Source organism: Sinohyriopsis cumingii, chromosome 8 (genome assembly GCF_028554795.1).
Source record: "Sinohyriopsis cumingii isolate HCF-2022 chromosome 8, ASM2855479v2, whole genome shotgun sequence".
In the NCBI taxonomy this organism is placed as follows: domain Eukaryota; kingdom Metazoa; phylum Mollusca; class Bivalvia; order Unionida; family Unionidae; genus Sinohyriopsis; species Sinohyriopsis cumingii.
The window spans coordinates 68,231,927-68,346,525 of NC_142968.1; the positions used below are offsets into that span (position 1 = coordinate 68,231,927).

General features: G+C 34.6%; 1 protein-coding gene across 2 annotated transcripts; it reads left to right on the plus strand.

Moving 5' to 3' along the window:
• Nucleotides 1–23,870: 23,870 nt before the first annotated feature.
• On the plus strand, nucleotides 23,871–106,791 carry LOC149793756 (dynein axonemal assembly factor 8-like). 2 transcript variants are annotated; one of them, XM_089967740.1, is made up of 27 exons: nucleotides 23,871–23,995; nucleotides 33,493–33,695; nucleotides 36,301–37,069; nucleotides 37,940–38,083; nucleotides 39,657–39,797; nucleotides 43,412–43,564; nucleotides 44,347–44,470; nucleotides 47,351–47,479; nucleotides 48,271–48,456; nucleotides 50,065–50,200; nucleotides 52,554–52,695; nucleotides 53,750–53,991; nucleotides 58,010–59,096; nucleotides 68,388–68,621; nucleotides 71,913–72,019; nucleotides 73,110–73,242; nucleotides 76,058–76,237; nucleotides 77,089–77,338; nucleotides 79,880–80,126; nucleotides 81,871–82,066; nucleotides 83,883–83,977; nucleotides 86,015–86,117; nucleotides 87,023–87,140; nucleotides 87,692–87,782; nucleotides 88,960–89,045; nucleotides 93,865–93,934; nucleotides 100,524–106,791. In XM_089967740.1, exons 1-27 carry the CDS (start codon nucleotides 23,980–23,982, stop codon nucleotides 100,611–100,613), a joined length of 5,472 nt encoding a protein of 1,823 aa, XP_089823866.1. In that variant the 5' UTR covers nucleotides 23,871–23,979; the 3' UTR covers nucleotides 100,614–106,791. The 2 variants fall into 2 exon arrangements, with proteins under 2 accessions (XP_089823866.1, XP_089823867.1); XM_089967741.1 differs by lacking the exon at nucleotides 23,871–23,995 and adding an exon at nucleotides 24,135–24,272.
• Nucleotides 106,792–114,599: the final 7,808 nt, after the last annotated feature.

Genomic DNA, 114,599 nt, shown 5'->3' on the forward strand with positions numbered 1-114,599 from the left:
CCTAACTACGACTGTTCCAAATGTGGGCTTTAATTATACGTGTTTCTTCGTCTTAATTTAAACTGAGAGCTTACTATTTTTTGTATATCTTATTTGTTTATTAAGAAGTAAGTTCGTGAACAACGAGTTTATAAAGATTCAGAAAAATAGCAACTACTATCCACCAAACTGGCATAGAATAGTGCACTAAGAACTAGAATTGTGTTGTAGGGTTTAACGCCATTTTCAGCACAAGATAGGCTATACATGGCGGCCAGTATAATTGGTGGAGGAAGAACCCTGGAAAACCCAGGGAAGAACCACCGACCCACGAGAAGCTACTGGCAGGCTTTCTCACGTACCAACGTTAGCCGAGGCTGGACTCGAACTCACGCAGACAGAGGTGAGATGGCAGTGATCCGTAACGGCGAGCGCTTTAGACCACTCGGCCACTCGGGGCCCCAACTAGAATTGTAAATATAAGAAAATAGCTTAAGCTCCTTTGACTCTCACAGTCTTTGTCCAAGACAAAATTACAAAACCGACACAAACAATAAACAAAACAACAAAAAGTTTAATTTATAAAACGCTGTATGGTTATGGATGTAACTAAAATATTATTTTTAATTTGTATATATCGCGTCTTGTTTTTTAACTTCCAGAAGAAAAGAACGAAAATGAAGATACCGTTGGACAACAATGGAATACAAGCAGAGATCGATAGGAGTCACGATAATGGAGTATAACAGTAAAGACATATAGAAGACTAACTACATTGGAGTACAACAGTAAAGACATACAGAAGAGTAACGACATTGGAGTATAACAATAAAGACTTACAGAAGAGTAACGACACTGGAGTATAACAGTAAAGACATACGGAAGAGTAACGACGTTGGAGTATAACAGTAAAGACAAACAGAAGAGTAACACAATGGAGTATAACAGTAAAGACATACAGAAGAGTAACACCACTGGAGTATAACAGTAAAGACCTACAGAAGAGTAACGACATTGGAATATAACAGTAAAGACATGCAGAAGAGTAACGACACTGGATTATAACAGTAAAGACATACAGAAGAGTAACGACAGTGGAGTATAACAGTAAAGACATACGGAAGAGTAACGACATTGGAGTATAACAGTAAAGACAAACAGAAGAGTAACACAATGGAGTATAACAGTAAAGACATACAGAAGAGTAACACCACTGGAGTATAACAGTAAAGACATACAGAAGAGTAACGACATTGGAGTATAACAGTAAAGACATACAAAAGAGTAACGACAATGGGGTATAAAAGTAAAGACAAACAGAAGAGTAACGACGTTGGAGTACAACAGTAAAGACAAACAGAAGAGTAACGACACTGGATTATAAAAGTAAAGACATACAAAAGAGTAACGACAATGGGGTATAAAAGTAAAGACAAATAGAAGAGTAACGACGTTGGAGTACAACAGTAAAGACAAACAGAAGAGTAACGACATTGGATTATAACAGTAAGGACCTACAGAAGAGTAACAACATTGGCATTAAGAACAATGTTATACACCAGTAGAGATCGATACAAGATTAATTGCAATGGCTTACAACAGTAGAGACCAACAGATCAACAACAATGGCACACAGCAGTAGTGATCAATATATGTTTAAAAAATAATAGCACAAAACAGAAGAGATCGATAGAAAATTAACGGCAATTGCATACCAGTATAGTAGATACCGGCAGTAGATCGTCGTCCCAAGACAAATCCAATTTTCCCGAGTAGGGCGTGGAGCTAGAGGTATGTTGTGGCGCCACGTTCACGCAAGCATGTAGTCTGAGATTAGTTTCATGAATTTTTCCTGACCAGGCCGCTCTACGGCTATGCACGATCACCAAGGCCGGATAGGGTCAAGTGTTTGATGGAAGTGGTTTTCCCAAATTTGAAAAGGACCCCCACTTTCATTGAAGTCTATGTGTCTATTTACTCAGAGTGTGCATAATACCTAATAAACTTGCGCATGAATAAAACGATTGTCAAATTTCATGTGACAAATGACTGAACATCTCTCTGTGAGTAAGTTTCTTTTAGAGAGGGGGATCCCGACACTCTGGACCCCACATCCGAGCCGGCCAGGAACATTTGCTCAATTTGCTCAAAGTTTATGGTATGGTAAGAGTTCTAAAAAGATCGTCATTGAGCGCTCGTATATAACATCGATTGAAAGTGTTCTGTCGAAGATGTTGCTGTCAAGCAAGTTGCGCATCACAAACAGTATATGAAAGTCATCATGTTTTACTTTTTCATAGAATATCTTAATTTTTGTCATGTACAAGATTGATACCCATAAGGTGTAAAATTTCCTTCTGTTTAGTAGCTGATAGTAGTTATATGTAGCCGATAGTAGTTATATGTAGCTGATAGTAGTTATATGTAGCTGATAGTAGTTATATGTAGCTGATAGTAGTTATATGTAGCTGATAGTAGTTATATGTAGCTGATAGTAGTTATATGTAGCCGATAGTAGTTATATGTAGCTGATAGTAGTTATATGTAGCTGATAGTAGTTATATGTAGCTGATAGTAGTTATATGTAGCGATAGTAGTTATATGTAGCGATATGGAGACACCATGTACATGAGTTCTCGCAGTTGTAAAAGGTAAACTACGATTCCTCCCTCTAGCGTATCTAACAATGAAACTATCATATCGAATAACGGAACTATCTATCCAAAAATGACATAATCATATGAACACCTGGCGTGTCCTAAGGAATTCAAGATAATTCTAAATGTCAATAGTGCAACCTACAAAGAAATGATTGAAGGAATGGGAAGATAAAATTAAATACAAAATAAACGAGACGCAAAGACTGTGTATACGAGACTATTAAAATGGTACATATTACTGTTGTATTACATCTGTGAGTGTGAAAGAACAGTAAATATGACATTTGAATGAGAAAAGCCAATTCCAAATTCAAAGTATAGATGAATATTGTTCAACACGCTATTTCTTTTGTTAGCAAGCTCCAGGTGTAATTTTAGTAAACTGAGTCCAGACTGAAAAAGTTAACAAGTACAGCGCCTTACCCGTGCCATGCTGTTCAATTTAATGGATGAAACTCACCTTAACAAAGTCAACATATCAATCTTTTCTCTATAGAAACTCAGTTTGTATCATCTTAACTATTAAACATTGTTTTGATAATTACATTTTAATCGTTGACAGCGATGGCTGTTTGAAAAGTACAGTGATCCACCACACTTTGGAAGACTGAAATAAACGGGTCTTATGTCACGTGTTTAGGCTCGAATAAACAGTAACACAAGAAAGAGTGAAAACAACAAGCTTTAAAAAAATGCAATTATTTATTTCCCTAGAAAAATTCTGTAAAAATGAACAAATATGAACTTACAATTTTCCTGAATTAAATCCAAAAATAATTCAAGAATTATCCACGAACAAAATTTTTGTAGTCCTAATAACAAAATGTTCTACAGATTTCACGTTCGATTCCCGACGAAGAATCCAAGATGGAAGACGATGACGTATGCTGTAATCTGTAGTGTTGAAATCTACAGTTCCTTATAGAAACAAGAATTATTACTCCCGTTTCTGATAGTTGAATACATTTTTATATATAAAAAAATGTCCTTGTTGAACCATTTTACATGAGCATACGTATTTTCCAGAAAAATAACAGAATTAATCCTTTTGAATCCAAGTAATTTGAAATAACTCCAAACAGCACAACATACAACTACCAATTTAATAGCACAGCTTCTACTGCGTCTAATTCTCCAAGACAGAGGTTATATGGTCTTGTAAAACGTAAACAGAGGGTCACGTGATCATCTTATGGAAGTTTATAGAAGCTAAATACTTGTTAAGGATCATGTATACCCAGTGTGACCCTGACGAAAACCAATCATTGTACTTTAAGAAATAAAACAATTAACAAAAATTGTTTACATCTTAAAGACGAAGTCCCATCATGACCTTGACAACAACCAATCATTTTAAAATAAAATATAACTTATTTACGACGGTTGCTACAAATTTTGAAACAAGGTCAGGATTTAGATTAAGACCTGGTGTTTATAAACTAACAGTCATGGTCAAACTATTTTCTGAAAAAGTATCATCTTTAGTGAATGAATTTACATTACAATGGCATGTAATAAGAAAGTTAAACAAATTTAAAACTGACAAACAATTAAATTGAAATAAATATATACTAAATCAGATACAAGTAAATCAAATATACAGAACGCTCCCCCCCCCCATAAAGAAAAAGTAAGCTTTATACATAAAGCTTTCTTTTTACCACAGCCTAATTATACATGAGAGTTAAAATAACTCATGTAAATTACACAGTGTACATGAAATAATACATTGTTATACACGGGAAAGTGCGTTTGCTGTTAAATTGTCGTTTCCCTTGATGTGCCTGATGTCAAGATTATATTCCTGTAATAACAAACTCAACTTTAATAGTCTTTGATTTTTATTTTTCATCTTGCCAATGAAAGTAAGGTGGTTGTGGTCACTAAATACAATAATCGAAGAAGGAGCTGACCTTAGGTAAACTTCAAAATGTTGTAATGCCACTATCAAAGCCAAATATTCCTTCTAGATTGTTGAATAATTTCTTTGGTGTTTATTTCATTTCATAGAAAAATAGCACACTGGATGGTCAATACCATTTTCATCTTGTTCAATCTATTTTTTATTCCTCATTCTTTTCTATTTTGTAGATTACTACACTCGTGGACATGTATTATTTCTTCCACTATTTCAGGTTCGTTTTCCATTGTTTGTAAAATTGTCTTCAATTCCATTTTCACTTCTTGCAATGGTTGTAAGTTAGCTTCTTTTTGAGTAGTGACACACTATGTCTTTGGCACAGTTAGCCCATTATGTATCCAAACCTCGAAGTCAAGACTTTTCCAGTCATGTACATCTTTCCAGTCGTAAATTCGTTGTCGTAACCAAGCACTTTACCCATTACTCGGTAGGTATGAAGCCTGGATAAAGTTTGACAAATGTCTTGTTCACAAAGAGGTACACATCTTGTTTTTATCACAACACTTTTAACACAATTTATCTTTTTTTTTGCACGGATACAGTTTGGGTACTCACGTAATTGCCGGCAATAGTCCACAAAGAATTTGACGGTAAACTAAATCGGAGAAAAGTAGTCGCTAACACACACACCATAAGTCGTTCAAACCCCAAAAATAATCGTACGTGGAAACAGTTCCTGTAAAACTATTTGGCAATCCTCTAAATCCTGAACACATTCATTGACTTCCTTCCATGGAGTTTGTTGCAACATTGCAGACAAAGGGCATGGCATGGTAAGTTTTATATTCGGGTAGCGTTCTGTGTCTGTAATAGCAATTCCTAATAATCATTCTTAATATACTGTTGAAATAGTTTTAAAGTCAAGATAATTTTCAGTTTGCGTTTCATTGTATCTCGTAAATGCGTTCTCACAGATCCAAAGGCAAATTGTTGTTGTTGTTGTTGTTGTTGTTGTGTTTAATGCCATTTTTCAGCACAAGATAGGTTATGCAGTATGAGTGATGGAGGAAGAACCCGATAAAACCCCGAAAAGAACCATCTACCCACGACAAGCTATTGGTAAGCTTTCTAACCCCAGCCCCCACATTTAGACCACTAGGACTCTGGGGAGGGGGGCCTAAAGGCAAATTCTGAATATGCTATTCTAAACTAGTCATTTATGGGAATGTTACTGTCTTTTGAGGAAATGACCATGCTTTATACACAAAATATCTTCTGGTTCAGATATGTAGACCATTATTTGAGCGACATGAGTCGACTTTAAACAACACAATAGCAATGCAAAGCCACGGGAAATGTGTATTCCTTTTTGATTGGTGTATCTCGGTGTGCTAGTAGTGGTATCAAAAGTGGTTTGCGAGTACATAGTTGAGATCCATAGGTAAATACTAACACAGCATCACGTTTAGCAGTAATGTGATGTGATGTGATTCGAATTTTTAACGTAGCTTCAGCAATTTTTCAGTCATATCGCTACGACGTCTGCAATGTGGCAGTTTATAGTGATGTCTAGCACTGGGGCATTATGCCACAGACATATAGCATGATGTCCCACCCAGTCACATTATCCTGACACCATGCCGAACAGTCCTAACACTAACCTCTTAATGCTGAACGCCAAGCGAGGCAGCTGTTAGTGCCATTTTTGTAAGTCTTTGGTATGACTCGGCAGAGGATCGAACCCGTGACCTCCCGCATCCGAGGCGGTCGGTCTAACCGTCTAGATACTAGGATGTAAATTAAAATTAATGAAATCATACACATATTATTACACACACATCATCATCATCATCATCATCTAGAGTAATGGTATATTTGTTTGTTTGTAAGTACACAACTCGATGGCTAATCGATGTGAGGATGTCGGACAGTAGATAACTGGATGGATGGATGCTCTAAAAGAGTACTGAACAGTAGTTGTGGGATATCTGTTACTCCAGCAGCAATTCTCGTCACATAGTGCAAGTGTTTGCTTGTAGTTAACTAGTCATTGGATGGTAAAGAACTAGGTGTTAGTCAAAGGGATTTTGGATGGTATATAACTGAACGTTGGTCACTAGGAACGGCATATTGGTTAGTAAGTGTAGTTTTAGTATACATTTTCAACTTGAGGGCATAGAGACCCATAACGTAATTCAAATGGATATGTTTAACATTAGAGGTTAGAGGTCATGAATGACCCAAACCCCAAATGAAAGCCTCAATGACAAATTCTCGTCATTTAAATTAACTAGTAGTCACAATTGTAATAAATTACATTCTTACTGGTATTAGGACTATCGCAAATTAATTCATGTTGACTAGATTTTTCGCACGTCAATTTGTAATAAAAGAACAAATTCTTTCGACATAAGATTTTGTCACTAGCAGTATTGCTAATATAATCCAGTCTATAGTTTAGAATCTACAGATTTTGTTTTACCGGTAATACATATTTGATTACAAGTGAGACACATAATGTTTATTTTCATAACTTTCTTTTATTAGTAAAAGTACTGTTTGACAGTTGGATATACCTACACTCGAACTTGTGAATAACACGTTCGTGCCAATACCCCCCCCCCCCGCCAAAGTTTCAAGTTTGTGATGTTTACTGTTTACAAAAAGAACAAACGCATCCCGTACCACAAAGTTGTTTTAAACATTCGTATCTGAAAGCTATAATGAAATGCTGATTACTTTTTGAAAATGTTCAATGGTTGGAAGACTTTCCTGTAAATGGACAGTTTAGAGGGGCACGCTCAGTTTCTATCAAATTAGCTTCGATAACACTACTTTCTACAGATTCAAGTGAAATGCGAAGAACAATCTGGATACGAAACGGCATAGAGTTTTGAATCATTGATATCCGAATGTTGAAAGAAGACTGATTACTTTAGAAATGTTCAAATGGTCAGACACTGATTACCTGTTAAGACATTATGCGACTTGAATTGCTACGGCTTTTGCTCTCTTCCATGGAAGAAAACCAATGACACTGTTCAAGACTTGGTACATGTTCAAGTACTGTTAAAAGAACTGATTCAACAAGAAGAGAAGATTCTTGTGAATTATGGACACCACGTCGCGTGTGTCTTTCTGTTAGCGTTCGTTTACCAACAGATTCTTTGTGGTAACTTTAGGAAGAGTACGTACAAAGACTTACGAGAAAGGTGAACTTGTCCACTGTTACGATGGTTTGGCCATTTACTGTGATGGTAAGGTCTACGTAAGGCTTACCTGATGCAGCTTGGTATATCATCTCTGTCTTCTTGATATCGATTGCTCAAGCGAAATTGTTTCAAGCTGAAGTGAAATATCCCATACTGTGTTGCATGTCAGACTCAGATTTGGCATTCAGGGAACAGTCATCAGCATATAGAAGATCACTAACATTCGCTTTTCCTGTAACTTTCTCTCCGCCTGAAGTCGCTGCAAACTGCAGAGTTTTGCCTTCAGTTCGGTATCTAATATCGATATCGGCATCATGGTCACGGAAGGCATCATTAAGCATGGCAAAGAACATCATACTAAAGAGGGTTGGGGCCAACACATAGCCTTGCTTGATACCATTGGTCACTGGGAATGGTTACAATCACTCAATGTTGTCCACAACACGAGCGAGCACGCCATCACAGAACTGTCGAATAATCACTGAAAATTTCTCTGAGAAACCAAATTTTGTCATGATCGTCTAAGGGCCTCCACGGTTGACTGTGTCAAAGACATTTGCCATGTCGATGATTGTCTGTACGGGTTGGAGTTCTGTTCCCGGCATTTGTTTTGGAGTTGACGAGCTGCAAAGACCATGTCAGCAGCAGGGAAGTCGTACAGACCAGGTGGCTCAGATAATTTTAACCCTCCCACCAAACATTTCTCCGTAGAAGCCTCAGAAAGCAAAAATAAACCTTCCTGCGCAAATTAATCCGCAAAATTTCAACCCAAAGTGCATTTTCAGACATAAAAAAAACCAGCAATTTTTTGGGGGGGTATTGTAAAATTTGTTTGTGCCATAATGAATTATGGTGGGCTGCAATTTTATGAGTAAATCTGATCAAGACCGATTCGATATCTACTACGAGGATCATGAAGATTAATCGTGACAAAACCGTGTGGTGTTGCCTGAGCGTGACTAAAGAAATTTTTAAACTTATTTATATCCATGTCGCCATTACACCAAGTTTGATGGATATTCCTCAGCGTGTGAGTATCAACGCCATTGAATACCGATAAAATATTACAATTATCTCTAATCACCTTCGGAATTTGCGTATATCGCTGCGTCACGTAAATCACATCGGTGTTCTTGTGTCGGCCACGCGAGAATATCCTAGCTGGGTTAGTTTGCTTATCCAGCATCACATCATCGAAAACAACAAGATTATTAGTATCACCGTCTAAATTTTCCACTGATGGAGTTTCATTGATATCCGTTATAAATTCTATTGTGCCATCCTCAGTTTTATCGCTAAATTCCTTTAGTACTTTATAACATCGCTGATCATCAACAGATGGTGCAATCAAATACAATTTATCCCATTTTAGCCATCGCATTATCAAATTTAGTAATAGTTGTGTTTTTCCAGATCCCGACGGGCCAATGATTATCATTCTTATCGAATTTGGTAATGCCTCGGTGTGCTTTACTTGCTCGCGTTTCTTTGTGGCTGAAAAATCAATTACATTCATGTTATTAGAATATTATGGATTCATATTGTGTTAAGTGTCGCACTCGAACTGCTACGATAAATCCAATCGAAGTCGTTACACGCAACAACAGAAATGCAATCAAGGGAGAATGTGAAGTTTGCAAGACAATTAAGTTTAGATTTGTAAAAAAAAAAGTAGAACCGGAGGAGACATCGCAACCTCCTTAACAAATCTGCCTGGAACTCCCTGGGCGAAATATCCCGGAGAGAAACATTTACCAGGATATAATTACTGCGGACCTGGTACAAGGCTAGATATAAGACTTAACGATAATAATCAACCAAATCCTGGCGAGGATCCAGTAAACGCCATCGATAACGCATGCTACTATCACGATCTTGCATATCGCAGCGGAGATTTACAACAAAGACATCTCGCTGATATTAAATTAATTCACGCAATAGATGCTATTCCTGATAAAAATTTCAAAGAGAAATTGGCAACTTGGTTAATAAAAGGAGCAATGAAAGGTAAATTAGTACTAGGTGCTGGTAATTTATAATGGAGCAAATATATTATTCTCCGCGAGGATTTTGGCGAGGAAAATCAGCAATAGACAAACTTGCTAAGGCAGCAAAAGTAAAGCAATCTGTCGCTGAATCGTGGTTATCGAGGCAAGCAGTCTGGCAAATTTATCTTCCTCCGCCTAAGAAAATATCATATGCGAGTTTCTCTGTCAGTGTCCCTAATGAAGTCCATCAGGCTGATCTTATGTTTCTTCCTTACGATACCGTTGACGGAGTTACATACAAATATGTTCTGACGGTTGTTGATATTGCAAGTAGGTACAAGGAAGCGGAACCGTTATCGAATAAAACAGCAACAGATATTGCTAAGGCGTTTAGCGAAATTTATTCACGATCTCCATTAACATGGCCGAAGCTTCTCCAGGTTGATCCAGGTCGAGAATTTCTTGGCGCGGTTACTTCACTGATGAAAAAGAATAATGTTAAAATCCGTCGCGGTATTGTAGGTGTTCATCACAATCAAGCTATCGTTGAGAGATTCAATAAAACTCTTGCAGAACGATTATTCGGATATCAGTACGCGAGAGAATTTATCCAAGATAAACGATCTCACGATTGGGTAACAAGATTACCTCACGTGATTAACGCACTAAATAATGAGGTAACACGAACAATATCAATGAAGCCCGCAACTGCAATTACAAAACCAAATATACCACTAAAGCGAAGTTCCACAATTCCACCTGTGCTAGGTAGCGTTATTGTAAGGTATTTATACAAGGAAGGAGAATCCGAGGGTGGCAGAAAAAGAGCAACTGATCCAAACTGGAGTGTTACGACACATAAAATATCAGCTGTAACAAGATCATCAGGAAGGCCAGCGATTTATTTTCTAGATTCACTAGCACCGCAACGAGGATTTACCAAAGAAGAACTACAAGTAATTCCAAGAGATACTCAATTACCGCCGTCGTCGTTAATGTGAAATTTAATCCTACCCAACTGAGATAATTTTCTTACTCGAGAAACTGCCAGATAAACTAAATTTGACCAGGAAATTCTATCATCGACAATCCAAACTTGGCTATCTACTGTTAATCCTTGTGACGAGTGAATCGTTGTTGCGTATCCAAGTTTCCATGGCGATCTTTCTGCGTTTATCGCATCATTGACAAGATTAATATCGACGAAAATAATATCGTTTAAAACTAATATTTTTTCTTCTCCACATGGCAAAATAACATTGATATTTTGTTTCCTAGTATCAGTTGGCCTATAACACAACGGCACCTGCAACGTTGGAAATTTCTCACAGTGAAGCTTAAATAGTATTTCTTGAATATTATCACGAATAATTTTTCTGCTAGCAACGATCAAATGATCAGGACGCCACAAAGTTAGAAAATTATCCATCGAAGTTTCGTCAATTATTTTTCTCATCACATCACATTGAAATTTATTAGGTTGCAATCGAATCATTTTTTTAAACTCGGTCAGTAAAATATCATTAGATCTATAATCAGCGTCAATTTCTTCATAATAATCTACAAAATTTCTAAGCCATCTGTGAGGAGATTCACCATCAATAGGATCAGGTTGTCCATGATCGCCGCACATTATTACTGCAGTATTTTTTTCTTCTAGCCAACTCAGGAATAATTTTAGTATAACTAAATTTACCGTGCAAATTTCATCAAATATTATAATCTTGTTGATATATTTGTTTCCCATTCGAGCTGAATCCCACAATCCACCGCTGTACTTGAAATAACTATGATACGTACAAGAATTAACGCCACGTTGTTTTATTTCTCGCGCTAATCTGTGAGTTGGAGTTAACACGATCATATCAGAGTTTGAAAATAAGTTTATTGCTCGTGTTGTTTTACCACTACCACCAGGACCATTTAGGTAAACGAATTTGTTTCGTGAAATTGGATCAAACACTGATACTGCTGTTGATACTTCATCACATTGGTCTTTATGAAACTTATCGCAATCTTCTACATCCGCGTCCTCACAATAATCTAGAATATCCTCGTTTTTTATTCTCCAAGTTCCCCAAGATCCATCAGTGATTAAATTTTCCAACCTACACTGATATTTCTTATCGATATAAAATGAATCCGTTGCAACTCTTACCGCGATATCAGAAAATTTATTTATCATCGACAGCAAATTAATACTCACATAAGCGAGCATTGATGATCTTAAATGAGTATACTGTGCTGATTCTCCATCGAGATAAGTGATCACTGTACCTAACTTCGTTCCATCAATAATAATATTTTCTCTGTTGCAAAATATTCCACGCGATACTGTATCGGCAATAATAAAATCCATCTCAGCATCATTGATAAATAACCTAGCGTGGCGATGTTTATGATCAACTGATCCTCCTTGAGTAAATTTACCAATTATTTTTCTTCCAATATCTTTCGCGTTCTCACAATCCGTGGGTAACCACACCTCGGTCTGCTTTCTATACGATATAATTGCTTCACTTACCGTCAATGATATTAACATCGACGAATCCAACATATATCTCAACAATACCGTAGGGACCCATCTTCGCTGAGATAAATGCCGACCAAACCAAATATAACAAATTTTATGCAAATTTTCAGCAAGTTCGAATGAAGTAACATGAGCGAATCCGGTCATGACAAAATCGGGTAACGGTCCGTTAATTGCAACTCTAGTCATCTCGTTGGTGGGATGACCGAATTTAGCAAAGTAATCTGCACAATCGCCATACCCAAGGAAACTTCCAGGATAGCATGCGCTCATATCAACGGAAATCATATCCTCGAAATAATATTTGGTATTCCATAATCCTCCATGGCCGTATTCGATACAACTAAGTTGAATATCATTGAGAAATTCATTTCTTGTAGGTTTCCACGAATTTCTTTCTCTAGCAGCGTGAGCAGCAACAGACGGAACAGTAAAGCAATTTGTCAGTAATCGATCTGGATTTGATGAATACTTCGCCGCGATATTTCTCATTGATTCATGTAATATTTCATCTCGGTAAATATCTCCTCGTGGCAGGATAAATTGATCGTATCTTTCTTCGCTAGAAAATAACCAGACCGATATTGGATCGGACTTGGCTAATAGTTTGATATATCTAAACATTGCATCGGAACTATCTTTCCCAGATTCCACGGGATAAAACTTAACAACACGATCTCGCGGGAATATCATTACCGACTGACTCCACGCATGTGAATTATGATCAACAATTTCGATTGGTGTTCCTCGAGAATTATACGGCGATGAATATAATATTTCTCCCGATAGTGTTTTAACCGTAATAGGAAATTTAAGTTTCTTACTTAACGCAGCAACATCATCGATTGATGCGCCATCAGCAACTGTCTTTGCCCATGAATTAATTTTATTCAATCTCAATTGAGTTAGACCAGATCCGCGACGAGCATTTTTCATATGTTCGATAACTCGCTCAGCCACGCAGTTTATTATCGGAGATTCCCTCATCGCAGGTAGATTTTTCACATCAGGATTATTATTCAGCCGATAAATTCCATAAACAACAGCACTAGAAGGATACGCCCTAGCATAATAAGGACCATCAATCCCTAATAACAATCCCGGTTTCGAATTTTTATCAAGAACAACATTTTTCTTACCGCCGCGTACCGGATCTCGTTTATCACGAATAATCCAAATGTCATCGGGCATTTGTGCAATAAATTTTATTCCGAAAATAAATCTCTCTTTTTTGTGTGAGTTTTTTATATGTTCGATTATCTTTTTCGCTCGCTCCAAATTCATCGTAGCATCAACAAAGTTAGTTTTCCATGTCGACCAAACATGAATCGCTCCATCATCAAAAAATTCCTTCTTCGCACTATCAACTTCAGGAATGATATATTCTGCCTCATCGAGATCAAATAAATCCATTATTATATTTTAGACAAATATCTAAATTATAATATGCAATGCAAATGGATAACAGTTGGATCAACAAAATCATGTAACAAATCCTGCAGAGGTGAATATTGTGGCGCTCATATATACGAAATTCGACGAGGTAACAAAGGACCACAGCGATGTTTAGTTTGCCAAGTTGGTATTCGAGGAAAGACAAGATTATGTTTCTCCTGTGGAGGGAAAAAATATCGTGAGTTACGGAGATATTATGAAAAAAGATCCTCGTCAGTGATATCTTGTGAAGAAGATTATATTAATCGTTTCAAAGCAAATTTCGATTTAAACAAAGAGAATATCATATATGGAAATGAAATCAGCGATTCCCACAATGAAAATCACATGCGAGTATAAATCGCATCCCATCATCGAAGGTTACGAAGCATCTGAGGATGGTAATGTCAGAAACATCAAAACAAAGAAACGTGTTGGTAGTATTTGTAATTCGGGATATCTCAAATTTACAGTCCATAAAAGAAATGAAAGAACAGAATGTTATTCGAATCATAGATTTATATTCGAATGCTACAAAGGACCAATAGAGATCGGACTTGTTATCGACCACATTGACGGTAATAAACTTAACAATAAACTTTCCAATCTGCGCGCGGTAACCCAGAGTGAAAATTCAAGATTTGGTAATAACCGTGGATTTCCTAATTATTCGAAGACTGTTAAATCAGTGAATCAAGCAACAGGTGAGGAAATCGCGTTTACATCGATGTCCGCAGCAGCAAAACATTTCTTTATTGAACCACGATCAGTACAATTTGTGGCAGAGGGAAAATATAACGCAACATTTTCTTATGATGCTGATTCGTGGATCAAATTCTCCTATGTACCAATAATATTTGATTCGGAGAGTGACGAAGAATAATTGAATATCTCCGCAAAACAAAAAAAAAGATTAATTTTGAAAATTTCCCTGGATTTTATTTATTTTTTTCGCCCATTTTTCCCACGGAGACAGATTTGGAAAATCTCACTTGCGATTTAAAAATCAAGAATCAGAGATTCTCACGATTTCACCAAAAGATTGATACTTACAGTTTCTCCTCGTATATCAAGTAAATTTCCTTTCTGATCCGTTAGTTTGAAATTTATTCTTGTCAATAATCGATTATGACATCGCAGGTAAAACGGATTCATTGGCTCCTTGATTATCAAATAACCGGGAGATGCGCTAGGTGAAAATGAATACAATATAAAACCCTGATGGGCTTGATTTGACTCTGACGCATCAACATTATAACTACCCTCGACAACGTCCGCGTGAAGATAAATCGCGATAACTTCCGTTATATTAACGATACCCGGCGATATATGTCGTCCACCTTTGTCAGGATCGTTATTGTGTTTAAGAATCAATTCTGAATGTATTTTTTTGGTCCATGAGGCATGTAATTTCGGAAATAAATCATCGATGATATCAGTGACGGATTTTCTCATCGCATCAAAATCAGAATTGGGAAATTTGAAATTTGGCAGTGTTTCCTCGGTTAATTCAAATACTCTCATGAATTTTTGTTTCTCACCCGAGTTCTTGATCAACTCGAATTTGCTGATAGGAAGAACATACTCGGCAATTGATATATCGTCGACTATCGCCTGAATAAACATATCATGATAATATTCAATATCATTTGCAAGTTGATTTAAAATTTTCACGTGTTTTATAATTTCGCTACATGAACTAGATTTATTTAGGATGCATTCATGAAATGATCCGCGCAATAAATTTAATTGTAATTCGTGTTCTTGAATAAACTCGTCTAGTGTTCTTCTTACCAAGATACCGTCTATGGGGGCTATTATCCTGTTAATGTGGGTAACGTCGAAGATTTTCACATCTGGGGGGATTTTAGGAAGAGGCAGCCATGAGAGAATTCTTTCGTTAATAAAAGTGAAAGCGAACATTACTAGGTTAAATTTGTGGTTATTCATGAGATTGATGGCGCTGTGGATCAGAGGCTTGTGTTTGATATCTCCATACCATCCTTCGTCGGTTGTAAAATCTTCCTTTTTTGGTTCCGGTAGTTCTGGAAGGGTTTCATCATACCAACCTGGAATAATAACATCCGATTTCTTTGGTTTTATCAGAGGTGCGACCTCGGGCCAACCTAATATATTCCTGATCGATGATTGGTAAATATCTACCACGTACGGTGATTTCACTTCTATCATTGACGATAGTGTTGGATCATGTGCAGATATTTTTATTCCCGGAGTAGCATCGCCGGTTAAATTTGATATTCTAGTGGTAAACTCATTATTCAGTTGATCAATTTCATAACTGCCCGTTGGTATACCAACAACGATCCAATCGGGTGTTCCATCGGGTTTATTTTTATTTGCAAAAACAAGTGAATTATTTGGCATCAAATTACCGAATGATTTCGATCTAACATTAGGCCAGCTGTTGTAGACGCGCAATTGTGTTAATGCAATTTCGTTAACGCTAATTGGTGTTGAGAAATTAATACTAAACTCGGGTTTCGTTGAACTTAGCGATATTAACGTTGTTGTCGGCGGTGTCGTGTTTGTCACGATCTGGGCTAACTCGGACATTATTAATATTCATTTGTTCAATCTCCGAGTAAATACTAATCATTGAAGAAAATTCTAGATCGGATATAATACCGTCGTTGAGACTTTCAGAAAGTAACAATGATAACTTCGAGTACGCGTCACTAACTTTAGTTAGTTTATTTTTATATGATGATAATTTCTCACTTGTGCACGAGGATATCTTTTTCGCGATGATATTAAGAACACCCGCGATTGCTGTTGTTGACGAGATTATTATTGTTGCAACGATTGGCGCTATCATTGTTACCGCGGATAGAATTATTCCTGCACCAGCGACCACGGCCGATACCGCGTACACTGCAACATCAATGATAACTAATTTGCGCTGGTATTTATTTATTTTTGTTTGATAATCGTCAAGTTGTTTTCGCAACGAATCCTGCCATGATCTCGCCTGATTGTAACGGTAATCCGATGCGGTCATTATTAGTTATTTATTATTCCAAATCAAATGGGAAATATTAAATCTTCAAATTTCGGGGGTAGTTCGCATAAATATTCTAAAATTGCAAAAAAATGAATTGGTTTTGTTATAGTTCTATTTGGTGGTTCTAGATTGATTAAAATCGATTCATAATTTGTTAAGTATACAATAGTAAAACCAGGATAATATTCATCGTAAAATTTAGTATGTATTTTTATACTAAATCTCATCCTGGAGATAATATATATTCGATATATACCCATAATTGGCGCATGAAGTAAAAACGGATCAACCCCAGGTGTCCATATACCTTTATGTGTATTTACCACAAACGGTACTCTACAGATAACATTATTTGTTACCGCCAAATCCGGTATAGAAATTCGCGATAATCTTCCAAGGTTCATTGACGATATTTTTGTGTTGATATCGTCAATTTCTTTACCTAATTGCTTTACGTCAGTGGCGTGACCAGTTTTATCGGCGGATTGATCAATTTTTGTTGTTGCAGCAAGAAGTTTCGTGTTTAAATCTTGAATTTTTTCATCGTACGTTGATGTATCGACTTTTTGACGCGCTAATTCACGTACCACGTTAATTTCATCGTTGATGGATTTTATTTGTCCTTGCATCAAGTTAATCCCCTTGGTAAATTCAGGAACAACAACATTGCCGAGTTTAATAATTTCCTCGTTGATTTTTTTGTTGAGATCGTCGATGGATGATTTCTGACCCATCGAGATATTTACTTCGTTAATTTTGGCAAGAATATTAGTAATTTCCTCGTTGATTTTTTTTATTTTTTTGTTGAGATCGTCGATTGATGTTTTATCGATTTTCTGACTCATCGAGATATTTACTTCGTTAATTTCGGCAAGAATATTAGTAATTTCCTCGTTGATTTTTTTTATTTTCTCGCTAAGATCGTCATCGGCTTTATTATTTGCTAGTTCGTTTGCGGCGGAGGAAGTATCACTGGATGTTTTTATATTCTCGTCAAATTTTTTGCTAAATTTAGCTAAAATATCGTCAAGTTTTTTAAGATCGTTATTTAGTTTGTTAAGTCTTTTTGTCATTCTATCTTGAAGTTCGTCGTGTAATGTTTTATCAGCCTTCAGGGGTAACTTTGCTATAATATCGGCGATATCAACAACAGATTTTAATACCATCTCCGATTGGCGAGTAAATTGACTAATGTGATCGCGGTATTCGTCTCGCTTGATTATGTCAGTTATTTTAACGTTACTAGTTTGTAATCGCCCTTCTGTATTTTGAAATACAGCAACTTCACCAGGATCAACTTCTGACAGCGATAAAAGATTATTAATATCACTCTTGGTTGCAAACTTTGATGTATCGATGTCGACTGCATCTTTTTTTTCTTTTCTGAAGAGAGATCTACCGTAAATGTCAACCATGATATTTATCTACGGTATATTCAAATAAAATTTTGCGATAAGGATTGGATGATTTTGAAATTGCATCAAGGACGTTAATTGATTCTAAACCGCATATTGGTGGATCTGCTAATGTTTGTGTTGGAAGCGTTGAATACCAAACTGGAAGTTTTAGTTTTGACACGTATTTGATAAATTCATTTGGCGGTGCTAATCCATATGAGTCGAAGTAAATGATTTCGCGAGGATTAATCGCGTAGGCAACCCAGTGAGTTCCAGGGCCGGAATTTTTATCAAGATTTATTATTCCTGTCTCGGTGAGATTTGGTTTATCTGGTAGTTGATCTCGCATAAATACGCCTCTGAAAAATTTTATTTTCTTTTTTTTTGCTTCACTGATTAAATCTAAATTTGAGGTTGGTAGGCTCGACTTAGACCGGATCCGTACGGGGGTCGTCTTAGGTAAAGGCCGGATCCTTGTTGCGGCAGTAATAATTTTGTGAGAAGGGGAAGAAGCGGAAATATCCCTCCCTTTTTTTTGCGATATCTTCCTCCGACGATCTTTTTTCCTAATACGGTACCCATCCCACTAAGTGCACCTAATCCTATTGTTTTTGCAATCATGGGGGCCGCTGCAGCTATTAATCCTGGAATAGCGGCGAATAAAGGAAAAATACCACCTACTTTGATCATATCTCTGATTGCGCCTATCGAGAGATTCAGGCGAATACCAGTATTTGCTGATCTGGCTCTGGTGAAATGTCCGTGTTGATTTTTAGTTAACGATAGTTTGTTAGGTCCACCGTGAAGTTGATTACTTTTTAAGGTTAAACTTAAACCTCGTCGCGCTGTTGTTGCTGCATGAAGTTTTTTTATTTGACCTGGGGTCAGAGTTACGCTGACGTGATCGTATGGCATATTAATAATCACTTAATCTAAATTTAGAATTTTGTTACATGTTCTCTACGGGTGCATCGATGACTCTCATTCTTCCACTAATACCTTCTAGGATCATTGTTCTATCGCTGAGAATAACCGCGATTGCTCTTGCCGGTCCTCCTGTGTTAATTCTGGCTTTGAAATGAATATCGACAACCGACTGCTTTACCAAATCGAGATGTTCCAGGGAAAAGTAATAGATGGGATAGAGAGTATTAAAATCTAACTGTGATATTTGCAATCCGGTATCAATATTTTGATCACGACCCATAAAACTTAGCAAGCGATGATACGCGCGCGCCGTGGAATAATTTTCAAAATCGATGGCTATTTCCTCAGATGGCTCCTGTTGGCCATTTATTCTCAACGATACGTTTGTTGCCTCTAATCTATCGAATATCATGTTACTATGTAATTGATCGTCTCTAATCATGCTTTGCAGGGCAACAAAGATATGTCTAGGTGCGGAAGAGCCCTGCTGTGACGCAATTCGCCAAGTAAATATTCCGTCCAAATTAACATTTTCGTTGGAGTCAGTCATTGTTGTCAACCAAGACATGATGGATTTTCCTCCTTGATTCATAAACGACAGTAATTTTTCTTCTATGATCATTGATGGAACTATTGCTGGCATCCACAAGGTAATTTTTTCAAGGACAACTTTACCAGGATCACCAGGATCTCTCCAAATGGCTCTGTCATCATTGGCATCTCGAACGAAAGATATCGTATGCTTCGCTCCGTAAATAACTTTTCTGAAATGTCTGCAAAATCCAAAAATATGAGATAATGGAATTGCACAGGAGAATTTTCGTTCAGCTCCCTTCAACATATTTTTTCTTATGGCAAATCCAAGATTGTAATTGCCATTGGGGGCAATCACCACTGAACGAACAGCAGCGGGAGCGCCATTGGGGTCTACCGGTCTACCGATATCAAATGGTAAATGTTCAGGGTAGTTGGAATTATCCTTGGCAAACATCATACTAGGACCGGCTGATCTGGTAAAATCATCCGAGTATCTCGCTAGACCTATGATAGTCGTTGCTATATCAACGTTGTTCGTAATTGATTCAATCTCTCTTCCATCAATCATGTAAGTGGCATTCTTGAATAATGCCATGATACCATTATTGACAAAACCAACACCAAAATCCGCATCGTAGTTGGTACCATCAGCTGCCTTTACAATTTTACCAACAAATTCGATATACGCCTCAGATGGAAGAAAATATCTTGTTGTATCGTGGACTTGAATTTCCTTCCGATTTCTTGAATCTGGCTCAACTACATCGTACGAGAAATACTGAAAATCTCGCACTGATGTGTCCCTACCTACTGGCTCGTCCATATCAAATACTTCATTTGACACTTGTGCAAACATTTATTATTAATAATATCGTCTAAAACGAAGACCACTACCTGAAACAAAACTTGTATTTGCTAAATTTGTATTAGCAACATTCTGTGCTGGATTTATATTAGCAACTTCCTGCACTAGATTTGTTATAGCAGCTTCCTGTGCTAGATCATTTATTTTTTTATTTGCCGCATCATTTATGACCTTACTAACTTCGGGTGGCATTTCTCTGGTGCTAGGTAATTTAACAGGTTGCTTTTTACGTACTAAACTTAATATTTTATTTTTGATAGCGTTGAAGCCTTTACTGGCCAAATTACCGATACCAGAAATGGCAGTCTCGCCGATCTTTCCTATCGCTTTCAACCCAAATTGCTTAATCACGGGTCCAATTTTAGGTATTACTCGCGTGACAAGACTTCCAACGATATCGCCGAATCCATTACCGTGAATATATTTGTATACTGGCAATCGAGAGTTTACTATGCGGACCTGATTAGGTCTGCGTTGATGTTTGTGAATAATCATATTATTTCAATTGTATTGATTTAATCGATGAGTTCATCGACAAACTCTTTATAAATGTGAGAATCGATGATACCACCACGGAATAATCGCTGACAAATATCTGATGCTTCGTTGACTATCTCACGGGAGTTATTTCCGGCTCGCTTTCCTCCGATTAATACTTCGAGGCGAGATACATCATTGACAACACTGTCGGGACAAACTGAATATCCACTTCCTGTTTTTTTTGTTTCTGGAGATTCCAATGGCGTTACGTAAAATAAATCGTCTGACGGTGTTGAAGATTTCTTCTCCTCTGATGGTGATCCCGGCGATGTCCCTGACGACGTCCGTGGTGAATATATTTCTGGTGGAGATGGGGGAGTCCCAGCCGGGTGTCTTTCTAGTTTTTTACCCTCAGGATCGTATAATAAATATTTCTCAGTGGGACCCCTGTAGTTTGAAGCTGTTGGTTCCGGAGGTGGGTCCATATACCAGGGGCGTTCTACGTGAGGATAAAACTTTTCACGTATTTCAGGAAGTTCAATGGAGTGGCGAATATCAAAGGAGGATGAATCAGAACTTTCATCTTTAGGTGACGAACTTTTACTTTTAGGTGACGAACTTTTACTTTTGGGTGGCGAATCCTCAAATTTGGGTAGTGAACCCTTAAATTTGGGTGTTGAAATTTTTACATCTTTCCTTACTTGATAATTAACAATATCCGACAAAAATTTTGAAAAATCATCATCTTTAAAATTTACTGGTTTTCCTAAACTACCAAAATAAACTATCGCATACCAAACAAGATCGTTGATTTTATCAACATTAATATCTTTTTTCAAATAAATTTTTTTAGTTTTCAAATCAGCTTTTGAAGCAATTACAACTCTCGCAACATCATCTTCACGAATTGCATGTATGTTATCTTCATCCAAATAATTATCAGCAGGTAAACTAGGATCAGGAATAAACCAACCAGATTCATCGTATATGTATTTAGGTACAATTATCGGTTCATCACTCTGATCTTTTTTCTTTTTCGATTTTCTCTCTTTTTTCTGTGGTAGAGTTCTCTCTTTTGGTCTAGCTCCTAATTCCTCTGGTTGAAATATTGGCTCCTGTGGTTGAATATCTTCCTGTGGTGCTGCTTTTCTTCCTCGTTTTTTAGGTGTTGGTCTAACTTCTAATTCCTCTGGTTGAAATATTGACTCCTGTGGTTGAATATCTTCCTGTAGTGTTTCTTTTCTCCCTCGTTTTTTAGTTTTTTCCTTCTTCTCCTGTTGTTTTCTTTCTTTCTCCTCTTGTTTTCTTTCGTCCGCTACTTGCTTATTAAATCTTTGTGTATCTCTTGCCGCTTCTAAAAATCTTCTGTAACGCGGATCCGTTACTACACTCACATGTGTTTTTCCCGTATAAACTTTATATACCATGCTGTACCAATTATCACGAGTTCCATATCTTTTTTTTCCTATTGGAGTCAAATATTCATTTCGATCGCTAAAATAATTTTCCGCAAAATCACCAATTTGTTCTATAGTATACAATGCCGAGAGAGGTCGCGATATCATATCCCATCCCTCCTCGGTAAAATTTTCTCTTAAATTCTCAATATTAAACTTTCCTTTTATCATTAAAGGTTTTCCTCCAGGTTTTTTTCCTCCAGGTTGTCCTCCATCATCAATTGCAAGTTGTTGCGCCGCTGCTGCTATTGCTAATCGCTCGGGTAATGTTCGTGATTGATCCTCAATACCTTTCAACATAGGAAATATTCCACGTTTTCTGGCATCTGGATCTTTTTCGTCGCCATATACAACCTGCTCAATTGTTCCGGTCACTGGCTTCAACCATTTTGCCGAAGTTTCTGAAATTCCATGCTGCATATCTTCGTAACCACGAACATTTCTCTTAAATAATTGTTTTGTCGGAATGAACTTCTTTAATGCCGCTAATTGCTCTCGCGCTAATCTGGCAGAATGAGGTTCTCCAACTGTGCTAACTTTTCGACTCATCTTATTTTCAACTATATTGTTTTATTGTGAAATAAAATTAGCATCCGCAGTCGGAATTTGCACCATAATTCATTATGGCACAAACAAATTTTACAATACCCCCCCAAAAAATTGCTGGTTTTTTTTATGTCTGAAAATGCACTTTGGGTTGAAATTTTGCGGATTAATTTGCGCAGGAAGGTTTATTTTTGCTTTCTGAGGCTTCTACGGAGAAATGTTTGGTGGGAGGGTTAAAATTATCTGAGCCACCTGGTCTGTACGACTTCCCTGCTGCTCCATGTCTATGGTCCCTCGTCCTCTCCTGAAGCCACGATGACTCTGTGGCATAATCCTTTGATCCATGTGATGGACACGACGAACCAGCAGCATTCTGGCAAGCAGCTTGCTTGCTGTTGACAGCAAGCAGATACCCCCATAGTTGTCGCAGTATTGTGTGTTGTCTTTCCGCTTGTACAAGTTGACCATAGGTGTATCCTTGTACTCTTGTTGTATAGTTCATTGAGTCTACATTGACTGGGAGAGTTCAGTAACTTTATTTGCCATGTGCGTGCCTCCAGCTTTGTAAAATTTTGCTGGCATAGCATCTGCTGCAGTTGAATCGGGAAATTTTTCTACCGGCTAGAGTTGTTTTCTCTCTAGTCTATTTTTTTTTTGTGACTCTATGGTCTTAAACTAAGTAACACAAAGAAGCGGAATCAACATGATTACTAAAATCAATAAATTAACTCAGTATATGTGAAACCAATATATTTATTTTGCTGCATACATCTGCTAATTATAATTTTCGTGTATAAAATAATCACTTTCAGGATCTAGCATAATGCATACCATCGTGACAGATCTGCTCCAAGGAAAATGTATGCCTAAAGTAAAAAATAATTTTTCTCTGGCTATGAAAGTTATAGGTTCGGCTCCGACTTGGTTCGATTCGGGTATTAGTCAAACCCACACGAGACTTGGACGTAACATCCGAGAGTGTATACATATTTGTTTTGTTTACACCGGTAGTGTCAAAACAACATTAAAATCAGAATCCATATTAAAATATGCAAGTTAGAGATTATCATTCGACTAAAGTATGGCCAAAATAAAAGGTAGGTCACATGTTTTCTCTTTGTATTGATTTAATTTAAATTAACTTATAACCAGCGTCTGCTCAAGTCTCGACAAGTTGAAGCAATTGACCGGAAGTTGAGATCGTGTACATAATTACTATGGAAGCCGATGGAACTTTGCAGTTTTAAAACCAGCATTGTTTTCTTTCCTGAAATTTTACTACAGTCTATGTGTAAATTATATTTGTAATGAGTCGTTAAAAAAATTATTCAGACTGGCTTGAGCTTGGATATGTTAAAAATTTACGGTTTTAAGGTAGGCTGTCACCTAATTTCAGTGGTGACATACTTCATTTGTATTTTCATATTGTCATGCCACGCTAATTGTCATTATAAATATACTGCTTATCAAGTTATTACAACTGTGCAACAAACCGTAAAAGTGAACTGGATTCTGGACCACAACCACAACATAAAACAGCCGCGGTGGGTTCAGAACTATCTTACATATTATCAGTACCTATATAAATAAAAATACATTAGGGTGAACGCTCCCCACCCCCTTCACGTACCTATTTGGAATTGACCCTCATAACCCAGACCAAACTTTTCATAGCATAACAATATTTTGCACCAATAATTAGACAAATATTCAGCTTTTCATGCCTTCACAAAAGTTTAGAATCTTTCTCACCTTTAAGGAATGTTAGCATGGTTTCCTATATTGCCTGTTAATGTTGCCTTGATAAAGACTCCTTTAAATGATGGTTCAACTCATTTAATTTTCATTTGATGAATAAAATTGCAGTATTCCATTCAGCATACTGCACCATCTTATCAAACAGGTGTAATCATAACTGATGGGTTAATGAAGGAAAACTAGCTAAACATTTCTTAGTGATATACCGCCTTGTCTGCCTATTCTGCGCGTCAGGTAATTCTGCGCAACTATACATCATTTCTGTAAACATTTGATCACATGCTATTTTGGGTCAAAAATCCATTTTGTTTCCAGAAAGAAGAATCATACATTAATTAAGAAAAGTGATATTCATGAAGTGTACAAAAATATCCCCCAGTTAGACTTGAAATGCACATAAAAATGTGATTTCTAAATAGCAATGTGAAGACCCACTCCATGACCTTCTTTTAGAATCATACAAATAAACACATTATATTAAAGATACAAATGTGTACCTTAAATTGAAACTGTATTTTAATCCAAGTTTCCAGTTTTGCAAGAAGTTGTCCCATGTACAAATTCATCTGCTACCCAACGTGTCTACTTGCTGCTTGAACATAAATTCTCAACAAATTCCCCAGCATATAGTCTGTTTCTAAATTCTGTAGTAATTTTTCCCCATCAACAAGACATTGAAAACACATTGCATCATATTCATTGTTGTTTCTCTTCCACGTAATAGCTTAGTTTTCATAAAATGTTGAACTTTACTAACTTTTTTACAAAATCAATTTAGTTTGCTTAATATCTCTTTCCATTTATTCACATTTTTGTGTTGAATTTTGTAAAACTAGCTATAAACCTGACCTAATTACTCAACTGAACTGCTGAAAGAAACAGTCCAAAGTAATGTATTTCATTTCTATAGCAAGATGGATAAACATTACATCTTTTCAAAGCTTTGCGCAGAATAGGCTGGCATATCGCGAGTCAGGAAAATGGGGGTGGGTATCCCCTGTGTCCAAAATTAATATTATTTTGAAAAGAATATTCTAATGACAATTGCATCTTTTCAAATGGTAAGCATTGCTGTATGTTATTTTTGTCAATCGCTTGAATTCGGTATGTGTTTTGCTTCAATATTGGAAATGAAAACCTTAAGTACACAGAAATGCCAGACAGCAGTGTAATAGTAATTTGAATTTGCAATATACATTTGCAATATAAATATCTGCACATTGCCTCAATGACACTGTTTTTGGCTAAGGTTTGTGTACTTTAATATATCATTACTGATTTTAAAAATTGTTTGGGGTAGTGCTTTTTATTATTAGGTTTAGAACTTTTTAAAGTTCATGACTGCCTCAGGCCAGATATAGCATTAAAAATGTGTCTGGTTGTCCAGTAAGTTTGGTTTCTCTTCCTCTCCCAAGATTGCCTCAAGCAAAATTATCCAACAATTTATGTGTATGTATGTATATGTATATATATATATATATAGATCATTAATATATAGATCATTAAGTTCATGCGTTAAGACACAGCTCTATGAGAATACATTTTTTTAATTATTTTTAAATGGAAAAAGCAATAGTATGTTAAGTTCTTGTATTTATGTTGTGTCAGGTTTAAGAAAGTCCAATAGCCCAATGCTCAGGACCCCACAAAATTAAGCCCTTCTTGTTCATTTAGTCACCAATTGGATCTGCAGCAGCCAAAAAAAAAACCAATGTGTTTTCAAATTTGCAGAAAAGAAGCATTTAGCCTACAATGAAAAGCATCTTTTATTTTGAAATTTTGAAGTTTTTGAAAGATACCTAAAAAAATTGTACTCTGTTCTCTTCTGGGTTCCATATGTAGTTCCTTCCATATTTTGAAGACTGGCTGCTTATTTGTATGAAAAGTTGTGCACAAACTTTTGTACAATGCAAAACATGTGACCTATGAAAGAGGAAAGGCACTGTTCCTGTTTTCTGTATTTCACTGGTTACCTATACTTAGCACTTATTTGTACAGCACGAATAACAGTAAGTTGTCCCTTGTTCACTCTGACTTAATTGGCAATGCATTACTGGTCAAATATATCAAGCAGGACCTATTAGGGGTGAAACAATACACCAGTATGCCATTTATCAATACAATTCATGATGAACTGCATACAGTAAAAAAACATATCAATGTACCTATCAACCTAATGGTATTCTCATCTTTTGAAAGTCTATGAGTGGTGGGTTATGGTTCCATTTTATGTGCTGATGTCATGGTTATATTTCCAGTATGCAGATTACAGACAGGCTGAGGCTTATCATCTGTTCATATGCCAGTCTCATCCATAACAAGATAAGAATAAATACTTATAAATAGATTACTTCTTAGTTGTAAGTGATTTTAATTCAACCTTTTAAGCTATTACAGGCTACTCCATTTGATCAGATGTAAGAGTCCTCATGGTCACTTAAAGTTTGAAGGCAAGATTGTGTTATCTTGAAAACAAACAAAAAATATAGTTTAGTTTCTTTGTGCAAGGAAAATCTAGAACAAATCTTAGTGTGGGAGCTGAGATGACCAAAAACCAGAACCAACACATTGTACTTCAGGTAGCTGCAAAATAACTATTGCAGCCACCGACACTCATTTTTGTCAGTATAAAAGGAAATTATTGACAAAACAACTCCTTTTCTACAAGTTAACAAGATGGCAATAACTCGTTTGGTTAGGAATCTGGCCCCTCACCAATAATCAGCAAATAATCAGCACATGTCAGTTGCTAATTACATATATGAACGTAAAAGAAGGCATTCCAGACTTGTTTTGACATAATTACATCATATATCATTTAATAGCCACTTTTGCATCAAGCTTATTTGTTACTTTGTGTCTCTTTTTATTGGGTTTTAATGCAATGCTTCTGTTGTGTCACAATGTGAATGAGCTTCACTCTGTGACACACCAGAAGTGTAGTCTACAAATTCAGTTAGGCAATATACAAGCAACATTAAACTTTCACATAAAATTGATTATTAAATGATAAGTAAAGTGTGATGAAGAACAAGTCTAGATTTTTTCCTTGACCTAGATATATTATCAGTGGTTGAACATGGTGACAGGATAAAATAATTAGCATGGAGTTGGTGGTGGTGGGGGAGACTGATTTTAGAACACATAATTTAGTTACTTTGTGTGATTTTGTAGAAGGCAAGTAGTTGCTGTCATTGTTATTTTTTAATCTGACAGAAATGAGTGCATGTGCCTGCAACATCTGTCTCAGATGAATTTTCAGTTTAAGGAACAAAAAGGCAAAAAACTAATAATTATTTATAACTTCTGAAATTTAATGTAACTTTTATTGTGTAAGTATTGTTTTGTTTTGATTCTTCACTTCTTGTATTGATATAATTATGGAAAAAGTATCTATATACTGCCTATACTCGCTTATGAGATGAGACCAACTGCTGACTGCACAGACCCCTACCTGCAGTTGCATAACACATGGGCAGATCAGGGTCTGTTTAGTTTGTTAGGAGTAATCAGTACAACAAACAAAATAGACCCTGATCTGCAAAGGCATTATGCTACAGCAGATCTGGATCTTTGTTGCTTGCAATTTAAATCAACTTAAAATTGAGTATATCTTGTTTACTTTATTTAATTTGCAATGTTTGTTAGTTATTTTTATTTTTTATTTTTTATTTTTTATATGCTATTGTAATGTAACATTATATTTTGGACTGAACCTTGTCCAGAATTAAGTTAATTTGCTACTTGACCTGAATTATTGCTTTTTTATGTAAACAACTAAGACATAGCTAAAATATTTTCAGTGTATATTGGGTTTAATATTAGGATCATTATTAATAGAAGTAAACATTTTTATATGGGTCTGTGTCATGCTTATACCCTGGCATACCTGACATACTGAAGGTTCTGTATTATAACCTTAGTAACAGACCTTTTAATTATAACTAGGATTGTATTATGTACACATTTAGAACCTTCCAGATTTAAATTTTCCGTTAAGTAATATTTTTATTAGATAAAGCTAATTGTGAACCAAGGTCAAGCATAGTACTTTATAATCTTGTAACTGGAAAAACTTTCATTTGTAATTCATATGGGCTGGAATTTATTTCTTCAAATTATTTAAATCAGGTGATTTTTCTCTGGAAATAGAGAGTGATCATGTAAAATCAGATTCTTGGACTGAGACATTCACTGGAATTTATAGTGAATTCAACCTGGAATTATATTACTGTGTTTCAACAAAAGACTGTTGGTACAACATCATGCTATAGGCCACTACAGACACATCAACACTTTCAGTATTGGATTTAATTTGGATTTCCACTAAACTGTATTCAGAACTTTATATGTAGGACTTGTGTTTTGGAGTTTTAACATAGCTTTAATAATTTGTTTGGTCATATTGCTATGATGTCTGCGTGTGACAGTTTATAGTGATGTCTAGCACTGGGGCATCATGCTGCAGGCATGTAGCATAATGTCCCACCCAGTCACATTATCCTGACACCAGACCGACCAGTCCAAGTACTAACCTCTTAATGCTGAGTGCCAAGCGAGGCAGGTGCAAGTGGTGTTTTTTGTAAGTCTTTGGTATGATTTGGCCAGGGTTCGAACTTGTGACCTCCTCATCTGAAGGACTTATGTTTGTAGATTTTCAATCTTTTCTATTACTTATTTGAAGAACATAGGACTCGACAAAAATTGTATTAATTAATCATTTCATCCCTGTACCTGTTAGATTGTTTGACAATTAAGCTTAGCTAAGGAATTAGCAGCTTATTAAAAGACCTCAGAACAATGGGATTTTTTCCTCCCTAAGGAACTGGGATCATTATATTATATGTAAATCCATTTAATTCAGAGTTGGTAGCCACAGATTATTTTGGTACTGATTGAATTTTTTCTTTACTATTGACACATTCACAGTACTATCACATGAATTAATTATGAAAAGTGAAGTTACTGTTTTTACTAATTGATATTAAAATAGGCAAATGCCTCTCAGATTTCAGCTTTGATAGATAAACATGGAGAGTTTTGCATTGTTCAGAGAACAAAGTTACTCAAAGGTCCATGAATACTTATCAGTCCCTAAATACAGATTATACACTGATTGAAAGGCATACAGTCAGAAATTGCAAGAACTGAGGTGTGTACCATAACTATTTATAATTTACCACCTGAGCATGCAGAAACTGTGAATTGTTGGAAACCTTACTGGTTGAGGGATCATCTTCAGTGGAATGTCAAAAAGGAACAGTGACTAGTATCACTAGGATTAAACATGTACACTAATATTTCTGGATGTGGTTGGTATGTCAAGACAATGGTAATAATTAGGGCCCTCTCAGGCAAGTGGATTTTAAACCAGGACAAGTGTTGTTTTAAAAAGATATTTGCTCAGGGTCTGTGTCAAAATTATGTTCAAGCACAATGGTGCAGTTGGACATTGGTTAGTATCATGACCTGGAGGAAAACTTTGTTTTACATGATATATTTGAGAAGTAAATAAACAGATGAGTTTAACTTCTTTCGAATTTTGCTCATTTCATTTCATATTTAAAATACAGCAATTTAAATGATGTGTAAAAACAATAGTAAAAGTATGATCTTTTCTGGCACAAAGAATTGTTATCTGAGCTAGTGGAATCTGAGTCAGGGCTTGTGATATTTTAAAGTGACACAGTCTTATTGTTGTTTTCATCTCTTAATTTGGTTTGGTTTATTTATTTATTTACATTTTTATTTACTGGAATTACACAGTGCTCAGTACTATTTTTTGCACTAAAACATTACTTCGGAATTATAGTGAATTCAGACAAGGACATTTTGTGTTATATTATTGTGATATATCCAAAGACTGTTAACACATCACCACATGGCAGGCCATTGACACCTTAGCATGTTCATGGCACATCAACACATTCTGTATTGGAATTTATTTGAAATACCACTGGAATTCAATTGGAACTTAATGCATTAGGACTTGTGATAGACCATTTAGGACTGTTTTAGACTTAATTCACAATACTGTAATTTCTTTCTAAATTTTCACTTTTTAATATAGAAAAAAATTATTTAGTTGAATTTTACAAAATTAGTTGGGGCCCCGAGTGGCCAAGTGGTCTAAAGCGCTCTCCGTTACGGATCACTGCCATCTCACCTTTGTCTGCATGGGTTCGAGTCTCAGATTCTGCCAATGTGAGAAAGCTTGCCAGTAGCTTCTCATGGGTTGGTGGTTCTTTCTGGGGTTTTCCTGGGTTCTTTCTCCACCATTAATACTGGCCGCCATGTATAGCCTATTGTGTGCTGAAAATCGGCATTAAACCCCACAACAACAACAACAACAAAATTAGTTGGTTTTTACTCTTTTCTGTTACTTAGCTCAAGACTTTAGAGTCATAACAAACTCAACATTTGAACTGCAAATGAAAATTGTCAATCAAGTCTACACATTTTTTTTATCTTGAGATCAGCAGATAAAAAGATAATTTAGACATTTTCTTTTCCTGACACTGTTTTCTGATATTTTGTATACCCTTGAACATTAACTTGTCCATGTTTTGTGTTTGCACATTTTGGTTCACTTTATCTTTAATCCAGTATTATTAATCCAGTGTCAAACCCTCATGTAACTGTAACCTTTTGACATGGGATTTTTACTGATATAGAAGTAGCCATTACCCAACAAGTTGGTATAGTATATTGTATTCCTGATGACCAACTTAATGATCAAATGTTGACCATTAATGAAATAATAATGTTCATTATAAGTTTTGACGTTATAATTTTACATTATAATTAGACTGCCATACCAGGCTTTCACATTGTGAAAAATGGTTGCCTGACATTAATTTTTGTTTGTCCTGAGGGTCTTGGTAGTGGATTTTTCTACACACAGTTTCTGTAATTAGAATATGTTTATACAATATTTGTTGTTGCTGCATTATGATTCTGAATGTCACCAAAATGTAAACAATGGACAAGTTTCAGTGACCAATTATGGATTTGTAGTTGCACTGATGTGACCTTTTTAGTTAACGCAAAGTCCTAACATGTCTCATAAATGCTTCAGAACAGAAACTATTGAGAGTTTATCAATAATAGAGAGGATAATTGTCTCTTAAAGGCAAATTTGTACTGTCCCATTGCCAATGTTTAAACAGATGGAGTTTGATGTCAAATAAATTTTAATACAGTTGCCAGGATTGGAATATCAATATTTTTTGCTAGTACATTGTATTGCCACCTCCACCCCCACATCAAGATATTTACAATATAACAAGAAATGGAAGGTACAAGGTTGTAGAGTTGTTGACATTAACAAGCACAGAAAGTTAATGGTTTTGTAGGCTTATGTAATATTTTCATATTACTGAATATTAATTTTTTTAATAAAGTTTCTCATATTATGGCCTGTTAAGCTCATCAGTTCTCATGTATAAATAATTACAAGGTATGTACAGTATCATGTTATACATCATGTATCTTGTTCTGTTTATTGTGAATGATATTCTTCATTATGGTACATGTATATCATTGTATCATTGTGAATGATACATGTACTGTACTGCATTTGTATTACATTGTATAATATTGTGAATAATAATGAACATTACAGTACATGTGTAACATATTGTCCCATATTGAAATATCAGAGGTAATTTATTTATAAAAAATACTTTAAATACCAGATGATTTTTTAAAAGTTACTTTTAATTAACATAATAAATATTTGTTCATGAAGAAATATCAGAGTCATTACCCTAGTTGTCCTAGAAAAGAATCTACAAGGCTTATCTTTTGGCTAATAGATTTGCATTGGGTATGGATATTGAATTAATGCCTAGGCTCATTGCCAGTATTTTCATTGAGACAAAGCTGTGTTGGCTGAGGTAAAATGACCTTAAATAAGTTTGCTGTAGTCTTTATAGTTATACAAAGATGAAGTGCTTATTGGGGTTTTATTTTCATTCCATTTTTATTCCAGTGTGAAGGCAGAAGGGGCCACATTGTTTTGCTGCTGTCTGTGTGTAAGTCCATACAGACTGTCCTGAATTCATATTAGCATGAAAGCACAATAAGTATTAGACCTAGAGGCATGAAATTGTATGCATGTAACCACTTTATACATAGATGACCTGTTTTGATTTTTAGGCCATTACAGCTATAACTTTACAAAAAATTACACATTTTTGAACTTTTTGGACTTGGGCTTTTTTGACAAAAATCTTTTTAGAACAATTAAGCAAAGAAACCACTTGAGTTAACAAATGAAATTTGGTTGGCATATTTGTATTAATATTTAGATGACCTGATTAGATTTTCAGATCATGAAAGCAATTTTTGTTTTCTACTCATTTTTCATATTTTTTATAACCTTTTTAAAAAAAATGAAAACATCATTAGCACAATTTAAAAAAAACGCTTGAGGTAGACAGATCATTTATGCATGTTTCTATGCAGGGTATTCTTCCTGAAGATTAATGTGGAGGCCACATATTTATAAAACTGAATATACATTCAAAGGAGATATAAAAAGGTGTGAAAAAATAGAAAACGTTCATATACCTAATTATTAAATTAACCAAAACATGTATTGTTTTCAGTTTCAGATTTGGTCCTGCTTGCAGGACAAGAAAACGTAAGTCTAAATATACATTGGAGGAATGATCAGACAAAATTATCTTTCGTGTAAAAATGTTCATCTTACTTTATGTTGTTTGGTAAGTGTCACAATTCATATGTATATTTTGTGTACAACACATGTATTTGTGTTGTTGAGGAAATGAATCACTGTTGTGCAGTCTTCATGTTTTGTTTTGCATTGCAGGTCAGCAAATGGACTCCTCAGCAGACAGTCAGAATATTGACACATATTTACAAGAGTCTGACCTCCAGGAGTCAGAGGTCACAGAGGGCATGGCAGTCAGCATGAATCAGATCCCTGGTATATCTAGCCTGAAACCAAAGATGGATTCCATCTTTTCTGAAGTAGTGAAAAATCTGCCAGAAATAGATTTTGATCTGTCAGATGTAAGTATCCAACACTGTTATGGTTATAACTCAGATTTGTTTAAAAGTTAGTTAATATATAAATAAGACTTGGTGACACATTTTTATTTTGAATGGAAAACTGACAATATTTATGATTAAGTTTAAAAAGCAAAGCTCATATTGTGTTTAAATTTATATTATATTTAAACTATAAGAAAGCTATTACTGGTTACTGAAAAAGATACAAATATTTCCATTATTATTCATTTATTTAGTTCAAGGGTTTGTTATGTGGATATTTCTGAATTGTTCTCAAAATCCTGGAGCTAAGGCCTCAAAATCTTTCTATTCCATCTTTACAATATCAATGAATGTGCAAGTTATGTTTTAGGCAGTACCCTTGTGCCCATGACCTTTCCTTAATCATCTTTGACACAAGAAAGTTATCTCTATGGCACTCACATTTTTTTTGCATAAAAAACATCCAAGAAAATATAGGATATTGCAAGTAATACTTGTTTGGCTGAACCAAATGTATCCCAGGAATGCTGAGTAGCATGCATTGATTGCCAGAGCAGCATAAGATCATCAATTTCATTTACTGACAGAAATGTCTTCCTGATTTTGATTAGTTTGGGCACCAATTGATAGAAATGTAAAGAAGGGAAGATGAAAAGTTAAGTGAAAATTCTGCTGCAGTTGTTTCTAAAGTTGCACACAGGGAGGAACTAATGTAGGCACAAATATCCCAAATAAATTCAATCAAGGAATCAGTCAGGCATGGAAATTCAAATCCCAGTATGTAGTGTTTCTGATGTGGGAGGCAAAAAATGATCACAGGCACTCGTAGGGCATTCCATTAGATTTAAGGTTATAAGGATAAGTTGCCAAAGTAGGCAGAAGTTTGGGGGACTTACACCAGCAGGGATACAATTTTTAAAAAGATTAGATGTAAAGTTAAAGCAGCCAGGTAAATCACCTGGCTCCTTGCTGATAAGGAAAGCTCTGACTCAGCTGGTGCATTTATTTATTTTTGCAATAAATACTCAATCTTCCCACATTGTGTGTGATGAGTCAGTCTTTTTAAGTCAGACAGTAGCAGTTATAAAATCTCCATCTCTATCATGTCCTGAAAAGTGGACACAGTTTAGTGGACAAGGAAATTGTAGGAACTGTGCTGTAGCCTGAAATTACGATGACAGATTCAAAACATATAATGCTGGAAAAGTGAATATTTATTGTAGAAATTAATATATCCTGTGATAATTTTATGTGTTTCAATTAATTTCTTCAATAAACAAGAAACAGGCAAATGATTAAAAGTTTTGATCAAGTGGGGGCCATTGGGCCCCATTTTTTTCCATATCTGGAATGAACCCTGAATGTGTGTTGCATAGTCCATACATTTGTTGCCGTATTAAGGCTGTAACAGTTACAAACAGTTGCAAATGTTTACATGCCTTGTAAAAATCTAAAGAATCAATATACATGTGCTCTTAAATTATTGTTGTGGATTATGATAACAAGATAGTCGGGAAGATAATAGATGTAAGTCTTTTTATCATTGATGTTTGTTAATAATTGTATCTGTTGTTTAAGTACAAGTCAAGTGTCCTGTTGAAAAAAGTTTGTAAGTTTGTTAAATACTACTTGCAGAGTAAGTTTGACAGACACTGGATCATCATCTCAATGACTTTAGTTAAATATACATTACTGTACTATTTTTCACTTGTTACCTCGGTAACTGCTAAATTAGCAGCTTATCAATGCAAATATTTTGGTAACAAAACTAAATTTATCTTTTATCTAGATTTAAAATTTACTAGTCCATAATAGTTCAATCTCTCTGTTGGCATGTGTCCGTGTGTTTGTGTGAGATTTGGATTTTTAATGTAGCTTTTAAAAAAATTAAGTCATATTGCTTTGATGTCTGCAGTGTGGCAGTTTATAGTGATGTCTAGCACTGGGGCATCATGCCACAGACATGTAGCATGATGTTCCACCCAGTCACATTATCCTGACACCAGGCCGACCATTCCTAATACTAACCTCTTAATGCTGAGCACCAAGCGAGGTAGCCGTTAGTACCATTTTTATAAGTCTTTGGTATGACTTGGCTGGAGATCGAACCCACAACCTCCTGCATCTGAGGTGGATGCTCTAACCACTAGCCACCAGAGCAGTTTCTCTGTTGGCATGTTTATACATATACCACATGGCACAAGTACACAATATGTCTATCTGGGTTAAACTAAGAACAGCAGCAACAATGTAACATCAGGCAGTCATTGAGTATCAGCAACCAGTTCAAGGGATGATTTCAAAACTTTTTCATATCATAGGTCACATGTTGTATTCATTTAAATGGAATATTGACTTTATACATGTTTAAAGATGTTGTATACATACGGTAGTTGTTAGTTATCTAGATGTGACTACAACTGAAAAACTGTTCCATGTGTATGATTAAAAAATATGCGGAAACTCCTTGAACCAAAGAAGCATGATAGCAAAACAGAATAATAGTTATTGGCAATTACATATTAAATTTACACTAGATTCATTTTAAACCAAGATATTAACCAAAAATAGTCAGGTCTTAAAAACTGTTACAACTAACATCATTATCTTCTTATTTAAACAGATAGAGTCTGATGAAGAACCTGTGATCTTCCACCAGCACTTGAAATCTTCCCTTATTGATGTTGAGAAAGACCAGGATGCCAGTGAGAGTAGTGAATCTAGTCCCAGTGACACACCAATTTCACAGCTACAAGACAGTGGTCCTGTTGATACCAGCAGCATAGTTTTCAGCAACTATATGATGGAAACTTATGACAATGATTTGGCATATATGCTTCAGAAGGAGGGACATTCAGGAAAATCTAGCTGGACAGAGATGTTCAGCAAGAAAGAGGATACAGATGAAAGTAGGGATGACACTGAAGAGGATAATGTTATAAATGACATTGAAATAAAAAGTGACAGTGGCTATGAAAATTCAGACCTAAAACTGCAGAGCTGGATGGAAATGGAAATACATGCTGAGGATTTGGATAAGGATATAGACACTGCAGAGGAGGATATGGACCAGAATAATATAAACAAGAAGGAGGAGAGAGGGGATGGTGATTTTGAAGTTGAGGATGCTTTAATCAATACTGCAGAGAGAAAGAGAGCAATGGAGGAGAACATTACCAGTAGAAATACCATAAGAGAGGAAAATTTCACAGAAGAAAATTGGAGGGAGGACTGGTATCACACCCTTTCTGAGACAGATAAGGAAGATAAGAAGATGAAGAGACAGTTTGAAAAGGAGAAACAAAGGATGAAAGATATGCTGATAGCAACAAGTTATGTGTCTGCAAATGCCCCAGTACTTTCCACAAAAGCACTTAATAATATTGATTTAGGTATGTAGTGAAGAGTGAACCAGTTTTAAAGATGTTTAATTGTTTGCCCCGGCCATATTCTGTGGAGAGAGAATATATAATGTTACCCATGTCTGAGCATCCATTGCAAATAAGATTTGATGGATTATATGGAATTGTACCTGTTGAATAGGTCTGATATCAAGAAGTTAGATTTTCACATTTGTTTTTAAAATCAAAAGTTTACTGTGCAGGCAGGGCTGAAGTTCTTTGAAATTCAAACACTTGTCATGAGCAAGTGGTTTCAGAAAATTCACTTGTCCCACCTATATTTTCACTTGGCTCAAGCATTCATTATGCCCAGAGAGCATGGATGGCCAGATAAAGTGTGAAAAAAGGCACTGTCCCAGACTAATACTTTTAATTAGAACATTTTAATTATCTGACTTAAAATATGAATAGTCTGGGACATTAGGCTATGGGATTTGGTTAATTCTGCTTGCAGGAAACCATTTACCTTAAATAGTCAGCAAAATTCCCTTCCAGAAGCAGGGATATAACTTGTGATGGCAAAAGTGAAAGTATTACTGCTGAATATCATATTATTATCTATGAAACTGTGATGGTCCTGGTTTTGATAATAGCATACAATCTGATATGTGCTTAATTATCTGTTTGTTGGAATTTATTTTTCTTGCTTCTCTTTATTGTGTTACTATTTGTGATTAAAAATTTTATCATGTCCAAATGCAGTTAATGCAGAATACTTTATGCAGAGGGACATTGACCAAAGTGTATACTAAATTGGTATTGCTCATATAAATTGCTTGGGTTCTTGGTTTTAAGGATTTTGAGGAGTAATGATGAACTTTTTAAAAATTAACCAGATTAAATAAGATTTCTGTTCTGTAGATTCCTTACTCCAGAGTCTTCAGGAGGATAACCGATACGGACTACCACGTCCACTCACAGCTTTGGAGTCAGAGAGGCGAAACAATGAAGCCAATAAAGCTCTCCATGAGGCAGAGGAGGGATCTCCAGAAAGTTTTGGACAAAGTAAAATATGATCAGTCATAAAAAATTTGTGTCATTAAAATCCTTTGAATTTAGCATATTTACAACTCAGACATGTAGACAGTTGGATGGGAGAAAGTGATAGCTATACCCCACCCCCATATTATATACTTGAGGGAGAAAATATACAAAATTAGGAATGTGAATAACTTTTGTTATAAATGTCTGGAGTGAAATACTAGGTCAAACATTTCTCTAACAAGGAAGACCAGTGATAGCTCCCCAAAATTTTGACCATGAAGTAAGAAAATCACATCCTTTTTGACCTAATTTTGAATAATTTCTGTTCTGTGAAATAATTTTAAAACAAATAGATGGATATAAAGACAAGTGACTGGAAAGACATAGGACTTTAGAAGGTTATATGAAAAAATTAATTTTGTTAGCTGTTCTCATCATAGACAAAAAATACATTATCATATGGCCTGTTGTCTGACATCTGTTGATCAATTACTATTTGTCTGCCCATTAGAATAAGTTTCTTATCACTGCTTCTCCTAAATTACTTTGAAGATTGCCATGAAACTTGATACATACATTCATTCCAGGGTTTTGTTGGTCCTAAATTAAAAAGGCATCACTTATAATCGAAAATTTTGTTATCACTACTTAACCACAGTGGATGATCATGTCAGTTTGGCAGCCATATTGAAAGTCTTGTTATCATTAGTCTTCCTGAACAGTAAGTCATATCAACACGGAAAGACTTCTTATGGTATCTAGTTAGTCCTAAATTAAAATTTTGCCAATCTGACCTCCAGTATAGTTACCATGCTGGCTAGTTTGAACATCTTGTTATCATTACTCCTTTTGGATGAATGATCATATCAACATGGGGTTTTCACCAAAATACTTGTGGACCTCTCCGATGGCCTAAGTGGTTAGAGTGTCTGTCTTGGATGTGGGAGGTTGTGGGTTAGAGCCCTGGCTGAGTCATACCAAAGACTTATAAAAATGGTACTAGCAGCTGTCTTACTTAGCATCCATCATTAACAGGTTAGTGTTAGGACTGGTCGGGTTGCTATCAGGATAATGTGACTGTGGCATGATGCCCCAGTGGTAGACATCACTATAAACTGCCACACTGCAGACATCATAGCAAATGACTAAAATTGCTAAATCTGCATTAACAGTCCAGAAATGCACACACACCAAAATACTTGTGTGTCAAGTTGGCCCTTAATGAAAATGGTGCAGTTCTGACATCTATAATGGCCTCCATGGTGGTGATCTTTAAAGTCTATTATTTCTACTACTTCTGAATGGATGGTCATATCTACATGGAAGTTTTGCCAAAAGACTTAATATGATAAATAGTTGGTCCTAAATAAAAATGGTGCTGTCCATGAAACACCAGACTATTATAAACTGCAGATACAGGCACAAAGATGCTTCAATTTTTAGATAAATAATAAAAATGGAAAATGTGTGCATGGATTGCTTTTTAGACAGTTCTTGCAAAAGAACAGAATCAGATTAGAAACAATATTAAGTTATTGCAAGTTATTGCTATGTTTCAAAGGTAGTATTTTTCACAATTTGTTTTGCTTTCCAGAAAGCTCTGGTTCTTTGACATTGATTCAGCGGTTAGCTCAGATTGCAATGGAGGAGAGTGGTGTTGATATTAGTAACATTGACCCCTCCACTGGAGCCATCAGGAGCAATGCTGAGGAAAAGAAGGATACCCAGGAATCAGGTCTGATAAACTTAGATTTATAGCATTCTTGAAAACATGGGAGGTGGGTGGTGGTGTTTGGGGTGTATATTTAGAAAAACCATGACCTTGGAATAGAGTGTGAAAGATAACAGTACATTGATATTGATCCTCTCCTCTAGGACTTTAGCGAGATATGCAATGGACAACAGGGATGTCGAGTAATCAGGTCAGCTACACTCCATGTCTATGTTTAATCTGTGCTTCCATGCAAAGGAGTGGATAGATTGATTTTTCAGTTGTTTAGTGGGAAGAATTGTGAGTGTACTAAGAATGTTGACATTTACACTGAGAGAATCTATGTACACCTGTGAACAACAGGAGATTTAGGAAGCACATTCCAGTTCTAAATATTTTGTAAAACTATCCTCAAATTTAGATTGTGCATTTTCTTGCACAAGATTTGTGACAATACCAGAATTTTTGTGGCTGGTATACAAAGGATAAAAAATAACTCGGTAGTAGAAATATTCTACACCAGGGAGGCCTTTTTTCCCTGAAAAAAAAATAGCTGAAAAATTCATCAAATTTGAGGAAATCCTCAAATTATTCTGAGAAACAAAACCAGACTAATTCCTGGATTAATGGAGGATATTATTAGTGGATTTGAATCCTTAGTACCTACTTAATCTTTAGTGAAAACTTGTATGGAAGGAAGAAATTTTACCATTTGTGCATTTTGTCATTTAATTTCATATCCCCAATACACCTATTGAAATCAGATGCAGTATGGATACATATTGTGATATTTGTTGCCTAGATTGGATTAATATGACCTATTTTCTTGGTTTACCATGATTAACCTAAATATCAAGACCCCCAAAATAATTGCTTTTCTATTAGTCCCAGTAATTATGTACTAATAAAAGTTAAAGTATCAATTTTCTAGGATATTTGTCTGGAAAATTAAATATCTTTATTGTCATGATTATGTACCATTGTTCCCAACAAGTTCTTTTCTGGTTGGAAATAGTCAAGGGGGGTAAACTAGGTTGCAATTTATACTTGCTTGCTGATAGAGAACACTTAATGATTAATGTTTCAGTGTTTTCTTTTATAAATGCAGATTCTGGTTGCATTTCTGATGTTTGCTTTTCATTCTTTTTACTATAAAGATATGACAGTCTGTTTATCGAGAAACAGGTCTACAAGCATCATCCAGTTCTAATATCAAGATTATTTTTGACAACAGGATATGTCAATGAAGTGATATACATGTATTCTTATTATCTTACCTCTATTTTCCTTCAAAATATTTTGAAACATTCTCAATACTACCACTCTAGAAATGGCTAACCAAATCACTTAGACTGGTTCATCAATATAATTGTAGATTTCTATTTGTACTACTATTATGGGTATGAAGATTAAATCAGCTACTGGTATGTCCAAAATGAGGTTATCAAGGGGAAAGAATCCATTAAATAAAAATATGATCTCAAGAACTTAATAACTCACAAGCTAGATTTGTTGACAGCTTTGTCACAAATGAATGTAAACACAGTTTTAATTTTACTGGAAATGGGAAAACAAAGATAATAAACTGCATAAAATATTGATACCTTTTATCACACAAGTTACTCTGCTTGCAGTGAAAATATGAATTGGTGTGCATGACTTCTTTGTCTCTCTTAATGCACTCTTCAGCAGTAAAAATAAGAGAAGCCAGAAATCAAATGCTGGCTTGATGTAACATTGATGACAATTGATTTAACAGTTATCAAAGTGATTCATTAAGTAATTGCACCGAATGTCTTAAGAATCGAAAGGTTGTTTTTCCTCTACCATTACCTTTAGCAAGTTTGCAACTCTGTATGTTTAGGAAACTGTTTCATTTTGAGTTGTGCAGCATTTCATCTTTTTATTGCTGCCTATTGAATACTCCTTCGTTGATCCATGGGATAATTAGGGTAATCAAAACAATTTTATGGTTGAAAGATTGACTATTCAGTCATCATTTTTTGAGGAGGTAAAGCATTACTTAGTTTGCATTTCAACTTTAAAGAAGCTTGTTTTGTGTCTGAAATTTTTTGTACTATTTAAAATTATTACAACTTTAGAAAATATGATGTCTGGGAGATTGGAAGGACCAATTATTTAGCATCATTATGATAGTTCAGTATTACTATGAAATCTAGTCTACAGTCTATTTCTGATATCTAACTTTCACCATTTTGACACATTGTATTGCAGTTGAAGCAGATCTCAGTATTTTTCTGCTCCTACTCTGCAGTAACAACTCTATTTTGTTGCAGCTTAATTTTTATATGAATTAAAGCTCTTGTTTAAACTCCACACTCGCCATGGCTCCATTATATCTCTGATCAACTGACCCTTGCATCTGTATGTGAGACCTTTTAGATTTATGGAAAATGAAATGACTGCATTGGCATGAAATACAAAGGTTGAAAGTGGATATTTAATTTCATTTTATGGGTTTTCAGGCCTCATTTTTACAAATTATCTCAATATTGCTTCTTGAAATTGAGAGTTTTGAATATCTTTTTGTTTGGTTGGTAAAAATTATTCTTGCACAGAACATTCATTAGGAACAATGGACTTAAAGACAGCCATAAAATCTTGAATATTTCCTTAAAGGAGTCTTGCTTTAGCTCTGAAGAGAGAATTCAGAGGATTTCCTCAGCTTTTATTTTCAACAATAAAAAGGTTTCCTTGTTTTATTTTAAAAGGAACGTTATTTCATAATCTTTCCACTCTCTCTACCTTGCACTAAGGCTGCAACATTTATTGAAAATTCTAAATTTGTACCCATTATACAATAGCCAAAATACCATTGTTTAATCAGACTGATTAAACTTATCCCATTCTGCACATTAGACTTAAGCTGATACATATTCAGTCTGTACATCACTAAGCTTGTGATTGGAACATTACTGTATGTCTTTTGTTTCTTATTATAAGATGATTTGGTTTGTAAGACATATTTTTGTTGAATATATCTATTTATTTAGAAAAAAAATATTTAGGATCATGCTGATATTGTTTTGCACCACAATATATATGTATTTGATTAAAAATAGCAATAATACAACTCTATGTACTACCTTAGGTCATGCTTATCGACTCCAGATGTACCATATGCAAGTTCATTTTCACAGCATGTTTTTTAAGTATTTACAGAGCAGTAAGCTAAGCTTAGTTGTTTACATGTACAAGTATTGGAGCATTACCTCAGACAAAAAATATTGGTATAGTTTGAAGTATCATAAGCATGGTAATGTAAAATCTCAACTTGTGGTGTAATTTGCAAAATGTTTAGTAAAACTAGGATTCAGTAATTACTTAGTATCTGTGATGTAAGTGTATGTAACAACAGATTTAATTATTTGCTTGAGTATATAAAACACAAACCTATTTTGAACAGAATGAACACGTGTGATCTATGCCAAACAAGGGTCTGGTAAAGTAAAGAGTTATCTATATAATGCCAGAACATGTTATTCCCAAAATGCAGAAAAGTGATTTGATTGAAGGTTATCCATAGTTACAAAGAACTATTCTCACACATGCTTTTCTATTTTAAGTTTTACTGTCTTGACATTGAAAGTGTAAAAATTATTGATTTATTATTGCAGCTAAGGAACATAAGAAGACAGTATCGAAAGATAAGACAGTAGTGTTTGAGCAGAAAGATGAGGAAACACCCATAGAAAAGAAAACAGCCTCATGTGGGACCAATACTAATGACTTTGTACCAAGAATATTAACACCCAGAGTACTAAAACTAGGTGAGGTTTTAGACATATTCCATTGTTGTTTCTAGGTAAAATAAAATTTATATTTTTTCTTCTTAAACTTGCTACTCGAGCTGAATTTGTTTTTAGTTATACCTGTCTGTGAATGAATTTGAATGGCCAACAATTGTTTCTTTTTGGACAGATGTCCTTTATATCAAAGTTGCATGTGAAAGTTAGATGGTTTGTATTTGTTGATTTATGAGCAGATGTCCTCGATTTTACAGGCATTCTGTATGAATGCTTTCACCATATATTGACCAAATTCATTCAGAGTAACATGGTAACAAAATGTTATTTTTACCTTGTTTTCCAATTATTATTGAGCGGCTTGTCTATTAGTGAGATCCACAACAGCAAAGATGGGGAAATTTGAAATATGCAGCCCTGCATTTTACTAGATTTGATGGTCTAGGTAGATTCAAGAATATTAGTGCAAACTATCTTATATTTGTATTACTGGGGGATGTTAAATAGCAATTGCAGAAAGCATTACAGACCTAATCTCCATCCAGACATTTTTTGTATCATCAGGCATTTAAGTTTTTATGGTATTTTGTTGGTTCATTCATTGCGAAAGAAAAGTTACTGAACACTAGAATAAGGCAAAATTTATGTAAACTTATCGAGAGCTTCTCAGACCTATTTTTCAGAGAAGCTGCTCAAGAATGACAAACATGTTACCTGCCTTTTCTGGGAAACATAAGAACATTCATAAATGGAGTCATTTCTTTTTTTCTTCTTCAAGTTTACTTACTGTCATAATTCTGTTCCAGAAAATAAGAGAGAAGAAAGAGGAGCCACAGTTTTTCTGGATTTGAGGAATTTTGAGCAACAGAAACAGGAACAGAAGCAGAGTATAGGGCGGGTGCAACAGATTCTTGGTATTGATCCTAGCAGGTAGGTTTGTGACAGGAATGTTTTTGGTCTTTGTTTTGTTTATACTGGTCTTCTGTATACATTGGGAAAGGTACATTTTCATTGTAGGTGATACAACTCTTTCATGTTGCTCATGACACCTTTCTTGAATATTTTTTAAAGCCAGATGTATGTGTGACAGTGCCACGATTTTGAAAGAGTCACAGAGGTTTGATAATAGTCTTCAGTGAATAACACTTAAAGTCATATTCCCAACTGGTTACATTTTTTTCCCATTCTTTGTCCCCAATCACTCTTGAAAATTTCCTGCAGTTGTCTACTTTCTTTTCATGGATGAATTATTGTCCCCATACTTATTTTAAAAAGCATCAGGCATGTTGTGGTACTGCTGACCTGTACATTACCCATTTTCCTCATACACCAGTGGGTGGAATTTAACCCTCTCCCAGTTTGCCTCCTACACAAGTAGCTGGAACTTAACCATCACCCAAGTCTCTCCCACTTCATTTGATGGAATTTAACATTAATTGCAACTTCTATACTAGTGGTTGGAGTTTAACCATCACCCCAAAACTCCTACACCAGTGGATGGAATTTAACTTAGTTCTCATACACCAGTGGTGAAATCTAACCATCATCTAAGCTCCTCCTATACAAGTGGATGGAATTTAACCATCACCTGAAAACACCTCCTATACCATTGGATGGAATTTAACCATCACCTGAAAACACCTCCTATACCATTGGATGGAATTTAACCATCACCTAAAAATTCTTTATACACAAGTGGATGGAATTTAACTCTTACCCATAATCTCCTCCTACACCAGTAGATGGAATATAACTATCGCCCCAAAATTCTTCCTACACCAGTGGTTGTAATTTAATGATAACCCATAAAGTCCTTCTACACTAGTGGATGGAATTTAACCATCACCAAAAATCTCCTCCTACACTAGTGGATGGAGTTTATTACCCAGTCTCCAAAACCAGTGTATGGGATTTTACTTGTTCATTAGGGAATCCTGTCCATGAGTATTATTTTTGACTTTTGTGATCCTATCCTGGAATCCCTGGAAGGGGTCAAAAGATGAAATGTAAAAAGAAAATCCATTATAGTGACTGTTCCCCTACCAATAATTTTTTTGTTTTGATGAAACATCATATACACTGTCATAGCAAGAAGACATATTATATGTGACAGATTTGAGGTTTCCATCTCATGCGGGGGCCCTGAGTGGCTGAGTGGTCTAAAGTGCTCTCCGTTACGGATCACTGCCGTCTCACCTCTGTCTGTGCCGGTTTGAGTCTCGGATTCAGCCAATGTGGGTGTGTTAGAAAGCTTGCCAGTAGCTTCTCGTGGGTCGGTAGTTCTTTCCATGGTTTTCCCAGGTTCTTCCTCCACCATTATTACTGGCCACCATGTATAGCCTATCTTGTGCTGAAAAATAGCATTAAACCCCACAAACAACAACAATATCTAATGAGATAACAGTGTGACATGATTATGTGTCTCTTCTAATGAATAGTAATGAAAAATATTTATGAGAAATTTACCCCAGAAAGCTGAGAAAGAAATGGGGATATGGGATGGGAAGGGACATCTTTACTAGTCAATGGTTCAGTGGAAGCCTTGGCATACAAAGAAATTTTTTTTGCGCAGAAGTGATATTGTAGCTACATTATTATCACAACCTGCATAAGCATGATGAGATATAGTAGTCACTTTTCCATAATTGTTGTCATTGTTATCAACAATGTTATAGTTATTCTTAAAATGTTTGGAAAATCAGAAACTGGTTATACTGATATGCATGTGAATGCAGGTCAGATACTGGGTACTGGGTTCTGCTGAACTTGTTTATGATAGAAGTGTATTAGTTGTTGCCAGTAAACTCGACTGATTAATATAGCTTTCAAAGTACATGTACATTTATAAGTTGCCAGTAATTTTGGTAGTTAGCCATATTATGTTATTTCAAACAGCCATGGCAAAAACAGCCAAAGCGTTCTAACTGGGGATAAGAAATATTTGATTGATCAAAGTACATCACTTCAACTGACTTGACAATATGCATATGTAGATGTTAAACTATAGAAGGGGGCCCCGAGTGGCCGAGTGGTCTAAAGCGCTCTCCATTACCGATCACTGCCGTCTCACCTCTGTCTGCGTGGGTTCGAGTCTAGGATTCGGCCAATGTGGGTTTGTGAGAAAGCTTTCCAGTAGCTTCTCGTGGGTTGGTGGTTCTTCCTGGGGTTTTCCTGGGTTCTTCCTCCACCATTAGTACTGGGCACCATGCATAGCCTATTGTGTGCTGAAAAATGGCATTAAACCCCACAACAACAACAACAATAAACTATAGAAACCCTGGCTTGTAAAGATGCGGTCTTCATAGTTGAGAGGACGAGAAAACAAGTAAATGAGCTGGCATGATCGCCAGTGCATTATTTTGTCATGCATATGTAAATAACTGGTGAAAAACTCAGTGTGGCACAGGAAAATGTACACAGCCCACCCATAATTAATTCTAGGGTTGGCAATAGCAACTTTGGAGCTAGTGCTTTCAGGGTCCCAGTTTCAATTCCTGATGATTTTTTAATGCATAAAACCTGTTTTACCTCAAAACATGTATTAGACCCATTCATAAATCAAAACAATCATTTGCATAAATTGCAAATTTCCAAACTCTGGAAAGAGAGACATATTTTCAAAAAACTGAAGACACTGAGTTTAATCAATTCTTTTTTCAGTCTGCAACACCAAGATTTCTCTAAAACTAAATAAGGTGGATATATTTATTGTTTTACAGCATTTTGAACCACAAGGAACATACTTGTGTTAGCTTTAAAAATATTTTGGTTGGTTTTTGAGCAGATTTAACAGTTACCTTATTCTTACAGTAGGCAGTCTGATTCCAGTGACTCGGAGGATGACGTTAGTTGGCAAGAGCAGAGGAAGAAACTAAAACAGAACCTGTCAGCAAAAGGGGTGGCTGCAACAGCTCTTTCCAATAAACCTCAGCCTGCAAGGTGGGGAAATATAGCTCCAATAGTATTAAATCTTTGACTTACTAGGTTGAATGAGAAATGAGAATACATGCTGGTATATTAGAATTGAGAAAATTGTTGTTTTGATAAATTGATATTTCATTGGTTTATTTGTATTCAGTCACTACCAAAATAGACTCATTTATTGGCTAGCTGTAAAATCTAGGGTCTTGATTCCCTAAAAGTATTAAAAGTTTACTTGCTATGGTTTATTTTACAAATTATATATGACAAAGCATGAGATTGATAAAAGAAAGCTGGCCAGTTTAGTGTTTCAAGATCATTATGCAGTGACCTGTCATGCCATGAATTTATGTACAACTGGACCACACACCCTTGTATAAGTGTGCCATAACTTGGTAGCAAGAAGTAGCAAATTTTTCATCCAGATTGTCATTTTGCTACCAGTACTAATAGCTAGTTTGTGATCAACATTTTTACCAGATATTTGTAGAGTTGGATCCAGAACCATTTTATGATGGATGTTGCTTAATATGAGAGATAGTGAACAGGGTGAGTTCTTTTCCTTATGGATTGAAAAAAGTTGCTTTATCAACATATTGACATATGGAAGGGTTCAGTGCTTGCAAACTTTTTAAAATTTTTTGTTAGTTATCTACTGTATTAGTAATTTTTACTGCTACTTTTACCCCAAGTAGCAAATAATTGCTGCACACAAAACAAAAGAGTTTGTAACCCTGACAATATTTGGACCCTACAAGCCCCAGTTATGTGGCCTTTTTTTCATTTAACATTGAACATAATTTTTTCAGGCCAGTACCATCATACAAGCTTCCACCAAGAGTGATAGATATGAGCAAACGACTACCATCAAAGAGAGTTGCAAATGAATCAGTTTCAGAACCAGAGGTGACAACATTGTCAGGGGAGGCCAAGGCCAGAAGAGAGGCTGAGTTGGCAGCAGAGAGAGAGAAGGAGCAACGACTTGAAGTGGCCAAGTAAGTTATATGCATCTTAGTTTAAAATACTTTTTTGTTATTGAATGCATTATGACATTGGAGATGATGAACAAAAATAATAAAGTTTAAATTTTTTCAAATCTTGACTGGTCTTAGACCAGAACAGGTTAAGCAACAACCTGTCATCCATTGTCCATTGCCTTTCCAGTGATTGGACATCCATTAGTACAATTTTGTTATCACTGCTTATCCAAAACTACTAGGAAGAAAGTTATAAAGCTTGCTATACAGTCTCATCCTGAAGTCTTGTTGGTCTTGACAGAAATGGTGTTCCATGTACATCTATTATAGCTGCCATAATGAAGGTCTTGAAAATCTTGTTACCACTACTCCTTCTATATTGATGGTGAGATTTTCAAATTTTTTTAAAGACTTTTTATGATCATGTCCACAAGTGAACTTGAAAATCTTGTTATTGCTACTTCTTAATGGACATTGTATCAACATGAGGTTTTCTTATGACAGATATATATTTTGATATGAAACTGGTACTGATCTGACCGCTAACAAATACACATATCAACCTTGGTGGTCAGTCAGAAACTCTTGGTAATGCTATTTCAGAACAGATGGTTATATCACAAATTTCGTATGTTGGAGTTTCTTAGTAATTACTTTGGTGGTTTCACTATTCAGCATTTTAAAAATAATAAAAGGGTGGAAGAAACAGACTTCTTCTGAAATCCTGTAAATTTTGTGTATAGAGCGTCAGTACTGTCAAAGGACTCTTCTTTTTTTAAGCCTCTGAATCATTGTAAATTCTATCACTTTTACTTTGTTATTCCTCCAGTACATATTGTTGAGTGGTGGCGTATAACAGCTGCTGTGTATGTATGCCTGTCCATAATCAATCTGTCTGTATATAAACATTTTCTTTGCAGAGCATAACCCTGAAATTATTTAAGGTATTTCAAGCAACCTTAATAAAACTGTCAAGCAGGTTTTATAATGGCACCTTTTGATGCTTAGAATTCTTTGCATTTTATATTTTTTTTCTGGAAACTAGCATGAATTGTATAAAACTGTGGAATCCGATGCTTGGCCATAAGTATTATATACATTGACCATAAAGTTAAAAGTGATGTGGGCCCATATCTTTTGGTTCGAGTGTTAAGTTGTCTCCAGTTCTTAAGGCCACAGGCAAAATAAGCTTTCTTGCAGGAAAGAGTAATGCATTTGAATGGTGCTGAGTATTAGAGTAATTGATATTTCAAATATCAAGGATTTACTATATATCCATGATTTGTTCCATGTAAATTTAACATTTACAGTGTGTCCTGGAATGTTATTAATCATTCCAGATTAATAATTGGCTTCAGGTTTAGTTGGGATGAAATGATACTCTTGATGTTTTCAGGATAATTTCTGCAGTCTACTGTTGTAAGAAATTTGTTTAAATACTGCATGCTACAGTGACCACTTTTCCATAAGACCAGAGATTAGAAGGTGGAAAACCAAAACCAAAATTCTTCTAGATAAATCTGGCATCAGAATGGCACAAATGAAATTTAGATGTATTCTCTGTTTCTTCTTGTTTAGGTATGAATTTACTTAGAAAAAAATAATAAAAAGTGTTTTGTATTGTAGAAAACTGAGGGAAGAGAGAGACCAAGAGAGACAAAACAGAATTCGTCTTGGCAAACGGCTGGACGCAATGCGACCATCTGCATCAGTTTCAGGACATCAGAATTGTGCAGAAGCAACACCTGTTATCTTTGATATTGTATGTTACAAATATTAATTGTTTAGAATTCTAAGAATGTATATGTTTTGAACAAGTAATGACATGATGATATGTTTTCTGCCTTTATACATTGAGACCACCCTTCAACTTTACCACTCCCCAGTTTAATCATTTTCAATATCAAAGGAGCAAAGTTATCTTGCAAAATCAGACCACTTTCAAATTAAAACCTTTCTGTCCTGCCCAGTTGATAATCTTAGTTTAGAGATTTTACCATATGCTGTATCAGCTGTTCAACTTTGTATGAATAGATGTTAATATATATATGCATGTATTAGGGTTTAATGGTATGTCAACACAGATCTGGCTATATGGTCCTGCACTGATTTTGTTGTAAAGTTGTTGTACATACAGTGTAACCTATCAACTAAGGAATCTACTAACTGTGCATGAGAGGGGTATCTTTTTACAAAAGTTTAATATGTAGATCAGATGAAAGAAGAAAAATTCAGTCACCATCTGGAAAAGAGAGGCTGTTGTCTTAGGATGATGATCGTTTTGGGAGGTGGGCTATATGTAGCACTAGATTTTTCCTTGTTTGTGGTAGCAGGTTGTAAGACATATGCATCACTTTACAGTGCCTTCATCATTATTGCTGTCCTTGTGAATTATGTTAGGATTGTTTTGTTTATAGTATTGCATTTATGAAAAGCTGAGATGACTTGCATTGTGAATTTATTGAAAATTGGGAATGGGACTTATCATTCAACAACATAGGGGCTCCAGATGGCTCAGTGGTCTAAGATGAAAGCTCAGTATAGCGATTACTTTGAAATTCCATGTCCATGTCCATTAATACATGAATCCATCAGCATCCTAAATTGACTTTAATATCAGTTTTTTTTTTTTTTTACTGTTTTTTTATTTCAGTAATATTTTATCACACTCTTAGAATTTGAAATATAGCATCAGTATACACTTACCTAAATGCCCTCATTACTGAAGCTTGGATTGTACTAGACATGCAGGCCATAACCACTTTGTTTTAAACATTTTTTTACACAATTGTTTCCATTTTAGCAAAGTCTTTTTCAACAAGGTTAATAAGAAACCTTATGAGGCAGACAAATGTCATTTCATAGGCATGTTTGTATTTATATGTAGATGATTTTATTAACAAAATCTCTTTTTTTTTGCAAGACAAGCAAAAGCATGAGGTGGACAAATTATGTTTGATATATATATATATATATATATATATATATATATATATATATATATATATATGAATGGTTTGATTAGACTTTTTGGACATTGTGTCAGTTATTCAATTTTTTGTAAACATTTTTGAGATGTTTTTTTTGCATATCCTGATGAAAACCTTGTTATGAGCTAATGAACTAACTCAGCAAAACTAGTTGAGGTTGACCTGTGAAATTCCATGTGCATGTTTTTGTGATACATGAATGACCTGAAGAGATTTTAATACATTGAAAGTGTTGAACTTGTTTGGTCTGTAGTAGGGTGGGGTGGAGTGGCATATGTGTTGTATAAATGTATCAATTAATCTAGTGTAAAGAAAAGTAAATCATTTTGTGTTGCCTGTAATTTTGTGCCCATCAACAGGTTATTTTTTTATATGTTTTTTTCTAAGAGCAGCATATTTAACTTTTGATTCAACATACAGGTATATAATTTTTCAGAATTTCATAAAAGAGTGTAAGAACTGATGACATTTACTTTCACTGAGAGGCAATTGTAGTACATAATGAATAATATGTTTTAAATTTGCAAACAATATTTCAAAAGTGCAGGGTTATTTTGATTTGAATGGGAAAAATTTGGTGAGAAAAATAATCATGTCAGTGTTTGTATCAAGACAAGGAAATCCCAGACATGGGATTACATTATTTGTTTCCCCATTCCACAGAGCATTATGGAGAGACAAATAACGTATCCCATTGACTGTGTTTTCCTTTTCTTGGTACAAACCCCAACATAGATTCTATTAATCTCATTATGCCAGTAGAAGCTTGATGCCTTCAAATTATATTTGCAATTTTAACAATTTACTCTTGAAAATTTAATTCACAGTTGATAAATTTGTTCTGAAATTATGTGCCTTGATCCCATTCATAATCAGTCAAGGAAAATACCTACTATAAATCCATGAAAAACTTAATTATCTACTAGGACTTTAGTTTTGTTGTATAGAGAAGTTTTATCTGTATGAAACTGAGAATGTTCATAATTTAGAGCCAGGTAAAACATAACTTTTATTAATACAGCCAATAATATTAAAATAAAAACAAGTGTGTAAAAAATGACAGACAGTTTGGTATTAAATAAGTCAATAAAGGTTTTTGCAATTTCTTTTAAAAACATGATTCAGGATGCCTCCTATGAACCTGCCCCATGCAGCCTACCACCAATACTGACAACACACCAGGAATGCCTGCTCCTGACGGTACACCTGTCTTCTAATGGAGAGATTATACTTCACCGTGGCAAGAGCAACAAAAGTGTGGATACTGGTATGCTGTGTCCTTTTTTAATTTTCTGTTAGCAAAAGTGGCATATGGGCAACTAAATGAAATAATCGAAAAAAGGCATAACACATGACTTACTGTCACTGGCTCTTAGAGTCTGTACAAGACAAGACATGATAAAAATTCCTGTTTTTCAACATTAAACCATAAATTGAATCAAAATGTATGTAACAAAATATTCTAGGTGGTATACTTGGTTAGGCCCTTTCCAACGAAATCAGCTGTGTTCAACTATAGTTTGATGGCTTAAATATTTACATTAAAGAGGGTTAAGTAGATCAGTTGAGCAGTATTATGTTTGTCCTGTCTGTCTTTTTCAGGAGATGGATTGAGCTGTGTAAGTTTATCTTGTCTGCCTGTTTCATGAGATGAATTGAGCAGTGTTAACACATTATCCCCTGGAGGTTTTTGTCATTTTTGCCTGAAATTCGAGTAGAAAACACATTTTGAAAGCTATTTCTGAATAGATCCAAAAATACCAAATACCAGGTGATCTTTCAATAACATACTGCCTAGTTGTGTTAGAAGCATCGTTTAATTTTTTTTGTATTGAGAGCACTCTTTATTCCAAGTGCCCATCTTATCCTACTTTTTGCAAAGGTTCATCTGTCTGTTTGCAGTTCATACCGGCCTGCCTTTGATCTGAGACCAAAAAGTCTAAAATCCAGACACAAAATCAGATTCTGACCATGGGCAAATCTTGGGTAGAAAAAAATCGGGTCCAAAAGATGAGGTTTTTCCATCTGTATTTTGTAGTGCAACTAGATATTCCAGATTATTTGGTGTCATTGTAGAGCTACATCTGTCTACCTTTCTATAATACCACCCACTTTAGTGTATCATGCATGACCTTGGTGCTACAGATCCCAGCAATAGGCTACTACCTCCTGCCACATTAACTCGTCGCTATGGTTAATGTATTAAGTTTGTCTTGTCTGCCTGTTTCATGAGATGGATTGAGCAGTGTAAGTTTGTCTTGTCTGCTTGTTTCAGGAGATAAATTGAGCAGTGTTAAGTTTTTCCTTTCTACCTGTTTCAGGAGATGGGTTGTCTGCCAGCTATACGGCGTTACTGACTTGGCTCCTCTCCCTTGTGCCACACAATTTCAGCTATCTCCAGGAGAAAAGCAACAGAACAGAATCTTCACCATTAACATTACCATTCAATGTTATTGGGTTGCAGCAACTATGGATGAATGAGCAGCTTTGCCTCATGGTTGCCGTTACTCCCACAGAACAATTTGATGCCAAATTCTTCCCAATCAAGAGCAAGAAGGGAAAGGTACTTTACAAAAAACGTTATTGATCGATAACATCTTAAGTTTTGTTTCACTTGTCTTGGGAGATGGCAAGACATTCTAGTAACAATGGCAGTGTCATCATCAATGTTATGACTGTGTGTTGAACTTTCCACAGGTCTCATACAGTTGGTTAGTATCATAGCGTGTTATGTAGGTAAAACACATAGTTCTGCAAAATCTTGTTATTCCAACCTTCCTGTTTCTGGATTCTTGTCTTTGGTTTTATGTAACATATTTATGCAGTGAGAAGACCACCCACCCAGTTTTTCAGAAAATGTTGGCAGATAGTTACTATGGATATCGTTCACTAATAATACAACCACTTTTTAGGGGTCATTCATTTAGTACATATGCAAAAAAATCATTTGTTTTACACCACCTCTCCTCTTGCTTCCTGGCATATTTTTTTCTACACCCCCCACCATGCATACATATGCTTCTGCTTAGTAACCGCTCCTACCTTCAATCAAAGTCAGCTTGTTGGTATTTTGAAACAAATGGGAGTTTCTTTATTTTCAAAATTGCCATATTTGCAATGGTGAGTGTTTGTTTTCAAGTAATAGATGTGATGATTTGCTGTGTTTGATAATCTTACTAATTCTAAAAATATTTGAGTTACATCTTTTTGAACAAATGTGTACTTGAGCTCTTTCTTTCTATTTGTTCAGTTTTTGTTGGGAAATATAAAAACTAGATATTGGATGGAGATGACTCATATTTAACTTCAGTGGACTGTTCATGAAACCAGAAAGGGACACAGGGACTCATATCATTTCTTACAGTTTACCTATTTGTCACATGTGTACTGTAAAAAAAACTACAAGGGAGGATACATCTCTTCCTTCTCGCACAACCTATTTAATAATCAATGCTGATATTTCAAGCTACATTTTGGATTGTGATAAATCAGGTACCATTGTTTAGTTCAAGCATTTGACTTTGTATGCGAATCCAAAGTTTGGCTTACTATCATACCTTTAAGGACTGCCAGGCCATTTTCTCATGCTACCAATTGACATGGCCATGATTGCACCTGCTTAACATGGAATTGCAACCTGCTGAGTAGAATACTGCCATCTCACTGACCAACTGAAAATGATCTACTGCACCCATTTATAACTTATTTCCTTTTTTCTCACTGTTTTTAAAATCCTTAAGTTGGTACAAACAAATTGGAAATATGCGAATACTATAGGTTGTTTGTTGTTGGCTAAGGCAAACAGGTTTTACTCATGGTAGCTATTATATATTTGTGTTATTATGTTTGTAGATACTACTTGGTATTACTTCCCCCCATACATACACATATGCAAACTTCAGACCCCCTCCTCCCTGTGTACTAAATGGACATCCCACTATTTACTGGCTATGCTTGCTTAAATCTATCTACAAATAACATATATCCTGATCTGCTGTCTCATAATGTGCTGACATATCAGGATCTATATTGCTATTTTTCTACTTACTACTCTTAGTAAACTGCATAGACCCAGATCTGCCAGTGTATTATGCCATGGCTGATCGGGTTCTGTACAGTTTGCAAGTAAAAACAGTATTTGAAAAATTTATTAGTTGTTGTTGTTGTTGTCGTTGTAGGGTTTAACGCCATTTTTCAGCACATGATAGGCTATACATGGCAGCCAGTATTAATGTTGGAGGAAGAACCCGGGAAATCCCTAGAAAGAACCACCGACCCACGAGAAGCTACTGGCAAGCTTTCTCACATACCCACATTAGCCAAATCTGAGACTCGAACCCACACAGACAGAGGTGAGATGGCAGTGATCCGTAACGGAGAGCACTTTAGACCACTTGACCAGTAGGGGCCCTGAAGAATTTATTAGACTGGACCCCTGGTCTTAACAGCTGTATTCATTTAAAGTTGAAAGAGAAGCATTTTTATTCAACAATACAACACATCTTACAAGATTGACAAATCAAACTCATTTACTTTGGCAATAAAATATTCTAGTAATTTAAACTTAGTATAAATTAATAAAGAGGTTGTAACAGTTCAGAAAAAATGCCATGATTTTGCTATGTCAGAATTAATGTTATATTGAAGCATGTTATAGCTGTGTTTCCATGTTGTTTGTATCCTTCATCACTAACTTGATATTTAGTTACAACATATTGTGCATTAGTCATCATGTACAAAGTTGTCCAACTGTCCATTCATCTATCCATCTGTTACCAAGTTTTGTTTTTTGCACAATAACTAGGGTTCTCCACTTTCTGAAGTCACCAAACATTGTGTATGGCTTGCACATGGTGTAATTAAGATTTTTTCCATTTTGCTGTAAAAGAATTATATGATCAAGGTTGACTGAAGGAAGAAAAAATATTTCTGCAAAACAACACCCTAGAGAATACTTTGTGGATGTCATTCACTTGGGGTAAGGAAAAAGCCTATTAATTTTGGGGTCATGGGGTTAAAGGTCAAGTTTGTAGTGATTAGAAGATGACAAATGGTTTCCAGACAATATCATTAGTTTTACATGACAGACTGGGACCAATCTTTGTGAGACTTGCACTTGGGGTAAGAAAAAGCCTATTGATTTTAGTGGTAAAAAGGTCAAAGGTCAACATCATTGACTGAAAGAAGCAAATGGTCTCTGCTGGGGCCCCGAGTGGCCAAGTGGTCTAAAGCGTTCTCCGTTACAGATCACTGCCATCTCACCTCTGTCTGCGTGGGTTCAAGTCTCGGATTCAGCCAATGTGGGTATGTGAGAAAGCTTGCCAGTAGCTTCTTGTGGGTCGGTGGTTCTTTCCGGGGTTTCCCCAGGTTCTTCCTCCACCATTAATACTGGCTGCCATGTATAGCCTATTGTGTGCTGAAAAATGGCGTTAAACCCTACAACAACAACAACAGCAACAACAAATGGTCTCTGCACACAAAAAGTCAGTTCTTGACCTTGTACCTTCACCAAAGTTTATGGCTTACATGTGCTTACATGTTTGTTAAGAAAGAAGCACACTGATTTGAGAGTCAAATTGTTAGCGGTGATTTGGATTTTTAACGTAGCTTTAACAAGTTTTTAGTCGTTGTTGTTGTTGTTGTTGTTGTTGTGGGGTTTAATGCCATTTTTCAGCACACGATAGGCTATATATGGCAGCCAGTATTAATGGTGGAGGAAGAACCCGGGAAAACCCCAGAAAGAACCACCGACCCACGAGAAGCTACTGGCATGCTTTCTCACATATCTACATTGGCTGAATCTGAGACTCGAAACGGCGCAGACAGAGGTGAGATGGCAGTGATCCGTAACGGCGAACGCTTTAGACCACTCGGCCACTCGGGGCCCCCAGTTTTTAGTCATATCACTATGATGTCTGCAGTGTGGCAGTTTATAGTGATGTCTAGCACTGGGGCATCATGCCACAGACATGTAGCATGATGTCCCACCCAGTCACATTATCCTGACACCAGCCCGACCAGTCCTAACACTAACCTCTTGATGCTGAGCGCCAAGCGAGGCAGCTTTTAGTACCATTTTTGTAAGTCTTTGATATGACTCGACCGGGGATCAAACCCACAACCTCCCACATCCGAGTTGGATGCTCTAACTACTAGGCCACCGGAGCGGTATAAAAATGTTAGCAGTCAAATTATCTGCATAGTAATTTTAGTTCTAGACCACATATTTTGAATAAAGTTTATGGATGGCTTGCACATAAGATATGGAAAACCAAACTTAGTGGATGGCTTGTGCCTAGGGTAATAAAGAAACCTATAGGTTCCTAGGTTTAATGGTCAGATGTAATAGTCATAGTAATTGTAATAAGAAAATAATTGTTTCTGCACAGTAAGTTTAGTTCAAATCTGCATTCTTGGACTAAATTTCAAGATCATTGAGACCCATTGGTCAATAAGTTTCAGAATTAGTTATGTAATACTAATGCCTCCATAGAGAACTTAAACTCAAGGTGAGAATTTAATGTGCCATTCAAAACACTCGTGTTTTCTGTTCAGACTTATTATATATTCTTCCATTGCAGCTCAAGGATGAGTTGAAGGATAGTTCAACATTTCAGCAGCATGTGATCAAGTTTCTATCCACAAACACCATCAATACTGTGTGTCCATGGCTGGAAGATATGGAATCTATGGAAGTAGCCTCAGCCCAGGAGGTTTCCTCAAAACACAAAGTTGCATATGTTTATAGACCTCCTTTGCCAGAAATCACAACAAAGCCCCTCTCAACATTCATACAGGTAAATTCAGACCCCCAGGCAGCATTCAAGGTGTTTAATACAAGTGTGGGTTTTTTCTGGCAGACTGTAGACTGTGCAGAGGGATTCCTTGATCAGAATTTGAATGATGAAAATGAAAGTTATGACACTCAGATCACAATGTCTTTGATATATAAGAAAATTTTCCAGGAACCATGTTTCATGATGGGAATTTTTAATCGTCTTTTACAAGAAGGACTTGATTTGGCTGGAGTCAGACTTTTGTATCCAACTCCAGAACTTCTCAGTCTTCCAATGGCCAAACCATCCGTGCCTGTAGATAATTCTGATACAAAATCAAAAGTTGATGTGCTCAATAATATTGGACCAGTATTAGCGATTGGTATACGAGGAACATTTGCACGCTCAATCTGGCTTGATGCAGTTGGTCCTTCAGACCCTGTCCTTGCACGTCGAACTGATCCAAATTCTTTATGTGCACTTTATGGTGGAGCATCAAGGGATGAGTGCCTTTTATTCTGTCCAAGGAATACATCTCGAATTCAGACTGAACTTTCTAGATGGTTTGGAGCAAGAGTGCCACCTGGTGGTTCAATTGATGTTGGTCAGCCATATGTAAGAAAGGATCAATTGAGAAATGGGAGCCCCAAGGGAAGAAAATCAAAGAAAGTCACATGGGAAGACACCCAAGAACAAAATGAGTCAGATCACAGTTTACACAGACCCCCAGCTACACTCACAGCTACAACAAAGAGCGAAATATTTTTAGTTCTCTCCCCACTGGTGCCTCCCAAGAGTTCTGGAATCATTCTAGCCACTTGCCAGAGGAGGGGTTATCAGGTTAGGGGTGTAAAGAGATGCCGCCTGTCAACTAAGAGAGCTGTATCACTGGGTAAGTAGGATGTGAAAAGTTGGTTAAATTTGGATCAATTTAAACTTTGTATCCATGATGCTAAGAGATCTTATGGTGAGAATCTGCATCCATCATACATCCGTCGATAATTGCTGTTTTCAGTTTCTTTGCAAAAACCATTAAACCAATTTGAGCCAAAAGTGGAAGAAAACAGAATTACAGCATTAAGGCCTTTCAAACTTGTACAGTTGATACCCGTCTACTGTTTTATTTATGGCTGCCATTACTAAAAATAGAAAACTTTAAAATAACTCCTCAAAATCTGCTAAGCCGACTCTTACCAATTTGACAGAAAGTAACCTGGCTTATAGAGCTTTCAATTTCACAAATAATTATGATTTGACATCAAAAATAGCTACTACTGTTACTAAAAATAGAACAACCTGAAGGCAGTTTCTCAAAAACTGCTTGTTGGAATATAAAGGGCTTCCACACTTACAGAAATCCACCATAAAATATGACCACCAACCCCAAAAATAGAAAAACCTTTAAACGACTTTTTCTTAGTTTTATACAAATGATTCCCATCTGTTCTGTGATATGGCCACATGACCACTGGTGCTAATAATGGAAAAACCTTTGTAACAATTAAATAGCTTACCAGAATTGAAATGAGGACAACATTAGGCAATCCAGATGAAGCTCAAAACTGGTCTCTCTGTTTCCCTTAATTATGTATTTAATTATTATCCTTAAAAGCTTATAATAAAAGAAAGTGTCAATTAAAAAGCCAATTTTTTACTCACCATTTGTGTTACGGTATATACTCACATATAAGCCCGTTCACATATAAGCTGACCCCCCAAACTGAACAGGTATAAACACTAAAAAGTGCATGACCTGCGTATAAGCCGACCTACAACTCTGAGACATCTCAAGATGCACAAGGTAAGTTCTAAATGCGTTTATTTATGCAAAGTTATATTTTTTTAAAAAATAACATGTATACTTATCTTGAGGTTAGCATGCATGATTATAAAAAGAAATGGTATAAACTTGTTTGAAAAGTAATTTATTTAACTTTCTGTTTTCTTATTGTTTCTGCCTAATTTAGATTTGTTTATAATTTGATCGAACGATGACAAGAATTTAGCATTCGTGAGTTGCTGTAACACTACCTCTCACTTTTGACTCAATTATTGTTTGTTTATGCATTAATGCATTGGAAATTATATATATCAGTGCACTAGTAATTACGTCTTTACTTTGCATTGAAATTGTTAATACCTAACTCATTAAAATGTAATCCCAGTATCACAACACAACAAACCAAAACAATACGGTTCGATACTAATACCGTAAAAGCTGAGTTGTAGTTTGCTTTGATGTAAGTGACCATACACCATACCTGTCAGCTTTCACAATGAAGGAAAAAAACTCCAGATTTTTGGGGTCGCTCCACACCTACCTCCTGATTACATAACACAAAAACATTTTTTGCTGAGAACTCCTGATTATTACATTATGTCTTCGATTTTTTTTCTTCTAAACAAGAAAAGTCCCACATGTTCTGTTGTATCACCAGTGAATTATTGTTGTGATGAAATAATTACTTTTCTATAAAGAATTTGCTTCTTCACTAAATAGAATGTTAAGTTTAAACATTATTCACGTATATTAATGATTTTATTCTAACTCTACAATGATACAAAAATTAAAAAGATAAACCAGAACAAAAAAGTAAACCACAACAATAAAATCATCCACAATTAATTTCAATCCCAAGAATGATCACTACGAATGCTGTAACTTCATATCCTATAGCACCATTCCCACAGAAGAAACTTAAACAAGTGAACACCTGGCATTTTTATACCGTATATATCAATGACAATTACCAATGTAGCAAATATGTCTTCAAAAACTAATTCAGAATGCATGTTTTATAATAATCATTACTAAATGCTTTACGAGTTTACAATAAGGGAATATGGTTGGATATATAAAGAGGGGAAAATAGTTGCCACGTGTATGGTACCATAAGGCTGGCTATTTTGGTATGCCTTTGCCCCCGTTTTACAAAACAACAGTAATCGTGCTAATATTAAGGAAAAAAAGGCAACTACACATCAGTGTACTTGTATAGTTACCAGTCAAAATTCCCTGTTATCATAAGCCAGTTTCAGGGTTTTAATGATTAACTGGCCTGAATTTCTGTCACAGAACTTAAGAAATTCACCGACTATCAACATAGGAGATGCCGAAACATCAAGCTTTCCATTGTGTGGAAAGTTATGATGTTTGTTCAGCTAAAACACAAAACTAAAATTGATTGATGATGATCTTAGTTGAACTTTATGAGAATTTTAGCCTTTATTATTACCACTCTTCGCAAACATGTAAATTATGATGGTTACATGCCTTGTACAATAAAACATGCATACCTTTTTACAAATATTACCTCAATTTGTAGGATTGCTTATATCATTGAAAATGATTAACTCGTGAGCACGTGATTCAATGTAAATGAAACGGCTATTATGGACTAGCTAAAATGTTAGCTGGAAGAATGCAATTTGGTGGAAACAATGAATAAAGCGAAATCTGCATTTAATATGTTTAGGAATAAGTAAGGATTTAAGTGATGCTATGCATGCTTTGCACTGTGTAAGTACTGTTCATTATAGTTCAGCATTGTCTCCCTGGTAAACCGGCCCATGAATTATGAAGACTGTATTTACCTTTAATGAACTTCGTGCTGGAGAAATCAGAAAATATGTACATGCAAAATAATAACAAAATCAATCATAGTACTGTGTAACAGTTTAATAATTGTCAGGTCACCGAAAGTTAATGTTTTTTTACATGCCCATGTCTTAGGACACAGACAAAATTATTGCTTCATGTCCGAAGACTTACAGCCATTACAGTAGTCAACAAAAAACCTAAAAATTGTCAAATTTAGACATTGGCCCACAGATAAGCCGACCCCTCCCCTTCCAGGTCTTTATTTTTTCCTAATTTATTCGGCTTATATGTGAGTATATCCGGTACCTTTTTGGTGAAATATAGATATGATGGCTAGAAATGACCTATCAAGCTTCTTGCCGGAAAAGATAATCTTAAACTGTGCATTTGTGCAGATAAATGCATGATAGTTGGCGATAATATCTATGAAACTTGATTTTGAATATGGAGTATTGATTAGGCCATTTCATACAAGACACGATTCCAGTGATTAATGGGTTATTAACTGCTTAGTTAAAATTTTTTATTAAAACATGAATTTGAATGTGTTGAGATCAGTGTAATAGACATTATTGAAGAGGTAAGCGATTGAAGTGATGTGGACGCCAAATTTGATGAAAATATAGACATTTTTTATGCAGGAAATTGATGATAATGAAGACTAGAATGGTTGTCAAGCTTTCTGGACATTTCAGAACTTCACTGCTCACAAAGTTTCCCTGTATATCAGTGATTCAACATCAATACAAAGCTTTACCTGTCATTTGTTTGATTTGGTATCTGATCAAGGTATTGGGCAACATTTACTTACAGAAACAAAATTTTACACAGAACAGGAGCATACAACCTGCACATCAAAATGGATCTCAGTTAATGTTCAGATTATGAAGGCATTTATAGGTTTAATTTTTGCATTGTTTTTTTATGTCTCTCATCCGTGAATAACTACCAAGGACAAAAAGAAGGATTTTGAAGACTAATATCAGTATCTTTATATTTCATGATCATTTCAGTCAGATATGGAACTACTTAACCTTTTCACATTTTTGAATTATAAATCATGTGAAGGAACAAACATTTTTTGAACAGTAAAATTTAAAAAAATAAATAAATATTTGCATAATATTATGAAATTTTACTGCATTCCTGGAAATGGACCAAAATAAACCCCAAAAAACTCTCCTTTTTTTGTATTAAATTTGTTATGGAATGAAAATACTGATTCAGAAACAAAATGAACAACTTACCAGTAGTTGACTTTCAAGTAAAGATCTGTTCTACTGGTTGTCCAATTGTCATGCAAGTAAATTTAATAAAATTGTATTAACCTTTAATATTCTTGGAGAAATTTTATTATTTTTCACCATCTTTACATGGGATAAAATTATCCATATTTATACACTTACAGATAGGAATTAAAAATGAATATACATGTACATGTATTAGGTAGAAAAATTGCACAGAAAGTAAGTTTTAAAAAAAGTTTAAGGTATGTTTTTTAGTTTTCTTAACTTTATTTTTATTAAACTTTTTAAATATGAAAGTTTTCAATGAAAAATTGTGTGTCTTTGTAGACAATTTTAGGCCTTTTAAAATGGTACGTAACTTTAATAAACTATGTGAAACATTTGTCCTGTAAAGCGACATTGACTAATGTCACTGCATTCTGATAGACCGCTGACTGGACACATTTTTAGTTTTACACATCTGCTTGTCTGAGTGGGCTTCAGAATGAAATTGGTCAATGATGTGTACATTTTCATTAAGTCCAGTTGATTACTTCTGAGACCTTTTTATTTTCCTTTAAAAAAAGTTTGCTTAATATGTTTTGTGTCTAGCATTGACTAGCTGTTAAATCATGCCAGAATATGTGATATTATTATATGCATTTTTTTCTCTGTTAACTTTACATTGTTAGAATCATACAGTATTTTTTGATACTACATGGCTTCACTCTGCATGACAGGTGTGTCTAAAAATAGAAACATGTAATAGGAACTACTTTGTAAACAAACCATGTACACTCATGAAGTAGATGGTTTAGCTTTTGGTTGATTAGATTTATTTGTGAATGAACAAAACAGACTGTTTCATCCATTTGAAAGTAGAGATAAAGTTAACAATGTGGACAATTTGAGTCACAAATGAAACTTTCAGATAAACAAATGAATGTGATATTTGCAATGTCAGCAACAAATGAGAGAGACACAGTAATTGAAAATACCGTTCTGATCATTTAAAAATTTATTTAGTAGAAATATTTGTAACTTTTTGCAAATTGATTGATTCAGACTTTGACCAGTACCTGTATAGGGTCTATAAAAATGCTTAGAAAAGCATATTGAGGCCAAGGGCTATCACATATCTATCAGAGACGTAATATTTTACAAATCAGTCAAAGCACTAAATTCATGAAAAAAAATGCAACTGAAGATTTTGGTAGGAAACTAAGTGCCTCAGAACCAATATGCCAAGACAACTAAAAAGTATTATTTCTGCTGGCTAAATGGACTGTCACACAACAGCTGTTTTGCAATTTTCCCTGTTCAACTATTTTGATACAATGTTAGGCTAGCAATACAAGTTATATAGGTCATAGCTGGGTCCCTCCAACAGCAAGTGTGCAAGCTGGGTCCCTCCAACAGCAAGCATGCAAGTGACAGGCATAAACATATGACTTCTTCAGCTGGTAATAAGAATGGTAATTAATATAATTACATTAATGCATCTTGAATTTCCTCAAGATGTACTTTCTTAGTTCAGCAAATCCAGATTACATGACCCATGTCATTTGTTCCAAAACTTGGTACACACTGCAAAATTGTACTGTAATTTGGTGACGTTTCCAACTGAAATCACATTCTTCTTACTGTGCACTCAAAAAAGAAATGAATGTGATATTCCATAGCATCATTTTGATAATTTCAATTGAAAGAATTAATATGTTTTGCACATTATGATTTCGAACAATCAATGACAGAACAGAAACAGTAGTGCATTTGATTCAATGCCAGTGTATTCTTTTTATTTATTAAGCCTTCAGGGGTCAAGCTAAATCATGAATTTTAAGAAGTGACTTATCCTTTTGAACAGAAGATGAAAAGGTCAGAGATAAACAGGAGTTAAGTGGGAGTAAAGCAAGACATGCAATATGTATATGTATGTGTGTCTGTGTGTATGTCTGTGTCTGTGTGTTGCTTTCATTCTCTAATTTGAATTATTCCCTCTATTTCCCAGTATGCATATTTGCATTTAACATTGGTTTTAAGCAAAAATTTATTTTCAAGTAGAATTCTATCTTTGTTTTAAACGCATTTTGTGCATGTTTCAAAGCTATCATATTCATATGCAATGTATTTTGGCAATATGACTTAAAAAGAGAACAGTAGAAGCCATTATTTGTAATGAATTTTAACTGAATAACTAGATTACATTATTGTAATTGTAAGTTAGTACAAATGCCTAATCACCTACCCTAAATCAAGATTTTTTCTTTTTACTTTTGAAAAGTTCATTATGAAATTAATATTATGTTGTTAACAAATATTGTTGACTGGGCTTAACATTGATTTCAGTCCTTTCATGGTTTTTGGTGTGATATACATTATTATTATTACATATTCTGATCATGTTTGGTAGAGTTGATGATTGCACATTCATAGAAGAGTAGATTTAGTCTTCAGAACCAATTAAACAATTAAAATAATACATGCAACTTAGAATGATCAATGTAATGAATAAAATACACAGAAATTTTATTTCTTATCATCATTTATTTTGAGCAGACCACTTTAGCAGAAAATGGCTAAATTGGCAGCTAGTTATTTTTGTGGGTCACCTTCCTCTGTGTACTTATTTTGCATTTTGTTAAACCCATCTTAATATTCCATGGGTTATACTGTGTACCAAAGAATGCCCCAAAATGCAATGAGAACCAAATAAAAAACAAGGAAAGAATACAGCCTTTTATACAAATAGCAATCAGCATTTCAATCTCGGTTTTGTTTAAAGAAAAGAAATTGGCATTGTTGTACTACTGTGATGTAGGTTTTCTAACCCATTATGGTGAGGAACATTGTACATGGTGAGCTAAGTAAACAGTTTATCTTCAGTATCTTAGTCATTATTGATGAGTGTGAATGAGAACATATGTGAAATTTTGTGTGTTAGATGGTTACACAAGTGTCATCGGTCAAATAATCAACATGTTCTTGATTGTGCTGGTCATTTTTAAGACTGAAGATGCAAAAATCTGGCAAAATTGAAAGTTTTGGATGAACATATGCCTATTTAGGAACAAAATTAAATGTTCGTTTCACAGTGTGTTTGTTTATATCATGTGTATATATGTTGTATTGGGCATATATTAATTATGGTATAACCATAACAAATACATGTACTCTTACACTTTAATTTATTGCATTTGATGGAAAACATTCTTGCAATGAAAGCCTTACCATTTTCTACAAATGATGTTGATCTGCTATCAAATATAGCCACAATTATTCAAAACAAAATCCATTCTAAAACACCACTGAACAGAATTTAAACCAGATTTGACAGAAAATATCTCGACACTTAGGGCTTTTAAAGTTTATATAAATGATGTGGTTCACTATTAAATATGGCTGTTGTTACTACTAAAAATAGAACAACATAAACAACTTTATTTAAAAACAATTGGTATTGAGGCCTTTTAATATTGGGCAAATGATTTTTTTGTACCATCAAATAAGATACCAAAAATAGAGAAACCATGAAACAATTGTTTTCAAAATATGTGATTAACAGCATTGGAAGAAATTTATGCAGAAAGTAACCAACTAAGATTTCTTTTGCAGTTTGGCTGTTAGGCAAATTTCAGACATATTTTTGCCTCTCATTTGTGAATTATACAGCAAATTCCAGTAGTTGACATTTGTAAGTTTTTTTTTTCTTTTTGAGGCAGGCAAAACTGGAGAACATGGAAAAATGCATTCCTTGGATGGAAGCAAACTCTTGCAAACATTGTGCAGTCAAAAGCAAAAGCAGAAAACCATGCTGTTGAGCAAGGAATGTTTTTACAATGTCTTTCTAATGAAAAGGACATAAAATTATCAAAGCATGTGAATTGATTAATTTAAACATACAAAATTTCTGTAAAACTCCATCATTGAATTGTCATTCAAACACCTTGTTTTACTTTATGACTCAGATGGATATGTATTATTTCTCTTCAGAATAATACTGTCAGGCATTTTTTTTGCACATCTAAATACCCCATACCCTCTGAAATACTTGAACAACAGGGTCCATAAAGAGACAAGGGCATGAGATACCAAGGGAGACAACAAGTTTGGTTTGCATTGTGGGAAGGGGGTGGAGTTTGGGTTGGGTTGGGTGCTTGTAACTTGTAATGATATATAAAAATCATAATTTTCCCACAAAAATGTTCATATAATGAATTATTATATTTATGTATGTTAGATCTGATGAAGTCAATACATTCAGTGACAGACTGTTTCTATAAATCAAGTTGACATGCAGTACTCAACAAAAACATGTATCCGCAAGGAAGGAGTTGCTTCACTTTATCAATAGAAAAGATGTTATTATTTATTGTAAGGAAACACCAATGACTAAACCTTTATAGCTAGAATTATGCTAATAAACTGGCAGAGGTAAATGCATCACCTTATTTGCAGCAAGTTATTTCCTCAAGTTATTACTTCATCAATAACACAGTATGACTAACTACAACCAGTGTTGTAGAGATAAGGTACTGGTTGTCAGTATGAATAAAAACAATTTTCTCACAGCAGTTTCACAGTCCTGGCAAATTACATCCTGCTCAAGAACCAAATTAGACCAGCAGGAAAGACAGAAGAAGAAAAATGTGTTCATTTTGTTAGAACTTTCAAGTTTGTTTTTGAATGTACATGTATCACTGCACGTTTTGAAAACCAATCCATAATTATAGGAAGAGCAATAGCTTAGTTGTTTACCATGTGTGATTTTAACAAGAAATTAGACTGACTTTACTCACAGACGTTGTTGTGATGTTGACACCTTTACTATTTGGTTATTAGTTTAACCGGCAATTTGTTAATTTGTATTATCATGCTCAGACAAATTCTCAACAGTTCTAAACAAAAATCCCGCTTGACTGCTGAGTAGGACTGACTTTTAAAAGAAACGCCTGGAGGCATTGCTGTTGGCAAACTGTTTTCACTCTTTAAAAAGTAAAAGCTGGTATATCACATACATAATGATTAGAAGGAAACAGAATTAAAATGAATTTCAAAGATAAATTTCACTTGATAATACTTCTCTGATTGATATTTATTTCATGCAGTATTGCCACCAGGAGGAATTTCCATTTTCATTGATATATCATTCTATGAATGTTTTTTAAATGTTAAATAAATAGGGTTTCTGTTTTGCCTTTTCTATATGAAAAATGAGAATCTCACCTGCCTCCATACTGTAAGTAGTTTCTTTCTTCATAAGTTATCAGGGTGTACATCTTAATCAACAGAGTAGTGTATAAGGGAACTTGAATTGAAATTCACAATAATATTCATTCCTAACAACTTCTTGCAGGTATTACTGGAGGTAGCCTTGACTCCTTCTGCCCAGGGACTGGTGTGACCTCAGATTCTCTTGGCACATTTGAAGAGGCCCTCACAGAACACCATGATCACTTAAAGCAGGGTAAACAACAGGAGGCCGATTTCCCATCCACCATCTTACAGCTGCAGAAAGAGAATGCCAGCCATAATGCTGCAAGTCTGATAGAGGCTTGTATGGTACAGCTCACTTTACAAGGGATTATGAGTTAGTATACTTCCACTGATAGTAAGAATTGCCCACAGTAACTTGTAGTATGCAATGAAAGTAAAAATTATTTTGGCCTTCTCTGCATACAGTACTAGTTCTGATTAGATGTTGAAATAAGGTAACAGTAGCACTAAGGATTCCCACACTTATGAGAAATTGGGAAAATGATATTTTTTTCCTGACCATGAAAAGTCGTTGAATTTGGCAAATATTGATGAAAGTCTTGAATAACCTATGAATTTTCTGCAAACACTTAAAGCCAGAAACAGTTATGTAATTTGGTCATTACTGAACTGATCATCAGTTAAATGTATCAAGTTCTGACCAGACTATTCGGAGATTGCAGTATGCATCATTTAGGTACTTGCCATAAAGATATTAGCTGAGTCAATCCAAACGTTTGATGGATTAGATTCATCAAATAGACTGGTTTTTCTTCCTCAAGGCAATCTGATATTGGCATCTTTCTTTTTCACACAGAAGCTTGAAAACCAGTCTACCATCACTAGAAGCCAACATGTTTGCAGCAAAGTGTAGCCATGTACCAAATGTCCTGGCAAACTTAAATGCTGTTATGTCAAGTACATGAAATTGATATGAAAATTATTTGTTTCTCAGACAGTGCTCGTTTTACATATTATGTCATTCATCTGATGAAGGATGAGATGAAACTATAGCATTGTTGAAATTTGACCTGGTACTTTTGATTTGCATTGCTAGTTGCACGAGTACACAAATCTTGCAACCCATATGCTCATGACATCACAGATCCATTAGTATCCATGTGATATCAATAATAACCCATTTCATATGTTGTAGAAAAAAATAAAAATATTAAATGAAAGTCATATACTGTTTGTAACAAAAAAGAAAAAAAATGAAAGGGCACAGAATTCTGTATATTTTTATTCGGAGAACAACTACACCTGTTTTATTGTATCACATGACTTACACATTGACATATATGTGCTTTGTGCTTGATGAATCTGACTGTCAAGATTGCTACCACAGTGAGAGGTTTCTGGTTGTTCTGGGGATAAATATTTTGAGAACTATGTGTTCTTTCTGGTTTTTACAAAAGGTGTCTGGCTTTAATTTAATATATTTGCATGTTTTACCACAACATTTAAGTGTTTGTTGTTATTATCATGTGACTATTGGACTTCTGATGTCATAGGTTTGTGTAGTCATGTGACTAGTAATACAATTTTCCAGGCCAGACTTCGTCTATGCTGTCACTTTGACTTGTCTGTCAGCAGATTAAAAACATAACAATTATGAGACTTGCCATTTCTGAGAAAATAACTAACTATCCTATAGATGTCATGCAGGTATGACTTGAGGTAATGTCGTTTAAGTTTGCTAGGTCTGCCATATCCTGGTACCGCACAGTGGCAGCAAATTCCAATTTTTTGATAGGCAATCCCTCTGACCCCACATCCTAATCTAAATGTCCAAATGAGAAAAATGTGGTGGGAAGCTGATTAGAAAATGGACTGCCATTCGTTTTAAGTCAAATTTTGTAGTCCAAAATGTAAAATCTCTGACCTGAACTTTGGTGCCTAACTATTACACTGTGACATATAGCTAGAAGCATTGGTTTCAAATCATAAAGGAGATATGGGTGATTGTCATGTCTTGTGATGAATATTGCCAAACTATACAAGCTCCTGTGAGTATGAACACAGGATTTGGGACTGGTTTATCGCAATACAAGCAGGCATATGTTGATTTTACAGAAAATTCAGTCCTTGTTTAAGGTCTTTTTGTCAGAATTTAAATCAACCCTTATGTAAATGATTATTTAAATCATAGATTTTTACCAAATCATCTTTAGGAGTTTGTTTATGTTGTTTGAAAAATTTTATTTTTTGTTTTATTGGCACATATTAATTCAGGGTTTAAACTTTTTTCTTTACAAGAAAAGATTCCAATACTTTCTATTTATTTTATTTTTTTTCATTCTGTGGCAGGAAAGGTTTATTTTGCATAACATGCAAATATATTGTTATCTTGATTTACAAGTGATTATTCTGATTTGTTTAGAATTAAATGTTTGAATGGAAACAAAACAAATTTATGTTCATTATGTTGTTTCATTGTACCAAAATAATGAAGGTCAGCAAAGTAATGTTCGAATTCTTATTCTCTATATTGAAATGACTTTACATGATAATTTACAGGAACATGCAATAATCGGACTTGTTTCGTTTGAGACACTTTGTAGTTTGGTGCATGATCATCTTTTCTTAGATATTTTGGCAGTCTCAAAATAGAAACATCTTTAATTTTAAAAAATTCATGTTTAATAAGCTAAATGTTCTTTAATTCCATTCAGTAATGGTAATTTGTGAACCTTGAAAATGTTAATTTTGTCAAGGAAAAAACTTTTAATTGACCTGGACATTTTGTTTAAAAAAGTGTGGGAACCATGAGTAGCAAGAATACAATAATCCTTTGGATAAACAGAAATCTTCAGATTTGATTATCTGCATTTCTCTGGTACTCTTAGCCATTATAAAGAGGACAAGAGGAACTTAGGCTATAATTAGGATAATCAAAATGATTTCAAGATCTGATAGTCATCTATTCAGGCACCTGTTTAGTGTATGGGTTGATTTTTTTTCTCTTTGGCTTAGAAAACATACATGGTATATTAACATTTTTATTCACAGCAGAAAATTATTACAGCAAGCCTCCGACTTTCATGATATTTGCATTCCTTTGAGTGGTCTTGTAACTCAAAATCATGAAATTCCGATTGTTTGGTTTCTCTACCTTTAATTTTCATTAAAAAATACAATAGTCAGTTAAATTTTTTATAAATTATTTTAGCCATTTACAGACCCTAATTTCTTGGCTTTAGATAAATAATTCCATTTTTTTAGTCTTCATAATAAAACTTAATTCTTTTAAAAAATTCACAAAATTGCATCGACAGAAAATTCACATAAGTTAAAGTTGGCAGATACCTGTATAGTATCCAGATAACTTGATAATCAGGATCTTTAGATTAATGATGGTAACACTCAAGTCATTGAAGGTGTTCAACTCAACTAATTTGAAAGTTAATGCACATTAGTTAAGATACTGTTTCATACAAGGAATGTAATTTAAAAAATTTAGTTATGGAAATATAGTGTAGCCTAAGTACAATATAAATTGACAGAGGTAGCACAAGCAGTATTAAAACTGAGACTGATGGATGATAGAGTATTATTAGTAGGAGTGTTTACATAAACCGGTGACCATCTCATGATGATCAGATGACTCTTTTTCTATTTACAGATGCTGTGCAGGCCAAAGTTGACTACCACTTGGAGTCCAGACACCTGTTACATGCTGCCAGTTACTCTGATAGTTTGTTGAATGCCCTTGGAGGAGATTTCAGCAAGGTAAAGCCCTTTAGATTCCTCTCCAACTATGTTCACAATTGGAGAAATGTAACATGAGGGGAAAAGTTTTGTGCCAAGGATGAAACATGCTATGTCCCAGGCATAAATTCTATTTCTGGATAGTTTGTGTCATATACAGGGCATGCAAAGTCCCATGCACACATCCTTTTTCCTGAGAGTTAGTGTCATAGACAAAGCTTGCGAAATCCTAGGCACAGGTCCTATTTCCTGAGAGTCAGTTTTTTATTTGTACTCATAACATGCATTATATTTTTATAAAGCTCTGCAGGAAGCACAAGTTTGTGTAAAAATTGTTTATTACATTATCTGCATTACCATACAGTGAATGACATCATCAGCAAACAGATAGGTAAACCAAGCCTATAATATAACTTGTGATAATTATGCATGGTTGGCAAGGAAATCAGTGAATGACATCATCAGCAAACAGATAGGTAAACCAAGCCTATAATATAACTTGTGATAATTATGCATGGTTGGCAAGGAAATCAGTGATTTATTTGAATTATTGACCAATGTGATCCAGGTTACCACTGGAACCAATTTCGAGGCATGCTCTCTGCATGTAAATCTTTGTTTTATAGATAAAATTGATGATAGATAGCAAGATCCAAATTTTCAAGTGAACATAAAATTCTTGATTTGACATTCAAAGGTTTGCTCAAATACGAGTTGAATTTTCATTATTACTTTCAATTTAAGTATAGCCTCAGTATTTTACTGATAGAACAATAGATAATAGTTTTATTGTTTTTGTTTTTCAAGACATTTGTCTTTATTTTTTAAAAGAGATTCTACTTCTATTCTGAATCAACATGTCCATCAAGTTTTTTAGAAATACCTTGGTAACTTGCGCCCTTGTTTCTGCTACATATGATTTGGGTCCCCATTGTGTGCAGGTTATCAAGGGAGTGGTCCAACCCACAACCAACCAAACCACACTAACAAATTAATCAATCCATTAACTGAGCAACCCATGCAGTCATTTTTGCTCCTACTGCCCTGTCAATTAAAATCCAAAAAGTAAGTAAGTAGTTCGGTAATTTAACAGTTAATTATTTTTTTCTAGTGCTTTGATCCAGAGATCCAGATCAATCCCAACTATGTGTTGCCTCAACTGCATACAAACCCAGAGCTGGAGCAGATTACAGTTCTTCTACTGTTGGGATATGACATTCTCAAGTCTTGTGGGCTTTTTGTTGGTGAGGTTTTTTTTTTTCACTTTACCCTGCCATAGTAATGTAAAAGACATAATAGTGCCATCCTTATCAATCCATCCTATCTTCCTTTTCACCTGTCAGTGTGTCTGTCTATAATTATAAGTTGAAATTGAAGGTTATGTGCCTTGTTCAGTATTGATTATGTTATGTATATTTAATTTAAATTGTTTGTCTGTTTGATTTTTTTTAAAATTCAGTTACATGCTCTTGTAATGTAACATTGTTTACTGGACTTGACCTTGTCCAGAATTGAGTTCACTTCTGTTTGACTTGATTGATTTTTTTAAATTTTTATATTTTTTTTTTATTTCATTGATCTAAACAACTAATAATAGAAACATTGCATCTAGTTGCTGACCTTATTCCAAAATCAGTGACAGTTTTGGTAAACAAATATTTATATATTTTTTATATCTTTCTCAGAGTAAGAATCATTAACTTGAGTCAAAGTCATACCTGTACTATGTGACATGTAGCATGTGTCAATTGGTAACAAACGTCTATTTTTTCCAGAACGATTAACTTTTGACCCCCATTTGGGAATCTATTTTGCATTTTAGTTAGTTGTATAACAGATGTTTTTGATAAAGGATAGTGAGTTGGGCTTAAAACATTTGACAAGTTGTATTATGTTGTGACCAGTTTGGGCTGAATTTTATTTTTCTTCAAATTATTGAATTCAAGTGATTGTTTTCCCTGAAAATAAAAAGGTGCTATGGTAAAATTCTTGGACAAAATATTCATTGGAATTTATACTGAATTCAAAACTGGAATAATATTTTTTGTGATTCAAGAAGAGACTGTTGAAACCTCTGCACTTTGTTGGATATTACAGACATCATTGCCTTCCATCTTGAAGTTCATTGGGATTTGAACTGAGATTCGCTTAGAACTTTTCAGTGATAGGACTTGTGTTTTAATTCTTGGATTATTTTTTGGATTTAATTTGTAAAACTGTAAGTTCTTTTTTTCTAATTTTGTTTCACTTGTATTATAGGGAAATAAATTATTTGTTAAGTTTTACAAAGCTTTTTGTCTTCACTCTTTTCTGTTACTTACTTTAAGAGCATAGACTTGTAACAGTTACATGGTCATGCTTTTTTATTGTAGATACAAATGCTTTCCAAAAGAGATCCCTAAATGTCTAGTGAGTTCAAGACTCAACATTGTTTAGTTAGAAAATTAGCAGAAGGTGCTCAGTATTAATGAACAAATAAATAACTCACAGTAATATATGTTGTTGGTAAATTAGGACAGTTTAAAAATTGGATTTTGAAAATTATTTGCTTTCTTTGAACTGATCTAAGGCACTGACCTTGGATGGAATCCTGACTCTTTCAGGTGCAAAGAAAAAAACACAAAAAAAGCACACACACACACACCCCAAACAATTGAAAGCAAAAACAAAAACACCAGGATATTGAGAAAGAAGTGTTTTTAAATTGTCTTTCTAATGAGAAAACGTAACTTTAGTTTCTTGTCTTTTTGATGTAGTTGTATTACACTCCATTTTTTTAAAAATTTTATTATTGCTGGTACAAGATTATTGGAACAAGTGAATTCAATAATTTGAACATCCAAATAATGGAAGAAAACAAGGAATTCCTTCAATGGATGTTTTAGCTCAAACACCTTTATTACTTTGGGGCCGAATGGTCTAAAGCACTCACCATTATGGATCACTGCCATCTCACCTCTTTCTGCATGAGTCTGAGTCTCTGGTTCAGGCAATGTGGGTATGTAAGAAAGCCAGTAGCTTCTCATGGGTCATTGGTTCTTTCTGGGGTTTTCCCAAGTTCTTCATCCACCATTTATACTGGCTGCCATTTATAGCCTATCATGCACTGAAAAATGGCATTAAAACCTATGACAGCAACAACAACATTTACTTTGAACTTTATTGGATATTTATTATTTCATTTCTCAATAAATGATCAAACTTTTTGTTTGCACATCCAAATATAAAGATGCTTCTGTGTAAAAATATAGCATATTAATTTGAACAGAAATTTATGAAAAATAATTTAAACACAGTCTTAACTAAAGTTCTTAAGGTTGGCACAATGTTATTTTATTCCAACACTTCATCATGTCATCAGCAGTACATTTGGATGAAATCTTAATGAAACATTGTTTTTATTGATATTATCTGCTTTTATTTGTAACCTACAAGCTTCCTCTGTAAAGGAGAAGATTGCACTAACATGAAAGAAAACAAACATGGCCCTTGCAATGTGAATCAACATGAAGCAGATAAAGCTTATGTGTGTTACTGACTAGTCAGTAAACATTCTTCATTAAAGTCAGTGTTATACATCATATTTTGTCAAGTAAGAATTTGAATTGAGAACTCTATTAACATCATACTAAATCTGAGCCAGATGTAGTCACTCATAGCCAGCCTTGAACCATTTAATCTAAATTTCAAAATATTCAGGGCTACCATTTTGTTTATCAGTAGGGTGCCTGTAATTTTAAATCCAGTTCATTTACTCTAAATGATGAGCATTTAAATTTAAAAGAGTATTGGATTTATGCCAATAAACACTTATATACATACCATGCTAATAATGTTTGATGATCATAATATGTAGCAGCTTGATGTACAGTAATATTGCACCATATACTATGAATACTGATGAGTGATTGCTATAAATAGGACATTTATGCAATCCAATGGGTTCTAGTGAATCTAATCATTAGGATCAGGAGACCTTTTATAGGGGTGATGGCTAATTCATGATTGACTATAATAATACTAAATGTTCACTTTATATAAACTTTGTGTCAATTGTAGGAAAACTTATGTGCGTGCTGCCATACAGTAGAAACCCAACCTCTCTACCTTTCACAGAAGGTCTGGAATTATTGGGGATGAAGTGGATTGCCTCACTCAGCCCTACCCAAGCTAAGGAGGTGACTCAGTATGAAGTGGGGGACAGGCTGTGGAAGGAGAATCTCCATACTCTCACAACAGGTTAGCCTTCAAACCTTCACTTCAGTTTGTTAGTGTCTGACTGCAAGAATCATCAATAATGATCCATCAGGTACCAATTAAATTTAATTGGTGGATTGGAATTTTTAACAGAGTGTAATTGTATTCGTCATTAACTTATTCTAGTAGCTTCAAGGTTCAACCTAAATGGTAATGCTTGTAACAATCTAAATAAATTGCATTACATGTGATAGAGAGCACATATGAAACTACTATGATACAAACAGACCTAAAATATATAATATGCCTAAAGCAATACATTACATGAATACTACAACATGTACACTAGCAATACAACAGCACAACATCACACATATATTTATCAACACTAGAGTACACACTGTGCCACCTTTTCAAGTTAACAGATTCAGTAATTTATTTTTTGTAAAAGAATAAGAAATATGTTAGTTCACCAGGGCTGATCCATACAGGTTTATAAACTCTTATTTATAATGGGTTACTGATTCTATTAAATATCAGATTATTTTCATAGCAGGACATGCATTAAATCTCAATTAATTTTGCATAGATTTTACTCTCTCAATTTACCAGTCTTTTGAAGACATCAGTTGTAGTTGCAGTGGCAAATTTGCAAATTTGGGAGGTAACATGCATTTTGCCCCTTTACATTTTATTCCATTTTTTTAAAAATTATTATATAAGAGATGGAGAAAAACAAATTTTAAGGAGGAAAAAAATATCTTGTTATACAATTTAATTAACTCTCATGCAAAAGTTTTAAAAGTCTAGGTGTGACATGAAATATTCATTTCATATTTTCCTGAATCCTTTATACTAGGTCAGTGAAATAATATATTTTTGATGCATTTCAGAACCAGCTTTGGTATTAGCATTACGTGGTGTAGATGCCTTTGCCAAACTGTCCTCCATTGTCCAGTCTTGCCCCACTACTGGTAAAGTAGAGAGACCTGGTCACCAGGATATGTTAATGTCACGGACAGCAGAAGAGGCTTATACTTACATTCGTCTGTTCTTCACAGAAAGGGAACTATTTGCCGATCCTGAGGCACGTCCATTGCTGCCCTATCTGCCACAGAGCAGGCAACACTTAACAGAAAATGAGTAAGATTATATGGTACAGCACAATCTGGGCCATTTTTGTTGAATGAGTATAGTCAGACCATGCACTTTTATGTTACAGTTTTAAAAATTTGTGTACTGAATTGAGCATTTTGATTGTGCATTTGGATCGTTTCTTTTTCTGGGGTAACAGTACCATATATATCAAGCAGCATTCTCAATAAAAGTTTAATTTAGACCTGATTCAAACCTTGCTAGAGTTATGGAGACTCTATGACAAAGCTTGGTTTTTAAAGCAAAGAACACCAGTTAACTACATTGTATATACAAACTGGTAATAAGTGTAGTAGTTAAAAGACAGATTGTTACATGCATGGCTGAATTACACAAAAAAATATGTGAACTAATCAGTGAAGTTTAATTCAAGAATTAAAGTGTGTACAATTCAATTGAGTTACAAAAATACTAAAGTTCAAAATGTACATATATTTCTACATTCAGCATTAAATTTTGCCTGTTTCAGACTGTATAGCTGACTTATTCTTGGAAAAATTTTCACTGAGTAAAGTTGATAGTGCAGTAAGGGGTTTGGATAGAATACTACTATTATGCCTGTGCTAAACTTGGGTTTGAACTCTGGCACTTTACGTGTCACCCATCCAGGGTCATTAATTTCCTTGTGTTGTTTTGTTTTTGTCATTTCAATGGGCACTCTAACTAACAAAAGAGCAGATAAAAGAAAATTATAATATGTAAAGTACAGTATTTAGCATCATTTTGATATTGTATTTTTTAATTCCAACATATTAGCACCATAACAGTTTATTGACTAGCCAATGGAAAAAATATACTTTTTATTGTTTTATATTTGTATTTGTACTCTTTGAAGAAGATTGCAAATAAAACTTCACCTAGTTAATAACAGGTGTTGACTACTACAATCTGACTTTATTTCATGACCTACATTAAGAAATGTTAACAACACCCTCAAGGCTATCTCATGTAAAATAACTTGCTGTGCTTTGTTAGGTGATATAAAGCATGGTCACTGCAGGTGCCAGGGTACCAGGCCGTATTCCAGTAAATGATGATAAACCACATATAATTTGAATCTCTTCGTTGACTGATGCATGTCCAAATAATATAACAGATAAAATGTTAGTCTCTCAGATTTCATTTTTTTTCAAAACATTCACTGTTTCAGCCAGGAATCACCTTTGTGGATTGGTGAAAAATAATGTGTCCAACAAAAAGGAGATTTAATGCGCTAAAAACGGTGTCCCAAAAAATGAACAGACTTGTTTTTTTGTTTTTTTAATTACATCTTATATGATACAGATGTGTCAACCAATCATTAATTGACCAAATTGCTCAAAGATTCTTTTTATGAAAATGATAAAATTCTATCAAGCAACCTTTGATTGCACTGGTCAGTATGATTTGACTATATGTTCTCCTCCATTTACCTAATCTTGTATAAGGCAAAACCACAGAATAGTAGAAAAATAATTTTATCATCAGTATATTCCATAATATTTCTTGATTGAATGGTTAAAGATAAGTTCAGCATGCAACTAGATTGCTATTGTCTAGGTGAAAAATATGAATCAAATTCAGATAGCTTATTGAGGTAACTTCCATTCCTGTTTCATTAACATTTTTAACATAAAAGAACATTTTTTGTCTCAGCCATTTTTGTAAGTACATGCTGCCAGTCACATGATATGACCTTGATGTTACATGATATATATTTTGTTTTGACAGCAGAGTTTTTACTTAGGAGCAACAGAAAACTAATTTCTTTACCTCAAAATCATTCTCAAGTCATGAAAGTTATACAAATGACTGCAGATTTGATGACTCTAAGTGAACAAGCCGTTAAAACCCACAAAAACCAAGACAAAAGTCAAAGAGAAGGTGAATCTTCCAACAAAGAATTGGGTACCACAACAGCGGAACAAGAGAAGAAACACATCATACCCAATAAATATTGCTTGAAAACTGAAACTTAACAAGTTTAGTGTTGAAGGAGCATACAATTGTAACTCCTACTTCTCTCTCACTGTTAAGAGTATGGATGGAAGCAACGGAAGAGGAGAAAACGTGTAAACATAGTTTTATTTAATTTTTATGCCAAAAACGTGTAAAATGGTTATGTCAATGATATTTTATTATGAGGTTGGCCTGTTATGATTACACCAATGACCTGCTTTTTCAAATGAAGGTCACCAGTTGGCCCTTTTTTATGTCAATCTTGGCTGAAACACTGAATGCACATCGTTCTTATAACCAGTATTAAAGTTTAACACCTATAAAGGCAGTCATAAAACAGTGGATACTAACATGTTTAACTAATGTTATAAGCTTATGAAACCATCTAACAGCATGGTTGTTAGCATTTCTATTTAATACCTTTTTAAATTGTTTAATGGTAATGGGAATAAGATTGTGAAAATTTCTCCTTGCTAAATTTGGTACTGAATAATCATGTTTTGACATAATTTGTTGTTAACAATCAGTCAAGGGAATAATATAAACATGAGGTAAAATAAATCAAGCTTAATAAAAAAATATTTTTCCTAGCTCTTTAAGGATGAAGAGGTCTAAACTGCTGACCAGGGCAAGTCAAAGGGATGAGAGTATATTTGACATCATGCTGTCTGGACCTCAGCCAATCACAACATGCCTTATTATAAAGCCAAGGGCCTTTAGCAAGCATTTCCCCAAAATCATGAAGAAAGTTGTCCAGCAGGGTTTTAATGTTGTAGGATTGAGACTTGTAACCCTTGATGAAAATAGAGCTGCCAGTTTGGTGTCAAAAGAGATAGAGGTAAGTCTTTACATGCATAGTGTACATAGTATGATGGAGGTGTGTGTGTGTATGTGTGATTTGGATTTTAAGGTAGCTTTAAACCAATTTTAGTCATATTGCTATGATGTCTGCATTGTGACAGTTTATAGTGATGTCTAGCACTGGGGCATCTTGCCACAGACATGTAGCTTGATGTCCAACCCAGTCACATTATCCTGACACCAGGCTAACCAGTCCTACCATTAACCTCTTTTTGATGAGCGCCGAGGCAGATGCTCTAACCACTAGGCCACCGGAGCGATGCTCATGATGGAGGATGTTTTCTGAATGTTTAAATAACTTGCTACTTGCCACTGGATTTAGGATTGGGATTTTTTGCTCTGAGTTGCTTTTGAACATCCAAAAATTAAGTGGACAACTTAAATATAATTTTTTTAGGGTACACATGCTTGTCTGGGATCATGTCACCTGAGGAACAGGTAAATGTAGGTAAAGTTGGGTTTAAGCTATGGTCTGGTCACACTTGTATATAACAGTAATTTTCCCCTAAATGGTGTAGGTGTAGAAGTAGGCATCATTATTTCAAGATGACTTCTGAGTCTTTTTTAAAAAAATTACGATTACTTGTATCAGAATAACAAACAGATGAATGTCACCCTTTTATAAAGCACACATAAAAGAATTGGTTTGGTTCATATTGTTGAAAATTTGAAAATGGCAGTTGATCCCTGTAATTCCTTATTTTAGTGCCATGTTATTAAAATGATTGAATATTATTTGCTGAGTGCTTAATTTTTCCAATTTTATGATTCATTTTCTGCATTTACCTTGATAAATTTGCAAGAAGTGGTATTTATTTTAATCAGAAGATATTTAAAGCATTCACAAGGGTATTTCCTATTTGAATTACAAGAAATTACCACTAAATAAAATACCCCAACAAAATTTGTAATCAAAATCAATGAATGAAATTTTGAGATTTCAAGACATAGCTTTATTTGTAGTGAAAACTTTTGACTGGCACATGGGTAAAATATTTGAATCATAAAGATGTGCATCCAGTTTACAGTGCCATGCCAGAAATTAGTGCATTTTTTATAGCTTACTTGGACTCTAGGCCAGTTGAGCTTAATATATTGGTTCTTCATCTGTCTTGCATTGTCCATTGTCTGTCATCTATTCATGATTATTACTTTTAAAACAAACATTGTACTTATTTGCACATAATTTTGCTGGTAGCATTCTGGCATTAAGACCTTCAAGTCAGTTCAATAAACCTTTTTCACAATCTCAAATCCAATGATCATCAGCCTTGTCTCTCATTCTAAGAGCATATTTAACATGTAAAGAGGCAAACAGCTAATAATTATTTATGGCTTTTGAAGATTAAATGTAACATGTCAGTGATGAGTATCATTTTGTATCAATTCTCTAGCATACACATGTATCAAAATGACAACACTATTAAAATGTGTAAAGTCAAAACTATGAGTAATATTACAATCCATTATGCCAGAAAAACTTTGCTGAATAATTACTCTATAGCATTGCATGAAATGCAGTATGATCAATCAATGTAAAATGCATTTCTCTCTTGTTCAGCATGATCTATAAAAATAATTATTCCACTGTGTAAATACCTGGTGGCACTTTAATGGTTCTTTGCCTATGAAGTTATTTGTCATTGTAACATTTTAGATGAAAATATTGTAGCTTAAAGTACTGGGTATTGTTTGAAAACATTTCTGAACTTTCTTATCAGGACCCCACTGAAATAGCGAAACACGTGAGCTACGTGACCTCGGGCCCATGCATTTGTCTTTGCCTGCAGCGAGAAAATGCTGTCAAATGTCTTCTGGACTTGTTGGGACCACTAGATCCACAAAGTGCACGACGACAAAGTCAGTTCTACTGGAGAGGGGTGTTTGGTGTGGATTCAGTTATGAATGGTTTCCATGGTAACAACTTAGGGGCTTTCTGTTTTTGTTGCTGGATTTAAAAAACGTTAAAAAACCTAAATAGTATTTATTGATGAATTCTTATAATCAAGCAGTTCTTCATGATAGCATTACATAACATATGTATGGTGGCCTGTGCAATTTCATTGATTTCCTACAGAACAATGTTTGACTGAGGGAATTGTTTTTAGTCCAGTACCACATATAATATACATTATCATAAATGTGTGTTGCCAATGAATTTTCGTTTTCATCAAAATATAAATCTGAACAATTAAAATTTATGTAAAGCAGCATTAAAGTGACAAGTTTATATATATATATATATATATATATATATATATATATATATATATATATATATATATATATATATATATATATATATATAAATATATAAACCTGTCACTTTACCTTTGTAAGATAAACACTTACTGTGAAGCTTTAAATGATGTGATCATTACTTTGAACTCCAGGAGAGAATGGGCATAAAATGATGGGGTTGGTGGCTTCTGCCTTTTATTAAATAAGGAAGATGAACAGAGCTTAATATACAGTTTTAGTTATTACAATAATTGTCATGCAAAAGAAAATGATAACTTCGACAAGATTGTGAAAAATCATTAGTGATTTAAAGCCAGCAGTCTTTTGGCTGCTTAGGCATTTTGCTGCAGAAAACCAAATGTGATCATTGTAATACTAGGTATACTGTAAAATTCATTCACCAACATACGCATTTCTTTGAAAACTTATGTAAGAGGAGTCCGTAATCTTCAATCTGTGCAGAGTTGAAGAATTTTTAAATGCTCATTAATCAGTAATTATTTTTTTGACAATTGCTGACAGGGACTGTACTTTTGTATGTAATAACCATTGCATGGGGATGGATAATCAACTCAGAGTAGTGCAAGTAAATGCACCTTAACTTTTACATTTTTTAGTTGATTTTATGTCACTTGCGCTCTTAACTATGTAAAATAATAAGAGTGATCACCTTCCTTAAAATGTTTAATACTGCTACAAAAATAAAATACTCTTTCTTTTATGCTAGGCTCTGAAATATTGTAATTTCCAAGTAAAATAGTTGTGATAATCAACTATTGTGAATTACGATAAGTAGTTTCACTGAGGCATTAATCACAAACCATAAAAGTTGAAGTTATTCTTAAATGCTTACATGGCTGAGTGGTAAAGATGCCTTGCGTTCAAATCCAACAATGCATGAATAATTTTTTCTTTCTTAATGTGCTATTTTACTTTGAATAGGTAAGGATAATTATATGTTTATTTATATTCTCTGTGTGAATAATCAAAAAACACAACAGAACTTAAATGGTAAATCATGGTCATTGTGTGGGATCAAGTAAGAAATCTGCTACTTCAGTCAGTTTTACAGTATATCTTGACACCCAATACATTTGAGCATAAAATAAAACAGAAAATTTTCCTATGAATGAATAATGGATATATTTCATCTTGTGGGTGAAAAACCTAAGTATTTTCACTAATGGTTTCACCCACTAAAAGATATATATACATTATTCACTAATTTCATGCAAATATCTATACAATTGGGGGAGAGTTCATATTACTAAACTTGTCTTTTGTTTCCAAAAAGGAGTTTAAAATTTAGGCAAACACATATATATTTTTCCAAACAATCTTTATATACCAAACTCGTGGCAGTTCTTTCAGTAACAGTGTGCATGTAGCATAATAAATAAGTGTACATACTAATAAAAATCTATAATTTGTTATAACATAATTATAAAATATTAAGGAAAAAATGTACTACAAGTATTACAATTCCCACCAGGTTCTGAGAATTATGATGCTGCAGTGGCAGAGCTGAAGATGCTTTTCCCAGATGGACTTTGTTGTGAACCAACTGAAGAACTACAAATGGAACAGGTGTGTGAATTTTTTGGTTGTTTTTATTTTATCTTTCAGAGTATATAGGTAGTGTATAAGGCCAGATCCCATATTTTCAGTTTCTGGGCCACAATTTAGGCCTGTGTAAAATGAAAAGCAAAACAAAAGGTATGATACTTTTTGAGTACCATTTATACCATTAGAGAAACCCAGCATTACAAAATATAAGATGTTCATGTGTTCTGCTTCTATGCATGGACTAGTGAACATTATTGACTGTATACATTTTCAGATTTGAAATTAAATTTGGACTTAATATGTGACGATTGACGTAAAGCAACTTGAGATCTCCCTTAGAAGGGTGCCTTGGATGGGAAACAATATGATAAACAGTAATTGTTAGAACTAGCATTTGATTAACATTTGGAGACTGACCTTCTGACATGATTCTTGGGAATGGTTTGATCACACAAGCCTTAGATCCATAGTGTTAGTGAGTCAGAAGTTTGGATGTGTTGAATTGTTTGAGACTTTTGTTTTTAAGAGAATTTTGAAACAAGTTTTTGAAAGTAGATGTATATTGAACCTCCTTAAAAAAAGGATGATCATAAGGGCAAAGGTCAAAGGCTAAAGGCATAAGAATTATTACCAAGACTGTAGCAACATTCACTGCAGGCAAGTCAAGAAATTTCACCCACCTCTCCTCATCAGCAATTGGAACATCTTCATCTTTTACAATATAAGTCAAATAACTTCTTGACTATGGAAAAGACTTGGAGATATCCATAGTGATACTTTCCAGATAGATAAATGTTTGGTGGATGAATTTATGGCTGGATTTGCAAAGAATAGATCCATATAAAATAACACTCAATGATGTTTTAGCTATTTATCAAAATACCTGTGCTTTTATTTTTTAATGTTATTCCTACAACTTTTAAATGAATAAACTATGTCTGATGACACATCATCAAGTCATGGTGACACAAATGAAGTTATTATGATGTAATAACAGGTACAGGTTTGAAATGGGGAGAGCAGTTTAAAATGGTTTCCATTTACATCTGAGGTTTTTTTCTAGTATGCAACAGAAAAGGCAAGGAATTTTTTGAGTGATCCCATTAGCAGATATCGGCTTTCTCTTACATAGACCATAGTAACACTTTATATGTTTACCTAACAGCTTGAGCTGGCTGGCTGTTTAATGTAGTTTGCACTGTAGATTAAGGTTTCAATGTTTGCTTGTGTAAAAGGCATGGTTTACTTTACTGCCTATAAACATTTACAAAATTGGTAATTGTGTAAATGAACTAGCATGTGGTCATCAGTGATGCAGAAACTATCAGTTCCAATTAAAATTTGTTTCACATCTCAGCTTTAGATGACTGTTCAAGAAGATTTTCTGTTAATTCTTTTCATAAAGTTTGGATAATTTTCAAGTTAAATGTGGTATCACTCTGAAAAACACAAGGTTAATGAGAATTGGTTGTACCACACATTATGCAGCATTTTGCATCAAGTTTATTTGCCCATAATACTGATAGACATTTCTTTAAACTACATTCTTTACCTTTGAAACGCTTGCTCATTAACAGAACCTTTGGTTAGTAACATTTAATTTTAAAGAAATACCGTATCGAATTTGTTAGCCACTGCAGATATATATCAGTATTATTAAGTTTTCATCATTACATGTAGTAATATGAATCAGTATCAATAAGGATATGTTTACCTAATTGTGAGACATATTCAGCACAGACATGTCTTAAAAACTGAATTGTATGATAATAAAAAGTAAAAGGCATCGGCCAAGAGCAAATGCAACAGTCATAGGTTGAGTGACATAAGGCATGCACATTGTCAATGGTTGACACATAAAACATCCATCTGCTCAAATCCTAATGGGCAATTTGTGGGAAACATTTTGTTTCTAATCATTTCGATTAAAAGCTTCATTATGGTTATTGCATACTCTCTTCATGTTTAAAACATTTTGGGAAAATATTGCAGCCTTATAACAAATTATGTTTAAAAGATGACAGTTTTTAAGGAACAACTTATTTACTATTATGACAGATACCTTGCTGTGGGGAGGACAGCATAATAGACATGAAACACTTTTATACTCGGCAAGTAAAGATCGTGAAGAAAGAGGCAACATCAAATGATAATTTGCTGGGTAAGTCTTTTTATCATATCTTATGTTAAATATGATGCTTTCTTACGCAAACAATAATATACTATTCATTGAGGCATTTTCTTTCTGTCTTTTTAATTCTTTGGGAAGGGGTTGGATGCTTCACTTCATATCTCAAGTTATTATATAGAATCCTGTGGTATCTGTTGATAATGAAATTTATTGCAATTTATGCTTATGAAAAAGTTGTTCTGAAGAGCTGATGGGTTGCATAAACTACATAATTTTCTGGCTATATTAAAATTCTGATAATATCCATCATAAATGAATTTTAATCGGTCATCAAAGTTCATTGTCAGGAGGGTCCACAGCATATAGAAATTAATTAAGAATTCATATAAGATGACTTGAGATATTTTCACTTTTTACAATTAAAACTTTGATGTTATGGAAAATACCTTTACAGAAAAACCAGAAGCAGTTAGCAACATAAATGATCTTCATAACAAGGAGTTTATATTGATAAAGTGTCCAGGGGAGTCATAGTAGGGAAGCATGGGATTGAATTAGTGCAATTGTACCAGATAATCAGGCATTAGAAAAGGATGTAATGCTTTCCCTTTGACTGTGTGATGTTATTTAACTGAGATTTCCTAACCATGTCATATTTATATTGAAGCTGTTGTCTAAAAACAAGGCAAAGGTGTATTGCCCAAAGAAGCCATCTGTACCTATTCACAGTCATCTATTTACTCCTTTATTGAATAGATTAGCAATTTTTCATTTATGGAACTTGTTAGAGAACTTCAATCTTTTGCTGACAAAGATTTTCCTGAGTTTGATAAAGTCCAGATGAAATTAATAAGTAGCATGTATATATCATCTTCTTTTGCTTGATGTTCCAGCAAGTATGACATTACATGTTTATAATATTTATATTTTGACAGAGGGCACTCATAATCTGCTTCTTCAGACAACCTGTATTGTTTTGACGCCCCTACTTCTGAGGAAAAAGGAAACTTACCCAGGTTATGTGGAGATCATAGATGCTTTAGTCACTCATGGGTAAAACAATTAAGTTTGTAATATTGTCACATTAAAATTTCTCTTTAATACCTTTCAGTTCTAGCTCACCTGACTGCAGACTCAGGTGATTAACTTATGGTATGTCCTTGTGTCACGTGCCATCATGCCATCAAATATGGATGAAGATAACAAAAATTGAGAAACCTTGAAGCAGTTATTTTTAAATTCATAATATATACACTCAGCAGCATTGGAAGGAGCTGCTTTAAAAAGCATCCAACTGGCCCAGATTATTTGTCTAGCTGCTCTAGCATTTGACTACTAGGTAGATATCTGTCAAGTAATAAAATTGAGGCCCACATGAACCTCTTGTTCCTTGTTACACTAAATTCATGTTATGCATTTGAAACTGTATACAGTCAGATGTTCTCTTATAGATGTGCATTCTTCATTCTTATATGCATATATGGTAATCAAATGCAACATTTGATTAGAAAATAAGACCAACAGTTTTGGACTGTTTGGTCACTGTTTATGTACAGTTATTGTCAAAATTATATTTCACAGCTCCATGATCTGATCTATTTCAGGTTTTCCATTGTTGGTGCCCGCATGATTTGGTTTTCAAAGGCACAGGCTGAACTTTTCCTGCATGTCATTGATGCTGGCAGTTTTCAGCTCGTAAGTTCAGTATGAAACTTTAAAACCTGAAAGTCCTATGGGCCCTGATTTTATTTTGAATTTTCTGTCATTTTCAGGTTCTTTAAGGTAGAAGTCTGGAGATGGTTTTCACCATTACTGAGCAAGTGCTGTTGAGTATTTGAGTGATATTTAAGTTATTAAACAGCTATTTCTGTAAAACACTGTGACCAATCAAGTTTTATGCATAATGTGTATTAGTAAATCCAGAGTCTTTTACAGGTGACAACTGAAAAAGGCCACTTCCTTGCTCTGGATAATTCATGATCATTAGTATTTTCTATACTCGGAGCATAAATATCTTAAGTGTTCGACATTTTTGGCAATATGACACTGCCTTTATCAGCAGCTAATTAATGGTCACATGATATGAGGAGACTGGTGTAGAGGTGTGGTAATTCAAGCCCCTTGTCCTTGTTTAATGTCAGCCTCTACTGATATATTTCACTTGCCTACTTCACCTTCCTTTTCCCTATGTTGTCTTATGTCATGACCTTGGTCTGATTTGGGATGATGGAATGTCTTATATTGTTTTCACAGGTGATTATGATGTAGAAACCTTATGGAAATACTTAGGCACTCCATCATCAATTGATGAACCTTTCATTTACATTTGAAAAAATTGTGGAAAGGGTTGACCAATTAACTTTAAAATCTTTATTTTCTCATAAGTTATGTTTCCAGTATATAAAATGACAATAATTCCTCACACACATACAAAAACACAGGAGTGAAAGCTGATACCGACTGAAAACATGGTTGACTGGAGCTAACAAAAAACCTTGCTCAAGGAGTACAAAGAAATAGATAGAGAGCAAAGCAGAATTTTAGCTCAACCATGTGATCTGAGTGCTGTAGTGCTTACAGTTAGACACACTGACAGTAGCTAGGTAGGAAAAGTAGTTACAAATGGGTTATGAGTAAACGGTGGTCTGTGACCTAATCAAAATGTTTTGTAAATGATGTTTCTAACTGCAAAAATTACTGTTGATACATCTTATACCTACAGAAGTATTTTTTTATTTATATGGTTGCAAATCACAGTGTTATGATTATCATTACTGGCTGTTTTTTGTGCTATATGATTTGTATGTCAGATTGCCATTATAACTGCTTAGTGATAGTTTGCAGTTTGTTAAGAGTTATTAACTCTTTGCAGGTACCACTGCTTTTGTCTGGACCAAGTGTAGTTCTAGCCTTGGAGAGGGAAAATGCTGTTGTGGCATTTGATTCCATTCTTGGAGGGTAAATATTTACCAATTATTATTTATTTAATACAGTGGTCCCCCTTATGAATGTCTGTCCTTGATCAATGGCCACCCACTTTTTAGGGCCATAATCTCTTGGCACCAACGAGTTTGTGTTTAAAAGTACCCCTTAAGAAAGGCCATCCCTCTAATGCAACCAGCAGCCAGCATATTAGTGCAAATATGTTAAATTTACCCCTCACAAACAGCCACATTTTATTTTAATATGTATCCAGAACCAATATTTAATTCATTCAGCATCACGCTTTGGAACAAGAGCTATTAATATATGTCAGCTTGAAATAAGTCAGTGCTTAAGACAGGAAGAAACATTTAATAACTTGTGCTAATTTTAAATGAAGATGTAAAATGTTTTGAAGTTATTTATTGCTTTCTTAGTACATACACATTATTGTCCCCCTCTAGAAAGACCACCCATCTGATATGGCCACTTTCTTGGTGCAGAAGGGTGGCCGTATAAGAGGGGGACCACTGTATTTTAAACTTGGATGTATTCATGGTTGAAGCTGTAAATCATTTTTTATTCTATCAATCCTAATGTATATATGATGAATATGTAGGAATCCTTAAATATGTTAGATACAACAGAATTTTGCTGGGAATGAATGCACAGATATTATTAAAATGGGACTTAAATTAATGATTTTGCTTAGTCTGAAAATGTATTAATTGAGAGCTTGTTGTCAGTAGAGTCCAACTTGTGTACTAGTTTTTTTCAGTGCATAGTTTTTATGAATTATGTACTGGCATTTTTGTGATGATTTTCTTTCTTTGCTTTTTATTTGGTTTCTAGAATGAAGAAAGAATGAAATTTGTGTCCCTAGGCAAATTCAGGTGTTACTTTTTTGCATAATGAATGAACAGAATTCATTATTGATGATATCACAGATTAATATGTGTAATGTTCAGAATTAGATTGAAAGAAGGTTAATTGAAAGCTTGAATACAGATAAAGAAATTTTGCCATTACTTGCAAATAGATGATACCTAAAGGTATTTACTATTTACGGACTTTACTTTCAGTGAATAAACAAACAGTTGACATTGCCATTTCACATTGATTGCTGTATATAGTAATACATATAGAATAACTGCACATTTAGTATTGATTAATTACTGCACATGATGACAGACAATTATAACATTATAAAGCTGGTAATATCATGAGAAGAACTTACTTCAGCTAACCTTTACATTTTAATATACATGTTAATAATGTGTCCTGATATATAAAAATATCTTATGAAAACCGAAGACTTTTTACTTTTTGCAGATTGTTTGTTCTCAAGACAACCTAATAAACAGTGCTAAAATTTAAGACTGAATTATAGGAAAATTTGTTAATAAAAGACAACAGTTTGATTTATGACACTTTACACAGGTAAAGTTATCATCAAATCATTATGATTGGCAAGAAATATTTCTTCTTCAAATACATTACTCATTCTTAAGACATATGGAGTCCGTTGATTACCATACCAATCTGGCCCTCTGAAATGAATAAAGGTGTTGCAATGTTTTGGTTATTTCTATTACTAAAAGTACCAGAGAGTCAGTTACTTACAAAGACAAAAGTCATATGAGAATGCTCTCCCTTTGGATAGAAGGATTGATGCTAAACCCCATAATTAATCATTTCCAACATCTCATGATGCCATGAGAGCACACTTATTCAAAATTATTTTTGTACTCATTCTCAAGTCTGAGCAGGCCAAGAAGTTATCTTATCCAAAGAAAAAATTACTCCATTCATTCCCTTACTAAATTTCGCTTTATCATCATCACAGACAAATACTTTTTATCTCAGTTGTTTATTTCTTTGTACAAAAGTCAAGACAATGTCTTCTTTATTATTCATTCTCACAGCAATTAGTACTTACATTTCATCTGTGATACTCAACCATATCACGCCTTATTTTGATGAAATGATCATTTATTCTCAGAATTATGATCATAATGATCTGACAAACATATATTTCATTAGTGTCAACCTCACTATAAGCTTAGCATTGTACTCGACTAATTTTGACTTAGTATGCCATTGTTTTAATCTTTGTGGTAATAATGGGCAGGATTTTATGTGGGATTTGCAAAAACTGAAAACTGTCAGAGGATAATCAGCCAATCCACATATTAAGGTGCCAGTCAAACCACACTTGTAAAATCTGTACACTTTCGTCTGAGGATATTTGAGTGAAACAGCTATCTCGGGCAGTTGATTGAGTAGAAATTATTGCAACAAGTGTACGAATACAGTCATCCTTTCCACCTAATGCTGCCTCAGTGATGAATTTCCCAGTGTTTTAATCATGTGAGGCTGAGATATCAGTGATGAAGAAGGTACAGCAATAGTTGCTGCTATGGGCACTCAGCTTAACAATAGAATCAACTTGCCCACATTGCCACAACACTTTATTGGTCATACCAGCACTGGAAAGATTCCTTCATCACTGTTGTACAGAAGTCCATGCATGTCATCCAGCTCTTGAGAGAACCATCTTTCTGCATGTACATGTTGGTTGTAGTTATGGTGACCTATCCCTGCAGATGGTGACCTATCTCTAGCGAGCTAGTGCCTGACCTTGGGATCTTTATTAGCCATATTAGACATGGCTGGGATTTTACTCCAGTCTATTTCAGTGTCCCTAAGTTGAAAATAGAGCTCAGACCGGTTATCCCTCAATCCCCAGATACCGACATCTAATTTGAGGCTGGAAGCTCTGAGGTGTATTCTCAATGCCATCCAAGATGGAGACTTTGTAGTCATTCTAAACTCCAAGATTATACTTACATACTCCCTTTCACAGATCATAAAGGATGTTTAAGAGGTTTGATTACAGGAACCTTGTGTACCAATTCAGCAGCAGAGATTCCCTGGAAAATACTGCCATCTCTATACCTGTTGAAACAAATGCTTGAATGTAGGTTTTCAATCCAAACCAATAATATTGAACCCACACAGTTTGCTTATATCAAACAAGGCCCACCACTTTGAATGGTCTACTGTCCTGTGATTTCAGTTCATCTTGACTGAAGTCCTTGGCACATTGTCTGAAATGGAACATGCCTTCAACTTTCATGTGCATAAACAATGTCACGATTTAAAGCATTGTCCAAAGGCTAACCTTTGACGTAAGATCTGCTTCCTAGTCACTGTAGCCTTAGGCAGAATCAGTCAATTTGTGTCGTGTTGGCTGAACTGAATTTTGCACAGTTCTTTTAACTTAAACACAATTATGTCTTCTTTCCTGAAAGGTCATCACAGAAACCAGATCAAACATTAAACCAACCAAAACACTGCAAACTGGTTGTTTTGAATCTCTGAATACTTTTGTGTCCATGCATATAGTAGATGGTTTTGACATTCCCAGCTCTGTAATGCCTGTTGAAAATATGAATCTCAGTATGGAAAACTGAGTCTTGTAACAGGCCAGGGTGAAGCTGTCTTTAAGATGATTTGCTTTCTTGAATATCAGTCCCTGGTATTATTGCCAAGATCAGGCACCTATTGATGGGAAATCAGTTTTTTGGTTTGATACCTTTGACTTCAGTAGGACCTCACGTGGGTTTTTAAATGGTATGGGAATCTTGTTGAGTCATTCATCAGAATGAGATTTCACTTGTCCTTACTGCTCAAGGATGATATTTCCACTCAGGATCTTTGGATTTGTTGAGGTATTCACTCAGCCTACGGAGAATCAACTCTAGAAGATATAACTTTCTTATGAATATTAGCCCATGAGGTCAGGGTTGTTGCGACCAGCTTGGCTTTTGAGCAAAATTGCTTTCTGACTGACATTATTGAATCTTTGGGATGGAGGTTTAATATGACATTCTCTGGCTTCTAGGAGACTTTCATCTCAAAGGATCATTTCTACCTGCTAGGGTCTGACTAGCAGCTTAACATGATAACATACCAGTTCCCTCAGTGGCTTTTGATAATTCAGGTTACCCTGCTTGTGCTGGTTTCCATGAATACAATATTTCCACTGAAGACATATCTTCATGGATCTGTGCTATCCTTTGCCTGTATGACACTTGAAGTTGCTGCTTCAGGGTAATGGAAAGTACCTTCCACCGTCTCTTAGTATTCCTCTTAATCTGTTATGATCAGTTACATGTTTTTTTTTATATAAACTTACCTGTTGGTAATGTGGGTACACTTTCTTATGTACTCCCTGTGGTTACATACTCTTCCACTTAAATAGAAGCCAATGAATAATGGGACTGGCAAAGGTCTAAGGGGAGACCACTCTTAGTATAACTTCTGTCTCGGGAAGCATTTTAGACCTTATTAGAGCATAACATATACAAAATATTTAGTTCAGGGGTGGGGGGTGGGGGTGCGATTTTCTTTTTTGCAAAGATATTTTATTTTCCTTTATCTCATGATAATTAAATTGTTTACCTAATAATATGAATATAATATGGTTTTATTCTGCTATAAATCAGAGATAGATATTTGTTTAGCTATTTGAGAGCAAAAAATCTAAAGAGAAAAGAATCCCAGACCTGCCATCAGAAAACTAAATTGTTGGTCCCTGACATAATTTCAGTATACTGACCCTGGTACATAAAGCGGAATGTTCAGAAATACTGTGGATATACCCTGGTTCAAATTTGTTGTGGTACCCAGTTCTATATTCCACCATTTCATAACTAAAAAATATCATTATAGCCTAAGGTATCATAAGCAAGATGTAAAATCTCATTTTAGGAGAAGTTTCAGAATTTTAGGGACACTTTAAAATTCCATTGTTTATGGAAAAAAATTACAGTCTTTTTTTCTTTTGCAGAGCAACACATTCGGACTCACTCTTATCAAAATATGGATCTCAGATTCTTCAACCTTCTGATGTTAAGCATGTAAGTTTGTGAATGTTATATAATCAATTTTCTCTTTTGTAAATATGAAACTTACAGGTTAATGATAAATGTACAGTAGTCCCCCTCTTGAGCGGCCCCCCCCCGACCAGCGGCCACCCGCTACTTACGGCCAGAATCCGTTGGCACCGATGAGTTTGTGTTCAAAAGTACCCCTCGCGAAAGGCCACCTGGCTAACATGACCAGCAGTCAGCATATTAGTGCAATAATATAAAATTTACCCCTCACAAGCGGCCGCATTTTATTTGAATATGTATCCAGAACCAGTATTTTATTCATAACATATGTTAAGTAATCCGATTTCTGTTTCCCGATGTCAGGTTTTCGTTACTGAAAGAAGTGTTGAGTAAAGTACATGTACCACTAAGGTTAATATTATACCATTTACACCTCACGAGAAGCCAAATTTGTTCCATAAAAACCGAGAAAGACTCAAATTTTAATCCATACAAAAGGGTAAGTACATGTAATCCAATTAGCCATACTGCTGTGTTATCATAAGATGTCCGGTTTAGTCACTCTGATAATTGTTAAGATTACAATTATTGAACAGTAGTAACAGCTGAGAAGTGGCAGTATCGATGTACAAATACAAAAGTCAGCAGGAAAATGGTTTGATAACCTTTATGGCTTCCCATAGTAAAATGTTCACTTTGATAATTAGTGGCTATTACTACTGACAATAATTGTCAAAATTACAAATCCTAACGGCCGTGAGGTCAAATCTGCGTGATGTTAATGGTACATATCGAAGCCATTTTGGCTTCTATCACTTAGTGTAAAGAAATGTATAAAAACAATAAGGTACCAGACTGCGACTAACGAATCACGTGACAAGATCACTTCCTTTAAAAACACATGGCAATTTGTTCAGATGCATAAAAAATTGTTTTATCAGTATTGTAGTTGGCAACATGAATAACTTACTGCAAAAAGATCAACATGTCATCGAGGAAAAGAAAAATGATCAGTTTAGAAGAGAAAGTGAAAGTAATTCATCTCACTAAAAGGTTCAGGGGGGCGGGTGGTCGAGGATCCTTGCAGAAAACTAATGTCGGAAGGACTCAGATAAACAATATCATAAAAGATAAGGAAACAATTTTGCAGAAGTGGGAAGGTGAAAAGGACGGAGAAAGGAAGATTGTTTGAGCCAGGAAATGTTTATATCCTGATTTGAGTGACAAGAAAAAGCAACAATTTTGTCAGTTGAATTGGGATATGACGACTTTACTGCAAGTAACGGATGGTTGCACAGATTTCAAGTGCGACACAATATTAAGTGTTCTGTCCTTAGTGGAGAATCACCTGATGTTAGTAATGAAGTTGTCGAAGATTGGAACAAAAGACTAAATGATATATGCAGGGATATGACAGCAAGGATATTTTTAATTGTGATGAGACTGGTTTGTTTTTTAGACTGTTACCAATAGAGTGACAGATGATGTGATCTGTAACATAATTATAAAGACAGTTTTAAAACTATATCAATGGTTATTCATAACATTCTTTTGAAAATGATGAAACCGTTTGTTTTTCATTTATTTCACAACATGCATGTGATATTTTAATGAAAATGTTAAATGTTTTAGAATTAAATGTACTTGTGACTTTCTTTATATGTATTTACTATTCGCATTTGTCATCCCCCTCTAGAAAGGCCACCCTCATTATAAGGCCACTTCCCTGCTGCATATGGGGTGGCCTTATAAGAGGGGGACTACTGTATACTCATTGTCAATGTCCAATTTCTTTTGTCCACTGTATTCTGTATAGGGACATGGTGTTACCATTTTCAGTCCATTAATTACCTATCTGGACTTCTGTTAGTCCTTTTCTTAGCAAGACTTTTTTAAGATCTCCTTTAAATAACTTCATCTCAAAAACCACAGAATAGACCTTGATTGTATTTTTACAGAAGGCATTCTGGGATAAAGGATTTTAAAGTTTGTTTGAATGATGACAATCTATAAAAATGACCAGTTTTACAATAGAGAGAAAACCTTTAATCTTAGATACAAATGAACAGAATCAGACCAAATTTGCATAGCAGCCATACCCTCTTGTCAACACAGTTGTATTTAAAAAAATATGAGTTTTAATAATCTTGGGGGTGGTTGGGGAAGACTGTTTTTGACCATTGTTATACATATACAAAGCATGTAGTCTGTGTATACGGTAGAGAGTCTTTCAACAGTCATGTTTTGAAATCACCTCCAACATACGAAACTAGCTCCTGTAGTACACATATTGGATGTCAGCTTGGCACCCTTCTCATTTAGGACAAAGGCGACATCAGAGGTCTTTTGGTGAAAATCTGATATCATAATAATCATCCATTCAGGAGGAATAATGACACCAAGATTTTTAAGAAAGTCATTGTGGCAGCCATGTTTGATGTACAACTGATACCATTTTCATTTAGGCCTCGCTAGGTATTACAAGAAGTCTTTCTTGAAAGCCCCAAATTGATATGACCATCTATTCAGAAGGAGTAGTGATAACAAGGTGACCATACTGAATATGAAATCAGTACCATTTTCATTGAGGACCAAATAGACTTAAAAGTCTTATATTGGAAACCCCTTGTTTATTTGACTACCGTTGAGAAGTAGCAAGAATGAGATCTTTGTAATGGCCACTGTGGATGTTCAAATCTCACCATTTTCATTTAGGACCAGCTAGACCATGGGATGAATGTCTATGAAAATTTTCAAGGCAATCCTCCAAGTAGTTTAGGATGAGTAGCGATAACAAACTGTGCTAACAGACATCACACAACAGAGCATCCCATAATTTCTTCTGGTCTATGACAAGAAGAATTAGCGAAGAAAAACCTTTAATTGAACTCTTTTCATCATCAACAAATCCACATCCAACTCTGCCACATCTTGGATTGACTCACTTTTCTGGTGGACAATCTACCCTGAGAGAATCAGCTGACTCAAAATGAGTGGTCTCTTCACCTCTCATTATTCAGATGACATCTTTGCCCTCAGGGGTCGATCACTCATGAATCTGTTTGCAACAAGATGGAATGCAGAGTTACCCACTTGTATCTCTCTGGTTTCAGAACCCCACTTGTATCTCTCTGGTTCCAAATCTGAAAATCAGTGCATTTGGAGCTCATTCCATGAACTGAAATGTCAAAATGCATACGCCTTCCCACCAACCCCAATGATTGCCAAAGTCTTGCAGAAAATGAGGGAATTAAAGTGCCATCTGATCCTTATTGATATCTTCTATCATGGCTTCTGACCTGGCTGAATTGTACAAGGCCTGCTTTCTAATCATATTAGTTACATTAGGCAGAATCAGTGAGATGTATGCCTTGTCAGTTGATCCAACCAATCTGCAGCTCCATCATGATGGATTTATTTCACTTCAGATGGCCTTTGCTTTCATTGCTAAAAACAGGTTTATGTTCATGGAAAATCAGTCCTTTGTTTGTAAACCTCTTTCCCCAATGGACGCTTTGCCTAAAGGGTATCTACAGGACCCCATAAGGGCTTTGAAATATTGAAGTGAGCAGAAGGAGATCTCATTTATTTCTATCACTGAATAAAGGAAAGGATTTTTTTCAACTCAAGCTCTATCATGCTCAGTGTTATAGGTTATTCACTCACTGTTTATATAAAAAAATAACCATAACCAACTAAGTTTCTTGAACATGTTGGCTCATGAGGTTGGGTAGTTTTCAATAGTATAGAATTAAAGTATAACTGTTCCCTAACTGACATTATCCAAGCTGCGAATGGAGGTCTGTGACAACTTTCTGTTGCTTTTGCCTCCAACATGTTTCATCCCCAAGGGGACCGCTCCGGTGGCCTAGTGGTTAGAGCATCTGCCTCGGATGTGGGATGTCGTGGGTTATATCCCCGGCCGAGTCATACTAAAGACTTACAAAAATGGTGCTAACAGCTGCCTCACTTGGCACTCGGCATTAAGAGGTTAGTGTTAGGACTGGTCTGCCTGATGTCAGGATAATGTGACTTGGTGGGACATCATGCTACATGTCTGCGGCATGATGCCCCATGCTAGCATCACTATAAACTGCCACAATGCAGACATCGTAGCGATATGACTGAAAAATTGTTAAAGCTACGTTAAAAATCCTATTCACACACGCACACACACACATCCCAAAGGACTCAGTATGACTTAATGGAACCTAAAGCGTCAGCATGACTGGCTATCTTCCTGTGTCATTTGGCAGCTTCACATTGTCATAGCCACTTGATTTCCACTGGATATTTTCTCTGCATGCTGCATCTAGTTGTATCTTTATGCCTCTAGCCCAGGGCTGCACAACCTTTTTTAGCCAAGGGCTTGATTGCATTTTTAAGAACACTAGAGGGCTACAAACACTAATTTCTTTAAGATAATTACTGTTCATAGGGCCAGATTTCTGTGTTGTTTTAATTTGCCATGAGGGCCGGGCAGAACACTATCACGGGCCAGATCTGGCTCGTGGGCCACGGGTTGTGCATCCCTGCTCTAGCCCATAAATTGCTGATTTAAAACTGGTTTAGATACAGACCAGAAAACCTTTATGGTCCAAATCTCAGTCCTAGTGAAATGATACCTACTTTACACACTTTCAAAATAATAGCAAAAGATGTGAAAATATGATCATTGCAGTACAATCCTGATATTGCCTTGAACAGGTTTGATCCAGATCCAGATTTTTATATTGGATTGAGTTGAATTGATCAGGGAACCAGACTACATTACAGTGTACATCAGATGCTGTAATTTGCCATTGTTTTTCATGCCAGAGACCTGCATGAACAGTCTGTAGCTTACAGCATTTTCTAGAAATGACAAATGAAAACATGTTTAAGACCAAAGGGACAATCAGCCACTTATGAAGTTCAAACAATCAGCACGGAAGTATAAAAATGAATATTTGGATTCTTGCGAAGAAAACAGGAAAGCGGCAGTTACTTTTATTGAACATTGAGTTGTGTTGATTTGAGTACATTGCAGGAGAGATGATTGCCTTTGCCTCATGAAATTAAACCAATGATCATATCAAGTTGAGAGATGTAGAAAGAAGCTGTGGAACTCCAATGAGTTTGAAACTGTACTTTCTGAAACAGTATTAGAGGTTATTAAGATCTCTTTGTACTTTATAAGCTTTTTAGTTGAACATAATGTTTGTCTTTGCTACATTATATCACATTTTTTAACTTTAATTGAAAGCATCCTTTCCAAGTCAATAATATCAGTACATGATATTTTATTAGACCTTGCTGAAAATTGGTCTAACATATAGAAAAATATAGAATGTACAACTGAGAAAGTCTTGTTAAGATTAGCATGTCTGCATTAGGAGACTGGAGATGGGGCCTTCTCAGTGGTAAGAAGATGTAACTCCCTCCACTTCTGACCAGTTTTGCCTGTGTAGTATGGATGGGTAGTTTCTTTGAAGATAATACCAATCTAGGAGCAAAATATGTTTCTCTGATAATTCTTACTAAATCATAATATGGGCATTCTGTTCCTTTTGTTACATTTTAAAATCTGATAGAGTTTGCATATCTGCTCCAGTCATAATCGAAGTATCAATTGAATTTGGCACCATTCCAAGAGGAGATTACTCTTGTCCAACTTAAAACCTAGGAGGGCAGATTATAAACACATTCCAATGCTAAAAACAAGCTTGGGAGGGCAGAATTTACAAGGTAGTGGATGTACTTCTGATAAATATTTTTGAAGAAACATATTTTACTCCTAATATTGGTTTTCTAACTAAATACAAACTCTAAAGGGCCTTTACTGCACTAAGTGAACCAAACATGAAAATTTACAACCTCTTAAAAACAATGTTCTCCATATTTTAAAAAATTGTTTTGAAATATGGATCTACCAGATGCATTTTAATGGATTTAAGAAAACAAAATTTTCAGTATATCTTAATTTTCACTCATGCACGTTTTGATACAATCATTAAAAAAATTTAATTGCCTGTCCCCCACCCCAGGCATATAACACCTTCATTGAGCTTTTTATCTCTGGTGTTGCACAGCAGTTGGCAGTTATTGACCCTTGACAGTGTTGCATTGTAACCAGGGAGACCTGTACATACCATACCACTATGTAGATACATAAGGTTCAAACAAAATTACATTTTCTTGACCCACATATAATTTCTTTTAAATGTATGCACATACAAGATGGACATAAAACATAATATAGACCCATTCCACAATCATAGAGATTTAAAAAAAATAAGTCAAGCGTTAAAGCATGCACAGAATTACATACATAAACTCCACTAAAATAATTTCTTAAATGAACCTCTAAAGCAGCAGTTTAGAAGTGGAAATTAAGCAGATGTTTGTAAAATGGCAGGTGGAAAACAAAATGGCACCAAAAGCAAAGTAGTCAGATTTCATTAGCAGATGACAATAAAAGTCAGCATCTACAGTAAGCTAGTGAGACCAACAGACTAGATGCATGAAAATAGATTTTTCAAATATCCTTCCATCAAACATCGACAGAAATACAGCTGAATAATTTCTAGAAAAGGAGGGGTTTCTATTTTAAATTTTTTTGTTTATATTTCAGTCTCATCAGATGCTGACATTTTTCTTTGACCATTTGATTCCTGGGAGTCAAGTTGAAATTGTGTTGGAGTCCGAGACAGTGACTGAATAGCAGTCAGATGAAGTGCAAGCTCATGAATGAGCATACAGCTAAGGTGTTCAAGAATGTTATATTTGAGTATTGTGTAACCTCTGGTGCTTCATTACAGTTTGATGTATAAGACACAATTACCATAAATACATTCTTAAAAGTCAAGTAAAACAGAAGGAAACAGAGGCTCTGATTTCCCATTGCATTATGCACCAGCAGATCAGAGTCCGTTTTGTTTGTTGTGCTGTTTACTTCTAGCAAACTGCATAGACCCTAATCTGCTAGCAAAATTTTGCAATGGCATATATGGGTCATTGCAGTTTCAGTTGAACTCGACTTATAAATGAGTATGTATGGGATATTAATTCCTGAATTCTTTAAACCCCATATGAGACATCTAAACAAAGAGCTGAACATTAAAACAAATGCCTTGCAAAAATATAACTTATGGTATGGATTTTAATCTGTTCTGCAAATGCAGGGAACTTTTGTAACAATGTGTTATAGCTAGGGAAGTGTGCATAATCAGGGACTTATGTAATTATTTTTTATAGCTTGCAATGTGTACAACATTAAAGGAAAAACTGCACATCTTGATTAAAAATCTTTTTTTGAGGAAGAAAATGGACATTTTGATTATGATTCTGTTTTTCCAGAGATGAAGCAATGCAATTTAGAAATTTAATTAAAATTATGCATATTTCTAAAGGTACAAATAAAATAGTGATATTTGTTTCTGGCAAATATAAATGCATAATGTTCTAAATGTCAGTATAACACAACATTTTTGGATAATTTTGCTTTATTCTTCATTTTGTGCTATAATGAAGCATAATGTAGCAGAGTTTCACTGTATTGTACATTATATCACTTTTTGCATGTAAGATACAACTACTATGTTCTGCAATTATTTCATTTTATACTTGGACTAAATTGCTATGAAGCCTTAGAAATGTTCAACATTATTAAACTTTTTAATTCTAAAGCAGAAATCACTTTCAGAAGTCTTGTAGTAGAAGTAGACAACACCTGCCAGTATTAAATGAAAATTCTATTACATAACATGGACATAATATATTTTTCATGGATACTTATATCTTTTCTTACTTGCTTTAAAAATGTTTTTGTATTGACATGTGTTCATTGAGAGCTGAAATATCTGTAAATATGTAATAATTAATTTAGGTAGCTGCTGATGTGTTACATATATTAATTGCAGTGAGTGTGTTCTACCAAAACTAATTCCCTCCATGCTATAAATAATTAAAAATTCAAATCATTTATGTTCTACATTGAAATTCTGTTACCCATGCAACTCTTGGTAAGTCATGAAATTGTTCTTTCTTAGTAATCAACTTTATTCTTTTTTAAATGGAATTTTTTTCTCTAGCATATTAGTGCTAATTATTTGTTTGAACAACTAACACATGAAAGGCTTTTATAAAAATGTAGAGGTATATACCTTGTATATGTACATTTTAGAGTTTCATGTCATTAGTCATAATTAGCATTACAGCTTGTATTAGTTGATCAGTTTTGTCAGAAACAATACTGCATCTGTTACAAGGCCATTAAAACTGTAAAATATTTTGTATTACAACCTGTATTAATAAAATATATTTCTTATTACTTCTTTATGAAATTTTCTTTTTTACGTTTCGAAAATAGCTTTTTTCCCCTTAATTAAATATCAAGATATTGCATTGTAAAGTTAAATTATATTGTTTTATGTATTTCATACATTTACATATGTGTGGTAAAGAATGCAAAGATTTGTTATTTGTTTTGTTCAAGCAGAAATGCTTAAAGCTCTTTGCACATGTACTTAAGTATCACCTTTTTTGTCTTAGGTTAGTCAATTTGTAATATATTGACTATTCCAACAAACATGAGCACCGTGTGATCCTCATACAGAATGAGAAATAGTTTCTTTTAACATGTCTCTTCCATTAAAAAAATACACAGTACCCATGAAGGCAGTTTTTTTAAAACACATATGCCAGTGTAATCTGATTACTTGAAGACTTTGAATGCAAATACAAAATCCTAAATTGCTGCTATGAAAGACTAATCCAGACTGAAAGGACCTTCCCTGTTTTACTAGAGCAGCCTTCACATGTTTGTGTTATTTATTTTGATATAACCACATCATAATTTATATGTAACATGTGTATTGACACCTTATGATAGTGCAAATGACATCATTACACCATGTGACACCTTATGACAGTGCAAATGACATCATTACATCATGTGACACCTTATGACAGTGCAAATGACATCATTATATCATGCAAAGGAAAGGCAAAATGACCAAGGCATCAGAATGTATTTTAAGTCATTTCACTACTGTTCGGTGGTTTGATCAAGTAAAATCAATATTTTTCATCATGCAGTAAATAGAATCTTTGCCTTTGTTATCATTTTGAATGAAATTTGTGAAACTCTTTGAAAAATGTCAGTCTTGTACTTGCCGAGGCTTACTTATTTGACTTGTTGCTATAATTTTATTTGAAACGACCAGTCATGTAATATCCTCTATTTCTGCCTTCCAGTTTGGAAATCGTTGAGAACATTCCAGTGTGTTTAGTATATTCCTGTTAGTATTGCAGTGATAAAATTGTTATTTACACAGGTTTTATTTATGAAAATTTTGCTTGTTTTAGAATCATTCAATCCTATTTTAATCATGCAAGTTTTGGCTTGTTTTAAAATCATTCCATCCATTTTTAATCATGCATGTTTTGGCTTGTTTTAAAAGCTTTCCATCCATTTGATTCATGCAGTAATTTGCTTATTTTAAACACTTTCCGTCCATTTTTATCTGATATATATTGTTTGTTTTTTTTATTGTTAAATATCATTAATAATTTTGCTTTGATGATAATATCTGTAAGGGCTGTCCCATTTAAACATGATACCCAAGAATGGCACTTCTGAAAAAATATGTGCAACAAGGGTACAAAGATGACAATGATACAAAATTCTAAATTGCATCTTTGGGTGACTAATCCACATTCACAGTGCCTTTTCTGGATCCCAAGCATATTTTACCTGAACAACCCTATGTTTTATGTACAAAACTAAGATTGTTTTCTTCAGTACAAGAAGTAATTTATTCAGAATAGCTGCAAGTTGTATTCCGTGTACAGTCAGACCTATGCAGAAATCAGTTTTATCCAACAGTCAGTCTTCCCTTTCTTGTTAACATATTGCATTACCATGTGATGTCTGGTAGGATGATGATTCCGAATAGGCTTTTGGATACAGAGCGAACAAAAATGCTATAGTTGTAGTAAATATTCTGTATATTGCCATCCATAGTGTCCTGAATTAATATCATCTAATACATCTTCACAGTTACGGTTAATCACAGATAATTCCATTTGTGTAATTGGGCTGAGCTTGATGCATTTTATTTTTCTAGAAAAAAGCAAGGTTTTCAATAAAACAGATTATAGTGTAACTTAATATGCAACAGTAACTGTCAGCATTCGAACTGATGGGAAACAAACTTGATTGAGGAAAAAATGGGATAGGCAAAAAATTGGGATAAGAGTATGTTTATTTTTGTAAAGCAACAAAAAAATGACATCAATCCAGATATTGTGAATTCATTCTTTCATAATGGTGTGTGTGTCTGTCTGTGTGTGTGTGTTTAATTTGGATTTTTAACATAGCTTTATTAATTTTTCAGTCATATCGATATGATGTCTGCAGTGTGGCAGTTTATAGTGATGTGTAGCACTGTGGCATCATGCTGCATACATGTAGCATGATGTCCCACCCAGTCACATTATCCTGACACCAGGCTGACCAGTCCTAACACTAACCTCTTAATGCTCAGTGCCAAGCGAGGCAGCTCTTAGTACCATTATTGTAAGTCTTTGGTATGACTCGGCCTGGGATCGAACCCATGACCTCCCGCATCTGAGGCGAATGCTCTAACCACTACGCCACCAGAGCAGTTACTTTCATATTGGAAGTTTGGATTTGAGAGCAGTGTCAGCAATATGTAAGAAAAGATTACAAACTAAATCCAAATCAGTGTAAAATTAATTCTTTATTATTCTTTTCTGATGAATACATTTTAGTATGTCAAGTACCCCCATCCTCCAAAAGTGGGGTGGGGTGGAGTGGGTAAGTCTATGAGAATGTTGATTTACCTCAAGTACTTACTGCAACAATTAATTTTCATAAGAATATTGTGGTTTTCTTAAGTTCTTAAATTAAAAATGGAGAGATTAGCCAGTTTAAAGTTATAACATGACTTGTGTAGTGTGAATATAGCAAGACAAAACATGTTTCCACATCACTTCACATGACATGTCTTTACCCAAACGATGCTTTTTATGGAAAAGAAAAGCAACCATTTGCATGGTCAGTATTCTCAAGTGACAGCTAAAATCAACAAGAATCCATTGTTTGGTTAGAAAACCACTATTGTTAGGAAACATCTGGCCATTGACTGAAAGCAGGTGACTATTTTTAATGCATGCCTTTTATAGAAGAAATTCCATGAGGAGAAATGGCAATGGCCATTGAGACCATGTGACTGTTAAATAAAGGTCATCATTAGGGCTGGTTTGACCGTACTCAGCAAAACAGCAAATTGTTTGTTACATTCAGCTGTTGTGGTCTCGTGTGGCAGTTATTTTCACATAAGGGTCATCCTGTCATAAAAGCCATTGTTTTGTTCTTTCCATTCGTGATCTGTGTAGGTCAGTTAAACTTTATACAACTACAAGGAAGTTTCCTCAAGTTTAGATTTTAGACCACTTATAACAATAAAGTGCGAGGGCATTATTTCTTTGAAGTACTTAAACTTTATGCAGGATGGTGAATCTCAAAACAAATACACTGTCTGCAGTCTGATTCTTGTAGAAACTGAGTAGTCTTCATAACAGCAAAATTATTATCTTTCTTTTGTCCACACTCTAATGTCAGAATTTTTCATAATAAATTTGAATGTGGCCAGTGCCACACACTATTTGTCTCACTGCACTTTGATGTTACCCTGTCATTGTTTATTCACACTTTTTAAAGGTTCTGCTATTTTAAAGACTGATTTAACCATTTCTGTTTAAATATTAATTAATTAGTCTTAATAGTTAGTTGGAATATTAATATGTTATGATAGCAGGAGGATAATGTTTTTATGTTTAAGGCTATAACTTCAAAAAATTAAGTGGAGGGCTTTCAATGTGATGGCTTGACACACAAGAAGAATGTTTTTCCACATTCAATAGTACAAATATTTTCAATCTTTGAATTTTAGTTGACCAATAAATTACCATCATTTACTATGAGGACTGTTCCTTTTAAACATACATGGTACCCAGGAAAGGCATTTTTAAAAATAATGTATGCCAGTGTACTTTAATTTCATAGAGTTCATATTAAAAGGATAAGAAAATTCTAAATTGATCTATGGGTGAGTACTGACATCAAAAGTGCCTTCCCTGGGTCCCAGGTAAGTTTTAAAAGAATAGCCCTGAGTAGCAAATGTGTACATGTTTAACATTTATTAGCAGTGTACTTCATTGAGCTAACCCCACAGTTTTTAAGTTACAGTTTAGGATATTTGGTTTCATGGAATCTGATCTGAAATGATCCAATTGTCATATTTAGTTTTGAGATAAATCCATCTATTATCTTTCAAAGATAGGAAAGTAACATAATTGCATTCACTGCTGTGATATATTTATTAACAGAAATGTCAGTATCTTGTACCTGTCTGAGCTTAAAGAATCTAATTAACATCATAGATAATTGTTAATGTAATTTGAATAAATTACTGGTTCTTTATGATAAAAGAAGAAAAAAACTTGCTTGTTTTTTATGCCCCCATGCTTGAAAAAAGGGATATTTTGATGTGACCCTGCCAGTCAAAATTATCCATCATTCCATTTGCAATCCATGGCTCATGGGTTTAATACCTACCCATGTCAGTCTGGATCAGCTGCATCAGTGTGTCCTTGGGACAAAGACTACTCAAGACAAATCAGTGCAGTTTAATAGGTACATTTTTGTTCATATGTTGATGATCTATTACCTAGCTTGAAAAAGACAGTTATGCATAGAAAACAGGCAAATGTTAGAAAATCTGTAAGGATCTTATTTTTCTGAAATGGTGCATTTTGCAAAGCCCTAATTAGAAATATATTTAATGTACTGAAATAAAATCTACATTAATGTTGTCTTCGTTCTTGTCTAATTCAAATGATACTAAATTTGATCATTAATGACTACAATTTCTGTAATATCTGGTCCATAAATAAGCTTCTTTCACTGTTACAAGAAAGGAGTCTTTGATATTTGGGACATTTATATCCACTGTAGCAGGGACTAATTCCTGCATAGTGAGTATCAAGTCATTTGTCTGACACAGGTATATGCAGTGTAACAGTGTAGTGATTCCCAGGGAGTCATTATTTTTTGTTCTTTTATAGTGTAGCAGAGACCAACCCCAGCACAGTGTATCCCAGGGAGCCATTATTTGGTGGAGTTATACACAGTGTTGCAAAAACTAATTCACACATCATAATGTGTTCTAGGATTTTCATGCCAATGTAGGACATATTCAGATTTGTCTTACTTTTTTATTAAAAATATTTGCCCTGCAGAAAATGCACACATATTTCACATACAAATATAATAATATTTTTAATTTCATACAGGGGCCCCGAGTGGCCGAGTGGTCTAAAGCGCTGTCCATTACGGACCACTGCCATCTCACCTCTGTCTGCATGGGTTCGAGTCTCGGATTCAGCCAATGTGGGTATGTGAGAAAGCTTGCCAGTAGCTTCTCGTGGGTTGGTGGTTCTTTCCGGGGTTTTCCCTGGTTCTTCCTCCACCATTGATACTGGCCGCCATATATGGCCTATCGTGTGCTGAAAAATGGCGTTAAACCCTACAACAACAACAACAACATCATTTCATACACGCTTTGTCCTGTTATATTTATCTATAAATTATTTCTATTGCAGTTACTTGACTTTTGAATTTACTTTTGTTGGGAAGGGGGTATCAGTATTTGGCTCACCTTGCAATAGGACCCATGTTGCATGTCATCCATTGTGAGTCATCTGTCAGCATTTCCTGTTTTAAAAAGGACCATATTTAACCAGATTTTTTGGAGGGCATCATTGTATCAAGAAATTTCAAGTTCAAACAAATGATGTGAACATGGCATAAATTATGACTGCTATTACTAAAATTAAAAAAAACTTTCAGTAACTTTGATTTAAAAAAACTGCTCCAAATTTGTATGCCAAATTTAAATAGTAATCGTGAACAGCTTCCAATTTTTGCAATTCATGCCAATTCACCATCAAGTAAAGCTGCCATTACTAACAAGAGGCCGAACTGGACCTGAGATCACCTATCTCACTGGCATCTGCCAAATAGCAGAAATCTGTGTCAGAAGAATGCATTATTTTTAAATTTCATCCAGTACTGCTGATTGCAAGTTATGAAAACAAATGTTTCAAAGTTTCTCTTGGCTTTGTTTTTTATTTGATGGCACATCATCATCATTTATCAAATACTGAGAGGCTCCCTTGTCAGGATGCTTTGTGTCAAAGTCTGGTGGGAGAACAGTATTATTCATACATCCAAGTTAGGACACTTTCTGTTAAACCTAGAGGCTACAAAAACCTGTAAAGGAGCTTTTAACTCTGCTAGCCATGAAAATTTACATACACACAGTCATCCCATGTTCTGTTTAGCTTTAAATGAAAATGGTACTGCTTGGACATCCAATATGGTCACCAAATTGGCCATTTTGACAATATTGTTATCACTACTCCTTTAGAACATGGTCATATCAATGTGAGGTTTTCAGTAAAAGACGTACTATGATGTCTAGTTAGTTCTAAATGAAAATGGTGCAAGTCTGCAATAAGACTGCCATTTCAGCCATCTTGAAAATCTTGTTATTGCTATTTTTCCATTATGAAGTGTCACATTGGCCAGGGGTTTTCACCAAATGACTTTTTATGATGTCTGATTGGTCCTAAATGAAATCCACTTATTTTGCTCAGGTGCTATTAAACATACATTCATACATGCATACATACATACATATATACATACATACATACATACATACATACATGTTGTTGTTGTTATAGGGTTTAATGCCATTTTTCAGCACAAGATAGGCTATACATGGCGGCCAGTATTAATGGTGGAGGAAGAACCGGGAAAACCCCGGAAAGAACCACCGACCCACGAGAAGCTACCGGCAAGCTTTCTCACATATCCACATTTGCCGAGCCCAAGACTCAAACCCACACAGACAGAGGTGACATACATACATACATATAAATACATACATACATACATACATATATACATACATGTACATACATACATACATACATACATACATACATACATACATACATACATATATACATTCATACATTTTGGACTCTTGGGAAGAAATTATTTTTAAAAAATTCTTATTTAAGTAACAACAGCCATCATATTTGATGGCATGTTGGCAATGTTGTAAAAATTTAGAACCCTTCATGCCCGAATAATTTCTAAAGAATTTGGTAATTTCATGAAATTGATTTAATAATATTAGCAATTAAATATAATGGTGGATGAGTATCAGTTGTATATTTTTAAAGCATTTACTACCAGGATGCTGTTTGTCAAATTTCATCAGATTCTGTTCATTAGTTATGAGAAAAAAGTTCTTTGCATTGTTTCTGGGTTTTTAGTAACAGCAACTAAATTTAATGATGGATCAGAATCATCTGTAAAAAGAAATCAAACTTTTCAAGCCAGTATGCTTCTCTCAGGTTTGGTCAAATTTTATTCAACAGTTTTAGAGAAGAAGTTGTTTTAAGGTTTTCTCATTTTATTTGTCATTGCTGATGGTGGGTCAGAACCATATGTATTAATCAGATAGGTTTTCAGGCTATCATGGTTTTCAGGCTAGTATGCTGTCAGATATGATTAAATTCTGTTTGGCATAGTTTTAGTTGTTTAAAGCTTTCTTTACATATAGTAATGGCAGCCATGTTTTATGGTGGTTCAGCATTAATGGCATGAAATTGGAAGCCCTCTGTACCAATATGCTTTCTGTCAAATTCCATTGTAGCAGTTTGGATAATAAGTTGCTTAAAGGTTTTTCTATTCTTAGTAATAGTGTGACCATGTTGATGGTGGATCTTTTCTATTAGTAGTTGTAGGTTTAATGGCATCAAGTAGTAGTTGTAGGTTTAATGGCATCAAGTAGTAGTTGTAGGTTTAATGGCATCTAGTAGTAGTTGTAGGTTTAATGGCATCAAGTAGTAGTTGTAGGTTTAATGGCATGTTGGCATAAAACTGGGTATATGGTACTGATTAAAAATAAAGTTCTAAAAATTTAAATAAAAGAATTGCAAATAAAATCAAGGAAGATAAAGCCTTCAAAACAAAACCCCATAAAGTACTAAATGATAAAAATTAAAAGGTAAAAATTTTAAAATTTAGAAAAAGATGTACAAGATACAAAAAAGTAAAACATAAAATCTAAAATGATATCATCAAAATGTTACATAAACTACATTCCCTCAAAAATTCCAAGCTTTCTCTTTTGGTACATCATCATAAAGTTTCTTAATCGAGTTCAAATTAAAATAATTGTCTCCCACTCTTGACAAGAATCTGTTCCTCTGTCAGGGCATCCACTCTGGTCAAGATTTACCTGTCACATGTGTGCATGAGTGGGGTATGTTTGTCCAGTATGCAATCAGTACAAAACCACCTCATCTCTGATCTGTTCTATATAAAGAATGCCACTCTCCAAAAGTGGATTTGATGTTCCCAAACTAGTTAGCAAAGTTTTCACTTCACCTATTTTAATTGCCATATTGAAGTTTGTTCTATATAATATTTAAAAGTCAGCATATGAAATTCACATTAGAAACAGGTGACTGCAAGGCATTTTTGACTGCTTTATCATTACCTTTAATACCAATATGATTAGGCTGGCAACAGTACATTATAGTACTGTATGACAAATCATGTTTCTGTATGATTTAAAACATTAACGAGTTCTAAGTTTCAGGTTTATATGACTTTCTGTGTTGAAAGGGAATCTGAAAAGATGACAGAATTTGCCTTTTTAAATGTAGTTCAAAGATATTAGTATTGCTGTAATTTCAGTGTTTAAATTAGAGGGGTAATCTGGTAAAGTAGTGATTTGAGATGGTACCATCTTTCAAACTGTCTGTTTACATGATGCATAGCCATGACACAAGGCTCTGATTACGTTCAAGTTAGACTGAAAAATGAGAGGGTTTGCTAAGGATGTTTTACATTCACGAAAATCAAATATTATTGTGGTTACCCCTGGTGATTTGGGAATACAGAATTTTGAAATATTTTCAACACTGATGTTTGCTGCTTCTAGGTAAAGACAAATGTTTGTATGCCAAATTTTGGAATGAAATTTTATTTCTGATTATGTAAGGTTTGATTTCGAGGCCTAAAGATGATGTATGTGAGATTAGATGAATTAGAGGACAGTTTAGCAATATATTCCAGAGCTAAATTTTGTTCATCTGAAATAAAATGATGGTTCATTTACATCAACATGGAGGTTTTGTGAATGAGATATTCCATATGTCCAAGTTCTCTGACTGTTTATCAGATCAAGCATTTTTAGGTGAGATTTAGAATCTAATCCATACACAATCAATCCACAGTCAGGAAAAGATGTGTCTTTTTTATTTGCCATGACTAGAACTAAACCAAGGGATTATTTTTACATTTATCCCTGAGGCCTCTAATATACATTAGAAAAAGCTATATTATGTTCAAAAATAAGTCCCCACAAAATTCGGTTTTCACAACAGGGGTAAGAAAACCACTAAGATGATGTTTGGGCTCATCATGAATTCTGTGTAATCATATGAATTGGATAAAAATGGTTTATAGACTTAAAACTTTGAGCCCATTTTCTTCTCCACACTTCAGAATTCTTTTTAAATTGATCAGTAGTAGAGATTGAATAGCATGCACACTCTTTCATTTATTGTCATCAAAATATCATCCGAAGTCAGCTCCTGGGTGAAGGTATTGCACAATGTTGCTAATTTTGACGTTGCAAAGGGTGACAGATACATGCACCCATATTTTGAGGATACCAAGAAGCTTTCAGAAATTTGGATACAAGGATTGGCAGGTGCCCTTTCAAACCTAGGTTGAACAGATCATTCATAATGTGTACTTCTTTATGCTGTTATAAGCTTTCTACTAGTCATACAAGATAGTTCTTCTTTCAGATAGTTTTAGTAATAAATGCTTCAAGTCTGACTTGATGGTCAACTGTGCTTCTATTGCATCAGAAAACAGAGTGAAGGTGATAACAGTTTATTGGACTCAGAGGGGTCTCTCATTTGCCATTTGTTCAATGCAAACAACATGTCAGTGATAGGAGACAGTAGTTAGAAGGATATAAGTATGGTCTTTTCACGGCCTAGGCTTCTTGAAATGAAATTGGAAAGTTACCAGTTTCCCAAATCTTTTTTAAAGTTTAGTTGTGTATTGAGAACAGTGTCAGGTTGGTGTCTCAGAAGTTCATACTGGATATCATCTGGTACTGCTGAAGTGTCTTGACCTGATAGTCTTTTAGCTCTCTAACTGCAAAAGGTTTACTGTAAGTTAAGCATTAACAGATTTAGGAATTTAGAGAAATCTTTTCTTTCATGTTTTGATATGGCTAAATTTTTGTTGGATTGGCATCATTTATACACATTTCAAAAGTCTAAAAGTTGAAATGATTTCTGTCAAATTTGGTCGAATTCTGGTCGCAAATTTTGGAAAGCTTGCTTAAACGTTTTTTTTCCACTTTCAGTAACTGTAGCAATATTTGATTTGAATCTTCATACTTTATATAAACTTAAAAGGCCTTTATGCCAGGATGTCTCTGCCAATTATTGTTCAAAACAATCTGGTGGATTTTGAAAAGAAATTGAAAATAGAAATTGTTGACAGGCAATAGACAGGTTTTTCTACTTTAAGTGGCCATATTTATAGGTGGATCAGCATCAGTTGTAAAAGCTTTAGTGTCTTCCTGCAAGAATTCTTTCTATCAAATTTGATAAAATTCCGTTCTCTGGTTTTTGAGGAAATGTCATTTAAAAAATAAATTCTTTCTGATTTTAGTAGTAATGGTGGACATATTTGACAAGTCAGCATTTACAATTTAAAATAGCTCATTCTGTCAAATCTGGCCCAGGACCTATGATGTTTGAAAAAAAGTTTGAAATAGAAATTGTTGGTTAATGCATGATACACACAAGACCTAATCATAAAATCACTTAACCTTATGACCAGTCAAGTTAAAAATAGAAGAAGAAAAAAATGGCTAAATAGAATCTGACTAAATATGACAAAAAGCATTCAGTCCTTAAAAAAAATGTACAAACTGCTGAGTTGCTATTAATAATATATTTAGAATCTCTTAAATGACTTATGCAAAACCATTTAAAAGAATATTACCAAATTTGACGGCATCTCTTGCATGACAGCTTTTCAGTTAGTTCAAATGATGCTAGTTGACCATATATATGCCTGCTGTTATTAGAAATTGAAAAACTATAACAACTCGTACAGAATTTGAACCAACAGAAATATTCTGTTTTCAAGTTTACAGTTATTTAGCTTTATTTAAATTGGCCTCAGTTTAGAGAGAAAATAGCTGTTGGGTTTGGCCTAAGTGTCAAGAATTTTAATGGCATGTTCTTAAATTCTAAAACTAGGTATAATAAAATTCACTGAGACTGTGCCATGATGGCATGAAAAACATCTAATATAAATCAGTGTCAGTAGAAAAAGAGGCCAAAATACTGTTATTTTATGCAATTAAGTATTGGAAAGAATTGACATTACATAAATATTTACTCATGATATTGTTTTCACTGTTAATTGCTATGGAAACTGAAATTTTTTTCTATTTGCTGTGTATTTTGAGTTATTTTACAGCTAAAAATGATTTATCAGAACAAATTACGCTTGTATGCCAATTTTTAACTTTTTCCTAAAATGATATAAAATAGTATATCTCTGCAATAATTAAGATACTTTCAGAACTCCAAATGTTTTGATTTTACATTTGCTTTCTCAAAGTGGTTTTAATTTGATGTGAAAAACAATTTTTTAAAATGTACTGAACACTGTTCAATACAGGTAGACATTGCAATTCTACCTATCCGACCACCAACAGTTCATGTGCAACATATACTGCTTATCATTTCAAGTCTGTCTGACTGGTTTACAAGTCTTTGAAATTAAATTTATTAGATTGGTATTTTACAGTAACAGTGCAACCATGTGCATGTGAAGTTACATTTGGACCATCTCGACTATTTCTGTGAGACAACAATTTATTCCAGCTGTATCTTGATGTCTTAATTTATAGAAAATTTTACATTTATGTTCGCAGGAAATTTCTCTACAAACCGAGCCCCTTATCCTGCAATATATTCATACCATCTCAGCTATTTCTGCAATGGGACTGGTTGTAGAACTGGACGAGAAATTAAGAATGAATAAAATAGTTGAATGCATTTTCAATCCTTGTTTCATAAATAGCTGAGGTGGCCAAATAGCATCTACAGGCATATATATTGTAGTTACGCTCCATAGCACTGACTTCAAAGAAGCAAATGCCACAATTATAGTGAGACATTTGGAATGATACATAAAAGTCCCCATTTTTCCATCTGAACAGGAAAAACAAGACTTAAAAAGAAAAAAAGAATTTTAATAAATAAAATAAACCTTTTTTTTCTTTCATTAAAATCATGTGTAATGACACTTATATCTAATTTCTTTTACTGGTATATAAAATATTCAAACATTGTACATTAATCATTGTAAAGGTTAAACTGTAAACATGAGAAGAGACAGGATTTTGAGAAATTTAAACAAGCATGCAGAGAAGCATGCAGAGAGAGAGGGAGAGAGAGAGAATTGTTTTGTATATCTATGTTAAATTGA

Coding starts and splice junctions, on each gene's coding strand:
- LOC149793756 (XM_089967740.1), top strand. Junction 68,622..71,912: donor CACTTTACAAGGGATTATGA/GTTAGTATACTT, acceptor TTCTATTTACAG/ATGCTGTGCAGGCCAAAGTT. Junction 73,243..76,057: donor GTCTTGTGGGCTTTTTGTTG/GTGAGGTTTTTT, acceptor TGTCAATTGTAG/GAAAACTTATGTGCGTGCTG.